The following is a 144,179-nucleotide window of genomic DNA, read 5'->3' on the forward strand; positions in this document are numbered from 1 at the left end:
TGGTACATTTTTGGAAAGACAGTTGGCAATATGAGCTTTAAAGTGTTTATGTTCTCTGACCCAATAATTCCATATCTGAGAATAATCCAAAAAAATTTTGAAGGAATGAAAACAAAAGTATTATGCATAGTGATATTCATCACAGCATTACTGAGAATAGAAAAAGCAACAACTCAAGTTTCTAACAACAGGGCCTTGGCAAACTACAGTAAAGGATTGTTTGTGGCCACTAAAGTCATATTTTCTAAAAGTTGATAACCTGCAAAGCAAGGTCCATGTGGTGCTCCCTTCCTGGAATGTACACCTCCAACCGAAACACCAAGCAGCTGCAGAACACTGGAGCTGTGATCGTCTGGGTGGGTAGCCTGGCCAGATTGCCCACCGCTGGATTCTGGCTCCCTCAGCCCACTGCTTTCTCCTGTCCTGCTGATTCCTACATTTGGCTCACCAGCTACACTGTCAATTCTCAGAGATTCCATAGGCTTCCACTGAATTCTTTTTTGCTTAACTTCGCTAGAGATGTCCTCCGTTGTTTGTGCCAAAGGACACTGACATATCTAACTAACCCATTAATCAGATCATCAGACTCTGAAAAATAGTTGCCCAATCACAGCTTGAAAGTGTTTTCCAGAGTCTTTCCAGTAGAACTTTAGCCTTCCGAGATCAGATAAGTTGGGGAAATATGACATAATGTCTCCTGCCTGGGGATACAGAGTACATAGTCTCAGTCCTTTATGAGAAGTTCTGCTGAAAAAGCCTATTAGCCTAGTGTTTCCAATTTACTTGACCACATGACTCTTTTTTTCTAAGTAACACCTAGTTTCACTGTGCAGGGCAGTAGGTAGCAGGAGCAGTGGCCGGCAGCACACTGAATATATGAAAGAATGCTTATGCAGTCTTCACAATTTATCAGTTCCTCATCTACCAGCCCAAGAGCGACAGGGATGCTCTGTTGTGATGTAGCCAGCTTGGTTTAAGAGAGGCCAAGTGAAGTTAATCTTACGGTGAATACTGAGCCTCTGTTGGGGGAAAAGAAATCAAAGATCCAAGAACATGATGAGAGGAGAGGCTGAATTATTTATCAGGGAGCTGCTGTTTGCTTGGGGCGATGCTGGATACTTTACTTATAAGACCATTTAATCTCCACAGCCAAGAACCTCCTAACTGGTCTCCCTGCTTCTCCCCTTGCTCCTCTCCCATTCTCCCTGCTCAGTGACCAGAGTGAGCTTCTGAAACGACATCAGGTCACCCCCTTGCTTAAACTGTCAAGTTCCACTGAACCTCATCTCATGCCACACCTTCCTTTCCTCACTGCCCTCAAGCCACGCTGACTGCTTTCCTCAAGTGTTTTTCCATTCCTCAACACACCAACATTGTTCCCGCTTAAAAGTTCCGTACTGGCAGCTCCCTTGGCCCAGAGCACCCAGTGCCTTATCTTCACATAGCTAGCTCCATGTTATTATTCAGCTCAGCTCCCAATGTTAGTGCCATTGGGAGGCCCTCTTTGACTACCCTATCTATGAAAGGACCTCTCACCCACTTTCTATCTCACCACTGTGTTTTTTAGTCCATTTTACCATCTGAAATTATCTTTTTTTTTTTTTTTTTTTTTTGGTCTGACTCTCCCACTAGTATGTAAATTCCAAAAGACCTTGTCTGTGCTATTCATCACCTTATATTCCCAGGACCTAGAACAGTGCCTGGTGCATAGTAAATGCTCAGTGTGTTGATGACCCTTGTAACCTGGATGGCATACTCATGCTGCAGATGAGGAAATGGGCTCAAAATGCCCTGGTTAAGCATCTTGACCAAGGCCACACAGCTGGAAAGTGATCAGAACCCATGCTTTGCAATGACGGTAGCCTGAAAAGAGTCTTTGGAGTCCAGTTATTATGTTGTATGGCTGGCCAAGTCCTGCTGGGCCACACAATACAAAGAACTAGGTTTTCCAGGAAGCACTCACCTTCTGTGAACTTTGTGCCTGTCAAGCCCTATAGGAAATAATCTAGATTTATTAAATATGATCAAGGTTAGGGGCGCCTGGGTGGCTCAATTGGTTGAGCGTCCGACTTCAGCTCAGGTCATGGTCTCATGGTTTGTGGGTTCAAGCCCCACATGGGGCTATGTGCTGACAGCTCAGAGCCTGAAGCCTGCTTCAGATTCTGTGTCTTACCCTCAGTTTGTCCCTCCCCTGCTCATCCACTGTCTCTGTCTGTCCCTCAAAAATAAATAAACAGAAAAAAATTTAAAAAATTAAAAAATAAAAAAAAGATGATCAAGGTTAGAAATTCATTTTTAGAAATCATATTCTACCCAAAATATCCAAAGAACTCTAAGGTCCTAAGGTTTGACAACTGGACACATTCATACAGGAGATTATGGAAGTGATTACATCTAATATTTCATGCCCTTGCTCCAGTCTTTCTTCTTGCATTGGGCAGTGGTTTGGTCAAAGGTAAGGATCTGTACAAATTAATCAGAGAGAAGTCACTTTAGCCCAAATCAGGCATGTTGTCATATTTACTTTGTTGTCTGCAACACATTCTGCAAGGAAAAAACTACAAGCTTCACAGAAAGTGGGGAGGTCAATCAGAGGAGGTAAGGAGGGCAGGGGAAGTCCTCTATTTCTGCCAAAAGCATATTATATTCTCCTCCATTTTCATCAAAATGTTCTGTTTCTGGGGCACCTAGGTGGCTCAGTCGGTTAAGCATTTTACTCTTGACTTTTGCTCAGGTCATGATCTCACAGCTCATGAGTTCAAGCCCTAAGGAGCCTGCTTGGGATTCTCTCTCTCCTCTGTCCCTCCCCTGCTAGCGCTCTCTCTCTCTCTCTCAAAATAAACAGTTTTTTTTTTTAATGGGGGGGGGGGTCCTGTTTCAATAGAGGTAAACCATCTGCCACACAGACACAAGAAGCTTTGCAAAGTCAAGGACCTTTGGACCCCCAATGGGTGCATGTAAGGACACAAAGAGGTGTAGGCATTAGTGTACTCAGGCACTAAAAATAGCTTGAAGGTTTTTTTTTCTACAATCCAAGTTATATAAGGTTGTATGAGGTTCAAGCAAAGCTATGAGGAGGTGGTGATCTGTGTAGCTCAGTACTTTGAATTCCACTGTGATAGGCTACAGCACTTAAAGAGAATCATTTGCACTCTTCACTGGATAGGACAATTATCAGTGTATGTGCCATATAAGATGATAAACTGTTCTAAACAGATCTAGATAGGTGAATTCTGCACCTTACCACTATTAGTATTATAAGCTCTGAAATATATAGTAGACAGAGTAATTATTTATCTTAGCACCAAAACTTTCTCTCCTTCATACATTGTTAGTCATGGCTTTATTATACAACAAAGTTAAGAATATACTAGGTTTCATTACAAAGTATATGCAAATAAAGGATATTCTGAGAGGTTTTGACAATTTCTACATTGAGTCAGGAGAACAAACAGGTAAACAGATCATTCCCTGCTTAAAGACTTTCTCTAACGTACACCTGCTATTTAAATAAAATAAAACATGCTTTTAGAGAGATCAATGCAGAATTAAACCAGTATTTTTAGAAGTTGATGCCTCTTAAGAAGTACTTGATGAGTGATATTTCTGCTTGGTGGCACTTACACATATACAGTACTTGGCACAGAGCCGAACATGCTGTAGATTTTTCTAGGGAGGACACATTCTTAAAATAAGATGGTATATATAAGAAGTTGTGGCTAAGCACCCGATGAAATAGCACCTGAGGGTACACATAATACGTGATTTTGAAATTTAGAGTTGACATTCACATTAGCTGAATGTTGTGATTGGAGAATATAGATAAAAAATCTACTTAGATCACCATTTGAGTTTTGATACCTCACTATACCCTGTGAGGAAGACCTATATTAGACCCAAACAGTTTACTTTTCCAGAAGTAAGTGAACAGTTTGACAGATCTTTTACTACAATGCTAGCATGGCCAAAAACCATCTGAAACTCATTTTCCTAAATGCTCTTAATAAACCGCTCACACCCGTTGGCTATTGCAATGCCATAAAACAAAATATGCTGAAAGAAGAAAAATCATCTAATAGCACTTCATGGAATAGGACTATTTAGCTGCTAAGGTAGCCAACATATAGTGAGGTGCTTATTCTTTTCAATTTCAATGCTTCCGCTTTATGGAGGATCAAACAGTGTTTTGAATCAAAGTTTTGCTCTTCCGGCTTCATGTTTGTGTAAGTCGCAAGAACTCTGAAGAGTTTTACAAATGTCCTGAGGACATTACTACAAAGCCATTATTTCTGAGCAGAATTTAAAGTGTCATTTCCTTTTCAAATTCTTTATCATTTCAGTTCTCCAGTCTAAAGGGTATTTTTAGGGTACATTACTTATTTCTGCATAATCTGAAAATACCAACTGTAACATACACATATACACAAAATACAGGAGTTCAATTCTCCTCACATCACTAACCTTAGTCTTCTCTCAGGATACTCTTCTCTGCCCATTCATCTTGTGAAAATTCCCACATTGCAGCTCAGTTCTGTTAATGTGATTTTTTTTTTTTTTTTACTTTGAACTTGGGCAAAAATTCTAGTGCTTCATCATATTTCATACTGTTCTCTATGTTCCTTCACCATATACCCTATTTAAGTTGTTCACAATTAAATGTTCCTTTATGGGTTTTCTCTCAGAAACTTTTGTCATGGAACTCTACAATAATAAATGACAACTAATAAAAAGTATTTTTAAAAATCTAGTTAATAAAAATATTAAGGTGGGAGGAGCCAACATGGCAGAATAGCATGGAAGTTTTTTGTATGTCTCCCATCCATGAAATACAGCCAGACCAACACTAAACCGTCCTGCACAACTAGAAAACTGATCTGAGGATTAACACGACAATCTGCACCACCTGAATCACACAATTCAGCAGGTACGCGGGACGGAGATGTGAACTGGGGGAGAGAGAAGCCACAGAGGGCAAGGAGCTGTTTTTGCGTGCAGAGAGAGGATTGAGATGGGGGGGAAGTGGGGAAATGGGAAAAGCACCCCCCCCCAAAAGCAGCTGAGAGAAAGTGGAAAAGCGGAAACAGCCGCAGGGACTGAACAAAAAAGGGAGAAAGGAGAAAGAAGAGGGTTTAAATTCCATTAAGACTCTATAAATAGGGGGATCACAGAGTCTGAAACTCCATAGCTCGATACCTGGCGGTGCTCTGGTGACAAGGGTGAATCCCCAGGAGCAGAGTGAAGTCTGGAGGTCTTGGGGCCGCGGGGAGAGCCAGTTCCCCTGCTGGGAGAACAGCTGGTAGAGGCTGTGTGATTCCCCCAAAGACAAAGGCCCCAGTGGACCGGGAGAACAACCACATGCACTGGTGCTGGAACAAGGTCGTTAAGGGTGAAGCCTGGTGCCAGATGCGTGTTGTGATTTTCCATAATCTCTGAAACGCTGCTGCTACATGACCGCGTAAACTTCTTCTGGGGCGGGCTGGCACCCAGCCTCAGGCTCTGGGCATCAGCAGCAGCATAGTCTCGCAAACGTTCCTGGGCGCAGCCAGCACCCGGTCATTTCCAGCAGAGGGGCAGAAAGGGTCAAAGCCATAGTCCCTCAGAAATAAGGGGTCAGGAAAAACAGCCACATCTGAGATAAAACTCAGGAGGGAGGTTCTGCCTGGCGCTTGGTCACAGACAGCGTAAAAGCGGGGAGTGGACAGAAGCCGAAGACAAAGGACTGGTACGCGATTGCTGATTGGGAAGAACAGAGTTCTGATACTAGAGTTTGAACAGCTGGGTGACTCCATTTTCGCCGTACGCGCGCACGCGCGTGCGCGCACAGACACCAACGAGCACCGCAATAATCCACCCCAATAAGCTAGGCAGCGCCATCTAGTGGAGAATGGAGCCATTACACTAAGCCCCACCCAACTGGGCTAACCTCGCTCTTCAGGAACACAAGTCTCTCCACCTGCTTAGTTTATGGACTATAAAGCGTTTCCCAGTTGGACTTCTAGGGGAAAACGAAGTAATTTCAGTCATATTTCAATCTGTTTGCCAGTCCATATATTCAGTTTTTCTTTTTTTTTCTTTTTTCTTTTTTGTTTCTTTTTGTTTCCATGAATACAGAAAGATAAAAAACTCATTTTTATTTTCAATTTGTATTAAAAATATTTTTAAATATTTTTCTACTATATATTTTTTTTACTTTTGTGTAAATTTTTTCAAATACTATTTTACTTCCATCATTTCATTTTATTCTACTTCGGTGTACTCATTTTTTCAAATTTTCAGACAATTTCCGTTTTTTTCTTTCCTCTTTTTTCTCTAATCTATCAAGCCCCTTTCAACACCCAGACCAAAACACACCTAGGATCTAGCATAATTTATGTGTGTGTGTTTTTAATTTTTTAATTTTAGTATTTTTTTAATTTTAATTTTAATTTTTTTTACCTCATTAATTCCTTCTCTCCCTTCAAAATGATGAAATGAAGGAATTCACCCCAAAAGAAAGAGCAGGAAGAAATGACAGCCAGGGACGTAACCAACACAGATACAAGCAAGATGTCTGAACCAGAATTTAGAATCACGATAATAAGAGTACTAGCTGGAGTCGAAAATAGATTAGAATCCCTTTCTGCAGAGATAAAAGAAGTAAAAAATAGAATGAAATTAAAAATGCTGTAACTGAGCTGCAATCACGGATGGATGCCGTGGCAGCAAGGATGGATGAGGTGGAACAGACAATCAGTAATACAGAGGACAAACTTATAGAGAATAATGAAGCACAAAAAAAGAGGGAGATGAAGGCAAAAGAGCACGATTTAAGAATTAGAGAAATCAGTGACTCATTAAAAAGGAACATCAGAATCATAGGGGTCCCAGAAGAGGAAGAGAGAGAAATAGGGGTAGAGGGTTATGTGAATAAATCATAGCAGAAAACTTTCCTAACCTGGGGAAAGACACAGACATCAAAATCCAGGAAGCACAGAGGACCCCCATTAGGTTCAACAAAAACTGACCATCAACAAGGCATATCATAGTCAAATTCACAAAATACTCAGGCAAGGAGAGAGTCATGAAAGCAGCAAGGGAAAAAAAGTCCCTAACCTACAAGGGAAGACAGATCAGGTTTGCAGCAGACCCATGCACAGAAACTTGGCAGGCCAGAAAGGAGTGGCAGGATATATTCAATGTGCTGAATCAGAAAAATATGTAACCAAGAATTCTTTATCCAGCAAGGCTGTCATTCAAAATAGAAGGAGAGAGAAAAAGTTTCCCAGACAAACAAAAATTAAAGGAGTTTATGATCACTAAACCAACCCTGCAAGAAATTTTAAGGGGGACTCTCTGAGGGGAGAAAAGATGAAAGAAAAAAACAAACAAACAAAGACCAAAAGCAACAAAGACTAGAAAGGAAGAGAAATACCACCAGAAACTCCAACTCTGCAAGCAACATAATGGCAATAAATTCGTATCTTTTAGTACTTACTTTAATCGTCAATGGACTCAATGCTCCTATCAAAAGACCTAGGGTAACAGAATGGATAAGAAAACAAGATCCACCTATATGCTGTTTACAAGAGACCCACTTTAGACCTAACGACAACTTCAGATTGAAAGTAAGGGGATGGAGAACCATCTATCATGCTAACGGCCAACAAAGCCAAGTAGCCATACTTGTATCAGACAATCTAGACTTTAAAATAAAGACTGTTAACGAGATGAAGAAGGGCATTGTATCAATATTAAGGGGTCTATCTACCAAGAAGACCTAACAATTGGAAACGTTTATGCACCAAATGTGACAGCACCCAAATATGTAAATCAATTAATCACAAACATAAAGAAACTCATCAATAGTAATACCATAATAGTAGCGGACTTCAACACCCCACTCACAGCAATGGACAGATCATCTAATCAACTAATCAACAAGGAAACAATGGCTTTGAATGACACACTGGACCAGATGGACTTAACAGATATATTCAGAACATTTCACCCTAAAGCAGCGGAATATACATTCTTCTCCAGTGCACATGGTACGTTCTCCAGAACAGGCCACATACTGGGCCACAAATCAGCCCTCAATGAGTACAAAAAGGTCGAGATCTTACCGTGCATATTTTCAGCCCACAACGCTATGAAACTCAAAATCAACCACAAGAAAAAATTTGGAAAGGTAACAAATACTTGGAGACTGAAGAACATCCTACTAAAGAATGAATGGGCTAACCAAAAAGTTAAAGAGGAAATTAAAAAGTTCATGGAAGCCAATGAAAATGATAACACCACAACCCAAAACCTCTGGGACGCAGCAAAGGAGGTCTTTCAGGCCTTCCTAAAGAAGGAAGAAAGATCTGATACACAACCTAATCTTACGCCTTAAGGAGCTGGTAAAAGAATAGCAAATAAAACCCAAAACCAGAAGACAAAAAGTAATAAAGAGTAGGGCAGAAATTAATGCTATTGAAATCATAAAAAAAAAAAAAACAAAACAAAAAAAAAAAACAAAAAACAGAACAGATCAATGAAACCAGAAGCTGGTTCTTTGAAAGAATTAACAAAATTGATAAGCCACTAGTCAGTGTGATCAAAAAGAAAAAGGAAAGGACCCAAATAAATAAAATGAAGAATGAAAGAGGAGAGATCACAACCAACACAGCAGAAGTAAAAACAATAATAAGAGAATATTATGAGCAATTATATGCCAACAAAATGGGTAATCTGGAAGAAATGGAAAAATTCCTAGAAACACATACACTACCAAAACTGAAACAGGAAGAAATAGAAAATTTGAACAGACCCATAACCAGTAAGGAAATTGAATTAGTAATCAAAAATCTCCCAAAAAACAAGAGTCCAGGGCCAGGTGGCTTTCCAGGGGAATTCTACCAAACATTCAGGAAGACTTAACACCTATTCTCCTGAAGCTGTTCCAAAAAGTAGAAATGGAAGGAAAACTTCCAAATTCTTTCTATGAAGCCAGCATTACCTTGATTCCAAAACCAGACAGAGACCCCACTAAAAAGGAGAACTATAGACCAATTTCCCTGATGAACATGGATGCAAAAATCCTCAATAAGATATTAACCAACCGGATCCAACAATACATTTAAAAAATTATTTCACCACAACGAAGTGGGATTTATACCTGGGATGCAGGGCTGCTTCAATATCTGCAAAACAATCAGCGTGATTCACCACATCAATAAAAGAAAGGACAAGAACCATATGATCCTCTCAGTAGATGCAGAGAAAGCACTTGACAAAATACAGCATCCTTTCTTGATAAAAACCCTCAAGAAAGTGGGGATAGAAGGAGCATACCTCAAGATCATAAAAGCCATATATGAATGACCCAACACCAATATCATCCTCAATGGGGAAAAACTGAGAGCTTTCCCCTAAGGTCAGGAACAAGACAGGGATGTCCACTCTTGTCACATTATTCAACATAGTATTGGAAGTCTTAGCCTCTGCAATCTGACAACACAAAGAAATAAAAGGCATCCAAATCAGCCAGGACGAGGTCAAACTTTCACTCTTCGTAGATGACACGATAGTCTATATGGAAACTCCAAAAGATTCCACAAAAAAACTGCTAGAACTGAGTCATGAATTCAGCAAAGTTGCAGGACATAAAATCAACGCACAGGAATCAGTTGCATTCCTATACACCAACAATGAAGCCACAGAAAGAGAAATCAAGGAATCGATCCCATTTACAATTGCACCAAAAACCGTAAGATATCCAGGAATAAATCTAACCAAAGAGGTAAAAAATCTATACACTGAAAACTTTAGAAAGCTTATAAAAGAAATTGAAGACACAAAAAAGTGGAAAAATATTCCATGCACCTGGATAGGAAGAACAAATATTGTTAAAATGTCAATACTATCCAAAGCAATCTACATATTCAATGCAATCCCTATCAAAGTAACACCAGCATTCTTCACAGAGCTAGAACAAATAATCCTAAAATTTGTATGGAACCAGAAAAGACCCCGAATAGCCAAAGCAATCTTGAAAAAAGAAAACCAAAGCGGAAGGCATCACAATCCTGGACTTCAAACTGTACTACAAAGCTATAATCTGGGGCACCTGGGTGGCTCAGTCGGTTAAGCATCCGACTTCGGCTCAGGTCGTGATCCAGCCCCGTGTTGGGCTTTGTGCTGACAGCTCAGACCCTGGAGCCTGTTTCAGATTCTGTGTCTCCCTCTCTCTGACCCTCCCCCGTTCATGCTCTGTCTCTGTCTCAAAAATAAATAAACGTTAAAAAAAAAAATTAAAAATTAAAAAAAATTTTTTAAAAAAGCTGTAATCAGCAAGACAATATGGTACTGGCACAAAAACAGATACTCAGATCAATGGAACACAATAGAGAACCCAGAAATGGACCCACAAATATATGGCCAACTAATCTTTGACAAAGCAGGAAAGACTACCCAATGGAATGAAGAGTCTCTTCAGCAAGGGGTTCTGGGAAAACTGGACAGCAACATGCAGAAGAATGAAACTGGACCACTTTCTTACACCATACACAAAAATAAACTCAAAATGGATGAACACCTCAATGTAAGACAGTAAGCCATCAAAATCCTCGAGGAGAAAGCAGGCAAAAAACTCTTTGATCTTGGCCGCAGCAACTTCTTACTCAACACATCTCCAGAGGCAAGGGAAACAAAAGCAAAAATGAACTATTGGGACCTCATCAAAATAAAAAGCTTCTGCACAGTGAAGGAAACAATCAGGAAAACTAAAAGGCAACCGACAGAATGGGAGAAGATATTTGTAAACGACAAATTAGATAAAGGGTTAGTATCCAAAATCTGTAAAGAACTTATCAAACTCAACACCCAAAAAACAAGTAAACCAGTGAAAAAATGGGCAAAAGACATGAATAGACACTTCTCCAAAGGAGACATCCAGATAGCCAACTGACACATGAAAAAATGTGCAGCATCACTCATCAGGGAAATACAAATCAAAACCACAAAGAGATACCACCTCACACCTGTCAGAATAGCTAACATTAACAACTCAGGCAACAACAGGTGTTGGTGAGGATGTGGACAAAGAGGATCTCTTGCATTGCTGGTGGGAATGCAAGCTGGTGCAGTCACTGTGGAAAACAGTATGGAGCTTCCTCAAAAAATTAAAAATAGAACTACCCTATGACCCAGCAATTGCACTACTAGGCATTTATCCAAGAGATACAGGTATGCTGTTTTGAAGGGGCACATGCACCCCAATGTTTATAGCAGCACTATCAACAGTAGCCAAAGTATGCAAAGAGCCCAAATGTCCATTGATGGATGAATGGATAAAGAGATGTGGTATATATACCTAATGGAGTAGTACTCGGCAATCAAAAAGAATGAAATCTTACCATTTGCAACTACGTGGATGGAACTAGAGGGTATTATGCTATGCAAAATTAGTCAGATAAAGACAAATATCCTATGACTTCGCTCATATGAGGACTTTAAGACACAGAACAGGTGAGCATAAGGACAGGGAAGCAAAAATAATATAAAAACAGGGAGGCGGACAAAACATAAGAGACTCTTAAACATGGAGAACAAACAGAGGGTTACTGGAGGGGTTGTAGGAGGGGGAATTGGCTTAATGGGTAAGGGGCATTAAGAAATCTACTGAAATCATTGTGCACCATGTGCTAGCTAACTAACTTGGATGTAAATTTAAAAAGTTAAATTAAACTAAAAAAAAAAAAGCTGCTGTAACAGAAAAAAATAAAATAAAAATAAAAATATTAAGAATTAAATGCCACCTGTAAGACTGGGACAGAATATATACGGATATTCAGTGTGCAATAAAACAATGTATACCCCCAATGTAAGTTTATAAAACGTATTACAGTGCTATGGAATTATAGTATAACTCTATTTTTAGTTAAAAGATGTTCCCATCATTAGTTTTCAAATACGGTTATTAATTTTAAATACCACTGTATAACTATGTGTCAGTGATTTACATGTGATTTCACATTTACAATAAACACCCAAGGTCAGTACCCATTTTGTGAGAAAATTAGATTCTGAAATATCACACAGCTAGTAATGGTGAATAGCTGGGAATTCCAGTCCAAATAGGACTCCACAGCCCAGGCTCTTCCTCCCCTTCCACACTAGGCCTTGCCACATCTCATTTAAAAATCAAAAAGCAAGTTCCTTACTGTAAACAGTTTGAAGCTCTGCATTTTCTTAGGGCCAAATAAAAGAAATGAGAATAGAGTTTTTCTTCTTTCCTTTGTGGCAAATGAATATCCAATCCAAAAACTGCGTTTACTACATGCCAAAGTTTTAGTTTCCTTTTCAGCAGGCAGTAAGAAAAAAAAAAAGCATTTGAGTATGGTAATTACTATTAATACACTACAATTTCAAAATCACATGGCTTGCTTTGAAAGCATACTTTGTACCCCATGCTATGAAATGTTGATGTGAAATTATACATAACCATTAAAGAGAACACAGCACAAAAAGTGGTAAAAATGGTAAAGAAAGTGATACGGAAATAGCTGGCATATATACTTGGTATTACTTGTTTTCTTTTGAAGTTTTTACTCAAAATAGAAAATGCTAATGTGCCATTTGGGGAAAATCCTTTTCAAATTCTGTAAGGAAATAGAGAAACTTCAAAGAAAAAGTAGGTTTTAAAAAAAGAACCAATGCACAAGCTACCACATGGATGAACCTTGAGGACATTATACTAAGTGAATTATGCCAGTCACAGAAAGACAAATACTGTTATGATTCCACTTATTTGAGGTATCTGGAGTAGTTAGTGATACTCCCAGAAATAAAAAGAAAATAGGGGATGGGGAGGACATGAGTTAATTGTTCGATTTTCAATTTTGTAAAATGAAGTTATGGAGACTGCTTGCACAATGTGAATACACTGAACACGACTGGATTATACACCTAAAAATAGTTAAGATGGTAAATTTTGTTATGAGTATTTTACCACAATTAAAACATTTTTAAGTCTTAAAAGAAACCAATGGATTATTTTTAGTGTAATGATGATATTGTGACTACGTTGTTTTAAAAACAAAACATTCAGTCAGAGATACATACTAACAAGGTGATACTTGGGATGTTCATTCTACAATTTTGTATGTTTGAAACCTTCCCCCCCCCCCCCCCCCGTGAAATAAAATCAACAAAATAACTCTTCAAAGAAGGGGAACAATAAAATTTCCTAATCAAGAGAATCATCTATCATAAAAATATTTTATTATAGTTTAAACATGTAAGATGTAACATTTTAGCTACAACTGATAAATGTGACACATCACTTATTTCACTTGAAAGAAAGCTGCTGAAAACCAGCTATGGTTTACTGAGCTTGCATTAGAAAAACTACATGGAGAAAATTACATGAACAGGCTAATGTTTGCTATGAAAACAATGTTCTTTTATTAAAGTAATTAAAAGTCAAAAAACAACAACAAAGGGAAATTCCACAACCTTTGCAACTATATAATCTTTATGTAGAAAAACTATAAAGTGACAGTCTGGAAAGCAGCTCCACAATAAACTTAATCCTTACATCAAGAGTAACTAAATTATGGAATCAGTTCACCCAAAAGAAAAGGTCTTGCTATAAAATATTTCAGCTGAGCTGATTTCAACTAGATTATTCTCATTCCTGAAAAATTGTCTTTCCTGATATTTCAAATCAGCAGAGATGTAACGTACAAGAGCCTGTTGAAGTAAAAGGATAAAACAAATATTCCAAGCACAATTACATGTGAAAATGAATGAGGGCATTTTATCTATAGATCTACAAAACTATATAAATAATCAGTTATACACATAACCCATTTACACTGAAGCTCCATGAGGTGGTACTGAATAAACACTGAGGCGTTGAATTTTCAACAATGGAACATGGCTCACTCTGAACAGCAGCACATTCCCACCTTTTAGTCTAGCATCACAACACTTCCCCTGGGATTTGTATCTGTGTATTTTCTGAGTCCCGGGAAGTTCACAACAAAAATAAAGAAAAAAAGCAAAATGACAAGAAATGAAATACCCCCTAAAATTTGCCTAAAATCTACATGTGAAATATGAAGAAATCAAGCACTTTGTGAGTTTTTAGTCACGTGTTCTTTTAAACTTGTACTAGTGTCTTCATTAGTATCTGTGCTGAATTTCCTGTAATTAGTTTTTCCATTAAAGTGAAAGAGGAAAACAACAAAGAAAAAAAGCTCTTATTTTGTAAATGTACAGTCTTAGAATAGCGTTACTATTTATTTTTAAAACAACCTTCTCTGTTGAAGAAATCACACTGATGTGGTCATCAGAATAGCCGAGGTCACTCTGGCAATACAGTGATTTATTTGCTCTCATTTTTTAAAGAATCATAATGATAGACTATTATGGCCATAAAACTTTTCATAATCTATATGATCATGAAGGCAAATGTGTAGAGAACATGTCTAATATACTTAAATCGATTGGAACTTCTTAAAAATATTTTCAAGAATATTAAATTTTGGGGATAAAATACAGAAGTCATAAGCAAGTATTTCTTCTAAGATTCTTTAATTGGGATAAAAATCTCAGGGTTAGCTCACGAATGGTCTGTAACAAAGAAAAATTAGGTCAGCGTAATCTCTGCAAACTTTAGCAGAAAAGCCAAAAACATTCTAAGCATCATAAAAGAGCTTTTTGTTGTTTTAGTCTTTAATCTCTAACTTCTCAACATTTACAGTTTAGAAATGCCCATATGCTTGCTAATGGTAATAAGGAAATACAATGTCAAAGAAAAGATTCACAAACATGATACTTTTCAATCATAGGTCTCTCTTTGGTAAGAAACAGACCACCATTTATTTGTGTGTTTTCTCTCAGGGTAGGAGAAGGAGATTAAATGGTATTAAACTGGTAAGAAATCCCCGTGTATAAATGTTATTAGGATCGAAGGTAAAGAGATTAAGCCTTTATAAGAAGAGTAGGATCTTCTTTATAAAAAGAGTAGGTAACTCTTACTTGTAGCTATGACAGAGCATCATAACCATCTATTACAGAGTGGGAACAGTGTATTTCCTGTAACTTGTATAGAAAGCCACCCTACAAACATTTTAGTTAACCTGTGGAAATTTTGCTGTCTAATGAAGAGTGTTCTTTAGATAGGAAACAGATGAATAATATGCTATTTAAAAAATGGTAAACTATCTCCCCCACTAAGAATTTACCAATTTATGATCCTATTAAACTTTCATAGAATCCATGAAGAATTAAACAGGCTTACTCTAGATATTTTCTCATTAAGTAAAATTGGAAATAACCTATGTAACAATACCATTTGCAATTCCAGGAAAAAAAAAATCCAATCCAATCCAATCCACACATTTAGCTAACTTACAGAATACATATTCTATCAAGCCTAAGCAATCCCCTCCCCCAACACACCCAAAAGAATATCTGCTGTATCTGGATCCAAATTAAAGGGACTGCAAACTTCCATTGCAGTAGGAAAACTACTACAAATAAGCACCCAAAACTGACGTAACAATTTCTACTCACTCCTCCTTCCCCAGGGTATTTTTTTTTTAAATAGAAAAAAATAAGCACTCCTTGTAACTTGGCTGGGAAAATCATAACCTGACCAATTACTTATAAAACTATACTAGATACCAACTAATAATGGAATGCCCAAATCACTAGCAACTCAACATTATTGTTATATTTGCAGAAAAAAGCAATATATAAATTTCCCTTCTCCCAGGCAATGAACAGAGGAGAAAAAATGTGTTGCTTTTAAAATGGCTATATTTGTAGGTTTTTAAAAACCAGCACCAAATGTTCATGTTTAATTATTCTGAGCAACATTTAGGAATTAACACTCCCTAACATTATGGACAAACAAAAGAGTGAAGTGAACAGTAAGGGAGTAACTTTCAAGCAATATTGCATGTTGACAAGAACCATTAAGTAAAACAATGTGATTGGCTCTTTTCTAAAGCTGTATTTTAAGGTTGCCCAGTTTGGAAACAGCATACCTCACTGCTCAGCTAATATACCTACTCCTCAAACCATTGGTATAGCTTATTTTATAACTAGGCAACAGTAAGTAAAACAACTGGAAAATACAGTTTTAAAATCTAACTCAAAACAATCCATTATTAGAACAGTTTTCTACTCTATGAAGGGGGGAAAATATCAAACCACTGCATAAAGTGTCTCTAAATAAAAAACTGAAAAATTCACAAATTGTAGTAGTGTCAGTTCAAGTCTACATAACCCTTTATTACATATTTATAGCAATATTATGATCAACATTACACAAGTTTCCTTATTTCTTCCTCATACTGCAGCAATTATTCCCATTGTATATAGATTTTAACTCTGCAAATTGCTTAAATCAACTTTGCACAATGAATTTACAAACTATTGGATGTTAAGTTTCCTGAAAACTATTTTACTTTTAAGTTTTACCTAAAGCTAAAACCTAAAATTCAATTCTTAAAAAAACAAAACAAAAAACTAAGGTGCTTTAAACAGAACTTTGTAGAAATACATGAATACAAGCGTTTGAAAGGTAATCTACAGAGGGCTATATAAAAGGGCATTTATCATACAAAAAACTTCTATGGCCAACTCTTGTTAGAAAATTTCTTTTATAAATAAACTTCTTTCATGATAGAAGATGAGTCAAAAGACGGAGATTTAATTTTCCCCTAAAAATAAGTAGTTGCTCAGGACATAGGCTGAGTATACTGAAATCGTATTGCTTCTTTGAAAACAGAAAAAATATTGTAGCCAGGCATTCCATTAACAAAAAAGACCATGCCACCTTTACCTAGTCTTTTGATCTCTGGGTACTAGTATTATCCAAGATAACCTCATCAAAGTTGGTTGGCACCCTACCAAATAGGAGTCTCAGGTCCCTTAATTTTCATAGTCATCTTAGTAAATATAAAACTTTAGCTACTTGAACAATGGAGCTTATAAAGTGCATTAAGTATAAGAAACACAACAGAAGTGCTAAACTCAGTAGGACTTTAAGGGACTTGATGTCACCAATGGGGCAAAAAAACAACATTATAGTTTTCTGTTCAGATTTTATTTGAAATCTAATTCAAATTGTCAAAGCTACAAAAGGGGGGAAGACATCTGTATTATTTTTGCTAAGTCACAACATCCTAAAACAAAATACTACTACTGCCAGCAGATCCATTATACACATTTCTGATGAAATTCATTAGCACAATAAAAATTTCATCTTGAGAAACAGCCACAATGAAAGTAATTTATACAATATAAAACAATGACAGGTCTACAGGTGTAGTTACTCATGAGTTTACACATGCATTCACAAACAAATAAACAAAAAATCCAGGAATGCTCTTTCATTTGATTTTTTGTTTTTTTTTTTTTAAAAAAACAGACCATTCAGGCACAAAACAAAATTGCATTTCCAATAAGTGACAGCATCTTAAAGATTTATGTCAGTGTTTGTTTTTCTTTGACTTTTTATGAGACCTGTGTGGAGATCGGGACTGAGATCTGGATTTCTTCCCTGACTTTTTAGGGGATCTAGACCGTGATCGCCTAGACCGTTTAGGTGTCCTGGAACCAGATGGTGATCTGTGGAAACAAATGAAAACAATTTATCAAAGTACTCATGTGATCAAAATGGACCATCCTTCAATTACCTAAAATGATCTTTAACAGAGCACAAAGTCAGAAATAAAACAGGTTGTAAACTTCCCAAATTTACACTTTGCCTACTTTACAGAAACACACATACACACAAGTTTGCACCTCCGGTGTGCAGCACCCATGATTATCAGTGGTGCGCTTGCTTACGAAGACAAAATCTTGAGCCCCACCACTGTTCTATTTAATCAAAATCCCAAGAGGTAAGGACTGGGAATTTGCATTTTTAACAAGCTCCCCAGGTTACTAATATACCCCCAAAGTCTGAACCTCTAAATCTACAAGATAAAGTTCAAAATGGCATCTAAAATCATTCACATGATTTTTAAAGCATAGCAGCTCTGCAGCCTATCTTCTTGAAGGAAAAGCACCAACTACTGCATATCGTTAAGGAAATCATTTAAGACACCATAATTCTGTACGCACGCAGTTCATGAAGATTACCAAAACTAATAAATATACTTTATATATATATATATCCAAGTACCACTTAGAAAAGGAGAAACATATCTCTTTTATAAAGAATTTACTAAAAATGGTTACAATAATAAAGTTTTAGGACATAAAGCAGTTTTAGTTCACAGGAAAATTCCACTATGTAACACCAGATGAATAAAACATTTCTTAACCATTTTTCTAGAACTACAAGGAAAAGAAGTATGTAACACACTAAAACTACACACTGAAGAATGGTATTTAATTCCACAAGTCTCTACCCAAGAACTTGCTAATAAGATGCAGGGGCAGGAGGAAGGGGGTAATGTATTTTTCTTTCAGCCTTGACAAAACCAAAGAATATTCTATAGAAACTGAAGAACAAAATGAAAAGTAAAGCAGCTATCCCTAGTCCACAGAGAACACTGGATGTAATGTTTAAAATTCTTGGCTGGTCTTTACTTGTTGGAAGCCTTCTTATGCTTTAAGTCATTCTGAGACTGGGGTGGGGAGGTGGGAAGGAATAATCTAAAATGAAAGTATACTTCTCTGGTTCTCTAACACCCTTTAAAAAAATGGCTGCCAGCCAAATTATTTTCAAAAGCTGGTAAAATGACAAGGAAACTGGCATTTGAAATATTACCAAAAAAATAACTGCATTTACCTTTTGGCCTTTTTGCTAACATCTCTAGGAGAATCTTTGTGAGATGACCTGGACCGTGAGCTCTCTTTATGAGATCTTTCTGAACGCTCTGATCGCTCCGATTTGGGTGAAGGGGATTTCACTCGTCTACCACTGCTACTTCGAGATGGGCTAGGGGATGTGCTGTGTCGCCTCTTCCTATGGAACAAAGCCCCCAAAACATTACATAAGTGAGCAAAGGATCAAGTATTCATTTTCCTTCTACTGAATTAGCGATTTATTCCTATCAGTTTATACTAACTTTATTTTCACTTAACCTTATTATTTTCCAACAACATTCAAAGCCCTTTATAAAGAATATCTTAAAGATAGATTCATCAACATGGATGGAACTAGGGTGTATTATGCTAAGCAAAATCAGTCAGAGAAAGATAAATGTCATGTGATTTCACTCATGTGGAATTTAAGAAACAAAACAGATGAACATTGGGGAAAGGAAGGAAAAACAAGATAAAAACAGAGAGGGAGGCAAATCATAAGAGACTCTTAAATACAGAGAACTGAGGGTTGCTAGAGGGGAGGTGGGGGCGGATGGGCTAAAATGGGTGATGAGCATTAAGGAGGGCACTTGTTGGGATGAACCCTGGGTGTTAGATATAAGGGATGAATCACTAAATTCTGCTCCTGAAACCATTATTGCACTATATGTTAATCAGCGTAGATTTAAATAAAATTATAAATTAATTAAATATAGGTTGATCAAAACAAATACTGAACTCAACTAAGTTCAATTTTCTTTTTCTATGAGACACTGGAACAATGAATAAAATTTCATTAAGGTCTCTGATGAGGTGTTTTTTAAACACTTTACTTATTTATTCATTCATTCATTTTTAAAGTTTATTTATTTTGAGCAGGGCTTGAACCCACAAACCATGAGATCATTACCTGAGCCAAAACTAAGAATCAGACACTTAACCGAATGAGCCACCAGGTGCCCCAAATAATAGTGTTTTGTTTTGTTTTTAATGTTAGTTCTCCAATCTTGAAACTTATTATGGTTATGTAAGAAAATGGGGCATCATGTTGGCAAGTTACTTTTTTTTTTTAAATGTTTATTTTTGAGAGAGAGAGAGAGACAGAGAGAGAGAGAGAGAGAGACAGAGACAGAGACAGAGCATGAGCTGGGGAAGGGGCAGAGAGAGGGAGACACAGAATCCAAAGCAGGCTCCAGGCTCTGAGCTGTCAGCACAGAGACGGATGTGGGGCTCGAACTCACAAGCCGCAAGATCATGACCTGAGCCGAAGTCGGATGTTCAACCGACTGAGCCATCCAGGAACCCCGGCAAGTTACTCTTAAATGGTTGGGAGGAGGGGAAAGGAAGGGGAAAAAAAATAAAGCAAAAGTAGAAATATTTCAACATTTGGAGAGTGTGCGTGAAGGATATCTGGGAATTCTTTATACTATCCTTGCAACTTTTCTATGAATCAAAAAATGTATCAAAAAAATAAATACAAGACAAACAAATGGTAAATTTAGCATTTAACCAATTAGTATACCTATGTTATTTGTAACTATCTGTAGAGTAACTAAGCCAGAATTTTTTTAATTTGCATTCACTTGGTTTTTATTAGGAAAATCTCAGTTCTGTTACTAAAGCAATTTTCTCTATTAAATGAGACATTTAGGAACTGAAAGTAAAATAAAAACTAAAAAAGAAGTGATTTTGATTAGAATGAAGACTTAAAATGAGGAGCAAGTCCCTATGGTCCATGTATACAAACTCCTTTTAGATAGGATTGGGAGATTCAAGTTTTCAAAGGCAGCAGCCTCAACTCAGAAGAAATGCTTAAATTTTTTTTTTTTTTTAACGTTTATTTATTTTTGAGACAGAGAGAGACAGAGCATGAATGGGGGAGGGTCAGAGAGAGGGAGACACAGAATCTGAAACAGGCTCCAGGCTCTGAGCGGTCAGCACAGAGCCCGACGCGGGGCTCGAACTCACGGACTGCGAGATCATGACCTGAGCCGAAGTTGGCCGCTTAACCGACTGAGCCACCCAGGCGCCCCCAGAAGAAATGCTTATACCAGAGACAACAAGCAAGATATAGCAAGCTGTTTAGTTATTTAAGCCTTAGGTCTGATACCTAATACGGTAACTGAATTCTTGCACTTAACTAAGGCTAAGGTACCATACGACCCACGTAGAGGGATGATGTCCCAGTTAGCTAAGCCAAGTGCCAGCTAACTGCCCCATTTCTCAGCTAATTCCGCCTCCTGCAGGCAGGAGCCAAACACATTTATCATGAAAAAATACTTTTCTAGTTTGTTGGCATCAGTGATGACAACATTACAAAATGAAACATCATTTCAAAACTTGAAACCAGCATAGGAACTGAGTGAGAAATGTTATACCTTTCTTTCCTTGTTGGAGTACATTCATCTTTCTCCTTCTTGTCTTTGGATCGAGATTCCAATTTTTCTTTATCCTTTTTATCTCTTTCTCGTTCTCTTTCTAATTCTTTCTCTTTCTCCTGTTTTATTTTTTTTTAAAGAAAGAATAGTCATTAAAAAATACCAATCTGGGTTAATCTCATTTATGCAACAATATTTTAACCACTTTTTAAAATCACTACTGAAGGTACAATGCCATTTTTTAAAAAATACCTACTCTTCCAGGAAAAGTAGTCATTTCTTCTTACACTGAGTGAAAATACTAATACCAGTGACAGCAGCTAAACGGTTGAATCCCTACCACAGACCAATTACTAAACAACTTGCCATATACCATTTCATGTAACACTTCAAAACAGAAAATAGAAATTTGCTATTACCCTCATTTTAGAGATGAAAAATGACACTCAGAAAGGTTAAGTACCATGCTCATAGTCATAATGGATGGAGAAGTCAGGATCTGAGTCTAAGCTCTACAGCCAGTGCTCTTAACTACTCCCTCTGTCCCTCCACTTAAAAAAAAAAAAAAAAACAAAAAAAAAAAACAAGGAAAAAGAGACTGGCCTTTCTATCTTAGACTACAATAGTCAGCAGCATTCCTACAGCAAGTTGATTTAATCAAAGGAGAGCTCTTTCCAAGCAAAAGGCTTAAAAGGAAATACAGCTATACACAATAATCATCCATCAAAAAATCTTAATTAGTAACAAGTACCATTTGTATTGGAAATTTTAAATCCTAACTTCTACAAGTACAAAATGACTATATGACTTTATATAAACCAGAAAGATGACCTATCTGCTTATCCCCACTGCTACTACTGCCACTTCTTACTTGAAATTATGACTTCTGTTGATAAAATAATTAAGGGAGTGGCTACAAACAATGAACCCACAAAGCCAACTTAGGTCTTCATTACCAGGAATTGAATCTCTCTACGATTTGTATGCATCAAGAAAGCTACCTGGTAACTGATAAAATGCCTATACCAGATGTTGCAAACATTTTCTGTAAAGAGTCATAGAGTGAGTATTTTCTGCTCTATGGGCCACACAGGATCTCTGTCCCAAGTATTCAACTCTGTCATGATAGTCCAAAAGCTTGAAGGGGCATGGATGTGTTCCAACAAGCTGATTTATGATGAGGTGATGAGTCTGCTGACCCTCAGTATATACCTTCAAGAAACACATCCTTCTCTCCAATTACAATCATAGAATGCAGAGAGTAAAATGTAATACAGGTATTACTACCATCAGGACCAGTGAGTATCTCAAAGTATAGTCTTAAATGCAGATCAAATCCCTGCCACCAACTCCAAAGGGACTCTTGGGGTACAGATACATCTTTTTAAAAATCTCATTTTTCTTTTTTCAAAATACAACTAGAGTACAGATTTAAAAAGTGATGCTGAGGGGGAGCCTGGGTGGCTCAGTTGGTAAAGCATCCACCTTCAGCTCAGATCATGAACTCACAGTTCATGGGTTCGAGTCCCACGTCGGGCTCTGTGTTGACAGCTGAGACCTGGAGCCTGCTTTGGATTCTGTGTGTGTGTCTCTCTCTCTCTGTTCCTCCCCTACCTGCACTCTGTCTCTCTCTCTCTCAAAAATAAATAAAGATTTAAAAAAATTAGAAAATGAATAAATAGATAGCGATGCCAAGGACACTGTCTTCATCTGGTAATCTGTAGGATAGATTTTCCTGATTGAAATACTTAAAATATTTTGAACAATTTAATCCAATAAAAAAGTAATTAAAATCCAATTTAAAAAGTAGCGATTATCTCACAGTCCTGCAAAATTGGGACTATCAACCTAGTTTCACAGAGAAAAGCAGGCCTCCGGGACTTGCCTGGGAGCACACGGCAAAAGGCGGCCCCAAGAGTGCACAGGTCTGTGTGGCACCGAGGCTACTTTACCATAGTGCTGCTCCTCTCACTGGTTCTACACCATTAATAGCTTTAGTGAGTCTAAGTTCTAGTGTTCTAGTCTAGCCTTTTCTTTTCTTTCTCTCTATATAGTCTTTTCTACAATGACAATCAAGGTAAAACTTAATAGCAGTCCCAATAAAATTCCTGGGTTCTTTCAACAATTAACAAACGGGCTTTCTTGTTCTAAATTCTCTGTATTATCGCCACAAATTTTTTATGTACTCGAGTTCACCAATGAAGTATGTTACCCCTTGGTGTCCTTCTTTGTAAACAATGGAAAAGGAGTCCTAAATGAACGTCCCAAATTCTAAGTCCATCTTTATCTCTGTGCCACTTCTCAGGGGGTTGTTGGTGTTTTACTGTCACAAATGTTGGCACTTCATATAAAGTCTTCCAGCTTTGAAAGCATGGAATTTCTAGTCCACAGGTAGAAAGTATATCCAGAATAAAATGGTGCGCTATTGCTTTCAGACCCTTTCCCAAGTTGAAATGATTGTAAAACATCAAATTTCTAATGTTCCTGTCTACCAGTATTCAGCATTTGCACATCAAAGGATATAATTTGAGATATACTTTTCCTTTAGTGTACTAATATACCAAAATTCTAGGTAGTCAAACAAATTACTTCGGAAAATACGCATTATTGAGTACACTTATTCCTTACTCGTTGAAGAAGTTTATCTCTGTAGTGTTCTACTTGCTCCTGAAAGCTCTGGCCTGGTTTTTTAGGTCTTTTTCCAGATTCCAATTCGTCCTGAAACTTCATAACTTTGAGCTGTGAAATAAGACATTTTAAAAATAAATCTTTTCATCATTATAGCTTTCAAGCAGTGCTTTGGTCCTTTAAAAAATTCCTTTTTCCTTTGAAATAAATGTGTAAAAAGGAAAAATATAAACACAGCAAAGCAATATCTGATTGGGACTCAGTCAAAATATAACATCAACATAAAGCTCCCCCTTATCTGAAGACCATTTGGCAGACAAGCCCAACCATGCAGGATTCAAGCAATCAGGCATGGGCCCACAGGCTCTCTGCACAGCCACATGAGAGGACTCAAAAACCATGAACTATATATAGTTCAGACCCTTAAGAACCTACTTATTATCTCAACACAACGATAATGAATTTGCTATCTGGCTCCCCAAATGTGAGAGGCAAGGGTGATATACAGGCAAGCATACTTCCAACAAGATATGACAGCCAGCAGGACACAAGATATTTTTTTTAAAGCATTCTTTACAGTTCATGTAGGACCAAACACAGAACTACAGAATTTGAATGTTTCACTCTATTTATAGTACAATGTAATCACTGAATACCAAGACATCAAGGAAAGGTTAAATCATATCAGAATATACTTAAGATAGTAAGAATATGTACTAATAAAAAAACTCAGAAACACTTCCATTTCTTTTAATTTATACACAAGCAGAAAACCATTTGTATAAAACATCCAATACAGCATTGTGTGTACGTATAATATATATTCCACACTTTAATTATGTTAATACAGTTATACAGTAATACATATATATTTGTATGTACACATATATAAAAATGTTTTATTACATAAAGATATCTATATATAACCTTATTAAACGAAGGGAGAACAAGTAAGATGAAACACATGAGGACTCAGGCTGTTGGAGGGGGAAATGGAAAGCACATGGATCCACCGGTTGCAGCGTCAAACCTGCCCACCCTATGTCATCCGAAGAGGGGAAGAAAACACTCTGGCCTGACAGGATTATTGTATATGCAAACATCTTAACCTATTTTACTGAGCACTGATAGGTCCTTTAAATGAACTAAATACTACTATAAATATTATGAGGCTTTCCCATAGAATGGGAACAAACTACAAAAACTTTCTTCCACTCAAAGTATTATTTTCACTATTTTTGACTTCATGAACATTTCTCATAAATTCCCCAATTTTTGCCCTTTTTCTATCAGGGTAAATAGAACATCTTAAAACTATCCAGTAGTCTGTTTTGGCATTTAAACGGTATAACTTCATTATCAAGAAAATATATTTTTATTTAACTCCAGAAAGGCAGAGTTCAGTAAGCTTGGGAGGAGTTCTGAGAGTTAAGAAGGGGCATGTGCAACTTGGAAAAAAAAAATCCACAGGTGGAGTGAGGTCACTGATATAGTCCCCTAAAAAATTTGTCAACAAGGGCGCCCTAGCTGACTCAATTGGTTAAACATCCAGCTCTTCATTTCGGCTCACAGTTCATGAGTTCAAGCCCCACACTGGGCTCCACAATGACAGTGCAGTGCCTGCTTGGGATTCTCTCCCTTCCTCTGTCTCTCCCCTGCTTGAACTCCCCACCATCCCCTGAGTAAAAGAAATAATTTTTTTTAATTGGTAAGGATTGTATATAAAAAAATATATCCAACACGTTAACTCTGAAAATCCCTCCTCTTCACTTATTACAGACAGTATACTGATTCTGTGTAAGGTTAAAATGAAATAGTTTCCCTGTTAACAGTTACTTTGGCTTAATGATATCTGAGAAAGAGTTGGGCAAAAACTTGTACCAGCCCAACAGTGATGAGAGAACTGGAAATAAGGTAATTACTATGGTGGGAATTATAAATTAGTAAGAGGAACAGTGCTGATACATAGCAGACATCCAAAATACTGTTAAATCAATGGACAAAGTATTAAAATACACTCTCAGATATACTTCTGAGACTCTGGACTGACTGCTACACTAACATTTACTACTGGGAATGTTTCATCACTTTGCAACAAGGAATAAGGAAGGTTCCCATTACAACAATACCCTTCCCTCTGATAGGTCTCCTTTTGGTAATTAAAAAAAAAAAAAAAAAAAAGGTATTAAAAAGGACAGGGGACCGAGGGAGGGAAAAGTCAGGTTGAGACAGTTTGGACTCATTCCCATAAGTTTTTCCCCCTTCTTACTGCTAAGTCTCACTCAATGTCTGCTCTCCCCACTGAAATAAAATGCAGATATAACCTAACGGTGCCAGAAAATAGCTCGCTTTTCCTCGTTACATACTATGTACACTCAAATGTAATAATTTTATAATGCCAGTGTAATCTATTCTTAAAATCAATATCTTCAAAAGATCTCCCATGTGCCAGGCACTGGATTTATGATGATGAACAGACAACAGACATGGTTCTTTCCCCTCATGTAAATCAGCACCTAGTAGGGACTCGAAACATTAAACAAGCAAGCTAAAACAAAATAAAACACACACCACAGTACATGTAAAATAACGAGAGAGGTAAATAGGGAGAAGTAAGCAAATGCACAAGTGTAAGAAAAGGATAGCAGGAGAGAAGAAATGCTTGAACTAAGAGGTCTGTAGGAAGTCAGCTGGTATGAAGGTTTCTAGGCACCGAGAAAATGCACAAAGGAATGATGCCAAGAGGGAGCCTAGGTCAGCGGAAAAGTGAAAGAAGGCCAGTGAAATAGTTTCAACTTCACTGAAATACTGACCTCAATTTCACGAAGTTTAGCTCGTTTTTCCTCACTCATTTCAGAGTACTTAGAAAACTTAGACTCCGTCATTTCTTCTTTGATTGGATTAGAGTACAAATGATGTTCTTCTGATTTGGAACTCTGAGTATCTTCTTCATCCTCACTTTCTTCTTCTTGACTTTGGAAATAAGCAGAATATATCGTATGTCAAGACAGAAAAAAATGTTACATTTTACAGTTTGGCTTTTTTCATTTTTCACTGTCTTAGTCTGTAAATAGTGTTAACAAAACAGGACAATTCATCACTAAAACGTTTTTATAAAATATTTTATCAAATAGAGAATTCTATAAAACTCTTCTGTTTCTTCCACATAAAAAGTTTGAGCTTCAACATAATCATTTAAAAACAACTTCTATGTTACCTACAACATTCTACAACTTTCCTTGCAGTGTTAAGTCAAATGAATAATCAATGATTCCCCATACTTTCCAGTTCAGAGTGATTTCAGAACACTTCATGTTAAAAAGGCCAAATGTTTACCCTTTTTTCAGCAGAGCCTATACACTAGAAAATACATGAGTCTGTGTCATACATAGTTAAGAAACAAGGTAGTAGGTAAAGACCTTATCTGATTAGTACATAATCCCAGGAATAAATGTGTAAATTTTAAATATTATCACATATTAGTACTCAATATCATAGTTGATTCTGAAAATTATACTGTTAGAATCTATGTCAGATAAGAAGAAAATGAAAAACTAAGGGACTACCATGGTAAGGATACAAAGAGGAAAAATTCTCCTATCCTTCCAGAGCAATACAGTACAAAGAGGCAGGCAACTATTGTAAAGTTGGTCTTGTTTATATGTTTTCTATATATAGAGAAAGGATCTAGATGACTAGATACCAAACATTAACCATATTATTTACTTTTAAAATAAGTTATACTTGATAACTTGAGACACATATTTATTTTATGATTTCTATTTTAATTTTGCAGTCCCTGAGCAGTCCATTCTAACTGGTTTTGATTTTAGCTCTTAGTTACCAGTTCTAGGTAACCAGGACTTATTCTTTTAAAGAAATGGAAATTCAAGTCTATAAAACCATACAGAATTCATCATAAATGAAATTAAATTACTATTTGGAAGTTTTCTACAAAGAGTAGTGCTATGTATTTTTTTAATCACTTTTCTGCCATAAAAAGTAATTACTAATTTCAAAAAAGCATTTTGGATTCAGCCACTAGAGAGCAGTAGTGAGGCATAAAAAAATTTCAAGGACCAGAAAGTTGTATGTGAAAATTATCTTTGCCTTGCTTTATACTTCCATAAAGCTATTTTTATGTTACCGTGATTTATTTAGAGCTCTTAAGGAAAATAAAAATTACATTTCCAGTGATCCATGCCTCACTGTATTCTACTGACTCTATTCTCACTGATTATTTTACTTTCAACACTGAAATGCAGTCATAATCCAAACATTAACACTAATATCAAATTTACACAAAACAAGTTAATACCTATAGAAACAAAACAAACTGAAGAAACATTTGAGTTCTTCAATGGCCTTTTATACCCTTCCTTTCCCCTAAATTAATTATCTCATGAATTAACACATGTATTTTAAGCCAGTGATGCTACAATAGTCAGAGATGTTAATAATGTGGTACTGTAGACATTAAAAAGGTTAAAGCACTATTTTAAAGCAAACTGGACTATCCCAGTTCCTGTATTCTTCAACAGCCTTGGAGAGGTATTTCCATCACAAACCACATCTATATTTTGTTAATATTCCATCATCATCATTGCTGACTTGTTCTGATCACACCAATGTTTCTGGAAAGACATCACTGATGCGAAGTTTTCCTCAGTATATCAAACTGTGTTCCCACAATCACATTTCTTTAACAACAATCTAAATGCTACTAATATCCATTTACTGAATCCATACAATGCCCAAACTGTGCTGGGACACAAAAGGGACTTTTTCCCTTTGTTCACTCTTCCATTTGAGAAGGATAAAAGAACAAAGATTTTTTTCTTTCTTTTTTGTTTTTTTTAAGCAGAAACCTCTGCTTTGTGTTCTTGAGGTCATCTGTTCTCCTATTTAAAAAGAATTAATTTCCTTTGCAATGATTTAAAAAGCTGTCAGGTTCTACCTAAAATCTACCAATACAAACTTGCTGGAGAATATGGGAGCAAGATTCCTATAATCGCATTCAGTATGCAAAAACAATCTTGAGGTGATTACCAAAAAGCAAAATTTGAAATTATAATTTCTCTACATGTTAAAGGAAAGCTTTTTTTAATTCATTCTTAGTTCTTCTGAGATGTTTACATTTTTTTTTTTATGTTTATTTATTTTAAGAGAGAGAACGAGAAAGCTCATGCAACCAGGGGAGGGGCAGAGAGAGAAAAGAAGAGAATCCCAAGCAGGCTCCACACCCAGTGCAGAGCCAACACAGGACTCGGGGCTTGATCTCAGGACAGTGAGATCACGACCTGAGCCAAAACCAAGAGTGGAACTTTTAACCAAATAAGCCACCCAGGCACCCCTGTTTACACTTAAATAACATAACAGAATAGCCATAATGCACTGCTTTTCTTAGCAATGTACAATCCAAATAAAAAGCAGCATAACTTCCCATTCACATTTTAAAAATCACTTTCTGTAAAGCCAAAACAGTATTTCATGACAAAGATTTGAAATAAATGCAGCTGACCATTTAGTAACTACCAAGTGAGAATATATAAACCTAGCATTGAAAAATCAACTCAGAAGCAAAGTGAAACGAGGTACATCAGACCAGAAACCAAAAGCTCTTTACTCACTGGAAAAACAATGAAGAACTAAAAATGATCCTCCCAACAAGGTTTTAAAGAGTGAAATTTTCCTCTTCACTATTATTTCAAGCATACCTCTTAATGAAAAAGGGAGCTTATATGTAATAAGAAACTGAGTAAGTTCAAAACTTAGATTCTTACTTTTGATTTTCTTCTTCTTCTGATTCTTCATGCTGGTCAAATAACTCCCATTTAGAAGTTGTTACAGCTAAAGGGAAGGAAAAGGATATAATTCCATTAAGGTAAATTAGCATTTGCAGTAGTATAGTAGAAGCCCAGCTCTAGAATTCAAAGTTTATATTACAGAAATTATCTGCCAATTATCTCTTCTTTGAAAACCATTTCTATGTGCTATATTTCTTTCCTCACACCTATGCTATAATTTTATTCAAATTCATGAGGTGACAAATAATGTTATCATTTTTATTTGTGTGCTGAATGGTTAACATTTATTCATTAGAACCTACAAATATTAACAACTACATATTATAAGCACTTAAGGACACGAATCCAAGTAAGTATGAAAGGCAGGTCTAAACTGCGTCTAAAAAGTCAAGCATTATGGGAGGATCAAAGCCTGGTTTCTCTGAAACTGACCTCTAAGTAGATTTCCAAATAGGTGTAACTTCCATCTACATTTTCTACTGAAATGCCTTACCCTGAAAGGTATTAGTGATTTCTTTGATTACTCGCAAAGCATCCAAACTGAAAGATGTACGAAAATTGTAACAACAACCATAATGAAAACTTAGCCACTAGACATAAAATATAGTAACTCCCGGTCTTAAAGTTGAAATGTTGTAAAACATAAAAAGAAAACATACACACACACACACACCAATAATTGATTTTAAGTACTCAATTTTCTAAAGCTTAATATTTATTGTACTTTTACTCACCCTGTGCTTCTAATTCAGATTCATCTACAGCTTCCCACTTTGATGGGGCAACTTTAAATATGGGCTCATTCTTCTTGGAGTCTTCAGTTGCATCCACTAATGAGGAAGGATAAGCCATTAACCCCTACTACTAGATGACTTAAAGAGTTCACGGGTATTCATTCTATTATTAAAAAGTAAAATAAGGCCACATATGGACTAATAATGCTAGTGTCAAGAACAAGGATTATGACTAATCTAATTCTCTACACCTGAGGTCCGATGTTTAAACACAAATACATCAATACAAAATATACAAGTTATTATGATTTCAAGCAAATGGAGAAGTTGGGGCAGTAAAAAAATCTTTAAGGTCTTTACCTAATCACTATTTAAACTATACAATGCTTATACTGTTTAATATTTTCATGCAATTCAAATATACTACAGATTCTGTATACATCCTATGGCCAAAAGTGACTTTAGGCATCTAAGAAACATGAACCCATAAATTATGAATAAAAACAGAACTGACAAAACAAGGCATCTAGGATTATGAATATAACTGAGAACAAGATTGTGCCTATAGTTTTCATGACAATTAAGACAAAAAGAGAAACTTACTTATACGAGACTATCCCAATAAAGATATGTGACTAGAAAGAAAACCTTTTTCTTGGCAGAGTCAAATGTATTATTGGTATTTGAATTTTGAAAAGTCAGAAATAAAAGACAAATTAAAGACTGATACCTTAAACTTTTTCCATATCCACATGTGTGGAAATTAAAGTTTTGGAATCAAACTTATTAGCTCATCAGTTTGAAATTTGAACTTACAAGGCACTCCATCAAGATCATCATCAAGACTCTTTATAGGGACTCCGTCAAGATCATCAATGGGAGTAGCATCAATAGGAATTCCATCCACATCTTCTAGAGGTGCACCATCAAGCTCTTCCTCAATGGGGGCACCATCGAGGTCATCTGGTACATCCTACAGAAACATACGTACTTGCTGTAACATTTTCCTTTACTAAAGTCATATTGCTATAACTAGGATATACTTCATCCTCCTGTCTGACAAAGAAGCAGTCATTCTTTCATTATTTAAGAAATATCTACCAAGTATTTCTTGATGCCAGGTACCATGTAAGGCACTGAGGATACAATAATAAACAAAAACAAGTTTGTTCCTTTGGTCCCTCAAGTAATAGGTCTTACTAGAATTTTCTGGGAGACCAGGGGGTAGGAGGAAGCAGGCAATCATAAAATCACAATATTCAAAGAACTGTGACTATAATGACTGCTACAACAAAGAGGCATATCATACTATTCAAATGTATAAGTAGGTTTCACCTAAAGCGGTCTGAGAAGACTCAATGATACTGAGTCTTAAATTGACATCTGAAGGATCTCAGGTAAACAGGAGATGTTTCAGAGAGAGGCAAGAATATTTACAAAGGTTTATGGTAGAAGGAAACGTGTACTTAAGAAACTGAAACAAGGACCATGTGCTTGGAACAGGGGGGCTAATTAGAATCTCATAGGAATGAAAGTGAAAAGATAACTGGATGAGGATGGTAGAACTGAGACAAAGGATTCATGAAACAATGATGAGGTGAAAAGCAACAGAATCGTGATGAACAGAATCTGCTACCATTGTGGTGCATCTCTTCATGTACATATTTACTTATATAGCTACTTTAGTTTAATAAAATTAAATCATGCAATATATATTGCTTTATTAGTTCCTTTTTTCAACTAATGCATCATGTATCTTTTCATGTCATCAAATTAAAAAAAAAAACAAAACAACAGTGATCAGGGGGCACCTAGGTGGCTCAGTTAAGCACCTAACTATTGATTTTGGCTCAGGTCATGATCTCATGGTTCATGATATCAAACCCCACATTGAGCTCTGCGTTGACAGCACGGAGCCCACTTGGGATTCTCTCTCTCTCCCTCTCTCTGCCCCTCCCTGTGGTTTCTCTCTTTCAAAATAAATAAATAAGCATTTTAAAAAAGTCATCAGAAATCAAAAACTACATGGAGACAAATGAAAATGGAAAAAAAAAAAAAAAACCAAGTCCAAAATCTATGGGACATAGCAAAAGCAGTTCTAAGAGGGAAGTTTATATCAATATAGGCCTACCTCAAGAAACAAGAAAAGTATCAAATAAACACTCTAACCTTACATGTAAAGGAATTAAAAAAAGAACAAAGGCCAAAGCTAGTAGGACTAAAACAGATGAGCAGACACAAACAAAATAGAAACTAAAAAAATTTTTTTTTAAAAATCAATGAAACCAAGTGCTGGTTCTTTGAAAAGATAAATAAAATTGATAAACCTTTAGCCAGACTCATCTAGAAAAAAGAAGATTCAAATAAATAAAATAAAAAATGAAGGAGAAATAACAACCAATACCCCAGAAATACAAAGAATTATAAGAAAATAGTATGAAAAAAATCATATGCCAACAAACTGAACAACATAGAAGAAATGGATAACTTCCCAAAAACATTCAATCTCCAAAACTGGAATCAGTAATCAAAATAAAAATCCAAATTAAAATCCAGGACCAGATGGCTTTCCAGGTGAATTCTACCAAACAATTAAAAGAGTCAAAACCTATTCTTCTCAAACTATCCCAAAAAATAGAAGAAGGAAAACTTTCAAATTCATTCTGTAAGACCAGCATTATTCTGACACCAAAATCGGATAAAGACATTAAAAAAAGAAAACTACAGGCCAATAACCCTGTTGAACACAGATGCAAAAAACCTCAACAAAGTATTAGCAAACCAAATCCAACAATACATTAAAACAATCATTCACCATAATCAAGTGGGATTTACTCCTGGGATGTCAGGATTGTTCAACACTCATCAATCAATGTGATACATCACATTCAAAAAAGGACAAAAACCACAAGATCATCTCAGCGGGGGCAGAAGAAGCATCTAACAAAATACTATATTCATTCGTGATAAAAACTCAGCAAAGTGGGTTTTAGAGGGAACATACCTTAACATAATGAAGGACATATATGAAAACCCACAGGCTAACATCATATTCAATAGTGAAAAACTGAAAGCTTTTCCTCTAAGAACAGGAATAAGACAAGGATGTTCACTCTCAACACTTCTATTCAACATAGCACTGGAAGTCCTAGCCACAGCAATGAGGTAAGAAATAAAAGGCATCTCAATAGGTAGGGAAAAATAAAACTATTTGCAGATGACACAATACTATACATAGAAAACCTTAAAGACTCCACGAAAAAAACTCTTAGAATAAATGAATGCAGTAAAGTTGTAGGATATAAAATATACAGAAATCTGTTACATGTCTATACACTAATTACAAAGTAGTAGAAAGAGTGCTTACAAAAACATTCCCAATTACAACTGCACCAAAAGCAAAAACTACCTAGGAATAAATTTAACCAAGGAGGTAAAATACTTATATTCTGGAATCTATAAAAACTGATGGAAAAAACCAAAGATGACAAAAACCAATGAAAAGATACTCCATACTCACGGACTGGAAGAATTAATATTGTTAAAATATCCATACTACCCAAAGCAGTCTATGGATTCAATGCAATCCCTATCAAAATAACCAATAGCATTTTTCATAGAACCAGAACAAATAATCCTAAAATTTGTATGCAACCACAAAAGACCTCAAACAGCCAAATAAAATAAGAACAAGACAGAGGTAGGACGATCCCAAATTTCAAGATACCTACAAAGCTACAGTAATCAAAACCATGGTACTGGTCCAAAAATAAACACATGATCAACAGAACAGAATACCCAAAAATAAACCCACACCTACAGAGTTAATCTACAACAAAGGAGGCAAGAATATTTAATGAAGAAAAGACAGTCTCTTCAATAAATGCTGGAAAAACTGAACAGCTACATGAAAAAACCAAAATGGACCACTTTCTTACATCATACACAAAATCAATTCAAGATGGATTAGGGACCTAAATATGAGACCCAAAACCATAAAACTCCATAAAACAGGCAGTAATCTCTTGGGCACTGGCCTTAGCAACGTATTTACAGATAGGTCTCCTCAGGCAAGGAAAACAAAAGCAAAAATCAACTACTGGAACTACACTAAAACAAAAAGCTTTTGCACAGAAAAGGAAACTCAACAAATCAAACAGGCAACCTACCAGAGGAGGTGGTGTTTGCACATGATATATTCAATAAGGTATTAATATCCAAAATATATAAAGAACTTATACAACTCAACACCAAAATGAAACAATCCGGTAAGTGGGCAAAAAAGAACCTGACATACACTTAAAAAAAAAAAAAAAAAAAAAAAAGATATACAAATTGCTCAACAGACACATGAAAGTAGGCTCAACATGAAAGTAGATCATTAAGCATCAGGGAAATGCAAATCAAAACCACAAGGAGACATATCACCTCACACCAGTAAGAATGGCAGGTATCAAAAGGACAAGAAATAACAAGTGTTGGCAAGGATGTGGAGAAAAGGGAACCATAATGTACTACTGGTAGGAATGTAAACTGGTGAAACTACTGTAGAAAACAGTATGAAGATTCCCCAAAAATTTAAAAACAAATACCGTATGATCCAGTAACTCCACTGCTGGATATTTACCCAAAAAACCCCAAAAACACTAATTCAAAAACATATATGCACCCCTATTTTTATTTCAGCATTATTTACAATAGCCAAGATATGGAAATAACCAAAGTATCTACTGACAAATGAATGGATGTGGTATACACATGTACACACACACTACTCATAAAAAGAATGGATTCTTGCCATTTGTGACAACAGAGATAGACCTAGAGAGTATTATGCTAAGTGAAATAATTCAGAGAAACACAAATACCATACGATTTCATTTATATACGGAATGAAAAAACAAAAAACAAAATAGACTCTTAAACACAGAGAACTGGTAGTTGCAAAAAGGAAGCAAAAAGAGATTAAGATGTACAAACTTCCAATTATAAAATAAATAAGTCACAGAGATGAAAAGTATAGCATGAGGAACATCATAATATCGTAATAACATTGTATGGTAACTACACTTATCATGGTGAGCATCAAGTAATGTATAGAATTGCTGAATCACTATACTGTACACCTGAAACTAATATAACATTGTATGTCAACTATACTCAATAATTACAAAAAAAAAAAAAAAAAAAAAAATGTGGAGGTGCCCAGTTACCCAATTTTCACATAAGGAAACAAAACAGAGAATTACTATTATACATAATTTCCTCTCCTGGGCTCCAGCAATTCCAGGAACAAAAATCCACAAGTTAGTGGTAAATACTAGGTATTTTTCACAAAGAAATACTATTCACATCTGTAACATACAGCATCCCCAGAAATCAATTCTAAAATAATCAGACAAATACATTGAGTACCTACCTCTGTTTCCTTTTCTTCAATAATATTTACAAGTCCTAAGAAAATATTTTGTAGTTTGATCAAAAATGGTTCTGGATAAATTGCCCAATCCTCCCATGCTCTGAAACAGGTCATTACCCGTTGCTAAATAAACAGGAAAAAGACAACAAATTATTATTTTAGGGCAATGTCTCAAACTTCATCTCATGAAAATGACCATCACGATTTGCTGTATTTCCTTTAAACCAAGATTCTTGATAAAAAATAATTTAACTATCATTATATCTTTAAAAAATCAATGTCACCTTCTAACTAAAAGGGAATTAGAAATAAAAATAATGAAAAAGAAACAGTAACTATTTTGTTCTTGACCATCTAAGATCAATGCCCCATACCACAAGTGGTACACGAGGCCACAATCTGGGAATAACTTAGAAATTTATGACAGTTAGATACCAGGGTAGCCAAGTTTTGACCCGAATTCCTTTATGGTCCAATGAAGTACTTTCTTGATTCTGGATATACTTTTCTCTTCCCATCCCTAAACCTTTCTACAAGCTCTAATTTATAGTCAAAATTTTTAAATGTAGTTGTTTAAATTCCCTAATTGGTAGGGTCACTGGGCATCTTCCCAAGTTAAAAATTTCCTAAAAACAAAAAGGAAAGAAAAAAAAAAAGTTTTTTTTTTTAAGTTCATTTATTTTGAGAGAGAGCACCAGGGAGGGGCAGAGAGAGAAGGAGAGAAAGAATTCCAAGCAGGCTCCAAACTGTCAGCGCAGAGCGCAACACGGGGCTGGAATCCACACACCTGTGAGATCATGACCTGAGCTGAAATCAAGAGTCAGACACTTAACCTACTGAGCCACACCCAGGCACCCTCCCAGAGCTAAAAATTTCATTCCATGAAAAGTCTTCCTCCCATGAAAGTAATATCTATTTATTTCATTATAAGCAAGATTTTTTTGTTTGGCTTTCTTAACACTGACCTACAAAGAAAGAGGTTATAAAAAATAACTGAATACATTTTCTAAGCATGAATAACCAAAATTATGTTCCTATTCCAGCCAAATTATATATACCATTCTAAAACAAGTGATATTCTGAATTTTTTGTGGAAAGACTAATATGTAAAACATTTAAATAAAATACTTCAAACTTAATACCGAACAAAACAACACTAGATAAAATATTTCAAAATTTCAGATATTTCTGATACTGAAGATAAAATGGCAGTAAATCTTAAAACAATAATTTCTGAAAGATGCACATCATGTCCTATACTTGTCCTATGTACTTCTCTAGCCCTCCAATGTGCTTGCCAGCCCCTACCCCCTGCTTAACACTAGGGAAAAAAATAAAATAAACATACCTTAAAGTTTTCAGACTGTAAATGGCCTTGAATTGTACGATAGGTAGCATTGAGGTCTGAAAATATCTGACATAACTTTGTTTCAAAACTGAAATTCAAAGAATATAGATTTATGATAGAATTTATTTAAAAACCCCCATTCTACTTCAGCATGCTAGCAAATGAAAAAAACTCTTAAACTCAAAAAAAGAAAAAAAAACCTCATAGATTAATCAAGTAACTCTTCAAAAATCAATAACTAGATGTCTAAACTCTTAACACTGAACTCCTTATTCTGTATGGTTATGGCAAGAATTAGTTTCCTTGATAAACAAGGAACTTTACATTTATGATACATTAAGTTACCTAAACTGACCTCTGTTTTATATTAGGAAAAGTTAAGTGACTTGTCCAAGGCAAAAAAAAACTGTTAGATTGAACAGCTAGATTAAAACAATTCATGTTCTGTCTTTGGTCTCTTCCTTTATGCCTTCCATTATTTCTATTGTTTCTGTTTATTTACTACACAACTGGCTAAATATGCAATAAAAATATAAAGTTATTTTTTAATGCTTATTTGTTCTAGTGTAATTTATCAAAAAATATGAAAACTTTGAAAACACTTAGCTTAAAGTGGATTAATGAATGCAACCTGATTTTTTAGAAAATTCTATGAACTATAAAGAAATTCAAATTAATTAACATTAACAAAATAATTCTCTCTTCTGAATTCCTTACCCTTAAATATTATTTCAGGAATATCAGCTTACAACATTATACTTACAATTTTCTATAATATGAAGCATTGGCAACTTTGGCTGAAGAGTTATACAAAACATCAGAAACCAAATATAATCTGGCAATCTAGAATACCAAAAGATAACATAAATGAGATTAAAAATAAAAACAAGCAGCAAATAATATAGCTAGAAAAAAATCCATATTGAAATTTTTTGCAATTAGTGGCATAAGGCTAATGTTTAGCTATAACACTCACAGCTAATTAGAAGGGTTATAAGAAATTCAACATTCCTGAAGCCACTACTTTGGCAGGGATAAAATATGTAACTCATTTCTATTTCAACCGGTTGATAATCTGCACATCAATTAACATAACAAGTTTCCCAGACAGAAGGAAAATAAGACTGCATAGGAAAGATTTCTTCAGTCAAGTTCTTCATGTAAAAAGGAAACCAATTTCAATCCAAAATGAAGTCAACTATTATTTCTCTTTTACTTAATGTTCCATAAAGAGAAATTATGCCCATACCTTTTTAGGGAGGGGTGTTTTTAAGATGGACAATGACTCAGTAATGCAATCCACTATTTCTTCAGCAGCTTCAGCATTATTAAGACAAAAAACCATTGCATCTCCAATATCATTTTTCCTTGGAGTTAACCCCCTCAGGATTTCTTCTAATTTGTCCCTCTGCCTGAATACAAATGTTAACATAAATATTTATAGACATAAATTTCAAATGCCATTATAGTTTCTGCTCACAAACTAATTTCTTTAAAACCCACTCAGATAAAATTCTGAAGACTAAATTGTGTTAAGTCTGATTTGAGTCCCCCAAATACATTACATTTCTTTGAAGAACTTACATGGGGGAAGAATACTTTCTCATAAATAAATAATTCAGTGATTTTTAGTTTTCAAATAAAGTAAATTTTAAATTATGGGCATTTATTTGCAAGAAGTGTTTGTGAGTGTCCCAGTCCTATTATCCCATTACAATGGAAAAAAGCCTTCATGTTCTTCACTTTCTTTTGAAGGAAGTCAGTTACTTTAGCACTTCTGCATCAGATCACAATAGGCTAAAAGCAGGGGATGACAAACTGTCTGTAAAGGATCAGATAATAAATATTTCAGGCAATGCAGATCATATAGTCTCTCTAGTAGTTACTCGACTCCACTGCTATTAACACCAAAGCAACCATAGACAACAAGTTAAAATGAAATAAAAAGAAAAAAAAAAGGAGGGGAGAGGGCATGATTGTGTTCTAATAAAACTTTATTTACAAAAACAGGAGGCAGCCAGATTTAGCCTATAGGCTGAGTTTGCAGATCCCTGGAAAAAATGATGAAAATACATCTTAAGAAGCAAATAGGCTTCAAAAATATATAGCTCTCCATTAGCAAATGCTTTCACAAACAATGAATCAATGCAGTTAGCATTAAGATTTACTCTACACAGTTGAGTATATACTCCTATATGCCATAACCTCTTAGCCAATTTTCTTCCATGAGGACCTCCTCTTAATATTTAATAGCTGTATTTGTTTCTGCTTCTTAAACCAGTCTAACTTCACTGTACCCATAATGACTGAGCACTGATAAATATGTTTCCATGGTGGCCACACATTGTAAACTCTTGTGGAAAGGCTTTGAATAGTCAACCATATGATTTCACAAAGCTCTACAGTAATTTTTCCTCTTTAATGTTGCATTCAGAGAGGCAAGAATTCTAAGGGTCCCAATATAATTTCTCTAAAAACCACAAGTATTCCATTGCTAGAGAATCATTGCTTAAGAGACCATCACTACTCTTCATCAGTAGGAAGAGACAAAGGTCAATAGAATACATACTTATACTTACCGAGATATTTAAAATTACAAAGCAATACAATGTTGGTATTCTAAACATTCACAAGTAAAAGAAACAATTCACATTTTAGAGTTAACATCTTAATAAGATATTAATTAAAGCAATTATTAAAGTGACTTTTCTGAATATGTTAACAGAAAAGGAAAAAAATTCTTACTCTTCCTTAAGTGCTCCCTTTTTACTAGGCTCCTCTACAAAAGCTTCTGTTTCTTGTTCTTCTGACATCCCATGCAGGTATGGATTTAATGGTGGTGGCCTCCAAAAAGATCCATTTTTGAACATACGAAAATCTTCCGTCCGCCACTTAGTCGGAGAATCTCCCTAATAAATGTACAGAATGTTATTAGAACGGTGAAATATTCAGAGTCAAAATTAACAAAGCGATTGATTCCACTTGCCTGCAGAATAGAATAAAGCTTCCACCTATAGTAAACATGGGCTGGTGTCTGGTTTTCAAATAAGAATCTAAAACAAAACAAACACAAAAAACAAAAATTAATCATATTAAGTGTCTTCAAGTAAATATAAACAAATCAGAACTACTACTTGCCTATTTCATTTAAAATAAAAACCAAAAGCAAAGATCCCTGAAGAAAAATACTTACCCATTGCCTTCTGCCATCTATCCCCTTCCTCACCCTAGCCCCCAGACAGCCTTTGTGACTAATGTTAGTACTCAGAAGGTATGTATACATCTTACAATCAATTTTATTGAACGCTTACATGTAGGCTATTGTATCTGGCAGTGGAGAGATTTTCCAAAAATAGAAATTTCAAAAGCAGTGTATTTTAAAGACTTAAGAGTGTTAAATGAATGCCTTAGATACCACAGCTATTCAGAAGATAAGCAATTTTCTATAAATCTCCATTATTCTACTATATCTCACTTATGAAGGACTTTCATTGAAAAGCACAGAGTATTTTCCTCCTAGAGACTGCTAAAAACAATGTTACGCAGTTAACTATATCAAAATCAGATGGAAAACTGATCCAAGTGCATCCTATTCACTATAACTGTCTTCTCATCCTACGACAAAAATAACCCCAAACTTCTAGAACTTTATTCTTGGAAATATTTTTAATTCCAAAAAACAAAGGTTTTTTTTTTTTTTTTTTTTTAATGTTTATTTTTGAGAGAGAGGGAGAGGGAGAGAGAGACAGAGCATGAGCAGGGGAAGGGCAGAGAGAGAGGGAGACACAGAATCTGAAGTAGGCTCCAGGCTCTCAGCTGTCAGTACATAGACCAATGCAGGGCTCAAACTCACAGACTGCGATATCATGACCTGAGCTGAAGTCAGCCGCTTAACCGACTGAGCCACCCAGGTGCCCCTAAAAGTTTTTTTTAAACGCACACCTGAGGACAAACAAAATGTGGTTTATACAGGCAATGGACTATTATTCAGCTTTAAAGGTAAGGAAATTCTGACACATGCTACAACATGGATGAACCTTGAAGACATTATGCTAAATGAAATAAGCAAGTCTCAACAAATACTGAATGATTCCACTTATACGAGGTAGTCTGCACAATAATATGAATGTACTTAACGCCATTCAACTATACACGTAAAAATGGCAAAAATGATACATTTTGTTATATGTATATTTTACCACAGTAAAAAAAATTTTTTTAAAAGAAAAAAAGCACACCTGAACATAGGATTGTTGATTTCTCTGTTCATAATCATAGCTTCAAACATTGGCCCTTCACGTACAACAAACTCTATCATTCGATGTATCAGGGCGAGTAAATTCCTACAACAACAACACAGTTAAAGAAAATGGATTCAGACCTACCACTACATAAAACTATACTTGTCCTAAGTTACTATAATTGTGCAGAAAAAGATTATTCTGCTGACTAATACAAAATTTTATACCAAAAAAATAACCTGGAGCATATGTTAATGCCTTCCTTGTGCATTAAGAGGGAGCGGGATAATGGGGACAGGGGAGTTGGAGGGGAAGGAAAGGAGAAGGGAGGGTGGGAAACCACAACACAGCTTCTTAACAATAAAGTTTTAATTTTTTAAATGCCACTTAATTTTATTTTCAAAATGCAAAACATTAAATTATGAATCACAACTAATTGGAAAGCTGCAAATATATAAAATCAGTAAACTCAGAGCTTACATGTTATCATAGCCATCTAAAAACTTACATACTATCTCAGTTTTAAAAGAAAATATTCCTAAACCAAGCACTTTTGTGGTGGTATTGAAACGTTATATACATAACTATAATTTATAAAAAAGCAGAACTATTTAACAAGTTTAAGGCCTGATTTAATAAAAAATCCATCCAACTCCTGTGCTTTTCTGGTACACATATAGCAGATGGAGTTTTTATTGAATCTGACCTTTAATGAGGCAACATCCCTTTGGATCACACTTCAAACTAGTTCACACCACTCATGACATGTATAATTCTGCCTGCATATTATGACTCAATGAAGCAATTATATTGCCAAAGACTTAAATGGAGTCCGCTTTCCAAAATATTCCAAAAACAGGGACATGGTGAGATGCTTTTCCCACTTTTCAAAACAATTACTTTCCAATATCTAAGCCAAAAAGAAACTTGTAACTTTTTAGTACATTTTATTGGTTGGGCTCATAGAAAATCTTTATTTTCAAACTCTAGGTCCTAAAATCATGTGATATATAACACTATTTTAGACATTGATTACAGCATCAAGCAAAAATGACTCAGCTTATTATAAGCTGCTTTTGATTTCTCACTTCACCAGTCCCCCAAACATACAGAGTTGGCAAATAATAATTGGGAAAAGCAAAAGGATATTGGCTCTTGGTACAAGGCACACACTAAATTACACCTTTAGCATTCCCAGCTCAAATTAAGTTCATATAATTGCTAGAATATGAATAGAGTTATAGAATAAGACAGATTTTTTTGGCTCTATAAAGCACTGCTTCAGAGTACATAAACAGTAAAATAATTTATCTCATGGTCATTATAATTATTTTCTTACAGTTTTCAAACAAAACTACTTAAATGGACACTAAAATTTCAACATAGTGAAAAAAATTAATTTTTTTGACCTTTTTAGATCAAAAAAATTATATGAAAGTTTAAATCTTTAATAAAGGGGAAACTATATTTAAAACTATTCATTCAACCTCAAAATTGTTAAAACAAAAAACCAAAAGCATCAGTTTTAAATCTAAAAACTAGTATTAATAGTTCTGCAAATATGCCGTTCTTGACATCCAAATAAGAATGTATTCTTGGCATCCATACAGCTAATGATATCATTTTGAGGGAAGGGAGATAATGTAAAGTTATGATTCAGTTCCAAAACTCCCACTGGTATGTGCCAAATTGAAGTGGAGGGAAATTTTATGTGAATATCATAATATATAAAATCAATTACTAGGGGGACAAATGCTATACATCCAGAAACTTATACGAATTAAGTCAAATGCAACTTGACTTGAATATTATAGATGAAAAATGGTTTAGCAAGTTTAAAACAAAGGATTCACTGTAATGGTGAGTTAAGACTTTTCAACAAAATATTTACTCAAAATTTAGTTTTGAAATAAGCTGAGCCACATGTAAAGCTACTACTGGATATATGCTTTTTAAATGCTACAAAAATACTTTCCTGTGAGTGCTTTTTTATCAGTGGAAAAAAAACCCACTATAGTTTTAAATAGGCTTGTAAACTGATAAAATCTATTTTAGAAAATTTAAAGTTTAAAAATATTTAAACATTTCATGTGATTATTTAAAATCAAAATCTGACAATTAGTTTGTTGCTAACCCGAATTCAAGATTATTAAAGAATTGTAATCACACAGCTTTTTCCTTAAAGATTGTGTATTTAACATCATTTTTAAAAGGGTGACTTTTCTATCAGAATGAAACAGTGTAGTACAAAAAGAGGATATATTTTAAAGTGCATTATTTTATTTTAAAATGGCAATTATCTTACTCTGGGCAATAACAACCAAAAAAAAAAAAAAAACCAAAAAATTGTCTCTCAGTTATAATAAAACCACATTTATTGGAGTCGATCGTACCAATGTCTGGTCAAAAACTGTATACTTTCCCAATCCATCCCATGATGTTTTCCTGGTCCCCCGCTGCCGCAGACAGTTCAGCTGGTGTTGCTCACCAAGGCCAATGTCAAAGAGAATTTGGTATTCTTTTGTGTTCATTTATTATTCAACCAGTGTTGTGTTCCTGTGTTTGGGAAAAGGCTTAGCTTGACTGAGCAAGAGCATACCTAGAGCATGAATTCTTCTGCTTTATCATTATGTTGAAAATGAAAAAAAGGAAAAAAGGAAAATAAAAGAATTCCAAATACCTTTGTTACCATGAAAAAAAGTTTCTAGTATGTTCAGTGTTCATGAAATGAATTGGTAGTAATTCCTAATCAATTAGAAAAAAACCAAAGCTATGCCCTTCAGTAAGGAGAACTCAAACTAAAGTTGCGTAAACACAGATCATTCAGGAACAAAGAGAAAAAAAAACAGATGGGTCAAAATGTAACATTATACACAATTTAAGATACATTTAAAATACTATTTTCCCATCACCATAGTCTAATATTATTAGACTAACAACTCCATATTAAATCTATTGAACACCTTCTAACTACTAAAGCTATAAAATCCCCTACATTGGTAACAATAAAAACAAAAAGATAAGGACATAAAATTGCAAAGTACACTAAAGTTAGTCACATATCCCCCCCAAAAAGTACTGGGAAGGAACCATTGCTCAGTCAAGATATTACCTTTTCCTCAACACCATTTTTTTTTAATTCAGAAGGGGATATTGTCTATATTTAGATCAGTAATAATAAAGAAAAACATGTACCTTTCTGTTGGGATAACCACTTTGACTATGGCTTGCGACAGAGTCTGTATATGAAGTCACATCAGATAATAAACATAGAATATGTGAGTATTGTTAACAAGTAACAAGCAAAAATATACATAATGCATTGAAAACACTACACATCTAATCACAAGTTTTGCAGGCAATGACTGCATTTGAAGTAATTATACACTAAGCAATTACATAAATGCAAATGGATGTGTTCAGTGAACAATAAATGTTCACCAAATGCAAAGAATCAGAACATTCCTGCCAGAATGCACATCAATGCACTGAAATAGGTACTACACTGAGAATTATCAGATAAAGATTTTAATTTGTGAAATAATTAACTGTTTGCCTCTGACCATACAGTTTGCTACTTTGTTCCCAAGCCTTTAAAACCAGCCCTGTCATTTTAAGTGTAATTATTTCATAATAGAACCAACAAATTCTTATAAACTTGAAATTAAGTTGGTTTTATGTTTAATAAAAAGAAAATACTCACCCTTTGCTTTTACTAGAGTAGTTAACTGTTTTTTTAAAAAAAAAACACATATGCTCTCAAATACTCTAATGCCTCAGACCTTGAGAATTAAATTAGCTAGCAGCCATCCAAACAGTTTAACTATTTAGATCTTTCTAATTGAAAAGTCACTTAACCAAATACAAAGTATCACTTTCTCAGAACAAAGTTAATTTAGATATTGCACTTAAGCAAACCTGGATACAATAGTGGACAAAGGAAAAAAAAACTTAAGTGGTCAAAAAAGGAATGGTAGCCACAAATAAAAATATGACCTAGTATTTCAATACAGGGTTTCCATGGGCTAAGGCAGGGAACACATCTACTTATTTCTTTAAGAGTTGCCAAACAAAATTACACACACATTTTCTATAAAATTATTGAAAAGAAATACTACCACAGATTTAGTATTTACAAATTAGATGCGGCCCTATGTACATTTTTTAAATTACCTTCTCAAAATCCTCCTTGTTTTTAGGTGGCGGTAACATTGGAGCATTGGGGTTTTTTAACCTCTCTCTAGGCTGCGCATTAAAAGGCAGTCCTGATGGAGGTGGGGGAAGCGTATGTTCCATCATAGAAGGCGGAATGTATATTGGATGTGGAGGAATAGGCACAGCTTTACCCCAACCTAGCTTCATTTCAAAAGACATAATCATCTTTCCTACAAAAAAAGAAAAGAAAGGTCACCCTGGTAACTCTCAAAAGAAAATAAAAGATGACTGATAATTTGAATTAATTTTAACCTTTCCATTTCTGGTCTATTTTTCCCCTAGAGTTTTCGTAAGTATTTCCAGAACGAGAAAAAGTCTGAATTCTATTAAGAGACAATAAAAACTTTCTTACCATTTAAATTTTTTAAAGCTCTTTCAGCATCTCTTCTATTCATAAAGGCCACAAAGCCACAGTTTCTCTCTCTTGCTCTTTCTTCATCAGTTCTAGGCCACATAATTTTCACACTGGCTAATGGTCCAAATCTTCCAAATTCTTGACACAGCATTTCTTCATTCATCTATTAAAAAGATTGAGAGTTTTTTGGTATGCGAAAAAAGGGAAATTCTATGCAACAGAAAGCAAAGTAATCGTTGCAAACTTAACAAAAAGACATTTTAATGCTACAATTTTCCATTCAAGTACTAGGACCTCTATCTATACAGGTAAAATCTTGCCCTCATGGGACATTCACAAATCTTTTCATACCAGAAACACAAATAAGTGGTCAGGGTGAAGAGGCCGATGGCTAAAGAAATCAGAAGTACACCTCTACATCCCCTCTTGCTCCTTTTAAGATCCTGCATCTAAAATAAGCTGTTTTAAAATTTAAAAAAAAAGGGGGGGGGGCGCCTGGGTGGCTCAGTCAGTTAAGCGTCTGACTTCGGCTTAGGTCATGATCTTGCGGTTCGTGGGTTCCAGCCCCGTGTCGGGCTCTGTGCTGACAGCTCAGAGCCTGGGGCCTGTTTCAGATTCTGTGTCTCCCTCTTTCTCTCTGACCCTCCCTGGTTCATGCTCTGTCTCTCTCTGTCTCAAAAAATAAATAAACGTTAAAAAATAAATAAAAAAATAAAATAAAATAAGCTGTTTTTCGGCAGTGATTTCTTTAGGCATTTAGCAATGTTTTTCAGGCAGCAGTGATTATCGCATTTAAGAAAAGGAGAAAATATATGTTGGTGATAAAAGAAAAAAAAAAATCTAATCACTTTTTCTTTTTCCAGCACCCTATGTAATTGCTAGAGAAAAGAGAAAATGGTAAATACACAATGAGGTCCAAACAGATGTAACTTTTAAAAAGAGCATGTTATTTATTACAACCACTACATTCCTCATAACACAAGTAACACTAAAATGAGGAAAAGAATTAAAATATAAAAGACAGGCACAAATCACTAGTTTGCTATTATGAAGAAAGAAAAAGGAAATACATTATTAAGGAAGCAAGCTATGCATCAGAAGGGGGTAGTCTCAAAAGAACATTGTCTAGCACTGGTCATATCCTATTTTGATAAATAATAAAATCAGCACATAGTAAGACATTTCAAATTCAGATAGTCCAGTTACAGAAAGAGTACGAGGTAAACCCTTAAGAACTGCAGCAAGATAATTCAGCCCATACCAGTTAAGACTTAATTTTATAAGGTAATTTTAGAGACTTCAATAGTCCCTAAGGTCCATCAAATTTTCTTATTTTAGATTCTTGACTTTATTTTATTGATAAAGCAGTTTTCTTCCATAATTATAAAGAATACAAGTCAACATTCATCTAACTTTCTAATATTACCTGTGGATTAATGTTTCCAAGGTATAAATTAGTAGTGCTTGGATCTCCTACATCATGTGAGCCAGGTGCATAATCATCAAGAACTAGGACAAAGAGGAAAAAAAAATTATAACCTGCAAAATACAAAGTATGGACAATTTTTATTAGTTAAAAAAAGCAAAAAACTGTATTACCACCAGATGATCTATTTCTTCTTGAAGGCGCATCCACTTTAAAAGGGGAAAAGAAAACAATTCTTAGTTTTTAGAATAGTTAATCACAACTATAAACATTAAAAAAAATGTCACTTACTAGAACGACGCTGACCATCAGAATCTGACTGAGGAGGCTCAAATCGGCTTAACCTGCCTTTTGTTTTATGTCTCTCATCACGCTCTTCCTGAATTCTGTTGAAAACATTTATAATCACTAACAATGAGCCAAAATTTGTTCGTTCACATCTGTTAAGAATACAACTTACCCAGGTACCATGTTCACAGAACTTGAAATATTTGTGAATAATTAAATGCCAGTACTAACAACCGAGATCAGTGAGTCCCATAGCTATAAGCCATGAGCAAATTTCTGCTATGTCAAACAAGCATGAGAATACAAAGCCCACTTCCAAGGTGGAAATTCAACATCAAGACCACAGAATTTGTTCTTTCTTGGTTAAGTTTGCTCACTCCTCACCCATATCTCAGTGACTACATTGTTTCCACTGCAAACAGGACTCTGGACATTAAATACTTAGATACTATCAATTGAACTGCATCTACATGATGTAACCAGCCCAGGTGCTGGATGAAATGCTAATTCACTTTCAAACATATCCTAAAAAAAATCACTATAATATCTAAAACAACCTCATAGTAGGTAAGCCAGTTTAGTGGTAACTAATCAGTAAACTACATTCTTCATACCTGCATCTCTAAGCCAATAATGCAAAATACCTATGATAGCTGTTCTCCACACTATAAAACTTACTGTTTCAATTCTTCTTTGAAGAGTTCCAAATTGCTTTTTTTCTTTTCTTTCTCCCCTTTCTTCAGTGGCTATGAAGGATATAACAAGTTATACTTCATACAAAACAAGATTAAACAAAACGAATGGTTCAATAATCAGATCGTTTTAAATAATTTTTATTTTAGTGCCAATTATGTTCTAATTATTTAAATTACTTCTGTTTTCACTGCACTTCCTTCCTGTTCTCTTGAACTAAGAATTTAACAATTATTAAAGCAATTAAAGAAAATAACAAACTACAGTCTTAAAGTAAAGGACTCGCTAACTTTATCCCCTAAAAGCCTGGGATAATTAGGCCTGAATATTGTTAGAGAATAACAGGAAGCAAAACTAATGAACATAAAGTAACTGAACTGCCAACTAAAGTACCATGAACAACTACCAAAAATATGCCCTTCTTCAAAACAATCACTGTAGGAGGACTATGAATTAGTAAAACAATGAGTAACATCTTTGGAATTCCTCTTTTAAAACTGCTTTTGAAATCCCTCTCTTAGAAGTGCCAAAATAACACAATGGAGAAAAATAGCCTTTTTTCACAAATAGTGCTAGAATATCCATATGCAAGAAAAAGTGAAGTTGAACTTCCTCATGCCATACACAAAAATTCACTCAAATGACTCACAGAAACTAAACTGAAGCACTAAAACTATAAAACTCTAAGAGAAAAACATAGGAATAAATCTTCATGACTTCATGACTTTGAATAAGGCAATGATTTCTTAGATATGACATTGAAAGCAAAAGCAACATACAAAACAAACAGATAAACTAAACTTCATCAAAATTAAAAACTTTGGGCTTCAAAGGACACTATCAATAAAATGCAAAGACAACTCACAGAATGGGAGAAAACATGTGCAATTCAAATAGCTGATAAGAGACTTGACTCCAGGAAGTGTAAAATACTCTTACAACTTAACAGTAAAAAGACAACAAGAAGCCCAATTACAAAATGGGCCAAGGAGCTAAAAAGACATTTCTCCACAGAAGACTACAAATGGATGATAAACACATAAAAAGATGTTCATCATCAGGGAAGTGAAAATCAAAATCACAATTAGCTACAACTTCACACCCACTAAGATGACTAAAATAAATTTTAAAAATAGACAATTTTAACAAGCGTTGGTAAAGATGTGGAAAAATTAGAACCCTCATACATTGCTGATGGGATTATAAAATGATACAGCTAATCTGGAAAACAGTTTTGGCAGTTTCTCAAAAGATTAAACAAATAGTTACCATACAACCCAGAATTCCATTCCTAGGTGTATGTGTATGTAGGGATATAAAATACATATATCATATACTTGAGAACTGAATATGTAAGTCCACAAAAAAAGCCTACCCACAAATGTTTATAGCAACATTATCCACAATAACCAAAAAGTGGAGACAACCCAAATGTCAAGTGATAGATGCATAAACAGTATGTGCTATATCCATAAAATATTATTCAACCATAAAAAGGAATAAGGAACTAACATGTGCCAGAACATACAGATGAACCTTGAAATATTATGCTAAGAAGCCAGAAACAAAAGGCTACATGTTGTATGATTCCATCTGCATGAAATGTCTTAAACAGGCAAATCCAAACAGATAAAAAGGAGATTAGTAATTGCCAGGGGTTGGGGATGACTAAAATAGGTATAAGGTTTCTTTCTGGGATAATAAAAATGTTCTGCAATTAGAAATTAGTGATTTTTGCACAATTGTGAATATAATTTAAAAAATAACTGAATAATTTAAAAGGGTAAATTTTATGGTATGTGAATTATATCTCAATTAAACTGCTTTTTTTCCTTTGCATCCAGAGCTATTTTAGTCATGCAAGGAAAGTCAGTGTCACCTTTCAATGTAATCATATTTCTTCACCAAGTATGGCTCCAAATGACGTGACCCATATCTATATACCAACTACCATGAAAAATTCATCGAAAAATAAAAATTTTTCTAATACCAAGAATACTTAAAAGAAAGTGCCACTAGGTTGACAGTATTTCCAAATAAATACCAAAAATGTTCTAGGCAAAAGATACATTATTGGAATACGTAAGTTTTCCAAAGTTAACTGCCACTACACATGCTGGTATTATTTAAATACCTCAGTTTAGAACTGTTTAAAAACAAAAATCCCATTACTTTTTATTTAAAATACAGTCAACTTTTGGGGTGCCTGGGTGGCTCAGTCGGTTGAGCGTCTGACTTCAGCTCAGGTCATGATCTCTCACTCCGTGAGTTCGAGACCCGCGTCGGGCTCTGTGCTGACAGCTCAGAGCCTGGAGCCTGTTTCAGATTCTGTGTCTCCCTCTCTCTCTACCCCTCCCCCACTCATGCTCTGTCTCTATCAAAAATAAATAAACATTAAAAAAATTTTTTAAATAAATAAAATACAGTCAACTTTTTACTTGCAGTATGCAATGAGTACAGTAACACCAAATGTTTATCGCTCAAAGAACATAAGAATATCGTCTAAATGTCCTACTCTAATTTATTATCTCTTCTCTAGAAAGATTAAGCAACAAAACTCAACATCTATTCCAAAAATAATTATAAACAAGAAACCAAAGTCCTGCTTACAATGGAAGTACTGAAATATCATTGGCAGTGTCATCTCTGAACATATAAAGCCACTTATTTGATTATGACTTACAGGTTTTTTGGTTTCTATGACAAGAAGAGATGGTGGTCTTTCATTGGATGACTGATTTGGAGGATTTTTTTGATCTGCAAATCTTGAAGACGGCTTATAGATTTTACCTCTTTTTTCATCTGTTTCATGTTCTTCTGAAATTTAAAATACTAAGCTTCAAAACTAATTTTCAAAAATAATTTCATATTATTTGATCTTTTATTATTTTTAGTTAAAAATAAACAAAAATTAGGAAAATGTGTTTAGCACTGATATATTAGTGACAAAATATGAAGTTAAGTTCTTATTACCACCTTACTCTCCAACAAAATACTAATTTAATCATTTTATAGTGAAACTATGAAATACATTAAAATTTTTGCAAAGTGCACTGCTGTCTTCAACCTTGAAAGGCACTAAATATTTTTAAAACTTCTCTGGCTCCAATTTCTCTAACCCATATCTGGCCATTTATTTTGCTAATTAACGATTAATATCAACACTAGAGGGTGCTGATAGAAAGAAAATGTGAAATTCTAAAGACAACAAACATCTTTCATAATTACCTACAGTCATTCTACTAGGACATTTTGGATTTGCTCAAGGACTGTAATATTCATACTAACCTTTAGCTGCATTAACAACACCTCCACGCACAAATGTCTTCACTTTATTACCATCACTTCCTTCAAAAGCAGCAAGAAATTCCTCATAAATCTCAGCTGCTGCCTTTTCATCTTCCTAAATATACATGAAAATAGTATCACTTAATATGAAAATTATTGTACACAGGGTAAGACTCATCAAGTAATAATGTAAACAAAACCTTTCCCTTCACTGGGAAAAGCAGGTTAGGCAGTCCCAATAAGTAATAACACCTAATCTTTAGTAGGTATTAGATATTAACATTGAAACTGAAAGAGACTTTGATCCTTTACTGGCAATTTGTGGAACCAGAAAAAGACCCCCTAAGTAAATCTGTTTAGAGACAGCAGGAGTCAGGGGCGCCTGGGTGGCTCGGTCGGTTAAGCGTCCGACTTCAGCTTAGGTCATGATCTCACGGTCCGTGAGTTCGAGCCCTGCGTTGGGCTCTGTGCTGACAGCTCAGAGCCTGGAGCCAGTTTCAGATTCTGTGTCTCCCTCTCTCTCTGCCCCTCCCCTGTTCATGCTTTGTCTCTCTGTCTCAAAAATAAATGAATGTTAAAAAAAAAAAAAAAATTAAAAAAGAGACAGCAGGACTCAAACTGTATGACAACTATATAAAATATATTACTCTATTAATGTTTTTAACATTTCCAAAGCACGATGATTTAATTCAGTGATTATAAAGATTTCCTTTACAAACCACCAAAGACATGAGTATTACAAGCTGAAGTAGCAATATCTCCATAGCCGGCATTTAAAAAAAAAATCTCAAAAGAACCTTGACAATTGCAGTTATTACTCTTCACAATGTCCCCAAAATATGTATGCATCAAAGGCCAATGGCAGAGAATAGAAAACAAAGAAATAAATCCAATAACAGTCAGAAATTTAGTATTCAATAAAAGGAATAGCTCAACCCAAGGGAGAACAGATGGACTTTTCAATGAATGATATTGGGGGGCGCCTGGGTGGCGCAGTCGGTTAAGCGTCCGACTTCAGCCAGGTCACGATCTCGCGGTCCGTGAGTTCGAGCCCCGCGTTGGGCTCTGGGCTGATGGCTCGGAGCCTGGAGCCTGTTTCCGATTCTGTGTCTCCCTCTCTCTCTGCCCCTCCCCCGTTCATGCTTTGTCTCTCTCTGTCCCAAAAATAAATAAAAAAACATTGAAAAAAAAAAAAATTCAATGAATGATATTGGGATAACTTGATAACTATTTGAAAAAGAAAGATAAAAATGAGCCAATTCTTCACAACACATACTAGGAGAAACTGCAAATGAATCAGATTTAAGTTTTTTTAATGAAACTATATATACAGTATTTAAAAAATGAGGAAATTCCTTTATAAGCTAGGAGTGAGAACAATAATGGAATACTAGAAATCATAAGGGAAGATTGATAAATCTGATTACCTAACAATAAACAGTTTCTACACCAAAAAACACCAGAAACAAAATAAAGAGACAATTGACTGGGAAAAAAAACACTGCACCTGTGTCACGAACTGTTAATATACTCAATATGTGAAGTTTTTAAAACAGAGATGACCTACAAATCTCTGGAAAGACTGGTTGAGATACAGGCAGATAGTTCACAGATACAAACACAAAAGCTGTTCAACCTTACTTATACAAGAGAAATAAAAATTTAAAACTACACTGAGATAACATTTTTCACCTAGCAGATTGGCAAAATTTCAAAAACATCCTCTGTTGGCAAGGCTATAGGGACACAACCTCTCATACATTACGGACAGAGATGCAAAATGGCTCTGCACTTATAGAGAGCAATCTGACAATACCCAACAGAGCTACATTTAGGCATTTACCATTCAACCCAGTAACCTCACTTATAGAAATATATCCCAATGGGGCGCCTGGGTGGCTCAGCTGGTTACGTGTTAGACACTTGATTTTGGCTCAGGTCATGATGTCATGGTTCATGAGATCAAGCCCCACAGAGTCCATGCTGACAGCAGAGAGCCCGCTTGGGATTCTCTCTCCCCCTCTCTCTGCCCCTTCCCATTCAGTGTGCATGCGCACGCTCCCTCTCTCTCTCTCAAAATATATGAACTTTAAACGTATATACCCCAAAGATAAACTAGCAAAAAAAACCACATGCATAACAGTATCCATTAACAGCACTATTTGTAATGGCAAAAGACCAAAATAAAAATGCCCTCAACAGAATTTTAATGAATAAACTAATGTATGTCTACACAGGTATTATTAAAAAAAGGGGGGGGGTGGGGGGTGGGGCGTGTACCTGGATGGCTCAGTCAGTTAAGCATCTGACTTTGGCTCAGGTCATGATCTCACAGCTTTTGAGTTTGAGCCCCGCATCGGGTTCTGTGCTGACAGCTCGGAGCCTGGAGCCTGCTTGGGATTCTGTGCCTCCCTCTCTTTCTATGCCCTCCCCCACTCACACTCTGTCTCTCTCTCAAAAAATAAATAAAAACATTAAAAACAATTTTTTTTAAAAAGGTTATTTCAATATACCTGCAGTAACCTCTGAGATATGTTAAGTGAAAAAAGCAAAATGCAGAAAGTACACTGTATATAGCATATTATTGATCGTCTAGGAAAGAGGAGTACAGTATATATTTATACAGAGTTACTTATACAAAAAGAACAGACCAGAGAATAACCAAAACTTACATATAAGAAATGGTGGAGGGGACAGGGATACAAACTAGACTCCTCTGAATGTACCCTGTGTTACAGACTTGACTTGGTGGTGGGAACTGAGAATACCCTGAGGTCAAGAAACTTTCAAAAGCATTTCTCTATTTGTACATGCACTTATTTAGACACATTTCCAAGGATAACTCAAAATGCAATTTAAACATTACCTTTTTCTTTAATTCTTCTTGCTCCTTCTTACTTAAAGTTCTCTTAGCTGTACTCATTTTTCCAATACTGAATGCTTTAAGTTTGTTTTCTAGAAGAGGCTGTGAAAAGAAGTAAAAAGCATACATTTACTACATACACATTTCTTAATGCTACCTATAACTCAACTGATACAGCTCTCAAGTGGTAATCAAGTCTTCAGATTAGATGACTTTTAAAAAAGAAATTTCACTGTAAAGCAGAAAAGCTGAGGCTACTCTTAAGCATCAAGTGGCTCCATTGGGCTAGATTCTGATGTAAAGTATTCCTTAAAGTATGTCTTCATTGGCTAACTCAAGGTCAGTAACACACAAAAGCCATTTTCTTTTAAAAAGGTAAAATAAAGCAGAGAGGGAGACGCCAAGGCTTACTACTCAGTCAACCTACTTGCTGGAAAAGCACTTGAGAAAAAGTACAGATGATTCTGAGGAAAAGAAGTAGTGATGGAAAACAGACATTCAAATAGGGAGAAGGCAGCATGTATTTCCAAAGTTCAGTAGCAAGAATCTAAATACCATCCATAACCCCCATTTCAGGTACTACATCACATCACTTCCTTTTATAATTCAGTAAATTAACTCATTCTTCATCAACAACACTGTTTTTATAAACATAATCACAGAATTTCAGATTTCAGAAGTAAAACTGTTGTTGACCTTTAGCTGTTCAGTTATTCATTTGAATGTTAGACTTTGATTCATAAACTTAAGAGGAATGTCTATTAAATACAACCTAAAATATCAATCTGTAACTAAAATCCAAAGGTTTCACTCTTGCCTACCAAAATGACAAGTTAACCAATAACAAATTAGACTTTATCAAATTCCTGATTATTAAATAGGCTTGACCTTGAGAGAAGCAAAATGGAAGAGTAAAATGTTATAAACTATTTTAAAGTTAAAGTCACTGAAAAAAATAAAACCGTTTATAACCCCAAAGTCAAAATGAGGTTTCAGTAATAGATTCAAACTAAATTTTTTCCCCAAAGTAGAAAGAAAAATGTTTGCTCATCATTCAACATCTCTGGATTTGTTTGGGGACTCTTTTTTGGCACTTTTTAAAAATTTATTAATTTTTTGGCAGGGGGAAGAGAAAGAGAGGGAGAGACAAGGAGAGACAGGGAGAGAGAGGGAGGGAGGGAGGACAGGAGGGAGGGAGGGAGAGAGAGAATCCATAGCAGGCTCCATGCTCAGTGTGGAGCCTGACACAGGACTTGATCCCAGGATCCTAGGATCATGATCTGGGCCAAAATCAGGAGTTGGATACTGAACCAACTGAGCCAACCAGGTACCCCAGCATCTATGGTTTTAACTTCAAAAGTTTACATAAAATGGCTGGGTGCATGGGTGGCTCAGTCAGTTAAGTGTGTCCAACTCTTGATTTCAGCTCAGGTCATGATCTCATAGTTCATGACCCACATCAGACTCTGCACTGACAATAGTGAGCCTGCTTGGGATTCTCTATCTCCTTCTCTCTCTGCCCCTCCCCTGCTCACGCTCTCTCACTCCCCTCAAAATAAATAAACATTTAAAAAGAAGTTCAAACAGCAAAATTACATACAAATTCAATGAAAACCATAATTTTACAAAAAAAAAATTGGAAGGGTTCCAATTTTATTTATATCCTAAGAGCTAAATTTACACACTTAACAGAAAAATAGTTAAGGAAATTATGGAATGTTTACACAAAGAAATACAATCATCCATGAAAATATATTTATGCTTAGAAACATTAAACAAGAAAAATTAAGTGTTACGAATTTTAATATTGGCTGGTGATAACTGTCTTATTATATTTCCAAATTTTATTTTTATTAATATATTAGCATCCCAAATTTAATCACAAGAAAAATTATTTGAAATAGAAAAGACTAAGAGCGTGAGAACACTTTGCAGATACATATGGTAAAGAAGTTCCTTCTCTGGGTTCTCATATTGCCCTGGGCACTACACTAACCAGAGTGAACAGTACCTGTTCCTGTTTACTTCCCAGGGCAAGACTATTTGCTCTCCAAGAGCAAGAACTGTGTTTTAATCATCTGTTTATTTCCAGTGACTGTCATGTGGCACTTGGTTCAGTAAATGTTATAAGGGAGGAACAATAAATCTGACTATTAACCATTTTATATCAAAAACACTCCTTGGTTTTTTCAATAAAATTTTAAATTTTAAGTGAAATCTAGCTCACATATTAGCTACAAAAAACATTTCCTTACATGAACTTGTTTATCATTAACCCAAATACAACAAAGAATGCTATTTCCAAATAGTGCAAGATGAAACAACCAGTACCAAAATATTCAACTACCAAATTTGATCAAGACAGATTAAAATCATTAATCTTTTCTCATCTTTATCAACACTTACTCTTGAGAGATTCTGATGAGGAGAATCACAAAGGCTTTCACGGGCACTCTCATTCCTATAATTATGTTTTCTTGGACTCTTAGGTCGTGTGCGACTTGGCATGTCACTATCTGAGGGTCCCGATGCATCCATCTTCAGGAAAAGTAAAACGAGTTTTTAAAAATCACATATGTAGTACTAAAAGTACAAATAACCCAAATGTCCAAATAGTGACAAATTTCACTATACACTATCAAAACTCTCATCCCTTAATATCACTATTGATTTTATCAGAAAAGTCCTTAAAAGTTTCCAAAAATTCTAACTTAGACCCAAAAGCTCAAATTTTGTATCAGCAACAAATAATTATTTTCTTTGAAGTAACAGATCTGTTCCCTTAAGTTTTCAAGAAAATATCTGCCAAACCCCCAAGTCTGATTAACCAGTTTGTCAGTTGTTCCTTCAAGTAAAAACGGTATTCCATGAAAAAAGGAGCCAGTTTTCATTTCTCAACTTAAATAATCTGGCAATTATCTTTTCCTCAAGACAAACATCACACTCTGATAAGCAGTAGTGCCTTATATGTACTTCCCATTTCATCATACAGAACATTACAGAGACCCATAGGCAAGGACAAAATATTAATAATTTTTACTGCTTCATCAAGAACATTCTTAAGTGAAACTAGCATATTTCTACTTTTACTGTGCCAGGTGGGGAAGAATACAATGACTACTGGTCCACTTTGACAACACTGGCTTGATTCATGCTAAGATGCCAACAGTTTATCCATCAATTGCTTTTGCACCATTAATGCAAATGTCAACATGATGAAAAAGGCAAATATTATCTTTGTATTATTTAAAATAGTTGAACTCACAAAGCCCCTGGAAAATTCTCAGTAACCCCCAAGGGTCTGAAACCAGATTTTGAGCACTGCTGTAATAACATGTAAAGGAATGTTTACTGAGGAATTATTCAAAATATCAAAAAGCTTTTCAACAGGTATATGCTCATCAATAGAGAAACAGCTTAATAATTTGTACCTTCCCCTATGGAATGATGCCAGCAGATTAGAGCTGTGACTGCTGACTTGCGGGGATTTCCAATAGGTATATTTATTGTGCAGTGAGAAAAGAACAAGTGTGTATAATGCAAACCATAGTCAATGTACAAGTACACACATTTGTATATGTACAGAACTTTATAAGCACATATATATACTTGTGCAATATATACTTGGTTTCTAACATGGTCTGTGGGGGCCAACTTGTGCAAATAGAACACACAAAAAAGAGTGCACCTAGCTAAAAACATGATAGAAAAGGACACATAGAATATAATTATCTATTTATCAAGCAAAATCATAAACGTAGGAATATACACAGAGAGAAATTAAATGTTAACGAAAAAGACAAGGGGCACCTGGCTAGCTCAGCTGGTGGAGCATGTACCTCTTAATCTGGGGGTCATGAGTTTGAGCCCCACATTGGGTATAGAGCTGGAAGGAAGGAAGAAAGGAGGAAGAGAAAAAAAGAAGGGAGGGAGGAAGGAAGGAAGGAAAAGAGAAAGAAGACAAAGATCACCTTTTACACTTACGTGTGCATCTGAAGATCCAGATGAATGAACATCTGATGATCTGGTCTGCAATTATTACAAAAGAAAGTCAGTATTTAAATGATCCTAAAATATATTATGCTAACAAAACAAGGGTGCCTCAGGTTATACAGACTTAATCTTCCCAAACTTGTAGCAATTTCTCCTCAGCTAATAAAACCAAAGGCAATCTATGACTTATAAAAAGGTTGTGACCCAAAATGAATGTGCAAGTCAATTCTTTAAAATTGAGGAAGCATATAGGCCAAAATATGTAAATGAGAGTGGGATATCTCTGAAGCATAGTTAAACCTTTTAAACTGTAGACTGGAAAACTAACCACTATTTTACAACAGAATTTTTGTGTAAAAGCTCTTCCCAAGTCATAAGATACACTGTTTACTGCCACAACACTGACAGAACAGCAACATCTTGCTATACAGCAAAGAAACTTCCCCTCCTTCCAACTACCCAGTCATTTAAGGAGCAGATTCTAATAACAAGAAAATCCACACATAAACTCTGAATGTAAAAGGTACAAATGCTACTGCACAAATAGTTCAAGAAAAAGAAAACCCTATTATCAAATCCACAATTGGCCACCATTTACAACTTGTTTTATGGGGGCTGCTCCTAATTCGGCATGCCACTGTTGCTGATTGTTGCCCAGGAGTTCAGTCTTCAAATAATGGCACTTCCTGACAATGGCAACTGGTAAAATTTCATATTTTTCCTAACTGATCTACAGATCAAATTATATACAGCATACAATATTATTTTTTTCCACTATGCATCTAAAGACAAAAAAGCCAAGCTGCAAGACTATTAACTAAATAACATGTGATATCTGTCTGAAATTTTTACTAGGAGTCCCAGAATTTAACTCTGTCACTGAGCTGTTTTTATTTTGCGAGGTATTAGGTAATGAGATTTGACTTATTTCTATATATATTTAAACGCTTAAAGTGAAACCAAGAGGGGCACCTGGGTGGCTCAGTCAGTTAAGCATCTGACTCTTGATTTTGGCTCAGGTCACGATCTCATGGTCATGAGATCACACCCCACATCAGGCTCTGTGCTGAGTAGGAGCCTGTCTGGGACTCCCTCTCCCTCTCTCTGGCCCTTGCAGAGTCAGAAGGGTATGTGAGAGCATGCATGTTAGCTCTCCCTCTCTCTCTCTCAAAATAAATAAACATTTAAAAAAAAAATTTAACTGCTTGCCAATATACTATATTAACCTAGTAGGTAACAAAAATAGTATCCTAATCACAATAGTAACAATAAGCAGAAAACGCCTAGAAACCAACTAAAGAAATGTACACAACCCAGGTGAAGAAAACACAAACTTTATAGAAGGCTTCAATTATTCAAGTTACCTTTTGAAAAGACTCATTATATTCCTGGATGGGAATAAACATTATTAAGACAATGTCAATTATAACCAAATTTATTTATATATTCAATGCAATTTCAACAGCTCAATACCCCAAAGGGAAATCTTTGCATTGGGACAAAGTTACCAAAAATAATTCTAAAGTTCACCCACATAAGTAAACACTCAAGACCTTATAAGACAGCGCTATTTAAACTTCTATGCCACCATATTCAAATCATTTCTAGGACTTAAAAATAACAGCATGGCTTAGGAAGATGCATTAGCTGATTTCAATTAACCTAAGATGGCATTGGTCACATTTACTGCAAACCAGATATTTCCCACTGATATGGAGCTATAAACTACACTGCATTCAGAATGGAACTTCTTTAGACTTAAGAAGAGTTAGAGATATACAAACAGTACTTAATAAGATTTTAAAAAGAATAACCAACTTCTAAAGCTAATGGTCCTAGTAAACAGTAAATGTAATGCTACTACAGAAGCTGACCTTCCCTCTTCCTAACCTAGAACTACCATTTGTCCTGAGTTTGGTTTTTATGTTTTTTAACTGAAAAACAACAAATTAATGATGCTTCAAGATCTTCCGAGGTCTACAGCACAATTCTTCATCCAAATGAAAAAGACCCAAAAGCAAGAAATCAAAGGGAATAAGGGAAGCTTGAGACAATAAAGAAGCAGACACAGGAGAAATTTATCTCAGGATAGAAAAAGCAGATAGTACAGATGTGATGAAAGACAGCAAGAACACCCAAAAGTAAAAAGGATCATTTGTTCTCATGATTGCTAAGGAGTTAAAAGGTGAAACCAACTATTCTATACCATATGGCACTACATCCTAGTGGCTGAGAATAAAAACTTGGTTCAACTCAGCAGGCTAGCCACAGCAACACTCCTCCAACACTGCCATTCTGCCCCTTGAGCTTTCCATTCCCTTTACTGACTCGTAAAATGTCTTTTCTCCTCTCATCTTCTAAAGCAACAACTTGCATCTCCACAAGTTTAACAATCTCTCCATAGGTGGCATATCAACACCTTTATTGCACTGAGATGACTTCTAATTCCTTATTTTTGACCTTAGTACCTCGGGTGGATTCCAATCTGTTCTCAAACTACCTCCTGGTTATTTTCACCTGAATGTCTGCAAGCTCCTCAAACCCAATATATTTAAAATTCCTTCCAAACTAGCTTCTCCTATCAGCCTTATGTCTGATACTGGATTGTATCTCTCAATCACTCATAATATGGAAGTAGTAAAATGTTTTTTTTTTTTGTTTTTTTTTTTTTTAATTTTTTTTTTCAACATTTTTTTAAATTTATTTTTGGGACAGAGAGAGACAGAGCATGAACGGGGGAGGGGCAGAGAGAGAGGGAGACACAGAATCGGAAACAGGCTCCAGGCTCCGAGCCATCAGCCCAGAGCCAGACGCGGGGCTCGAACTCACGGACCGCGAGATCGTGACCTGGCCGAAGTCGGACGCTCAACCGACTGCGCCACCCAGGCGCCCCAGTAAAATGTTTTTAAGAGCAGTTTCTGGAATAAGACTTCCTGGTTTTAACACTTACCAGTTTTGTAACCTTGGCCCTACTTCCTTCATCTGTAAAATGAGGAGCACCCTGCCTCACAGGATTGTTGTGAAGGACAAAAACAGGTAAAGTACATACTTAGAACAGTGCCTGGTGCACAACTGTTCAATAAGTGTTGGCCAGCAACAGCCCTATAACAGAATCATCCTGGACTCCTTTATCCCCTCATAATCACGTGAGTCAAATTCTATTCATCCCACTTCTAATACAGCTCTCCCATGGGGACTCTTCCTTTCTAAACACACCATTATGGTCTAGATCTTCCCTTAATTCAACTATCTCCTGGTACTATGTCTTACAGTAGAGATATTATAAAGTAAAATAAGACATACTTCCTGTCTTAAGGAGCTAATAAAAGAGTCAAGTAAAACAATGGCCACAAAAGCACAGGGGGCAAGGTAAATCTTAATGGGAGTGGCGAAGTTGTTAGGAAAAGCTTCCCAGAGAAGATCTGAGGTGAGATTTCTGAAACAATCCTCAAAATTTATCAGGAGCACTGCAATAATCTTTAAACTGGTCCTCCTCACTCCCAGATCCTTGTTAAAGTCTGTCCCAATAATCTCTTTCCTGCCTCAAATTTTCCATGGCTTTCCAATTTTACTCATAGCATTCAAAATCTCCACTATTTATCTCAAACCTACCTTTGCATCTCAGCAACTTTTATTCCCTATGCAAGTGCCCTATGCACTGGCTAAATAAGAGACTATTTACGAATCTATTTCCTGGATTTTTCTTTACCTTACCCATCTCTTTATAACCTCTGCTTATTGTTCAAAAGAACACAAATTCTTCTATTCTTCAAGTCTCCTCCTTGCCACCCTCCATTTAACCAGCAGTCACTTCTGTCTCTAAACTTTTAGGTACTTCTGCTTTGTACTATTATGTGTTGACTTTTTTTCACTAAACAGCATGCTCCCCAGTTTGTATAGTCTTACTTAAAGTTTTCTTCCTCAAAGTCAAGCACAAGATCTGCCAAGTGACAGAGCCTCAATATACCTGTTGACCTAACCTGCAGGAACAAGTACGTACCCAACAAAATTAAGTTACACTCCACTGTCAACATACTATGCTGTCCACTCACTAACAAGTGTAGCAAGTACCTATTTTAATATCACTCTCCCAAGGCTAACTAAACTAAGGTCTACCTCTCAAAAAACACTTTATAAGATCACTGAGACATGTACCACATATGATAAAGTTAAATAACAAACCTGAAATTATCTTTATTTAAAAAAAACAATTTTTTTAATGTTTATTTACTTTTGAGAGAGACAGAGCGCAAGTGGGGGAGGGACAGAGAGACAGGGAGACCCAGAATCAGAAGCAGGCTCTAGGCTCTGAGCTGTCAGCACAGAGCCTGACACAGGGCTTGAACCCACAAACCGTGATATCATGACCTGAGCTGAAGTCAGAGGCTTAACGGATTGGATCACTTAGGTACCCCATGAAATGATCTTTAAAATTACATCCAAAACCATATCAATACATGAAAAGTTTTAAGAACATTTTGAATGTCCTGTAATCAGGCCAAACTGAGGAAAGGCCAGTAAAAAATTTTAACTCCTCAAGGAAGAGACATCTAACAGGACCAAACAGCATCAAATGCTACTGGCAAATACCATCTTCCTTTTTGAAAAGTTATTTCAGCAAAATATCTAACACATGGCTGGTCTGCAATAAAATGTTAAAGCTTAATGATAGTATAAGAGACAAGTTATCTATAACATTAGTGTTTTCAAGTTTAATATCCTGTAGCAAGTTTTTGTTTTTATTTTTAAAAAATGATGCTCTTTGTAAAAATGTGGTAGAGAGGCAGGAGTCTTCAACTTGCATACCAAATGAGCCTCTCTTTCTAAGGCAAATGAGTATCTTCCATAAGTTTACATTGCAGGAAGAATAAAGCTTCAGGAATAAAAACCAAAAGAAAATTAAAACTGGACTTTCAGAAATCAATCCGATGAGAATTTTTAAAAACCGTATCGAGTCATATTCAAGCACCAGAGCTGCAAATACTCAAGTTTCTAAAGAGCACCAACCAAGAAAATGGAAGTTCATAATTCCACTCTCCCCTCAAAAAGACAACCTTCCACTCACTGAACTATCCACTTTATATTTTAAGATAAAGTTACAATCATAACATAATAAAGTTTCACTCTAAACTAAAAATGGCAAACCATGAAGAACATAATTTTCAAGGTTTGTGTTTTGTTTGGAATGTTTTACCATATCGAAACCTTACATATTTTCAGATACCATCAAAAGAATGTACACATGGGGCGCCCCAGTCAGTTAAGCATCCGACTTTGGCTCAGGTCATGATCTCACCCTTCACAAGTTCAAGCCCCATGTCGGGCTCTGTGCTGACAGCTCAGAGCCTGGAACCTCCTTGGGATTCTGTCTCCCTCTCTCTCTGCCCCTCCCTGGCTCGCACGTGTACTCTCTCTCTCAAAAAGAGTGTTAAAAAAAAAAAAAGGAACACAGACAGTAATAAATATCTAAGGGTCACAAGCCTTGAATGTAACCTCATTTTACTCATTTCTTAGAAGCAAAATACTTTTGGGGCACCTGGGAGGCTCAGTTGGTTAAGTGTCGAACTCTCGATTTCGGCTCAGGTCATGATTTCACTGTTTTGTGAGTTGTGAGTTCGAGCCTACATCGGGCTCTGCTCTGACAGTGTGGACACTTGCTTGGGACTCTCTCTCCCCGTCTCTCTCTCTCTCTCTCTCTAGCCATCCACCACTCATGTGGTCTGTCTCTCTCAAAATAAATAAATAAATTTTTTTAAAAATTAAAGAAAAAAAAGAAGTTTAAAAAAAAAAAGAAGTAAAATACTTTTGTTAATCAGCAATCCTAACAGTTTTCTAAACAATTCAGCAGTAAACGTCGAAGGAAGCCAAGGAAGTCCAAGGAAGTATGCTCTACCTGCTCAATTTACCTAACCCAATTTTTTACACTATGGCAAAAAAAAAAAAAAAAAAAAAAACAAAAAACCTGTCACAGAGGGAAATAAAAGGGTGCATAATTGCACTATATTAGCAAGTGTAACCAGCACAGGAAATGCAGAAGGAACGAAAATACCGCATTCTCTGCCTATCCTCATTTTGCTGAACAAGCAAACAAAATCCTTAAAATCAAAATAATACACTAATTTTTGTAAACTAAAGTCCTAGGAAATGCGTCTAACAATTTTCTAAGGAAACGATTATGGTCTCTCCTCCCAAAATCAAGCTACAACATGGCACCAACACCCCTCTCCTTTAAAGCAGTATTTTCATCTGGTGATAAACAGAAATAAATGCATAGGAAACAATTAAGATACATCAAATAATTTGCCATCAAAATCCTGCATATCGTACATTTTAATTTATTTTTATTGAAGTACAATTGACATGCATCATATTATTTTCAGATATACAACTTAATAACCACAATAAGCCTAGTTAACATGTTACCATGCATAATTTTTCTTGTGATGAGAACTTTCAAGATCTACTCTTAGAAACTTTCAAATATGCAATACAGTATTAACCATAGTTACCATGCTGTACATTCCGTTCCCTTGTACATATTTGAATTAACACTCTCCTCGATGTGTAGAAACATGATTAACAGGCATCCTGAACTATATCAATGGGAATTTAACTACCAAAGAATGAGCAAGAAACAGAAGAAGCTGTACGTTCCATTTGTACTGTAGAATGGGTCACTCATCTGCTCTGCCAGAGGAAGGAAAACCAAACCACAGAGATCAAGACTAGAAATTCCAAATACTATAGTATTAGCCAAAATGATCTGATACTCTCTCCAATAAATTCAGCACTTGTGTGAGAAATAGAAAGCAGCAATCTGGGCATCATTATATGATAGTTGATGACTTAGATTCTAAAATCTTAGGATTCGAATTTATACAACATTTTGAAAAGTAAGTACTTTCTATTTCCTCTAAGGACAAAAAGGAGAGGGGAAAAAGGAACTAAGGTTTATTATGTACTTTATTGACAGTAATTCACTTAATCCTTACATCAACTCTGTAAAAAATAGATTTACATCCATATTACAAATGAGAAAAATGAAGTGCAAGAGTTTAAGCAATTTGCCTTAATAAGACAAGTACAATTAATTACGAAGTCATGATTTGAACCCAAAGGTCTTTTGCTTGTCATCAAAATCCATAATCTTTAACTGCATCGTACAGCCCTCCATACTAATGGGGAAAATTACACCGATATCCTTTGAGTCCTGAGATACCCTGATTCCTTTCACAGACATTGGTAGAGAATCTCGTAATAGCATGAACTAATGATAACCTAAAGCAATATATAAACTGAAAAGATTTATTACTGGAAGATCCAACAATTTACTTATAGAAACAGCTACTCCCTCACAACCATGAGAAGTGCTATTTTAGGAGGAAGCCTGAACATACACATTAAAATGTTTTCAATGTATCCAAAACCTCAAATAGGAGATACTTAAAATACGACTTTGAAAACAAACTAAAATCATGAAGCTTATGCTCGAACTATCCCAATAGTTCCCTAACAGCAGGCCTGTTTTTGTGAATCTGTTAAGTGGCCCGAGTGATGTACCCAACTATTGCCCTCCACACCGACAGGAAACGTACTGGGGAAGGAAGAAACTGACAAGGAGTAAAAGTGGGATGTAAAACAGCCAAAACTGGCCCTCTAACCATAGTTTCTACAAAATTAAAGGCTGACCGTTAAAGCCATTACTAGTTACGAGCTAATTACAAACATCATCCACAAAATGGCACAAAGATTCTATTTATTAGAAACTGATAAAGCAGGTATAAAATGTGCTGGTTATGTTTCTCAGAACTAAGGCTCGCCCCGTCTACCGTAAATTTAATTTCCTAATAACCAACTTATAATCATACACGTCTGCAAGATTTAACAGTCCCTAGAACCTTTAAGTGTTGTTACACAACTTATTGTATTGGCATCAAAAGCTTAAGAACTACTTCAGGCAGTACTTACTACTTTTAATATCGTGTTGGACTTGAGAAACTCAAAGCAAAAAAACAATCAGTGATCGGCCCAAGACGGCAACTAAGACCTGATGGTAACCACCACCTAACTGCTGCTAAACTACTTGTACAGCTCAATGGTTTCACAGTATGTGCACACGTTTCCCTGTTAACTCAAAATCAATTTAATAATCTAAAGTGGCTTCCAAGTCTATGGAAGGAAGAACACACAACATGGAGATGCAGGGGATCCCGAGCTCTTGAAAGTGAACCCTCAAAAGGAGCGCTCATTTTATACTTCCTCGTAAGTGATACAAGACCACGTGTAGAGCGTAGCGTTAACCTTGGTGAGGCAGCTCTGCAAAGGAGAACTGCTCCCGCCTCTGCACTTCCCACCCCGCGTCCTTCCACCATTGGTCCTCCCCTCACAACTTGCAGCCCTAGATGTTATTTATTCCCTGGAGAGGGTTTGAGGTAAACTGAAAGAAGCCGGAAGCGTGTAAAATCTAGGACCAAAGAACCGAGGACAGAGAGGCAAACACTTAAGCACCGGGAAGAGATTCCCGCCTCTCCCAGGTGCTGTCCGGCGGCCTTAGAGCGCCACAAACAGGGATACAGGGGCGCTTTTTCACGGCTTCAGACCTCAGTTTAAATCCCGGATTTCCCTCCAGTGCCAAACGCAGGCCGAACTACTCACGCCACCCGCCGTGGGCCCGCCAGCCTCCAACCAAATCCAGGCTAGGACTAAGGGGAGACACCAGGCCTCTCAACCTGCGCACCACAGTGCGTCGGCGCCCGGGCCTACCGTAGTGACCAGAACGCGGACTCCCACCCCAATCTCCTCCCGCTGGCCAGAAGAGTCTGTAGGCCCCAGATGACAGTGATAAACTCACTGACTTATGAAGTCCTCTAAGAAATTACCTTCGAACTGGCCTTCTGAGATCCGCCTGGCGTTTTGTCCGCCATCTTGAGTTTTGCCCCTCCTTCGGCGGCCGCAGCAGCACGGGCGAGTCGAACGCCGAAACAGTGGATCTCAGCGGAGCCCGCCAGACGCGCCTTCAAGGCTGAATAGTCGACTGCCGAGATAGGGAATTCGGGCGGAGCTGTGCCACCTGACTTCCGGTGTCAGTAATTTCCCCGGCCCCGCCCACTCCGCTGAATTTTGTGAGTTTCGGTTGCCTGTTGTATATCACGGTCCAGGAATCTAGAGAATCTCCTTTTTTTAACTTTCAGGGCTGGCTGATATTTCATTTGTCTTACAGGCGCCAGCCCTTAGTAGGTGCGAGCCAGTTGAATTTCGTGGGTGAGGAGGAAACGGCTCCTTAAAGAAGATGTGCACTGGTCAGCTAGGGAGCTGACTGGGGGGCCAGGGGGTCTCGCATTCCTTGGCCAAAGACGGTGTTTGCGCCACCTCTGGAGCTTACACCACAGTGCGAAAGGCAAACTTGGAATTTGCACGTTACGTTCAGATAGAACGGTGCCTGGAAAGCGAAGAAAAAGAGCATTTGACTCAAACTGAGAATCTGACAGTGGAGTTATCCCATAGACTGTTGGAGGTATCTACAATTGGGTACATGCAGACAAAGGCAAAGTGAGAGAAAAGCATAAGCAGACAGTATTCTAAATCTAGCATACATGTAAACTGTGTGTCATTTAAAATTACATTTCATGGGGGCGCCTGGGTGGTTCAGTCCGTTAAGGACACGACTTGGTTTCTTTGGCTCACGTCATGATTTGGGGGTTTTGCAAGTTCAAGCCCGAGTAGCTCTGCGCTGACAGCGAGAGCCTGCTTGGGATTCTCTGTCTCCCACTCTCTCTGCCCCCCTCAAAATAAATAAACTTCAAAAAAAATTAAAAATAAAATATTTCATGGTTTAGTATTCTTTTCCTTTTTAATCACAAATGGAGAGGAGACCATAAACTTTTCTGTACTTAATATCTTTTTAAAGTTCTTTTTTTTTTTTTAAGTTTATTTATTTACTTTGAAAGAGCGTGTGTGCACAAGCGGGGAAGGGGGAGAGAGAGAGAAAGAGAAAGAGAGACTCCCAAGCAGGCTCTACACCATTAGCACGGAAGCTGATGCGGGCCTCGAACTCTCAAACCGTGAGATCATGATCTGAACAGAAATCAAGAGTAGGATGCTTAACGGACTCCACCACCCACGCGCCTCCTTTCTTTAAGTTCTTAATAGGATCTGTATTCAAAGAAGGAAAACTTGCTTGAGAAGGTCATGCCTGAACCCAGCCAGTCAAGAAAAATGGAAAGGGCATTCCAGGCAGAGGGAGTAGTTGAAATAAAAGCCTGGTGACATGAATCAGTACAGCCCGTTGTGTAGCCACCATAAGCAGTCAAGTTTTATTAGAAGAGGTATAGAGAGGGTTGTGGCTGGAGAGATGGGTGGGAGCAACTTCACATAGGGCCCTGAAGCGAGCAGCATGCTTAGGAGTTAGAATTCTAGTCTGAAGATGAAGAGTGGGCTTCAATAGGGTTAGGTAGGGCTGTGGTGTCAGATTTTTAGTTTTAAAAAATTGCTCTTAGGACTGCAGGAAGGGAAGGAGTCATCACTTTCTCTCCTTAATTCATTTACTTGAAATACTTTTGAGCCCAATTTTGTGTACAAAATCCTGCCCAAAGTTTTGAGAGGTTTAAAGAGACAAGTAAAAATCACTGTCTTCATATGATTTTAAAACTTAATGACGAATGGGAGAGAGAAAGAGCAGAATTAAACTGATGCCACAAGGAAGGATCAATAGTTGTGGGAACTTTGAAAGCAGTAATTCTGAGAGTAAGGGTGCTGTAAAGAGATGGGGAGGTTTCACAAAGAAGGGAACATTTGAGCCAACTCTGAAGAAGTAAAATTTGTCTGCTGGTTGGTGTTGGGGGGAGAGGGAAGGGAGGTTGGTAGGGTGCATGAGGGAAGCACTGAGAACAGGATCTGACCCATGGCAGGCCTCAGGAAAGATTAACTGTCGTATAGCTGGGCACTGAGGGATCAGCAGGCTAGAGCTCCTGTTCTGGGTGGGTGAATGGGGGTGGCAGAACACACAGTAAATAAATGAGCAAACAAGACATGATCAGAAAGTGAAAAGTGCTATGCCTTGAAATTAAATTGGAATGATTTGCAACCTCCAGTCCAATTGAATTTATTTCCAATCTCGGGTTTTGTCACACTTTTTTAATTCTGGGCTTCTACTTCCCCCACCCTCACCCTGGCCTCTAATTGAAAGTGAATCAATTTTACACTCTTACTAAAGATGTCGCTTCCTCCAAGAAGTCTCACAGACCTCCCTTCCCCATCAAGCCTAAGATAGAGACTCTGCTTCTGTTTCCATAGGAATCTATACTTTCCCACCCCAAATGCTCATCACACTTAATTGGTTACAGTCTAGGGTTAGAAAGTGAAATCAGCTGAAATGAAAGAAGGATTGGAATTGGCTGTACCTCATCATGTTCTGACATGCTGCAGGCTGACTTTATCACTATAAAGTGAATAACTGCATGCTGTTCATTAAAATCCTCAAAGTTCTACTTCTCACAAAAATAATTTTTGCCAAATTTCTACTCCTAAAGAGTTAGAAGTAAGGGAACACAGACCTCCTCCTTCTCTTCTTTTTCATACAGTAAGATCCCAGAGGAAGCCAGACAAATGTGACCTGACAGGAAGTAATACATAGGCCTTTATTAAGGCCTAATTAAGTACACTTTAAAAAACTCACAATCATGGTTATGAGCAAAGTTGTCCTCCACACATATACGTCATGAAATTGGCCCTATTACTCAAACCACAAATTAAAGAGGATGACAGCATGAATCATACAAATAGAATTTTACAGAATCTGAAATTTTTAGATTCACAATTACTATTGCCAAGGGACAACACATAACTGGTAAGAAAATCATAGAATTTACTACAATTAGTACTACTTTTTTACAATCACACTAAAACCAGGCTCTTTGTCTCTGGCTGTTGTGTTGGGTCTCTAGTCCCACACCTGTCATCTGTTCTCCCTGCAGCTGTGTTCAACAGAGATTCCAAAATAGTGCCAGATGCCATCCACAGAGGTGTTTTATTTGGTTCAACCAAGGAGATTTTTTCTTTGAAATTTGAGCTAGCATTTTCAAATTGGGAGATTTTATTCTTTTATACTCAGGGTTTCCAGCTTTTCTTGAAAAATGGGAGTCTGGCAACAATTCAGTGGAGGTGAGCCACAAGGGCCTTCTGGGAAGGGAGCTGCACACTGTAATTCACCATGCCTTCACCACACACACACACATACACACGCGCACACACACACACACACTGTAGACAAATGCCCCACACCTGACCTGCTTGTAGGCATTTGAGTTTTCTAATCCTCATGCACAATTTAAGTCTTACTAGTGGTGATAAACAAAACATTTAATACTCCCTCCCCCAGCACCAATGAGAATGACTTATCCATTAAGTACAAAAGGCTCAGTGCCTAGGACCTCCCAAATGTTAAATTTCTTTTAAAACAAGGGGGGGGGGGGTGGTGGCGTAGATTGGAGAGGCTGAAACAAAAGCAGCATTTACCGCTGCACACAATGAAAGACAGAGATCTTACAAACGATTGCCCCAAAGCCAAAATCTGCCGTAGGGTGCCAGTGGACTGCTCCTACTTAGTGGCACTTTCATTCTCCGGAATTTTTCAAGCAGCTTCTCCCTCCTGTCTAGACTTCAGGATAGAGTCGGATGAAAACACAATCCCATCCATTTGTTTATTTGGCAGTTATTGAATTTCCAGCATGTGCCAGGCTTTGAAAAAAGAAGATAAGAGGGAGAAAAGAACAGCTAAAATCAGACGTAGCTCTTCTGTTAAGAGACATCCCAGCTGCTTCTAGGAATAGTCAGGGAATAGCCTTCAAGGAGGGTGTGTTCTGTGTGAAATTAAAGATTCTTTCTGATAAACTTGATTGTCTGCCCCACTTGAGCATGCTAGCCTGACAAGATTTCAGTGGTAATAGCAGGTTCTCCCTTTTCTACCCTCCCCCACCAACTTACTTACTGATGGTATCTAGAATTCTTTTGACAATAGTAATTAGCAGTGGCTTTTTTTTTTTTTTTTTTTTAGCAGTGGCATGTTTTTTTAAACTAAAAATGCCTGGGGCGCCTGGGTGAGTTTGTGAGTTTGAGCCCTGCATCAGGTTCTGCTGACAGCTTAGAGCTTGAAGGCTGTTCAGATTCTGTGTCTCCATCTCTCTCTGCCCCTTGCTCATGCACTCTCTTTCTCTCAAAAATAAATAAACATCAAAAAAAAAATTTTTTTTAACTAAAAATGCCTAAGAAATAAAAGATATGTATAAATGGTGTCAACAAGCATACAGCCCAAGAATGGGCTCGTGACACTTACAAGATAATAAAAATTGCTATTTTAGCTATGATCCTGGTGAGAAGATTACCATTAGCATGCTACCATGTGACAATTGTTTTATCAACAAGAAAACCTAAGATGATCTAGATGGGGTATCCTGGAAATGGTGTTCCTCAGTGAGTGACTGCATATGTGTGTACATGGGTGTTTGTGGCAAAACTGTACTGACGGTGCCCATGGCAAGTTGAGACAACTAGCAAAGGGCAACATCTCCAGGGAGTCCTCACTGACTATGACCTGGTAGTCTAAAGGTGGCGTTGGCTTGGAACACAGGGAGATCAGGCTTCAACTTATGACCTGCCTTCTGCTGGGGGGAAGCCTACATATCCCCACGAAGACTGAAATCCTAAAGACAACACCAAGTAATATAAAGATTGAGTGAAGAATGAAGTTATGAAGAGAAAATGAAACAAGATTATTTCCCTTATCAATTTCACTTGATTGCCAATAACAGAAGTCCAACTGTAGTGGTCTTAAACACGAAAGGCTTTATTGTTACCATGGTAAGTCTTCTATCAAAGAATATGGCATACTTTTCTTCTTTTTCAAGTTTTGTTCTGTTTCCTTCATACCCGCTTTGTATATTTCTTATTATTTTATTCTAATTTGTTTTATCTTTTCTGTTGTTACTGCAAATAGATTGTTTTTCCATTATGTATATATGTCCTAAGTAATCGTTATTCATATGGTGATTACCATACATAAATGTTGTGTCCAGTCACTTTGCTGAATTCCTTTATTATTTGTATAGTTTTTCTGTCTTACTCTTTTAGGTATACAATCATATCATTTGTAAATAATTGCAAGTTTACCTCCTCTTGTCCCTTCCCTCCCCCCATCTTTTTGTTTTTCTCTTGTGTAATAACAGCCAGTACCTCCAGAATAATAAGGTAAGAGTGGCGCTAATGGATATCCTTGTCTGGTTCCTGACTTTAATGAGAATGCTTTTAGTGTTCTTATCAGGAAGAGGCTAACTTTTGGGTTGTGAGTTGAATTCTATACAATTTTTTTAGCTAACCATGGAACTGAAAATACAGAATTTTAAATTCTCATAGAAAAGCTGAGGACTCTGAGGATATGCTAAACAATGCCAATGGTGAGACAAGATGGTTAGAGAAACACTTATAGGCTTGTGTTAAGAAAACCCAGCACATCTCAATGACTTAGAAAAATAAGGGAACAAAGTAGAAATGTTCTGCTCTGTGCAGCAGAAAGAATGAGCAGCCAGGAGGGCAAACTGGAGGACATGTAGAAATCTATGTTAGTTTCCTGTTGCTGATGTAACAAATTACCACAAATTTAGTGGCTTATAGCAGCAACACAAATGTATTATCTTATGGTTCTGGAGGTCAGAAGTCTAAAATGTGCCTGCAGGCCTGTGTTCATTTGGAGACTCTAGAGAATCCTTTTCCTTGCCTTTTCCAGCTTCTAGACTTCACCTACATTCCCTGGCCTTCTTCTCCATCTTCAAAGCCAGCAGCATAACATCTTTTCTCCTCTCTGACCTCTGCTTCCATCCTTGTTATCTTCTGTCCGACTCTAATTCTACTGCCTCCCTGTTATAAGGTCCCTTGTGATCACTCTGGGCCTACGATGACAATCCAGTATAATCTCCCCATCTCAACAGCCTTAACTTGATCACATCCACAAGTCCGTTTACCATGTAAATTAACATGTTTGCAGATTCTGGGAATTAGGATGCAACCCTCTTTGGAGGGTTATTATTCAGTCCACCACAGGATCTAAAGTGAACTTTCTGCTTCTGTATTTTGTCCCCTGGCTGGCAGGCACAGCTTTGATTCCATCAGATCCCGTGGGAAGGGTCATAATAAATACAGTCATCTCAAACCAACTGAGTTCTGAAATTGTTACTGGGGAATTCAGTGGGTATGGTTCCAGCGAAGAAGGGTAAGACAGGTCTCTATTGTCAAGGACTTAACAGGGCATAAAGGGGACAAATGTGTCACAATAGGAATGTCATACGTGAGGACTGAAATTTTACCCTGTTGTATTTGCTGCTATATCTGCAGTGCCTAGAACAGAGTAAGCACCATGCAGGTACTCACTGAGTATTTGTTAATGAATGAAATCTTTATCAGAGGTGGTTTAGGAGAGCTTAGAAGATTGGCACTGCAGAAAAGGAGAGGGAAGACCTCATGAAGGGTGCTGTACACTTTTGGGCGCATCTGTCTCAATTTCAACACTTCAACTCTGGGACAAACTCCCAGGAGTTAACTAGAAGTTGCTCAGAGAAGAGAATGAGGACCTTAACAAAATGTTGTCTTATTTTTTTTTTTAATTTTTTTTTAACGTTTACTTATTTTTGAGCCAGAGAGAGACAGAGCATGAACGGGGGAGGATCAGAGAGACGGAGACACAGAATCTGAAACAGGCTCCAGGCTCTGAGCTGTCAGCACAGAGCCCCACGCGGGGCTCGAACTCACAGACGGTGAGATCATGACCTGAGCCGAAGTTGGCCGCTTAACCGACTGAGCCACCCAGGCGCCCCAATGTTGTCTTATTTTAAGAAAATGAAAATTTTATTATTTGATCAGACTTAAAAGTCTCCCTTCATGTACAAATTTTGAAATAATACAACTCTCCTCTCATCCCCAATTGAAAAACAATTTTCAAGAATTGTGTGATTTCTACACAGGCAGGCTCAATGGACTATGAACATCATTTACTGTTTTGCCACCTGGTGGCGCTGCTGCAGCCGATAAACAAAATACCCACCATCCTTTGTAGGTATCCCGTGAACATATAGGGAACCTCTGTAATATTGGTGTTCTTGTCACATTTGTTGTTACAATGAAAAATCTTTCTAATACCCTGTTGTGGTCCACCAAGCTTTCACTGAACAATTGTGCTAGTGCTGTTGCTAAAAAATGTGCTAAAAAATAATTTAGAAGGGGAAGTTAAATGTGATAAAACCATGGTATACTGTGTTATTTGGGGGAGAACCGTTCACTAGATATTAGAGATAACAAAAATATTAGAGACAACATTAGAGATAATATCTTTACAGTGAGGTTTGCTCTGCTTCTCTAGGAAGGCAGGAGCAGGGCTGAATCCCAACACCTATTTTCATGCTTGGCACACAGTAGGCAAACAATATATATTTGTCGAATAAATAATAAATAAACATGAAAGATGGCCACCTTATATAGCTCCCAACCCCATATCCATCCTCTCAGTTTTACCCCTACATAGATACCAACCAAAAGTTCCTGAAACCAAATTCTAAAATCACAGCAATGAGTTTCTGAATAGTTCAGCTCAGGTTAGCTGCTCATTTTGGTTAATCAACTATGCTAAGGAAAATCATGCCACAAAAGACAAATGGCTCCCAGAGACTTACCATGGGATGAATGAAGATTTGGAGGAGAGAGGAGCACCTGGATGGCTCAGTCAGTTGAGCATCCTGACTTTTTTTTTTAATTATTTTTTTAATGTTTATTTTTGAGGGAGATAAAGAGAGACAGAACGTGAGCAGGGAAGGGGCAGAGAAAGGGAGACAGAATCCGAAGCAGGCTCCAGGCTCCAAGCTGTCAGCACAGAACCCAACGCTGGGCTCAAAATCACGATCTGTGGGGCGCCTGGGTGGCGCAGTCGGTTAAGCGTCCGACTTCAGCCAGGTCACGATCTCGCGGTCCGTGAGTTCGAGCCCCGTGTCCGGCTCTGGGCTGATGGCTCGGAGCCTGGAGCCTGTTTCCGATTCTGTGTCTCCCTCTCTCTCTGCCCCTCCCCCGTTCATGCTCTGTCTCTCTCTGTCCCAAAAATAAATTTAAAAAAAACGTTGAAAATCACGATCTGTGAGATCATGACCTGAGTGAAGTCAGTCACCCAGCTGACTGAGCCACCCAGGTGCCCCGCATCCTGAATCTTTATTTCAGCTCAGGTCATGATCTCACAGTAGGTGAGATCAAGCCCTGCATCGGGCTCTAGACTGACAGCACAGAGCTTGCTTTGGATTCTCACTCTCCTCTCTCTCTGCCCCTTCCCTTTGAGTGCATGCTATCTCTCTCGAAATAAATAAGTAAATAAGTAAATAAATAAATAAATAAATATTTTTTAAAAAAAGATCTGGAGGTTGGCGGGGGGGGGGGGGGGATGTGTGAGCCAAAGTTTACTGTGTATGAATAATAGGTGTCAAATAAATACACAATTATTTTTCAAGTGTTTGGAGATGCTGCTGTAATTGACAGGACACAATTTGCTTTACTGTGGTCAAATACACATAACATAAAACTTGCCAATTTAACCATTTTTAAGTGTACAATTTAGTGGCATTAAGTACATTCACAGTGGGCAAACTATCACCACCATCCATCTTCAGAACGTTTTCATCTTCCCAAACTGAAACTCTGTATCCATTAAATAATAACTCCACAATCATTCCTCCCCGTACCGCAGGAAACCACCATTCTATTTCTGTCTCTATAAATTTGACTACTCTAGGTACCTCATAGAAGTGAAATCATACAGTACTGGTCCTTTTGTGCCAGGCTTATTTCACTTAGCACAATGTCTTCAAGGTTCATCTGTGATGTAGCATGTGTCAGAAGTTCCTTCCTTCTCGAGGCTGAATGATATTCCATTATATGTCTAGACAACAATTTGGCCGTTCATCCGTTGAGGGACATTTGGATTGTTTCCAGTGTTTGGGTATCGTGTATAATGCTGCTATAAAGATTGTCAAAGCATTCTTAAATTCACAACAGCTCTTTGTCATTATGCTTACTCTCAATCAGTGGTCCTAAAAGTACACGGACTACCATGTGGGGATCAGCAGAAAAACTGGCACTGTGAGTATATTCATGCTTGATAACTTTAGAATCTTAGAGCAGGAGTATGTAAAGAGGAGAGGAATCAGTGTGGTGGTACATCTGAAAAGCAACTGCAGAGAAGAAGGAATGATGCAAAATAGTCACCAGCCAGGAGAAGAGCAGACTTAAGGAAGCTATCAGAACTGTTTACAATGAACAAAGACTTTTCCCCTTTGCTCCTTAAGGCAGATAAGGAAGCACTGAACAGAGAGGCACAGAACAAAAGATTTGTGACTTCCAACTCCGTGTTCAAAATAATCTTTAATTTCTATAACTGTTGAACAATGGAACAATCTACCTTAATGAAATAAGCATTTCTCTGTGAAAATACACAGACAGAAGCTGATCGATTGTAGAAAGGAGGAGGAGGTTGAAGGAGAGTTATATCTGGGCTCTAAGGCATCTTAATACCCCTACATTCTCTGTCTTTCTAATGCTTGAAACATCAGCAGAAAAGACGAAAGTGACCAAAGCTGTGGAGTTGCCAAAGTAAATAATTATTCACTGTATACTTGGTTTGATAGTTATTGGTGTCATGTCCTCCAGATGAAGTTTGAATCTGATAAGCTAACTGTTGAGTGCTTTCAGAAATCCACATAATCTTTGAGGAGGACATTATCTGAGATTATAGTGACAGGAGCCAGAACAGATTATCAGGGACACTGAGACCTAAACCAGGAGTCCCTGCCCTTTTTGTATAATATACTGGGAAAATACCGTGGTAAATCCAGATCAAATTAAACAAATAGCAGAGCCTTGTTACATTTTCATTCAATAAAAATCAGTGACTCCAATTTGTTCTGTTCATTAAACATCGGTTTTTAGTTTTTCTTCCATGATTTCTCTTTTTGGTTTTCATTAAAACTTGTGGGGGGGGTGGGCACCTGGGTGGCTCCGTTGGTTGGGCATCTGACTTCTGCTCAGGTCATGATCTCACAGTTCATGAGTTCGAGCCCCACATTGGGCTCACTGCTGTCAGTGCAGAGCCCACTTCAGATCCTCTGTCTGCCTCTCTCTGCCCCTCCCCCGCTTTCACTCTCTCAAAAATAAATAAAACATTAAAAAAAAACTTGTGGGAAAAATGCCTCAAGAAGCTGGGGAGAAGTAGGCAATTCTCATACTTCGGGGCTGGAGAATAAATAGGTACAAGCTCCCCTGGAGGGCAATTTGGCCATAGTTATCAACGTGAAATGTACATCCCCTTTGACCCAGCAATTCCACTTCTAGGAATTTACCTCCAGATGCATTCTCACACTGGTAAAGAATGTGTGCAGCAAAAGATCAAAGACAGCCCATCAATAAAGGGTTGTTTAATAAAAGTATGGTACATCCAAAATATATTCAGTATAGAGTCAGGACTGAAATGCTATGCCGTTGCTAGAATGAAGGAGATCTTTATGGACTGACTTGGAAATTGCTTCAAATACACTATTGCATGACAAAAGCAAGTCAGGAAACATTTTTGTGCTTAAAAACAAAGACTTCTTTAGGTAGAAATATAGTACACACATGTGCCTAAGCAGCTTCTAAGTTGACCCTGATGATCTCCAACCCCCAGTAACAATGACCTCCCTATGTAATCCCCTTCCCATGAGATTGGGTTCAACCTAGTGAGTGATGTGCTTCTAATGAATAGCAAAAGTGAGAGGATGTCACTGCTGACGCTTGGTTATAAACAAAAACTTTGGCTTCTTGTCTTCATAGACTTTTCGGCTTCTTGTCTTCATAGACTTTTCTGCTTCTTCTTAGCTGTTTGCTCTGATCAAGCCAACTGCCATGCTGTAAGGTGCCCTCTGCAGAAGAAGCCCATGGGGCAAGAAACTGAGGGAAGCCTCAGGCCAAAAACTAGTGAAGAAATCAGGCCATCAGCCCAACAGCCTCTGATAAACTCAATCCTGCCAACAACCCTTTGAATGAACTTGAAAGCAGATCCTCCTGAGTGGAGCTATGACATGACTACAGGCCCCCCTAACAGCTCAGCCACGAGCTTGTAAGAGACCCTGAGCCAGAGGCCCCGCTAAGCCACAGGATTCCTGACCACAGATTATGTGGTATAATAAATGTTCATTGTTTGAATCCACTAAGTTTGGGGGTAATTTGTTGCACAGCAGTAGATAACTAATACAAGATGTAATGTGGATTCAAGCATATATACAATATATTTCTTTAAAAATTGGCCACTGGGGGCGCCTGGGTGGCTCAGTCGGTTGGGCGTCGGACTTCAGCTCAGGTCACGATCTCACGGTCCACAAGTTCGAGCCCCGCATCGGGCTCTGGGCTGATGGCTCAGAGCCTGGAGCCTGCTTCCGATTCTGTGTCTCCCTCTCTCTCTGCCCCTCCCCCGTTCATGCTGTGTTTCTCTCTGTCTCAAAAATAAATAAACGTTAAAAATAAATAAATAAATAAATAATAAAATAAAAATTGGCCACTGTGGGAGTGCCTGGGTAGCTCAGTCAATTAAGCCTCCAACTCTTGATTTCAGCTCAGGTCATGATCTCATTGCTCGTGAGTTTGAACCCTGTGTCGGGTTCTGTGCTAACAGTGCAAAGCCTACTTGGGATTCTCTCTCTCTCCCTCTTTCTCTCTCCCTCCCCCACCTCAAAATAAATAAATTAACTTAAAAAAATTGGCCGCTGTACTTGCCCCTGTGGAGGAAATGTAAAATTCTGGGGATAAAAGGTAGGAGGAAACTTACTTTTTACCGTATGCCCTTTAGTATATTTGAATATACTGTTTATTCAACAAACAGAGACAAATAATAACACTTAATATCCTCCAATAAATGATAATTCCAAAGGCCCATTTCAAAAATTCTCATACAAATTTTTTTTTCCTATATCTACATACATTAGATACTCACAAAGACATTGTTCATACTTATTTAACCTGGGCACGTATCACATCACGTCACATTAAAAAGAGACTCTTTCCTTTCACACTTTTTTGGACTCATGGGGAAAATGCCTTCTTTTCAACCTCCTTGTCAGCCCCTCCTGGCCTGACTCCCCTGTGCTCCAGCCACACTAAGATTCTGGTTCCTGCATTAGGCTCTGTTTTTCCCAGTCTCTCTCCCTTAACTCACACCTCCTCTCAATTTGGAATACTTTTCCTCCAAGGCCCCTTCCCTGACTAATTACTATACAAAATACAAGACTCAACTCCAGGCTCCTCCTCTCACACCCACAGCCCACTCCTGTCCCACCCCAGCTCTTGCCAACTCCCTCATCCAGCAATTGTGTTTCTGGCTATGCTCCCCAGATGCATTGGTCCCTCACTCCTTTGGCTGTCCCTTATTTTACATAGTCCAAGGTAGCTATTCACCCATGTACTGTCATTTTTCTGTCTTGCCTACTAGTTGGTAAGCTCCATGGAGATGGGAAGGCAAGTTATAGAAGGCAGGGATATGGGAACTGTGGTACAACATGCCCTTTTTACTTATCCATTCCCAGTGCATAATCCAAACTAGAGAAGTAGAAGTGGATATGTTTAGCTCACATAGAGGTTGCTTACATTCCTGACACAAATTCACAAGACATATTTGAAGACATACACATGCATCTAACCCTTAAGATGCATGTATAGAATACCTTTAGTTGCAGTTGACAGAAGCTTCTTCACTTATGTAGCTTAAACTGTAAGGAGATTTTATTTCACCTATCAAGAAGTTCAGAGGTGAGACTGCCCCAGGATTTATTAGTTTAGCAGCTCAGTCTCATCAAAGACCCAGGTCCTTTCCATCTTTCTGCTCTGCCATCTTCAGTGGGTAAGCCTGTCCCTCAGGCTAATTCCCCCCTCTATTCACAGGATGGCTACCACAGCTCCCAACATCACACCAGAAGTGTTCCTTTCTTCCTGAAAGCATGGGTAGCTCTTTTGTTTTAAGACTGAGGGAAAAAAATCCTAGAAGCCACTCCAGCAGACTTTCCCTCCATGTTTCATTGGCCATAAAAGAGTTGACACCCCTGTCTTATCTATCTGATGGCAAGGGGAGTAAGATAGATGATCATGATCAGTTTACATGGAGTACCTGGCTGACTAGGCCATGCGTTATCTGAATAAAATCTGGGTTCTGCTAAAAAGAAGGAAGGGGGTGGGTAACAACAACACTGTCTTCTATATTGTGAGGACCTGGGCTCTCTGGTTTTTTTTTTTTTTTCACTATTGTGCTAAATTGCATTTATTATAATTAGAAAACACTTCATCACGCCCAGCACCTGGAGATCTATTTTTAAAAGTACCACACATATGACCTAAATCCAGCCCAAAATATGGATTTTTTAAACTTTAGCATTGGTCCTACTAGTCTTACTGTTTGGGAAAGATACAATGGGGTCTGAGTGAGAAAAGTGGGGCAGTTAAACCAAGGACCATGCTGGTGTTTGCCAAGGGACTGAGATGATGACTTTTTCCCCCTTTCCAAATTGGCCAGAACTCTTCAGAGAGCTTAAAGAGCAACCAGACCAGGAGCTGACAAGCTGGGAATGTTATAGAATAGGACACACAGGCTCTCTAGCTGGACTGACTTAGTTTAAATCCTAGCTCCACTACTTAATATCACATGAAATTTAGGCAATGACATTACATTTTCTCTATTCCTCTCTTTCCTTTTGTGTAAAACAGAGATAATAATACAAACCTTGCAGGTTTCTGAAAGGATTAAGTAAATATCTGAAATAAAAAGCATATGGCAGAATGCCTAGAACATAAGAATAAAAATATCAAACCTATTATAGGAAAAACAAAACGAACAAAAAACAGTGTTATCATAGCACAAGAACTAACAAATTGTAACTAACAAAATGGAATAGAAGAGAGATCTCTAACATAGACCCATTTGCACAAGGGAAATGAATATACAACAAAGGTGTCACCACAAATCAATGGGGGAAAGGATGAATTGCCCAGCAAATGGTGGTGGGAAAAGTGACTCACTATGAAGAAAAGGAAAATGTGGTCCCCATCTAACACCATGCCTCAAAGCAGGTTCATGGGACTATAGTGCAAAAGTTCCTTTTCACTTTCCAAACTAGCAGTATGGTTTCAAGATGAATAAAGGACCTAATTGTCTAAGAAATAACTCTAATGTTGATGGAAGAAAGTATAGTAGGGTGTCTTTGTAACCCTAGGAGTTGGGAATCACTTCCTAAACAAAATTTCCCAAGCACATACTGTAAGACAAAAAGCTGATGCATTTAAGGGGTGCCTGATTGGCTCAGTTGGTAGAGAATGTGACTCTTGATCTCTATGCTATAAGTTCTAGCCCCATGGTGGGTATCAAGATCACTTAAAAAAAATAAAATCTTTAAAAGGGGTGCCTGGCTGGCTCAGTTGGTGGAGCATGCAACTCTCAATCTCAGGGTTGTGAGTTCAAGCCCCACAATGGGCATGCAGCCTACTTAAAAAAAAAAAAAAAAAGGATGCATTTGATTACATAAAAAAATTAAGGAATTGGAATCAACAAAGGCCATCATAAATAAAAATAATGGAGTACAGAATATTAGAAAATATTTTTATTGCATAAAAATTAAAAGGTATTAATATCTAGAGTATACAAGAACTACCAATCATCAGGAAAAAACACCAACTTCGTAAGAAAAATGGGCAAAGGATACGAACAGGCAATTTAAGAAAAGGAAGCCCAAAGTCTACCAAACGCATAAAGAAGTATTCAATTTTATTAGTAATCCCAAAGAAATCCAAATAAAACAAGATATTTTATATCTATAAGGCAAAAATTAGAAAGCTGAATGATACAAAGTGTTGGTGGGGATGTGAGATGTATCATGCCCTGTGATCAGGAGTCAGCACTTATCTGTGTTTTTTCCCACTTATCTATTAAGTGCATAACAAAACATCCAAAACTTAGTGGCTTAAAACAACAACTACTTTATTTAGCTAGCAATTCTATGGGTTTTCAATTTGGACCGGGTTCTACTAGGTAGCCAAGTCTTCTGGTCCAAATGTTCTCCACTCACTTACATGTCTGGGGCCTCAGCTAAGGTGGCTGAGGACCTGGGTCCTCTCTCCACATGGTCTCATCCTCCAGCAGGCTAGCCTGGGCTTGATGGTATGATGATTGAAAGGCTCTCAGCTCAACAACAGGATTTGTGGGATCTCTTGAGGTCTAGGGTCAGAACACAAACATTTTCTGCCACCTTCCACTAAGCAAATCACAAGGTCAAACCAGATTCAAGGGAGAGGAGAGTAGGTTCTACCTTTTGATGGGAGTTGGTAAAAAGAATGTGTGAAGGTTTGTTTGTTTGTTTGTTTGTTTTGCCCTCTGGTATAGGATGTGTGCATTAGTTCGTACATTCTGGAGAACAATCTGGTGTTACAGTCAAATTAAATATTTATATTCTTTTTTTTAAGTTTATTTATTTATTTTGAGAGAGAGAGGGGAAAGGGTATGAGAGAGGGAGAGAGAAACCCCCACACTGACAGCATAGAGCCCCATGCAGGGCTCAAGCCCATAAACCATGACATCATGACCTGAGCCAAAATCAGGAGTCAGACACTGGGGCCTCTGGGTGGCTCCACTGGGTGAGCGTCCGACTTCAGCTCAAGTCATGGTCCCTCAGTCTGTGAGTTCGAGCCCCACATTGGGCTCTGTGCTGACAGCTCAGAGCCTGGAGCCTGCTTCCGATTCTGTGTCTCCCTCTCTCTGCCTTTCCCCTGCTCATGCCTCTGTCTCTCCCTCTCTTTCTCTCAAAAGTAAATAAACATTAAAAAAAAAAGAGTCGGACACTTAACCAACTGAGCTACCCAGGCACCCCTAAATACATTTATATTCTATAGCCCGGCAATTTCCTCCCTGAATACATATTCCAAAGATATATTCTCACTCAAGTTCATTAAAAGACTACATTAATTGTGGTAGCAGGGAGTTAGAGATAATCAGATATACATCACTTGGCGAGTAAATTGTTAAAGTGGTGGATATACACCAAGGAGTATTACGCGACAATTAAAAACAATACATTAAAAGTATACATAGCAATATACAGAGATCTCAAAGATATATGCTAAAGGAAAAGAAAACAAACAGAATGAGATATATAGTACAGTACCATTCAACTAAAAATACATGTACACAAAACAATATACATTTTGCAAGAAACATGCAGATACACATTAAACACATTATAATGGTTGCCTTTGGGGGAAGTCTTAAAGGGAAGCAGATAAGGGAAAGGAAGATAATAAATTATTTAATTAATAAATCAATGACAAGAGGAGCCCTGCCCAGCAGACCAACAATGACAATTGTACCCTGAAATTTGAAACCTCTGCATAGGAGGTCCAGGAAGAAAAAGAGCAGATGGCTGCTTCATCTCTTCCATCCCTTCTTGCACAAGAGTTCCTTTTCATCATAAAACATTAAAGAATTGTCAATCTCAGAAATAACAAGAGCCAACGAAGGGGAAGGGCTGGCCCAGGGACAAAGTCCTACGTAAGGGTCACATCTCTGTGTAAGGGCCACTTTCACAGGTGGTAAATTCAAGAAAATGTGGCCTGGTAATATCCTGGGCATTTTTGCTAGAGTCCGAGGGCAACAGGCACAGAAACTGGATGTTCTTCCTTGAAAAGTACTCAGTGCCTATTCTGTTTTCCTACCACTGACCTGAGGGGAATTATTGGTCACCTTCATCAGGATGGCCACAACTACTCTGAGCTGAACTCCCTGTTGGAAAAAAGTACTTTCAGAAAACCAAACGCCAACTCTCCATAGGCTTCCAGGCCTCTTCAAAGAGGTCCTGGTTTACTATGACCAGGCCCAAGGGCACTTTGCAAACAAAGGACATTGACCATCACACTCTTAAAAATGTCTATGAATTTTGTTTTTAGATCATTCACTAGAAGTCAAACATTCTTTCATTTGCCAATTCCAGTGACTATTTACTTAATGCTGCATCCTTTGTTTCTTTCATGGGTAAATTTTTTTTATTATTTTATGAAATTTATTGTCAAATTAGTTCCCATACAACACCCAGTGCTCATCCCAAAAGATGCCCTCTTCAATGCCCATCACCTACCCTCCCTTCCCTTCCACCCCCCATCAACCCTCAGTTTGTTCTCAGTTTTTAAGAGTCCCTTATGCTTTGGCTCTCTCCCACTCTAACCTCTCTCTCTCTCTTTTTTTTTTTTCCTTCCCCTCCCCCATGGGTTCCTGTTAAGTTTCTCAGGATCCACATAAGAGTGAAAACATATGGTATCTGTCTTTCTCTGTATGGCTTATTTCACTTAGCATCACACTCTCCAGTTCCATCCACGTTGCTACAAAGGGTCATATTTCATTCTTTCTCATTGCCAAGTAGTATTCCATTGTGTATATAAACCACAATTTCTTTATCTATTCATCAGTTGATGGACATTTAGGCTTTTTCCACAATTTGGCTATTGTTGAGAGTGCTGCTATAAACATTGGGGTACAAGCGCCTTTCATGAGTAAATTAAAGCTATGGTCACTTTAGTTTTTTACTTCCAATTCAATTATCCATATAACTAAATCTAGACTTTGAAAGTCACATTTGAGCTGTGTATTTGGCTTCAGAAAATTGGGTATTAAAGCAAATTAAATACGTTTTCAATCATTCTCTTTGCTAGTGACTATTTATTTCTGGCTTAAGAAAGGTATCCATTGTAATGGGCTGAATGTTTGTGCTCCCTCCACCCAACCCCCACCCCAGCCCAAATTCATATGTTGAAATCCCAATTCTCAGTGCAATGGTATCAGGAAGTGGGGCCTTTGGGAGATGATTAGGGCATGAGTGTGAAGCCCTTATGAATGGAATTAGCGCCCTTATAGAAGAGGCCCCAGAGATCTCTCTTACCCCTTCTGCCATATGAGGACACAGTGACAAAACAGCTATCTATGAACCAGGAAGCAAGTTTTCACCAGACACCAAATCTGCCAGCACCCTGATCTTGCTTTGTAATGCCCCCAATTTCGAATCCAAGAGACCACCAAGGAGCCAATACCGATGCAAACGCACAAGGGTTTATTTGCAAGCTCGAGCTTGGGCCCAAGTATACCCGAAACAGCGGAGGAGGGACTTGGACCCCTAGGTTAAGAGGCATAGCAGTTTTATAGGGGCCAGTGGCCAATGAGATTGTAACACACACATAAAGTTGCATAGTCATGTCAGTCCACACACAGGTGGCCAATTGAATTACAATTTACCCTATAGTAACTGTTTGAACTAGCCTATCACTCTGGTCAGAATTGGCGCACAAGTTTGGCGGGCAAAAGGGGGGGTTTACATTCTTTGGCGGTTAGGGGTTCCACATTGCTATATGAGCCGGTTTCCAGTAGGGTGTGCTCAGCGGCTTGACTAGAGTGGGGGAGTGTCTTAAGCAATAAGTAGGTCATGTGGGGGTTATACATGAGATGGTGGGTGTAGCACAAAATGGAGTTAGTCTTGCTCTGCTTGTCCAGGGGTAGGGGGTTTTTGTTAAATTCCTTGGGTCCCACAGCTTCCCAGCTTCCAAAACTGTGAAAAATAAATGATTTTTGTTTAAGCCGCCCAGTCACTGGTGTTTGTGTTATAGCAGTCTGAATGCTTATGTTTCTCATGGCTTTTTGCTTTTTACATTAGCACTTAGAGTTTTCACTCAGATTTGTAAAACACAGAAGTCCTTGATTTTTTAAAAAAAAAGGGGGGCTGGTAAAAGAATAGTTTGTTTTCTTTAACCACTAGAGGGCACATTACAACAGATATTTTGGATTTTTTTTGTCCCAATTCTATATAATTTGAATGTCTTTTCTTTTTAAGTTTATTTATTTATTTATTTATTTATTTTTGAGAGAGAGAGAGAGAGAGAGAGAGCGCATGCGCACACAAATGAGAGAGGGGCAGAGAGAGGGGGAGACATAGAATCCAAAGCAGGCTCCAGGTGAGCTGACAGCAGAGAACCTGACACAGGGCTCAAACGGGTTTGTGAAAACCATGAATCATGACCTGAGCCCAAGCGCAATGCTCAACCAACTGACCACCCAGGCACTGCTTAAATGTGTATTTAAAAAAAAATTTTTTTTTTTAACATTTATTTATTTTTGAGACAGAGAGAGACAGAGCATGAACGGGGGAGGGGCAGAGAGAGAGGGAGACACAGAATCGGAAGCAGGCTCCAGGCTCTGAGCCATCAGCCCAGAGCCTGTCGCGGGGCTCAAACTCACGGACCGCGAGATCGTGACCTGAGCCGAAGTCAGACGCTCAACCGACTGAGCCACCCAGGCGCCCCTTAAATGTGTATTTTAAAAGAATATCAAAGAATAAGAGAAAGGATAAAAGAACTTTGATTTTTCAATGTAAATGATTTTTTAAAAACCTTCATTCACTAAATAATAAATGACTAAGTATGAAGACAGGGACAAAATAGAGGGGAAAAAATCAAAATCCTTAAAACCTAAAAACTGATAAATCCAGATACTGTAATTGACAATCAAATGAATAAATACACAAATCGTTCTCTTCAGTTCTTAAGTGAAAAGTGGATAACTCTGGCTCTCTAGGGAGACAAAGAGAGAGTTGCAGCACAAGAGAAGAACTATGGTATGAAGTGTACACAAAAGATGCCCTATGGGTTGTGAAGAGAGGAAATTCTGTACTTCAACAGAAGTCATCAGATGTTGTATTTAGTATTATTGAATAGGCAATATATGTATATCATTAAAAAATTTAAAGGTACAGAATATGTAGAGTGAAAGGAAAAGTCTCCCTTCCCACAATACACAGTTGCTCTCCTTGGAGGCCACCATTACTACTGGCTTTTATATATCCTTCAAAAACAAATGTATACATTTACAAGCATACAACTGAGCAAATATATTGAGTTTTTACCTGCATAGAAATGGCAGTGTGGTACATACACTGTTCTCACTTTGCTTCATTTTTTTTTAATTTTACATTTTTTGAGGCATAATTGATGTATCAGTTTCAGGCATACAACATTACAACATAAGGATTTGATTTTGTATATATTGTAAAATGATCACCAAAATAAGTTTGGTTAACATCCACCACATACATAGTTACAGCGTTTTTTCCTGTGATAAGAACTGTGAAAGAAAGAAAGAAAGAAAGAAAGAAATTAAAAAAAAAAAAAAAAGAGGAGCACCTGGGTGGCTTAGTTGGTTAAGTGTCCAACTCCTGATTTATGGCTCAGGTCATAATCTCACAGTGGGTGAGTTCGAGCCCTCAATCAGGCTCTGCACTGACAGTGCAGAGCCTGCTTGGGATTCTCTCTTTCTCCATCTCTCTGTCCCTGCCCTGCTCGTGATCTCTCTCTCTCTCAAAATAAATAACAAACAAACAAACAAAAAAGAACTGGGGCACCTGGGTTAAGCATCTGAGTTGGGCTCAGGTCGTCATCTTGCAGTTTGTGGGTTCAAACTCTGGATCGCCTTCTGTGGTGACAGCTCAGAGCCTGGATCCTGCTTCGGATTCTGTGTTTCCCTCTCTCTCTTCCCCTTCCCTGCTCACACTCTCTCTCTCTCAAAAATAAATAAACATTAAGAAAATTAAAGAAAAAAGAACTGTCAAGATCCTAGCTACTTTCAAATATGCAATACAGTATTATTAACTATAGTCACCGTTCATTACATCATGACTTTGCTTCCTTTTTTTTTTTTAACTTATCTCAGGGATACATCTCTGTACATATAGATCTGCCTTATTTCTGTCTTATTTTTAGTGGCTGCCTGCTATTGAAGTTACATTATTACTTTATAATTTTGTTTAAATTATACCCATCATTTATTTAATCACTCTCTATTAATAGACATTTAGGTTCTTTCCTAAATGAACACTAACTACTGCAAAGAACTTTTTAAAATTAACACTACTGCAAGGAATACCCTTTTATGTATGCCATTTTTATGTATGTTGAATAAATACTAGGATTGAGTCAGAGGATGTGCATAATTAAAGTTTTGGTAGTCACTGTCAGTGTGTCTTCTACGAAGGCAGGCTAGCCAAATTCCCACCACCATCCTGTTTTCCCCTACCTTGCCCACAGAGTTTGTATTTACTTATTTTTTCCTTTCGGCCAATCTGTTAGGTGAAAGACAGTATCTCCTTGTATTTGGCTTTGTGTTTCTCTTAATATAAGTGAGTGGAGCATCTTTTTGCATATTTAAGAGAAAGGCTGGTCTTAAACAGGGCACTATCTACTATATAAAGAAGTAGCATGTTGGGGTATTATCAGGCAAGTTAAGACCAGAGGGGAGTACATTTTCATAGGGAAAAGAGAATCTGGGAAAGTCCTGAACTGGCCCTAAAAAGAAAACCCTCAGCATCACCCTGCAACCCCCTCTACTCAGGCCTGTACTATGCAGGGACCCTAGCCCTTCTGCATATCTCATAGGAGCCCTCCCCATCAAACCGAGATCAGATCAGACACCACTTGGGACCAAAATGTACCAAATGCCTCTCATCTTCATAATCCTCAGCACTGCTCTGGCCTATTCCCCTGCTCAACCTTTTCCCTTGCACTTTTTAGACTAACTGTCCAATTGAAATATAATTCAAACTTCGTATGTAACTTAAAATTTTTCTAGGAGCTACATTTTAAACATGTAGAAATAGTTGTAATGGCTTGCACTAATATTTTTATTTAATATAATATATCCAAAGCATTATCATTTCAACATGTATAATCAATATGAAAAACTATTAATATTTCACATTCTTCTTTTTGTACTAAGTCTTTGTAATCCAGTGTGTATTTACACTCACACCACATCTCATTTGGGACTAGACACATTTCTAGGGCTCAATAGCAGCATGTGGCTTGACCAGCATTGCCAAATAGAACTTTATGCAATAATAGAAATGTTAGATCCTTGTTCGCATAAATACTCTTTACCCTCCTACATAGTCCATTCATTCTCCAGAGCACTTTTTCCCTTGTCCAGACTCTCCAAGGTCACTGCACCACCTTGGGCATTTCTAGTGGAGGCCACTTACTCTTCTGTCTCCCAAACCACCAGAACCAGCTCCTCATTCAAGCTTCACTCCAGATCTGTGCTGTCCAATATGATAAACATAAATAAACATGTGGCTATGTAAATTTAAATTAATTTAAATAATTTCAATTTCTCAGTTGTACTAACCACATTTCAAGTGCTCAGTAGCCACATGTGGCCATTGGTCATTGTGTTGCACATCAGAGGCCTAGACTATTTCTCTTCCATCATTGAATAAAGCCCCCTCTCCTTGGAGACTTTTGCCATGCAGCTCTAACCTCCAGCTATGCCCTCGGTGAAGTCACAGAACTGCCTCTCTTGATTAAGACATTTTGAGGGTTCTCATTCTTCATAGCCTTTAGAATGCCCCATGGTGCTCTACCCCAGCTCCCAGTATTACGTGGGCTTCGTAGCATCTGTGTACCTCTAGGTAATAGCTTTGTTGAACAGTTCTTGTACCTTCTTAACCCCAACCTCACCTTCACTCTATTTCAGTCACCTACTCCCAGAACATGCTTCACCTAGCACTACTCTACCCCAGAAAGATTTTTTGTTCCTTTATTTATAATTAATGAACAAGTGATACATACTACACTTTTCCTGGAAAACAGCAACAACTGAACCATACAGCTAAAGGGAAAGTCCCCATTGGCCAGCCCACTCTTGATTTCGGGTTTCTTCTTGAGCCTTTCTCCCAACCTCCTCTCTCTTGTATTTCTAAACTTGGGAAGTGTGTGCATACTGTTCTGCAACTTGCTTGTTTTTCTTAATAATATGTCTTGTGGATCTTTTCATGTCAGAACACATAGATCCATATCTTCCTTGTTATGTGCATATGAGGGCAGGGGAGAGGTACTATATTCACATAGTTAAGGCCCAAGAAGTACAAAAAAGAGGTACAATGAAGTCTCCCTCCCCATTCTTGTCCTTCCTCTATACCATTCTTACACCAGTTTAATAAATAACTATGAAACCATCTATTTCATAGATAACTTACTGATAATTTCTTATTGCAACTAGCTATTGTTCATGCGTAGAAATATGCATCTTATTTCTAAGATATGGAATCTTATTTCCCTCCCATTTTACTCCCATTTGATGCATATTTTATACACTGCTCTGTACCATGAAGTGCCTTTCCATATCAGTACACAGAGAGCACCTTCATTCGTTTGTCCATGCTGTGGTATTATTCTATTATATGGCTATACAATAATTAAGCAGGTCCCTGTTGATGAGGCCTTGGATTGTCTTCAATAATTACTATTACAACCAGTGCTACAATAAAGAACTTTGTACTTATGTCACTTTCCATGTGTGGAAATATATCTGTAGGATGAACTGAATTTCCAAAAGGGAAATTGCACAAATGGTATTTGAATTGCTAATTTTGATAAATATTGCCAAATTGCCTTCCACAGACACTATGCCAACTCGTACTCCCATCAGTGCACAGCTCAGAGTTTTTAACTGCTGCATAATATTTCAAAGGCTATACATCATAGTGTTAGGTCCTGCCTACTGATGCAGGACATCAGGTTGTTTTCAATGGTTGTATTACAAAAATGCTGCAATTAACATCCTTGCATGTGCTTCTTTGAACATATATATATATAGGATAATTAAAGAAAAAACAGACCAAAAGAAGCAGTTGTGTCAAGGATCTAAGGTAGAAGGGAGCTCAGAGTGTAAGAAATAGGGAGAGAGCCTGTGTGGCTGGAGCACAAGGGCCACGGTGGAGACCTCAGGGCAGATGTGGGCAGCAGCTGTAATAGGGCCATGGAAGCCATTGGTAAGGCTTTGGATTCTATTCTGAGATCAAGATGATATGATGAACATTTTAAAAGCTCATTCTGGCTGCTGCTTGGAAATGGTTTTGAGGGAAAGAGTAGAAGCAAGAGACCAGGCAATGATGAATGTAAGAATGGGCACCAGAGTCCTGGCCAAGTGAATGGAATAAATCCTTAGCAAGTTGCAACAAACGGGAAGTATATGGAATAGGAAGTGTCCTGCTCACAACAGTGCAATCTCTAAAGTGTGATGAGGGACACAGAGAGCCACAAGGTAGCCACAGCTTCTGCCCTCAAGGAGCTTCTTCTTATGGAGATGAAGCAAATAATTTCATGTGTGGACAACAGTCCGATAGAAAATAGAGCAGTGGCTTTGAATGTCAGTTGGCTCTGTATTCAATGGAAATTCTGCTTTCCCACTTATTAGCTGTTACTTTGTTGAAGTCTCTCTCTCTCTCTTATCTGATTTCTTCATCTCTAAGGCTTAGTGCGGGGATTGAATGAGATCAGTTTTGAAAAGCACCTAACACTGGAAAAGGAGGTACTTAATTATATTTGGTGAATGAATGGAAAAAAACATTCCCCTTTCTCTGCCATCTGTCTTCCTGTGCCCCTGTCGGCCTTTCCAGGCAATCATCTTGGTTCTAAATTCCTGCCGTCCCTTCCAACTACAGAATGTGCTTACCAGTGGAGTCAATACAGCTCATTAACTCTTTGCACATGGATTTGTCAGAATCATAAACTTCTAAGTAATGCAAATGAATTGTTTGCACTGCTTTGGGTTTATTCTTTTTCCAAAGTTATCCTGTTTAAAAATAAATAAAATATTTTCCCCTCTACCCCCTTTTATTATCAGGGAGTTTAAAATATACTAGAAACAATAGATGGAGGAATTAATTTATTTGGTTAATGGATACCAAATTATTATAGTTAAGTTTATTGTTTTAAACCACAGTTCCATGGGGACATTAATAAATGTGATTGCTTTTACTAGAATATTCGTTAATCCTGTGGTTTAGTGCACTGATAATGGAACATGCTGTTCCAGTGACTTTTAATGAGCATACTCCACTGTCTAGCAGAAAGGCAAAGAAAATAATTTTACAAATGCATACATGTTAAAAAGACTAAGGCAGTTTCTAAATCTCCTTATGTTCTCAGAACATATCACAGAGTTGCTCTTAAATATAATTTCCTGTTCCTATAAGTTTTTCTCTATAGATTTTTTTCAAATTTAAAATAGAAATCTAATGGATATTGCTCTTAAATTCTGAAACAATATGAGTTATTCCTGGCTATTGGAGGACTTTCTTTGGCTTGGAGGACTTACTTAAGATGATTTGTTTTGGCAGTTACTGGGTATTCCTTCTTTATGAGTAAATAATTCTAAACCCACGAAGTAACATGATGATAATAGATATAGTACCTTGTTAATCCAGGTCATATTCACAGTTTCAAAATGAAATGATGTTATTTACAAAATCAGTGGAGCTTTCCACTCAAGGAAAATAGATTGCTAAGGTTTCAAACCAAATGTTAACTCTTGTGTGTACGTTCTCATGCTTTCCACTGCCCTCATACCAATCTTTACAAATCAATGCATACATATGCAAGCCAGTTCTCCCCCACCCCCATTTCTTGTTTGAAAACATGAAATTAAAGGCCTCTGATTCAAGAGAGTGGACCACACATACACATTTGCCTCCTCTTGTTCCAGAGACCATCACTGTATACAAAACTTTTAATGGGGTTGGGGGGGAAGTAAAATTAAATGGGAGAACAGGTGAGGAAGTCACAAATAGATGATCATCTCTGGAAGACAAATCAGGTGAAACAAAGCAGAAAAAGACAAAACCCAACAGACAAAATACAACAGGAAGGAGGATGCAGACGAATCCTGAGCGATCCCCTTAGCAATGATGTTTAATGTTTTATCCCATGTAAATGGCTTAGCACATTGTAAGTGATCAATAAATGTTAACTATTATATCATTACTGCAGAACTTGCTTTTGTTAGTCCAGATCAATACATCTACATGTAACTTATTATTTTGTAGAAGTAAATAATATTCTATAACTTATTCATCCGTTTTCTTATCTGAGATACAGGCCTATCTCAAGAAGCAAGAAAGGTCTCAAATATACAACCTAAAGGAGCTAGAAAAGGAATAGCAAATAAAGCCTAAAACCAGAATAAGAAGGGAAATAATAAAGATTAGAGCAGAAATAAATGATATAGAAACAAACAAACAAAAAAAAACCAGAACAGATAAATGATACTAAGAGTTGGTTCTTTGAAGAATTAAAAAAAAATTGACAGCCCCCTAGCCAAGCTTATCATAAACAAAAGACAAAGGACCCAAGTAGATAAAATTGCAAATGAAAGAGGAGAGATCACAGAAATACAAGGAATATTATGAAAAATTATATGCCAACAAAGGGCAATCTGGAAGAAATGAACAAATTCCTAGAAACTTATAAACTACCAAAACTGAAACAGGAAGAAATAGAAAATTTTAACAGATCCATACAGCAAGGAAATTGAATCAATAATCAAAAATCTCCCAACAAACAAGAGTCCTGGGCCAGATAACTTGTCACGGGAATTCTACTAGACATTTAAAAAAGAGTTAATACCTATTTTTCTCAAACTGTTCCAAAACATAGAAATGGAAGGAAAGCTTCCAAACTCATTCTATGAAGCCAGCTTACCTTGATTCCAGCACCAAAGACCCCACCAAAAAGGAGAATTACAGGCCAATATCCCTGATGAACATGGACGCAAAAATTCTCAATAAAATACTAGCAAATCACATTTAACTGTACATTAAAAGTATTATTCACCATGATCAAGTGGAATTTATTCCTGGGCTTGCAGGGCTGGTTCAATATTCGCAAATCAATCAATGTGATACACCATGTTAATAAAAGAAAGGATAAGAACCATATGATCCTGTCAATGGATGCAGAAAAAGCATTTGCAAAATATAGCATCCATTCTTGATAAAAATCCTCAACAAAGTAGGGATAAATGGAACACACCTCAACATCGTAAAGGCCATATATGAAAGCCCCACAGCTAAAATCCTGCTCAATTGGGAAAAACTGAGTCTTTCCCCTACAATTAGGAACAAGACAAGGATGTCCACTCTCACCATTGCTATTTAATGTAGTCCTGGAAGTCTTAGCCTCAGCAATTAGGCAACAAAAAGAAATAAAAGGCATCAAAATCAGGAAGGAAGATGGGGCGCCTGGGTGGCTCGGTCGGTTAAGCGTCCGACTTTGGCTCAGGTTATGATCTCCTGGTCCGTGAGTTCGAGCCCCATGTGGGGCTCTGTGCTGACAGCTCAGAGCCTGGAGCCTGTTTCAGATTCTGTGTGTGTCTCTCTCTCTGCCCCTCCCCTGTTCATGCTCTGTCTTCTCTGTCTCAAAAATAAAAAAACGTTAAAAAAAATTAAAAAAAAAAACCAGGAAGGAAGAAGCCAAACTTTCATTATTTGCAGACGACATGATACTCTATGCATAAAACCTGAAAGACTCCACCAAAAAATTGTTAGAACTTATACATGAATTCAGCAAAGTTGCAGGATATAAAATCAACATGCAGAAATCTGTGACATTTCTATACACCAATAATGAAGCAGCAGAAAGAGAAATCAAGGAATCGATCCCATTTACAATTGCACCAAAAACCATAAAATACCTAGAACAAACCTAACCAAAGAGGTGGAAAAAATATATATATATATATATTTAAATATAATTATTTATTATCAAGTTAGCTAACATACAGTGTATACAGTGTGCTCTTGGCTTTGGGAATAGCCAAAGAATGGAGTTTTCCCATGATTCATTGCTTGCATACAACACCCAGTGCCCATCCCAACAAGTGCCCTCCTGTTGCTGTGGCTGAGGTCAAAGAAGTTGTTGCCTTTTTTCTCCTCTAGGGTTTTGATGGTTTCCTGTCTCACATTTAGGTCTTTCATCCATTTTGAGTTTATTTTTGCATATGGTGTAAGCAAGTGGTCCAGTTTCATTCTTCTGCATGCCAGTTCTCCTGGCATCATCTGCTAAAAAGACTGTCTTTTTTCTACTGGATACTCTTGCTTTGTCAAAGATTAGTTGGCCATACATTTGTGGGTCCAATTCTGCATTCTCTATTCTATTCTATTGGTCTGTGTGCATGTTTTTGTGAAAACTGGACTACTTTCTTACATCCTACACAAAAATAAATTCAAAATGGATTAAAGACCTAAATGTGAGATTTGAAACCATAAAAATCCTAGAGGAGAACACAGGCAGCAACCTCTTTGACCTCAGCCATAGCAACTTCTTACTAGACACATCACCAGAGGCAAGGGAAATAAAAGCAAAAATAAACTATAGGGACTTCATCAAAATAAAAAGCTTCTGCACAGTGAAGGAAACAATCAATAAAACTAAAAGGCTACCTACAGAATGGGAGAAGACATTTGCAAATGACATATCTGATAAAGAGTATCCAACATCTATAAAGAACTTATCAAACTCAACACCCAAAAAACAAATACCTGGTTAGGAAATAGGCAGAAGACATGAATGGACACTTTTCCGAAGAAGACATCCAGATAGCTAACAGACACATGAAAAGATGCTCAACATCACTCATCCTCAAGGAAATACAAATCAGAACCACAATGGGATACCATTTCATACCTGTCAGAATGGCTAAAATTAACAACAGAAGAAACAGCATGTATTGGCAAGATGTGGAGAAAGGGGAACCCTCTTGCACTGTTGGGGGAAATGCAAACTGGTGCAACCACTCTGGAAAACAGTGTGGAGTTTCCTCAAAAAACTAAAAATAGAACTACCTTACAATCTAGCAATTGCACTACAGGTATTGACCCAAAGGTCATTTGCACAAAAGTACAAATTCGAAGGGGTACACACACCCCAATATTTATAGCAGCATTATCAACATAGGCAGACTATGGAGACAGCCCAAATGTTCATTGACTGATGAATGAATAAAAATGTGAGAGAGATATATACATATATACACAGTGGAATATTACTCAGCCATCAAAAAGAATGAAATCTTGCCATTTGCAATGATGTGGATAGTGCTAGAATGTATTATACTAAAAAAAATATTCCAATCAGAGAATGACAAATACCATATGATTTCACTCATATGTGGAATTTAAGAAACAAAACAGGTGAACATATGGGAGTTGGGGGAAAAGGAGAGAGGGAAACAAATCACAAGAGACTTTTAACAATAGAGGACAAACTGAGGGGTGATGGAGGGAGGTGGGTGGGGGATGAGCTAGATGGATGATGGGTATTAAGGAGGGCACTTGTGATGAGCACTGGGTGTTGTATGTAAGTGATGAATCACTGAATTCTACTCCTGAATCTAAGATTGCATTGTATGTTAACTATAATTTACATGAAAATTTAAAAAAAGAAAACAAAAGAAACCTTCAGATTATTTTCAGGTTTTTGTGGGGTTTTTTGATTGAGTGGTCTACCAAAAATGATGCAAGAAATTTCTTTATACACTTATCCTTTAATTATTGAAGTTTTTATTTCTATATGTTAAATTTTCAAAAATGACTTTGCTGGATGAAAAGGTAAGTGCAAGTTTAATTTTAATTGATTCACCAACTGATTGAAATTTTTAAGGATTGTAGCAGATGAACTCTGACCAGCAATGCTAAGGACCTGCCTATTTCTTTATTCTTCAGCCAAAGTTGGATATTATCAGTCTTATAAATCAATAAATTTACAAATTGTTGTCAGTCTGATGAATTAAGAAAAGGATAGTTCACTACTATTGTAATTTGCTTTTCCCTGGCCTAGTATAGTTGAACATCTTGTTATACATCTTTAAGCTATTTGAAGTTCTTCACTTGTAAGATAATTATTCATATTCTCTGCCCATTTTTCTTTTTCTGTCTTATCAGATTGTAAGAGTTCTTTGTATTTTAAAGACATTAATTTCTTGTCTGTTGTATACTGACTGTGATTACCATTGTTTGCTAGGCAGAAGTTTCTAATTTTTATGTTGCTGAACTCACCAGATTTTTCTTTTATGGTTGCTGAGTTTCTTTTCTTGCTATAGGCTAGGTCTCCTTCAAACTGAGATTATACAAATAGTCTACTATATATCCTTATGTTATTTTTACCATTTCAGGTTTCAAATTTAGTTCTTTAATCCATCTGGGAATTATTTTTATTTATTTATTTTTATTTTTTATGACATTCTCATTTTTTTAATTAAAATTTTTTTAAGTTTTTATTTTAATCCCAGTTAGTTAACATACAGACTTATATTAGTTTCAGGTGTACAATATTCAACACTTTCATATGTCACCTTGTGCTTATCACAACAAGTGCACTCCTTAATCCCCATCACTTATTTCCCCATTCCCCCATCCACCTCCCCTCTGGTAACCATCAGTTTGCTCTGTTTCTTGATTTCTCTCTCTCTCTCTCTCTCTCTCTCTCTCATTTTTTCTCTTTGCTTGTTTTTTTTCTTAAATTCCACATATGAGTGAAATCGTATGCTATTTGTCTTTCTCTGACTGACCTATTTTGCTTAGCATTATACTTTTTTTTTTTTCAACTTTTTTTTTTTTTTTTTTTTTTTTTTTTTTATTTTTGGGACAGAGAGAGACAGAGCATGAACGGGGGAGGGGCAGAGAGAGAGGGAGACACAGAATCGGAAACAGGCTCCAGGCTCCGAGCCATCAGCCCAGAGCCTGACGCGGGGCTCGAACTCACGGACCGCGAGATCGTGACCTGGCTGAAGCCGGACGCTTAACCGACTGCGCCACCCAGGCGCCCCAGCATTATACTCTTTAGCTCCATCCATGTAGTTGCAAACAGCAAGATTTTATTGATTTTTATGACTGAATTATATTTATATGTATATATATATTTATGTGTATGTGTGTGTATACACACACACACACACACACACATACACACATACTATCACATCTTCTTAATCCATTCATCTATTGATGAACACTTAGGCTGCTGCCATATCTTGGCTATTGTAAATAATGCTACTATGAACATGGGAGTGGATGTATCTCTTTGAATTAGTGTTCTTGTATTCTTTTGGTAAATACCCAGTAGTGCAATTGCTGGATCATAGGGTAGTTCTATTTTTAACATTTTGAGGAACCTTCATACTGCTTTCCACAGTGGCTGCACAAGTTTGCATTCCCACCAACAGTGCACAAGGGTTCCTTTTTCTCCACATCCTTGCCAACATCTGCTGTTTCTTGTGTTGTTGATTTAGCCACTCTGACAGGTGTGAAGTGATATCTGATTATAGTTTTGATTTGCATTTCCATGATGATCAGTGATATTGAGCATCTTTTCATGTGTTTGCTGGCCATCTATATGTCTTCCTTGGAGAAATGCCTGTTCATGTCTTCTGTCCAGTTGTTTTTTTAATGTTTATTTATTTTTGAGAGAGAGAGACAGACAGACAGAGCACAAGCAGGGGAGGGGCAGAGAGGGAGACACAGAATCTGAAACAGGCTCCAGGCTCTGAGCTGTCAGCACAGAGCCCAATGCAGGGCTTGAACTCACAAACCGTGAGATCATGACCTGAGCTGAAGCCCGACGCTCAAACAACTGAGCCACCCAGGCACCCCTTCTGTCCAGTTTTTAATTGGACTTTTGTTTTCTGGGTGTTGAGTTGCCTAGGGTTCTTTATCAGATATGTGGTTTGCAAATATCTTCTCCCATTCCATCGGTTGCTTTTTAGTTTTGTGGATTGTTTCCTTGTTGTGCAGAAGCTTTTTATTTTGATGTAGTCTCAATAGTTTATTTTTGCTTTTGTTTCCCTTTCCTCAGGAGATATCTATAAAAATGTTGCTATGGCCGATGTCAAAGGAGTTGCTGTGTTCTCTTCTAGAATTTTTATGGTTTCAAATCTCACATTTAGGCTTTTAATCTATTTTGAATTTATTTTTGTGTATGGTGTAAGACAGTGGTCCAGTTTTATTCTTCTGCATGTTGCTGTCCATTTTTCCCCAACACCATTTGTTGAAGAGACTGTCCTTTTTCCATTTGATATTCTTTTCTGCTTTGTCACAGGTTAATTGACCAAATACTTGTGGGTTTATTTCTGGGTTTTCATTTCTATTCCATTGATCTATGTGTCTATTTTTGTGCCAGTCCCATACTGTTTTGATTATTACAGCTTTGTAATATGACTTGAAGTGCAGAATTGTGATGCCTCCAGCTTTACTTTCCTTTTCAAGATAGCTCTGGCTATTTGGGGTCTTTTGTAGTTCCAGACAAATCTTAGGATTCTTTGTTCTAGTTCTGTGAAAAGCGCTGTTGGTATTTTGGTAGGAACTGCAATAAATATGTAGAATGCTTTGGGTAGTATAGACATTTTAACAATATTTGTTATTCCAGTCTATGGGCATGGACTGTCTTTCCATTTCTCTGTGTTGTCTTCAATTACCTTCATCAATTTTTTATAGTTTTTAGCATATAAGTCTTTCACCTCTTTGGTTAGTTTTATTGCTAGGTATCTTATTATTTTTGGGTGCAATTATAAATGAGGTTGTTTTCTTAATTTCTTTTTCTGCTGCTTCCTTATTAGTGTATAGATATATAACAGATTTTTGTACATTGATTTTATATCCTGCAACTTTATTGAATTTGTTTACCAGTTCTAGCAGTTTTTTGGTGAAGTCTTTCAGGTTTTCTATATATAGTAACATGTCATCTGCAAATAGTGAAAGTTTTACTTCTTCCTTACTGATTTGGATTTATTTTATTTCTTTTTGTTGTCTAACTGCTTGGGATTTATTTTTATATAGTGTGAAAAAAAATAATAAGAGTAACAATAACAGAATTTAATGAACAATTTCTACATGCCAGATGCTCTGTAAGCATTTTGTGCATTTCACATAGATAAGAAAACTGAAGAGTAGAAAAGTTAAGGAACCAGTCAAGTTTATATGGCTACTAAGACATAAAGCTGGGGCTAGAACTCAAGCAATCTCACTCAGAACCTTATATGCTAAATATCCATATGAACAGCTAATTATGCCAACCCTATTTAATAAACATACTTTCCCACTTAATAGAAAAAAATTTCATGATACAAGTTTTCAAATACAGTAGATCTATGTCCAGATTCTATTGTAGTTTTATCACAACTATATTGTTTTGAGTTTAGTAGTTTATAGTAAGTTTTTAACTTACTATTAAGTTCTCCCCCTCTGATATAGAGGCAAGTGCTCCGTCACTATTCTTCCAAATTTATCCATAAACTTTAAAATATTTTTACTCCATACAAACATTTAAATCATTTGTCCAATTTCAAAGCAAATATGTCTTCACATTTGATTTGGATTGCATTAAGTGTGCCTATTAATTTAGGAATTGATATTTATATATTGAATCTATCCATGAATATGCTATAATGCTCTGTTTATTTAGGTACTTCTATAAAATGTTAGACTTTTTAAAAATATAATTCTTGTACCTTTATTATTGAATCTGTTCTCAGTTATTTTATAATTTTTGTCACTGGTGTGAATGGAATATTTTTTTCCCATATCTAACAGGCAGTTGTAATATGTAAGAAACCAATGATTTGGGCATATTCATCGGGTACTGAGCAATTGAGCTATACTCTCTAATTGTTCTAATTCTTTTTTAATTGAGTTCTTTCACTTTCTAGATATAAAGTCACGCCACTGTAAAATAATGTATTCCTCTTTTCCAATATTTATACCACTTGCTAAATTTATGGAAGAAGAGTCTTATTGCATTAGTTAAAACTTAAAAAAAAAAATAGGGACTCCTGGGTGACTCAGTCGGTTGAGCACCCAACTCTCAATTTCGGCTCAGGTCGTGATCCCAGGGTCATGGGATCGAGCCCTGAGTCTGGCTCCATGCTGAGTATGGCACCTGATTAAGATTTTCTCTCTCTCTCTCCCTCTGCCTCTCTCCCGACTCATGCTCTCTTTCTCTCTCTAAAACAAAAACAAAAACAAAAACAAAAACAAAAACAAAAACAAAAACAAAAACAAACAAAAACCATATTGAATAGTGGTAAGAGTGGATATCCCAGCTTTGTTCCTGATTTTAATGGCTGTAGCTTTAATTTTTCACTCAATAATTTGATGTTACTGATTGCAATCCTTAGTCTTTAGCAAGTAAGTAGTTTCCTTCTGTTCCTATGACATTTGTAATTTTCATTAGAAAACTTAGTTAACGGGGCGCCTGGGTGGCCCCGTTGGTTGAGCCTCCGACTTCAGCTCAGGTCATGATCTCACAGTCTGTGAGTTCGAGCCCCGCGTCGGGCTCTGTGCTGACAGGTCAGAGCCTGGAGCCTGCTTCACATTCTGTGTCTCCCTCTCTCTTTGCTCCTCCCCCATTCATGCTCTGTCTCTCTCTGAATCAAAAATAAATAAACATTAAAAAAATTTTTTTAAAGAAAGAAAACCTACTTAACTTTATCAAATTTTAAAAATGTTTTGCTATATCACATAATTTTTAACCTTCGATGTGCTAACATTATAGACAACATTGATATATTTCCTAATGTTATAAAACATAACAATTCTGGTATAAGCACTACATGATCATTCCTATGCTTCTCGGACTATTCCAGACCATGGAAAAAAACAGAAAACACTTTAGTTCACTTTAGTATGATTTTACCATACCCTTAATACCAAAACCCACTACAAAATATATAACACAAAGCTTACAGAATACTTTCACTTAAAAGATAGAGATAAATAATTCTAAATAACACATTAGCAAATTAAATCTAGTGTGTTAAAAGAATGATAGCAGGGGCACCTGGGTGGCTCGGTCGGTTAAGTGTCCGACTTCGGCTCAGGTCATGATCTCACAGTCTGTGGGTTCGAGCCCCTCGTCGGGCTCTGTGCTGACAGCTCAGAGCCTGGAGCCTGCTTCAGATCCTGTGTCTCCCTCTCTCTGTGACCCTCCCCCATTCATGCTCTGTCTCTCTCTGTCTCAAAAATAAATAAATGTTAAAAAAAAATTTTTTAAATAAAAGAATGATAGCAAATGATATGAGGGTATAGTTAGAAGTCCCAAGAGATTCAACAACAAAAATACTAAAGGAATTTGAAAAAAAAGGATGCACTTCACAAACCAATAATATCAAACATTAATAATAGTTTTCCTATACACTCACAACAACCAGTTAGAACTGAAAATGAAAGAAAAATATCCTACTCATACCATAGTTCTATTTTTTAACAGAATTTTTGGAAAAAATTTCCTTTTTTTAATGTTTATTTTTGAGAGAGAGAGAGAGTGCACATGAGCAGGGAAGGGGCAGAGAGAGAGAGGGACAGAAGATCCAAAGCAGGCTCTGCACTGACAGCAGTGAGCCTGATGCAGGGCTCAAACTCACAAACTGCCAGATCATGACCTGCGCTTAAGTCAGAGGCTCAACTGACTGAGCTGCCCAGAGGCCCCGAAAAAATTATTTTCCGTGTTATTTGGGGATTTGTGAAACATAATCTTGAAAATGGAAAGTAAACATGGGTGGAACCCTGCATGGTTTCTAATGATTAATTCATGCCAGACCATTTGGAGATAAAGCACCAAAGGCTTGTCTGACTCATCAGATCTTCATTCCCTCAAAGAGAACAAGTGCACCGACCGAATTCAAAATAATCCTGGAGTTTCCCTGAAAATTACTGTGAGAATTTCTAAAATTAATTTCCTTTTGTTTGGGTTGGTCTTTACATCAAGGGCACGGCTGATGTTCACTTTAAGTCAGCTAAGCATTGTTTTGTCAGTGTTAACTATTAATAAAACGCAAAACTGTCACGTGTAGTGTGGACAGAAAGTCCCTGGAGAGAAAGCACTGGGTTGTCCGTTTTATTGGAAGTTTCCTATTTCTAGGAATACATGCACTCATTAACGGCTATCCCAAATATTTACTACATGCCAGGTGCTGTACCAGCTGCTGGGGGTAGAGTGGCAGGCAGCACAACCAGACAGGTCCCTTCCCTCAAGGACCTGACCGATTAGTGGGCTGAGGATGGTGCTTCACAGAAGTTGTGCCTGACCCACCGCTTTCCTCTAGAACAGGAAAATGGAGAGCAATGGGTGAATTAAGAATTGGTTATCTCCACTTCTAACTGAACAAATTGTGTCTTTCATTATGAAAAGACCTGACATCAGTGCACCACAGTGACTCTGAATGCCACACATAGGAAAGCCCTTTGCCAGTGCAGTTCTCTACCCTGCTCCCGTCTCCTGCCTCTCCTGCCTCCCTTCCCCGCCCCCCCCCCCCCCGGCCTATGTGCTCTCTCTAAGCAGAAGGGCAGAAGGGGCAACAGCATCTCCTCTCTGGGGCTGAAGTCAGCCTGGGGTAGAGGCCAGCAAAAGTCAGCTTGGACAGCACAGACTTGCACCTCTGCCTCTAGGATGGCCTTGTTAAAACCTTGATACACACATGCAGTGTATGTATCCAAGGTCCAGGACAAAGGTGGGCACCTCTCTGCGGAATATGGGGTGTGAGACCCAGGTGGGATTTGGGTTGACAAGGTAGTGAGTGGAAACATCTCTTTTTTTTTTTTAAGTAAGAAATTTGTTGATCATAACAGGAGCCACCAAACCGTCCATATATTTTGATCTCATAATTCTATTTTGGGGAATTTACGGCAAGGAAATGATATAAGAGAAAAAAAGTCCCAAGATATTTTCATAATTGCAATTGGTAATCATGATAAATTCTTAGCATCCCAAATACTGCCATCAGAGAACTATAATATAATCTGGATGAAACATTACAGAGGCATTAAAAATGGAAAGGATGTATACTAAGTTAATTCATGGAAATATCTACATTTAGAACAGAACATAAGATGGAATTCACACATAGATTATAATTATATGAAACATCTGTATATATATCAGAGAAGATTAGAAGAGAATTTTGAATATTGCCAATGGCTTAGAATTTAATTAGTTTTTTCCCTAGAATTCTCTATTTAAAAAACAACAACAACCATTCTTTTATGCAAATTAGAACGAATGGCAACTGAGATATCAATAGACACAAGCTATTCAGGCCAGGCTTAAAGGGGAAGAGCAGAAGCAGTTGTCTGCATGTTAGGATTTGCTCGTCTGTCCCACCTCCAACCTCTCCAGATCCTGAACAGAAGACCAGGTTCTGAGACCCCACCACCTCCTAACAGATCACCCTGATGTCAGCTACTCAGACCTAGAGCATGCATCTCAACTCCTCTGGGTTTCTGGTTGCTGTACTCTGTCCCTCATCAGTCTAATTAGGTAGCATTACCTGCATTTGGCTACCTCCCCTGAGGCCGCCTTCCTGGAACACCATCATGTCTGTCTCCACACCTCTTGTGTCCTCCTCACATGGGCTGCTTCCCAGCATCTTCAGTGGAGCTGTTCCTGTATCACTTATCCAACACACTGCATGTAGCTGCATTGTGCCCAAATGTCCTATTACTAAAGTTCTTTGCTTTTCATTTTCAAGAATCTCTACTAAAAGATAAATATCCTTGAAAGTTGTACTATCTTAAGCCAGTGTTGTGTAATATCGTGGCTGGGTTTGATTTTCTTTTGAGTGAGGCGGGGGGATAGGAATAACACTAACAACTACCTTCTATTGGCACATCTGTTTGTATCTAGCACTTTTTATACATCAATCTTCACAACAACCTTGCAGGAAAGCATTATGGTTTCCGTTTGCAAATCAGAGAGGTTAAACAGCTTGTCCAAGCTCACACTGCTGATCCATGATAAAGTCGGACTTCAAGCTCTTAGGCCCATCTGACTCGAAAGCCAGGGGTCTTTCAACCACCTCACGGTGTGTACCCGAAGTAGTGTCAGAGAAAGCACAGACAGGGCTGAGAGTCCAAAACCTAGCTGTGTGGACTTGTGCAAGACTCCATTTCTCTAGGCTCTGGTTCCCTCATCTGTAAAATGAGGGAGCTGGGCTTAAAAAGCTGCCCAGTAGGAAGGAAAAGAAGGGGCTAGGAAAATGGCCAAAAGGGTCTCCAAAGGCCCATCTTTCCCATTTCACCCCTGAGACCACCGTAGATTGTCGTAGATTCACGATTCCAAGCAGCTATCCAAGCACTGGGGAGAAGAGGAGAAAGGGCCAAGGGTGGTCACCACAGTCGAATTTTCCTCAGCTGTCACGTGAAGAAACAAACACAGGACTCCTTACACATTTCGAAAGAGAATCTTTTCTGACAGGGCACTCTTAGCTGGCAATTTTAAGCCCTGGAATATAAATAGTTTCCCATATAAGTGGGGGAAAGTCCTGGTGGAAATGTTACTGGCACCACCCGGGTGCAGGATTAGCAGTGAGGAAGTCCTCCTGGGACACACTCTTAAATTGCAGAAAGGGGTTTGGAAGGAAGAAGTACAGGCAGCTGTGTTATTTGCACTCAGGGCTAAGTAATAGCATCATCACAGGCTCTGTCATCGAAGAAAACATACAGAATACAAACGAGAAGAAGCATTACAATAGGAATCCCCCTCCCCCTGAAAATGTCAGGCAATAGGGTACAAAACTGTTCTTTTCCCAGGAGCTATCACCAGGTGCAACCTTCCTGGGCCATCATATACAAATATATAATCACCCCTCTTGAAAATACAAGGCTATACTTTCCTAAGTTTCCTCAGTGTCTTATTAAGCACATCAGATGAAATGAAAGCCAACCTCAGTCAAGCTGGAAAGCATTTCAAGTTCAGCTTCAACCCATCAGGGATTAACGTTGAACTCCAATCCTCATCCACCTCTCATGCACTGATGTCCCAGAGTTGTTTTCCTTCTGCAGCCAGCGCTGGGCTGTTAGCCTCAATCTCCGCAGGAGGCTGTTAGGGCACTTGGCCCCTGCAGGAGCTGCCATGTCCAGAAGAGGGCACATGGAGAAGGCGCTCAACAAACCAGATGGCAGGCAGCGAAGCTTGACTGCTGCCCCTGTTCTTCCCAAAGGGAGCTGGCTGTGGGGCCATGTGTGTGCCAGTGAGACAGGTCACCTGGGTGCCAGTGCCGGGGCTGGGGCTTCAGCGTAAACCTGTTCCTCTCTGCAGCTGCCTGCTTGGCCGTGCTCTCAGTGGTGGGTCAGAAATTCGTGTGCGGCAGTCTCAAAAGCTCTTATGACATTTGCAAAACTCCAAGTATTTTTAAACCAGACTTTCAGGAGGAGGATCCGTTAGGTTCTAAAAGCTTAAGCCGTAGCCAAAGAGGGTGTAAATTTTTTATACCTCTACGGCACTATATCCACACTGACATTTGCTTCGCTCTCAGTTAAGGTGAAACCATGGTGAGACAGAGTCCCAAGCAGTCTCTGCTGAGCTGCAGGGGTGCTAAATGATGCTATTAATAGAAGAGATTTGAGGAATTCTCTTTGATAGAAACTACTTTGTTAGAATTGACCTTTAAAATTCAAAGCATTGTAAATCTTTCCTATCATAATAGCCCATGTTGTTTCTTTCCCAATAAATTACTTGTCCACCAAGTCAAACTTCTAGAAGCTCAGCCGAGTGGGGGTGGGGGGGTGGGGCGCTACGTGTCACTTTTTGGTGTTGTTTTGTTGTTTAAGATCCCTGGGTGATTGATTCTGAAGTGCAGAAACCACTGCCCTGGTCACTGAAGTTCACAGCCAACAGCTTTTGTGTTTTCTATTTTTGGTTTAGCTTTTCTAGGTTGTGGAGGCCAGTTAATTGGAGAAGATTCTGCCTGAGCAGGGTCAATACAAATATTCGGAGTTGAGCCTAACGCTGGGCTTAGAAAGCCTTGGGGATGGGTATTTTTTAAACATTCCACAAATGTTTAAGTGCCTACTGTGTGCCAGGCACTCTCATAGGACTGGGGATAGAGCAGTGACCAAAGCCCCTGCCCTCACAGAGCTCATATTTCAGTAGGGAAGAAAAAAATGAAGAAGTATATATTATGCCATATATTATATAATGTCCAATAATAAAATATGAAGAAAATAAAGCACGGTGAGGAGGCAGAGAGTGATGGGGAGGGTGTCATTTTAGATACGATGGGTGACAGAGTTTTCTGAGAAGTGGTGATGTTGAACAGAGAACTGAATGGAGAGTGTCAGGGTGGGAAGAATTTGAGGCAGAGGCAGGTAGAAAGAAACAAGTGCAAGGGCCCAGGGGCAGGTGTCAGCCCACCAGTGAATCAGGAAAAGACACCTCTTCTTCTGAGCAAACAGTCCATGCCCAGGCTTAGAACATGGGAGCCAGATCATGGGCTGCTTCTCAGACCTCCCTGCCCCCCGAGACAGGTCATTGTTGTGCAGAGAAGCCACACGGAGCCTCTCCCACTGGTACATGCTTGGGACTTAGAGGAACAGCAGGAAGGCTGGTCAAGTTGGAGAGGAGAAAGGGTATCATAAGGGAGAATGATAACTAGCAACCTCAGTCTTAAAAGATTAATGATTTAGGATAAAAATCCCTTGGTTATGTGAACTAACCACAACTACATGGGATAGGATTTGGGAGCAGCTCTTTCACTGGGCACTTCTTCATCTCCTGTTGCGGTGATGATTTTTTGCCATCAACAATGAGGCTGATGCAGAATTTAAGAACCACATCAGACCTAAAGAAAATACCATTCCAATTTGGAAATTAAAGCTGGCTCTTTCCATGCCCATCTCAGACAGAGAAATTCTCTCCTCCCTCCCCTCTTTTTATTCCTGTCTTTACAGCATTTGTATCATTCTTGTCTTCTTTGAGGCAAGACATTTTGCACAGCAAAGTCAAAAGAGCCTTGGCATAAGTGTAAGTCACGAATATTCTTTAAATTACATAAAAAACAAACAAGTAAAATAGACTTTCTTCACCCCTTCTTCCATCTCTAACTCCCTTATGGGAGACGTTCATTTTCTACTTTATTTCTAAATTGTTTATAAAATGCTTTACAAATCTATTGTTTGACAAGCCCATATCTGATTATACTCGATGTTGTTTTAATTTTTCTTAACTATTTGAGAAAAAAAAGTGTTGTGTTGTATTGTGTTGACATCTGCTAGACCCAGATTAGCCTGTCTCCCCTAAGTGGCTATTACAATGAAGTTTGAGGACAAGAGATAAAATGTTTATACATTGCTGAAGGACCTATTAGAAATGTTAATTTGAGACTTTCCAATGCAGTCTGGAGCTGGGAATATGAGATAGAATTGTAGCCCGCAAAGCCATTCCATTCCCACTCCACTTCCTTCCCAACATAGACCCAATTAAACAAGGTCAGTATAATCAGGAAGCCTCCAAAATACATGAGTAGCCATTCATATGATTTACAATGGAAAACAAAAGAAGTTCCATTCTATCCAGCACTCAAACCTTTTTGTTAATTAAAAGTAAAAGATCATGGGCATTGTTATGGTAAAGAAGAAATCAGGAAAGTGTGATGCAAGCCAAAGGACAGACAACAAATAATGCAGGATCGACAGTTCTCTTTGAGATGAACAAGTGTGGTTGACCCAAGACTCTTAGTTTTACATGGTTTGCTTGCCAGATGGTGCCTAACCCTCCCTCCAGCCCTGACCTCGGTGGGATGGGGATCAAGGCTGGGGTGCAGGTGTCTAACACATTACTCAGAAGTAAAAACACTGAAAGCTTAATGGTGTTTGAAACAGCTTTGAAATGTTCCTTGTAAAACATTGTAGACATATTTCCCAAGTAACTGAAAGCAGGGATGATTCTGATTTCCCTTTGTTGTGCTCCAACTTGCTCCTCTGCTCTTCCATGCCCTGTGCATCTAGTACCAGCTTTGTACATAGGTGATGTTTATTACTGCTGGTTAAATATATATTCAGGAGTGTCTCCAGAATGCTCACTGTAGATGTATTCAATAATCCTTATGCAGTACTGGGAAGTCTCTCTAGACAGTGAGCTAAGTGTGTGTGAAAATACAGAATTGAGACTCTTGGGAGGAAGGATGGAGGTTGGAGGAGCCAGGCAGGGATCAAGAATAAAACAAAACTAATGCATTTTGACCATGGAACTCTCAGAACACAAGGCTCAAAGGAAACGTGCCAATGGGTGACCATGAGAATAACCATGTTCCTAGACAATGCTCCTTGTTCACTTTTTAGAAATAAATTAAGTGTGCTGAAAAGAATCTATTGATAACTCCATATTATATATTGTATTCTTACAATAAACTAAGCTAAAGAAAAGAAAATGTTATTAAGAAAATTGTAAGAGAAATGCATTCACAGTTCTGAACTGTATCCAAAAAAACCCACCTATAAGTGGACCCACATAGTTTAATTCTTGTGGTTTTCACATGACTGAGGTACAAGAATGGACATAAGATCACTGAAATTATCTCTCTCTCTCTCTGTATATATATGATATATATCTGATATATATCATATATATGATCTCCCTTTCTCCCTCTCTCTGTCTCTCTTAGATATATATATCATATATATATATGTATGATATCCTTCAATCAGTTTAGTGTTTGGCACCTGGAACATTATGCTGATAAATATTTTCAACAAAAAGAAATTATACCTCAAAGAAAATAAAAATCATTACATTAAAAAACTAAATGTACATGTATATGAAAAGATATCAACATCACTCATCATCAGGGAAATGCAAATCAAAACCACAATGAGATATTATCTCACACCTGTTATCAAAAAGATAAGAAATAACAAATAATGGTGACGCTGGGAGAAAAAGCAACGCTTATGTTCTGTTGGTGGGAATGTAAATTGGTGCAACCACTGTGGAAAACTATATGGAAGTTCCTCAAAAAATTAAAAATAGATGGGAATGCAAGCTGGTGCAGCCACTGTGGAAAACAGTATGGAGGTTCCTCAAAAAACTAAAAATAGAACTACACTATGACCCAGCAATTGCACTACTAGGTATTTATTCAAGGGATACAGGTATGCTGTTTCGAAGGGACACATGCACCCCAATGTTTATAGCAGCACTATCCACAATAGCCAAAGTATGGAAAGAGCCCAAATGTCCATCAATGGATGAATGGATAAAGAAGATGTGGTATATATATATATACACACACACACACACACACAATGGAATACTACTCAGCAATCAAAAAGAATTAAATCTTGCCATTTGCAACTACGTGGATGGAACTAGAGGGTATTATGCTAAGCAAAATTAGTCAGAGAAAGACAAACATCATATAACTTCACTCATATGAGGACTTTAAGACACAGAACAGATGAACATAAGGGAAAGGAAGCAAAAATAATATAAAAACAGGGAGGGGGACAAAATAGAAGAGACTCTTAAACAGGGAGAACAAACAGAGGGTTACAGGCGAGGGTGCAGGAGGGGGAATGGGCTAAATGGGTAAGGGGCATTAAAGAATCTACCCCTGCAATCAGTGTTGCACTATATGCTAACTAATTTGGATGTAAATTAAAATAAATAAATAAACAAATAAAAAAACAAACAAACAAATAAATAAATAAATTTAAAAAAAATTAAAAATAGAAATGCTGTATGTTTCAGCAATTCCATTTCTGCCTATTTATCTGAAGAAAACAAAAACACTAACTTGAAAAGTTACCTGCACTCCCATATTCATTGCAGCATTATTGACAATAACCAAGACATGTGAATAACCTAAGTGTCCACTGACAGATGAATGGATAAATAAAATGTGATATATATATATATATATATATATATATATATATATATATATGAAATACTACTCAGTCATAAAAAAGAATGAAATCTTGCCATTTACAACAAGATGGATAGAAGTTAAGGGCATGATGCTGAGTGAAATAAGTCAGACAGAGGAAGGCAAATAGGATAAGCCCTCACTTATATGTGGAATTTAAAACCAAACCAAGCCAAACAAAAACCAAGCTCACAGATACAAAGAACGAATTGGTGGTTGACAGAGGCAGGAGGTAGAGGGTGGGCAAAATGGGTAAAGAGGGTCCAAGGTACAAACTTTCAGTTATAAAATAAATAAGTCATGGGGATGTAATATGCAGTATGGTAACTATAGTGAATACTGTATTGCATATCTGCAAGTTTCTAAGAGTCAATCTTAAAAGTCCTCATCACAAGAAAAAAAAATTTTATAACTATATATGATGACAAATGTTAAGAAGATTTATTTCCCAATATGTACAAATAACAAATCATTATATTTTACACCTGAAACTAATATCAGTTATACGTCAATAAAAATTTTGTTTTAGTTTTTAAGAGGAACAAAACCAAAAATGGAACCTAATGGCAGGTGAGCTCAAGGCCCAGAGTCCAATGATTGAGATGCTTTCTCTTTGATGTTAAGTATGCAGTAATATAGCAGAATATTTTCCTTTCCATATTAACATATTGCTGTAATCAATAATATTGTGCTAAATGCAGGGATCATCTATGAATCATGGAACTGGCTATTTGCCTCTTTGCAGAGATCTAGGGTATGGCAAGCCCCCTGGTAACATCAGATGTTATTTGTTTACAGGAAAATGCTCTTTATATGAAATGTACCTTCCAGCCATGCCTGATCAATATCCAGCTGTCACACAGTGCATGCACACATGCTTTATTTGGCATCATTCTTTTCAGGGACTTTCTAACCAGATCCAATTGGTAACCACATTCAATAATAATTATGGTTGAGCTTTGAGCCGCAATACAACTGTGCTTTATTCTCATCAGTTGTGCTCATTTAATTATTTGCAACGTTTTCAAACAAGTTAAAAAACTGAAAGTAGAAGGAGAGACTATATGAAATAATAAGTCACCTTTACTGGAGACGTTCAAGCCTAGCTATACAATAACCACTCAGGAAGAGGTGCCCTGTAAAGGAAAGAGTGGGGAATTTGGAATTAGTAAAGTTTGACTCCGGCTTTGCTACCCAGCTGCTGAACATCTCTGAGCCTCTCAGTTCTTGTCTGAAAATGGAAGTAGTTCATATTCACCTTGCAAAGTGTATTCTGAAAATTTTAAAGATAATCTGAATACTGTATTCAGACTATTATAAATGGGAAGACAGTTGGACTAGATGACTCACAAGGATATGTGACATCCCTATTCTAAGATTCTAGGACCCTAAATTCTAATCTTTTAAAGGCTTACAGTACTGACAATAATTTCTCCACCTACAAATATGTGGTGTGTGCTTAGCATGTGCAAAGCACTGTGTTTCAAAGAAAACTGTTCATAAGTTATTAGGAGCAGGAACTCAATGATCTATCTTACACACTTGTATAACTGCTTCTAAGGTTAAATTAATGAATGCTACCTAAAAGGCCCTATCAAAAGCAAGCCAACAGCCTATGTTAGTCTCCTACCCAAAGGATAACTCTGAATTTAGATGAATAGAACGTGTAAATATAATGCCTTTATAGAAAGACAAGGAAACAGGAAGGGCAGAATTGGGAGAAATAACCCTCAAATGGAGACTGCCATCCTAGCTTAGGGAAGCTGTGGGAGGGCTGAATGAAGGCTTGGGTAGGTCTGTTCACAGCTTAGGGGCTACTGGGTGACAGATGAGGACCTCCAAACACCTTTTCCAGTGACCTGAGAGGCAAGAAAAGGGAGTCCATCCTAGACCTGGGAGAATGGATGGAAGCAAGTTAGACAAACAAGAGGCATGGACTCTACAGTGTGGGGTCAATAGCATGGATGGCGTACCCTTATTGGCCAAAGTGTCTTGACTTGTCCACCTGCCCCAACATGTTATTTACAAATCACTTCCATGTACGACATAGTAAGTATATCATAAACCTTCACAGAGTAGAGACATTGAAAAGGATTTTGAAACAGAAGTTGTAATATTTTATTCTTCACCTTAATCAGTCTTCTTGGGCATCCCACTTTGGAGACCAGTAATACAGAACAGGTGAACTTGTGGGAGAAAGGGGAGTATGGAGTTGTCATTCCCTGCATAGAAGCTCAAAGGGGAAACACACCCTCTACAAGTCTCCCACCGCTTTTCTTCAAAAGAGAACTTTGTCACCATGTCAGTGAATAGGCAGGAATAGTGCCAGATAAGAACTCAGTGTCCCCACCACTCTCACTCTAGCTTCCAGACTTCTGCCTGGCCTGCAGATTGCACTTTTCTTCCAAGGTTGCCATAGTTACATCTGATGCCACTGCCAGAAGGTTTTCCACCATTAGGAAGTTCAGACTCTATAATCTGGTAGTGACTGTATCTGACCTGGATGAGTTTGGATGACAACACTATGACTATTTTCAATTTGAGGGAAGGGAAGCACTTTGTTTAGACTATATATTATGAGGAGAAGGACTGAACTTTACAGAGTTCTTTTTATACAGAATCCTGGGTACTGGGTCCACAGTGGGTTTTGTTTGGTCAGTTGATTAGTTTGGGTTAAAAATTAGACTAGGAAAAAAATTATTTCCTGCAAAAACAGATATATAATTAGCAAATATCATAGCATATGGTTGTTGTTGTTGTTGTTGTTGTTGTTGTTTTTCTGCAGGCTTTACAAAAAGCTCACTGTCCCTACTAGGAAACATCAAATTTGCTGTGGATTTTTTTATATATGCTTCATCTTATGACTGTAGAGAGAAACACAAATAAGCCTATAAATTGGTCTTTAAAAACATCACCAAAGCAACCACATGGGGAAAAAACAGTTGTCCAGTTTGCTACAGTTCCTGTATATGATTGCATTCTGCAGTGGGGACCACTCAGCACCCAAATGTACAGAGCCTCTACAGAACTACAAAAAAACATTTGTGGTCTTGGTTTGATAAGCTTTCAGTTGGGAGAACTGGCTGTGTTCTGCCTCTAAACGCTGGCACTGGCATTCCAATGTAATACTTGGTGATTCCTCTCATCAAGAACTCGGTAGTCAGTTCTGGTTACCTTAGAGATGCCTTATCTCCCAGTGAACCTTTAGAGAATGGCAGTCAGCCGGCTGCTTCTATCTGTTTAGCCAAGCCCATGGGGTGTGAGAGTGGTTCTCACTGACAAGAGGCAGTTAGCTGACTGGAGTTAAACCACAAAACCTAGCCTGGGTAGGGTTTGGGGTACACATTTTGATATCTCAAAAAAAAAAACTTATGGAAAATTATTTCTAAAGATTGGTAGTAATTACGGAAAAGTCATTATACTGGGTTTGGTTCGGTTTGTTTTTTTTAATAAGTTAGGTCAGTTTTGCTGACTCCTTAGATCTTTTTTACTTGACTTTGTCAAGGTATAGCAAAGACAGATGTCTGGGTTGGAACCAAAGAGCTTTGATGACACCAGTCCATGGCATCAGTTGATCTTGTGCCTCATGTGGAGTCGAAGACGGAAGAGAAAAGAGAAAAGCAGAAATCATAAAGGCTTTCTGAAAGTTAGGTTTCAGATGTTTTGACTTTGTAAAACTGAGTGTTTTAGTGAATATCATAGTTTATTATAGCCAGTCTCACCACTCTCAGTCATAAAATAAATATGATTTTCTCTATACTAGAGTTTTCACACATTCATTTATAGTCAATTCCATTATTTCACTCAGTGTGAACTATTATATTTTCCCCAATTAAGTGAGCTGATTATGCAACTAAAAGATTGGTAACAGCTTAGGTTGTTTGTGGAGTACAAAGAAAGTATGAAATTATTTTTCCTACCCTGCCCCAGATTCAAGTTATTCATTCCCAGGATTGAATTATAATCCCAGGATTGATTTATAAATGTCTAAATCTTAATCCCTTTTACAAATTAGCATGGGTCTTTAGTCCAGATGTTAAAGGAAATTTGCTTTAAATTGTTTTAAATTTAAATTTGCTTTAAAACAATAAGACTACAGTGGAAAAATAAAAAATACTAAAACAAAACACTAGTTGAGTAACTACAGCAAAATCTCATTTATTTGAAATTCATTAATCAGGAATTGGTGATTGCTCAATAAAGATACAAGACCAAAATGTACCTTTAGCCTAGTTGTGTAAGAGTTTGCTAAGTCAGTTACTAGCAGAAAACATTTTTTTAAAAAGAGAGAAGGCTGAAACTTCTATAGAGAATGTTCTAATACCTTTAAGTAATTTTAGAAATTTAAAGCATTGAATGATATCTCAGTTATAAATAATTCTTATCAATAATTTAAGTTCTTCTTGAGCCACTAAGTAAATCTTCCTTGACCTACTTAAAGGATTTGCTGTAACCATGAAGGTAGCCTTTCATTTATAAAATGAAAATGAAAGCCTTTTCCTAAATCAAACTGTCCTTCCCTCCTAGTTTTCTTTGCGCAAAGCAAGTCGTCAGATGTTCTGGTTTAAGTGCATGAGATCTAGAAGCAGATTGCCTGGGTTCAAATCTCCCTTTTACCAATTGGGCATGTTATTTACGGTCGTGGTGCCTCCATTTCCCAGGCTGCAAAGGGGGGAAAAATAACACCTAAAAGATTTGAAAACCGTAAAGCACTTAGAACAGTGGGTGGTCCCTTTAAAATTAGCTCTTGTTGCCATAACACTATATTGCAGGTCAGTGATTCAAGTTAGACTCAGTCACACCCCCAGGGCATCACTAAGAGAAACTTCTGTGAAATGGTAAACATTTTACAGCAGACAGGCTTTAAAGCCCCTTTTTACAAAACTCAAGGGCAAATTTTCTTTCACACAGCAGTGCATCACAACCGTCTTTCGATTCTTCAGACTTCCTTTCTTCTGGCCTCCATCCACCCAACCTAGCCTGCCAGGTACTTCTGGTTAATTATGCATCAGCTTTTTCCAAGCCACCCCCTGCCAGTCTCTACGAATTCGTCTTAGTTCTCTTTCCATTTCGTGCTAGAACGCACCTCCTCTCTTTAAGTCCTGCCTCATCAACACCCTCCGCTATGCTATGATCAGCCCTTGACTCGGGCACAGCTCTGCTTGGGAACCCTTGTTCAATAAATGCTTCAGATGGTTAGAGGCTTTCTGAATCGGCAGGTCTTCATCTGAAATTTTTCAATAAAACGTGGAGTTTGAGCAGCCCGCCCTGAGTTGTTGGACTTTGGCTCCAAACCAGACTCCCAGTTAAAGACACAAGAACACGAGGTTGGGTGAGCCGCGGCCCCGGAGGGTTGGTGAGCGCGACCGGAGGCCGGTTTAGGAACGGTTCGTTTGGACAGGATGCGGACGAAGGAAAGGAGGTTAGTGACGCACCTGAATAAGTCCGCTAGACGAAAAGGAATAAACTAAGGCTTTTATCGTGTAGATTAAGGGACCCGCGCGCCCGCGCGCAAGCGCGCGCGCACACACGCCACATACAAGAAAAGAGAGGGGCAGTCTCAGGTATCTGACAATGACACGGCTCTGATCGAGACACGGTCTCAAAGGCCCCCGATTTCCGGAGCTCCCTGCCCCCGCCACCTCCGAAGATTACTGTTAGCGCATCTCTCCGCCCACCCCAGGCTCTGGAACTCCAGGCACCCTCCCCCCAACCCCGCGGCCCCAGCTCCCCCCCACCCCCCGAGAACACTGCTCCCCAGTGTCCTCTGGAACGCCGGAGTGGCTGTCGGGTTTCGAACCCGGGCGTCGACCCTGGCCCTTGGTGCGCTCAGCCGAGTCGCTGGTGCTGCCTTTGCCCCCACATCAATCATTTAGGGGCTAGCTCGGGCTACTGCGGCCCGAGGAAGGGGGATGGTACGGAACTCGAGACAGGGGACAACTCTATCCCCCGAGGCGGCTGCGAAACACTAGCCGGGGAGGCCCCCGCCCTCCCTCGGTGCGCCTGTCCCTCCCTCCTTCCAGCGCCTCGGCTCCCACATCCCCGCCTCCCGCTCCGGGGGCGGCGGCGGCGGCGGCGGCTGCGCCCGCACCGCGCGATGCCCAGTCACCGCAGCAGCGCCGCCGCTGCCGCAGCAGTCCGCCGCCGCCGCCGCCGCCGCCGCCGCCGCAGCGCGGGCGACCGCGAGCCCGTAGCAGGGAGCCTGGCGAAGGCGCCGCCGAGCCCGAGGGCTCCTGCCAGTCGCTGCGCTGCTTATAACCTGATTATTGTTTTTATTTTTTTAGGAAGGGCTGCTCAGAATAAGGTCTTCTCTTGAATCGGCAGCGACGCCCCCGGCGCGTGCACAAAGGCTCCGACGGCGGCCGGCGGGGACTGCCGAGCGCGCGGGAGCCGGCGCCAGAGGTCGCCTGTGCGCGACCTAGCCAAGCCCCAGGCACCATGCCGCGGCGCCTGCAGCCCCGGGGAGCAGGCACAAAGGGCCCGCCTGCCACAACCTTGGCGGCTTCGGAGGCCGCCTTGCGTCCCCATCCCTCCGCCTCCGGGGACCCCCCAGCATCGGCCAAGCCGCTGCTGCGCTGGGACGAGGTGCCCGACGACTTCGTGGAGTGCTTCATCCTGTCGGGCTACCGGCGGCTGCCATGTACGGCGCAGGAGTGCCTAGCCTCGGTACTGAAGCCTACCAACGAGACGCTCAACTTCTGGACGCACTTCATCCCGCTACTGCTGTTCCTGAGCAAGTTCTGCCGCCTGTTTTTCCTGAGCGGCCAGGACGTGCCCTTCCATCACCCATGGCTGCTGCCGCTGTGGTGCTACGCGTCGGGCGTGCTGCTGACCTTCGCCATGAGCTGCACGGCGCACGTGTTCAGCTGCCTGTCGCTGCGCCTGCGCGCTGCCTTCTTCTACCTGGACTACGCGTCCATCAGCTACTACGGTTTTGGCAGCACGGTGGCCTACTACTACTATCTGCTGCCGGGCCTGAGCTTGTTGGACGCCAGAGTGATGACACCGTATGTGCAGCAGCGCCTGGGCTGGCACGTGGACTGCACGCGCCTCATTGCTGCCTACCGCGCGCTCGTGCTGCCCGTGGCCTTCGTGCTGGCTGTGGCCTGCACGGTGGCCTGCTGCAAGAGCCGCACAGACTGGTGCTCTTACCCGTTCGCGCTTCGCACTTTTGTCTTCGTCATGCCGCTCAGCATGGCCTGCCCGATCATGCTCGAGAGCTGGCTCTTTGACCTGCGCGGTGAAAACCCCACGCTCTTCGTGCACTTCTATCGTCGCTACTTCTGGCTAGTGGTGGCCGCCTTCTTCAATGTGAGCAAGATCCCCGAGCGCATCCAGCCAGGCCTCTTTGACATCATTGGCCACAGCCACCAGCTCTTCCACATATTCACTTTTCTCAGTATCTATGACCAGGTGTACTATGTGGAGGAGGGCCTGCGCCAATTCCTCAAGGCGCCGCCTGCGGCACCCACCTTTTCTGGCACAGTGGGTTACATGCTGCTGCTGGTGGTCTGTCTGGGGCTGGTCATCAAGAAGTTCCTAAACAACTCGGAATTCTGCAGTAAAAAGTGAACCTTCGCCTTGGAGGAGGCCGCTGGTTTGCCCACCTATTTGTTTGGAGTTTCTGTTGTTGCTACTGTTGGTTTGTTTTCAAGTTTTGTTGTGTTTCCTTCTTTGCTCGAGGAAGGTGCTGCAAAACCACAGGGAAAAAATCCAATGCAACAAGGGGGTCTCAGTGCACTTGGGGCTTTTGAAGAGGGAGGTGGTTCCAGCAGGAGGGAGAGGGACACTGGTTCTTGCCCCTGGAAAAATTCTGGTGGTGTCTCTGACATCCAGAGGCAGTGAAGAAAATCCCAAATAAAACCCCAAACAGTTCGGTTTTCCGGTCACTTTCTGTGCCAGTGGTAATGACAAGTAGCCCTTGTGAGGTCAAGTATGCAGTAAAGAGGGTAAGTAGACAAAATCGTTGGGTACTTCCATTTCAGTCTGAGGAATGCTTGGATTTGTCAAAAGAATGGAGCTTTGTAGGAAACGGGCACAAAGACACAAACCCAGGGCTTAACCTACTAGAAAATGCATGGAATGTGAACACAAGTTAATTATCTTAAAATGTTTCTCAGATGTTATTTAAATAGTAATATATACAATGATTTTTCATGATTTATCAAAACCTGTGATATGCACTGAATTGTCTTTGTTACATAGTTTTGAATTTTGCAGCCCTTCTGCATTGCATACACTTGAACTGGACATCAGGGCAAGCTGCTTGAGAATTCTCAACTACTTTTTTAAAGTGTTTTCTGAAGGTGTATGTGTGTCATGATACAACTGTGAATTATTCTACCTTAGGGACTCTGGTTAAACTATTGTTGAGGAGCTCAGTGGTTTGTATATATCCCAGATTCCAATTTACTTTAATGTATTCCACAAGACCTTTCTTATTTTTTGTTTTGTTTTTGATCTTATTGTTTCCTTCTCTAATTATTTAAATTGCCACTAGAATAATGTGCCTTTTGAAGGAATGCCCAAAGGACCGGTCCTCAAACATAGTTTCATGCATGGGGAGAGCAGTAAGAATAAGCTTTTCTTACTACTGCAAATCAGGTTCTAACATTCTACCCAGAAGAGAAGGAAGATGGTGTTGGTTTTAAGTTTTTGGTAGGACTGGAAGTAGCTTACCGGGACCTGCAGAGCATTTGACTTCTCTAAGAGAAGGAGTCAACCTGCTAAAGTGGCTGTGGTTCTTAATGCAGCCATTGGGGGAAGGTGAGAGGAAACTGTTCTACACCGATGCCATTTATCCTTGCTTAAAATTCAAAACATAATATGCAGGAATAACTGAGGCAGTTAAATTATGGAAGTCGGGAGCATATTACTTGAGTTGTAATTGAAAATGTTGAGTTAAATAACATTAACTTTGCATAGTTAAAACCCTGAAGTCTCATTTGGATCCCCACTATGGAAATGAATGGCAGTGGCCCTAAGTCGTTGAAAAATTAGTGAATGTGCTCCTGTGATCCTTCCTAACAACAACATTGGCCGATGTTATTTAAGACATTTCTCATAAACAATAACCTGTACTTGAGATAACAACTCTAGGTTAACACAAAACCACTGAGGTGGCTTATTTAAATACTTATCACACTTCCTGATAAGTTCTTTTGGTTAAGAGCCAAATAAGTCATTGAATGGGGAGTCTTGACTTCATAGTATAATTTAGATCAAGCACATAAGGTAGATGAACACTTACCTCAGCACTGGTAGGCTGGATCTCCTAAAAAGATCTGTTTTTGTTTATGCTTTTAATCTCTACTGTATTTGTAAACAGAGAGGCTTGGCACAATTCCCTGGAGTAACCAGTATTCTTGTGTGTTAATCTGCACACAGAAGTTAACTTTACATATGTCTATATTTAATTTAGAACCTCTTAATGGGATTGTAAATACACTTTGCACATTTGCTGATGGGTGTCTGTCCAATCTTACGCAGAGTGCAAGGAGGTTCCCCTTAGGTGATAGAGGCTGAGAACTTGTGCCTAGCACAGATGTTTTTCCTCAGCTATAACTTAACTCAGCGCATGTATTCAAGGACAGTTGTGGAAATCAGGATATTTCCACATGCAAACTTATTTGCATGTCATTGCTGTCTCTTCTAGAGCTCCAAAGAATGTTAGTGTGGAAGCTAGAGAAACAGGTCGAAGAGTGTTTGGTAGCTTCCTTGTAAAATGGGACCTCCCCTTTCAGATGGAACTTCCAAGGGACAGATTCTAAAAAGGGTCCATGAGTTTGAGAACAAGAAATAAACCCCATATTTGTCATTTTAAACTTTTGTAGGAGATGTTCTGGGTCTACAAATAGAATTATCTTCTTGCCCTGTGTCTTTGTCCTTAAACAGAGGCCACTTAAGGATAAATTTATACCCATATCATTTTCAAGTGATTATGATGCATGAGCCCAGTAAGGTGACACAGTTTTCCCCTGAAAGTTTTCAGTACCCCGTATGTCCCAGAGTGAATGAGGACTCACTTTCCTTCCCTTTGCCTTTTCCTTCCTCCACTTTGCTTTCCCTCATTCCATCTTAGTTTTTATGTACCACATATAATATTGATAAAAGGACATTCTGGTGGAAAACAATGGTTTGACTTCACTTCATATTTGCAAATAGATACCATATATGCTATAAAGGACCAGGGATGATTTGTGAAACTATGTATGTTATTTGCTAAATTATATCAGATTTCTGTCCAGATGAATGATGATATTTTAGAAGCAGCAAATATTTACTGAGTTTCCATTTGCATGGAACTAGCCAGGTATATTATTACATATTTCAGGGGTAACATGGCAGTCAGAATAAAATATCTTTAAAAAATATCTTTGACATTCTCCATTTTGCCATATCCATTAGAATTCAGTTTTGCTTTATTGTGTTCAGCTGTTTGAAATGTAGAACAAATGATAAATAAGAATGTACTCCATTATCTCTGCAAAACCTATTTTGCCAGTGGAATTTTGAAGCAGATTATGTAATACATTTTATTTTTACTTGTTAGTCATGATCTCGATGACATCTCAAGGAGCAGCGTCATAAAGTCATGCCTGGGAAATGAGGGGGTCTGACTTCAGAGCCTGTCACCTTGGGGGCTGGTCTCGGGCTGACTCAGCTGAGTGGGTTGGCTAAAGGGGGTTCCTTTCTTCCATGTCCTTGCAACTACACCCTCAGGTGAAAGGGATGACCTTCCCAGAGAGAAGTGAGTTTTTTGGTCATGTCATGACTGGCTTGTAAAAATAAACGTGATCTTTTCCACTGGCCATACACTTTCTATAAATAGCCCAGGAAGAAAGTATGGGGCTTCAGAGCTGGCCAGAGTGGCCTTCACATGTTTCCATTCATAAATCCTACCCTTAAGTGCTTGCAGTTAAAAACCATTTAGCCTAATTCATCATGCCACTTCAGGGGAATCATTTCTAAGAATGCAGAATTGGGGGGATGGAGGTGATTTTTATTTTTTCTGATTTGGTGCTGAATCTGAAGGCTCCCAGCAATAAAGAACAGGGATTGTTACCTTCAAATCTCTTCTCAGTTTTATTTGGTTAATCCGCTCAAAGCTATAGTAGGAGACAGGTACAGTAGGAATTATCTCCATTTCGAGGTTCTACCAACGCACAGAATGAAGTTTTCAAACTGGCATTAGAATGTGGAGATGGCTGTGTGCTCAGCTGAGTGTTTTTTGCTAGTTTGCATGGCTACGATGCCTGGCCAAGCACACAGACACTAATTGGAGATGTATATGGATACAGGTATATAATTTATAATTGTAAAACAGTGAAGTGAGATGTGGTTACCCTTGAATTTAGATTATAAAAATCTTAAACAGAATGTTACCAGGTAAATAGTTTTTATCATCTTGGATTGTTCTTCATCTATTAACATCTACCATGCTGACTTTACCCTGTCAGTATCTTTTGAGTTGATTTCCACATTTGTTCATGTAATCCTTTTAATAATTATTGAGCACCTACTGCATAGAAGACATTGGTCAAGGATCCATCCATATTATTACAGTTTGGTTCTTTTCTCCTTTCGGTTAGCATAAGAGCAATGCATAGAATCTTATTTCAATTAACATGCTAACTTACCCAGAATCAATTTCTTTCCTTTCTCTCTCTCTTTTTTTTTTCCTGTCTGCTCCTAGGCCTATGTGAATTTTATTATTAAAAATAATTTAAAAATTTAATTACATTGCGGGTGAAGGGATAGCAGGCATATGTACATAGAAAGGGTTGGAAATTTTATCATCACTACTAATAGAGATACTAATCACAACCACTTTTGGGGTGGTTAATGGTATTCATGTCATTATGAAGCAAGTTTCATCCAAAGTGCCTAGAGTGTGATGTCATTAAGTGTCTGAATTTCATAGATAACATAACTTAAGTTTTAAAAGTATGAGCTTAAATCTCCAAAGATTAACTGACGTTCTTTAACCTTTTCTTCTTTTAAGGTCATTGTGTTGTAATCTATAAAACAAGTCTTAGAAAAAAATTGATCTAGAGTAAATTATAAAGAAAAAGTATCAGATGTGGAAAAGATAGGAAGAAGGCATGAGATGGGGAGAACAAGGAGGATTAGACTCAAAGAGTTACAATGGGACAGCAAGTTCAACTATGGACAATTTCTCCTGAGTTTTAAGTTTTGTCCCTAGAAAAGCATGTGAACTCGCATGGGGTTAGCACTCAAATGGACAGGCAAGGAATTCTATTTGGCAGCCTAATCACATCCTGTAGCTTTTGACCTGAGCACCAGTGCCAAGGTACATTTCGAGTAGTACACTTACCCCTAGCTTAATGTCCTTAATTTGTTTCCATAAAAATTAGAACGTAAGGCAAAAAGGCATTAGGGGATAGCACCAGCCAATTGTAAATCACCTTTCAAATCATCTCTTTAAAGGATTGCCAATATCCTCTGACATAAATTGCCTGACGAAAAGCAAACAAGCCTAGACAAACTGAAAAAAGAAGGCTTTCATTGGTTTAAGCTGAGCACTACTATATTCCAATGTGATAGGCCACACACCTTCCTGGTGAAGATTTTATTCCTTCTTCAATACTATGAATAGTTCTCTCTTAATTGTGAAAATGGATGTCAGCTCTTCTTAGTTACTATTCTAAAAATTGAATGCAAATTTTTGTTGTTGTTTTAAAAGGACAAATGTATTGTGTTTCTGGTTTGCAGATTTCTAACCAGTTTGTGGGCTTTTTTCTTTTAGAACAGCTTCTTAAGAGTCTGCGAGCAAGTTGCAGAATTAGAGTATTTATTTATAGGTCAGAGGCCAAGAATGCTCATTTGGCTGTTAACTCTGGCAGGATGTGAAAGCTTTGAATACATATGCAACAAAATGATCACTTATTTACTATTTAACTCAATGGAAAATAGCCTTTCATTTGAACTTTGGAAAACGTTCCTCAGTGTATTGTGCATCTAAATGTTATGCATGATCCTTAATATTTTTTGTTCTTAACCTATCTCTGAAAGCTATTCCAAACATGGCATTCCTCAAGGAATATTTCTTGAATGTGCAAAATTATTCTTGAATGTGTAAAAGGGGCAGGCCACCTTTCTCATGCCTTACAGCTCCACCTAAAATATGCAATAAGCACTCAAGGAGGAGTGGAGGGGTCTGCAGATGGTTATTTAACCATGCTGGAGAAATGGCCCTACTCCTCCTCACAGCTCACCACAACATTGAGAAAGGACACCATGTAAATAAACCTTTGTTTCTAGATGAGGGGAGTACAGGGACACATTAATTTCATTTTTTCTTTTAGTTCCACATCCAGTTAGAAAGCATAATCTGTTTTTAATACGCTGGATGCAAAAAAAAAAAAAAAAAAAAGAAAAGAAAATTAATAGGAAAACATTTTAAAGAAGTATTCTAATTTTATATTTTAAAAGTTTATAATAGCAATTTGTTTGTAAAAACAGGCCTTAGCACATAGATGAGAACCAGCGCTTTTTGGAAAGCCTCATTTTTGTCTTGGGAGTTTAATCACCTTGAGCTCTTACCCAAATGATAAAGACCTAGTAGGTCTTTAAAAATGTAAATAATGTATAGTTTAAAGAAAGGTAAAAAAAAAAAAACTTTTTAAAAAAGAAGGAAACAGGTCAGATATGTTATAGGTGTGTAACAAGGCTAAATTAAAAGTCTTTTAAAAATTCTAGTTAGAAACTTCATTAAATTCACTCTCCCAGCAAGGCTTAACACAGAACGTCTACTTTTCTACCAGGTTGATTTTCTTTTATGGAGGCTATGAGCAAAATTATTGTAAGCAACTGAGTACCCAGGCAGTAAAGGAATGAAGCACAGTTCACTTTGATGAGGGTATAACCACAGCTAATGATGTAGCCAGGAAACGTACAGCCCTGACATGCTCCTCGTTTCTTTGGAGTGGAAAAGGAGCGTAGAGCCCCCTGCCATCGTTACACACATCAGGCAAGGGCTGTCTGCATTGCAGGGCTGGGGACGACCCCGTGGCTGCTCTTTTATCTGCATAAAGCATGTGGTAGCTCTGAACTCATTTCAGCCCTCTCCCAGGCCATTCCCACCACCCTGGAAGGCTTTGCGTTCCACAACCTCAGCCTTGAAGACAAAAGGTTTCTAAAAGGATTCCGTGTGTATTTAGGCCTTGTCAAACCATCTGCCTTACTAGGTTCATCCATTTCCAAACCAAGGATTTAAATATGATTACTGTGCTCGGATTTACAAGAATGTACAACCAACAGGTTCCCTTTGGCAGTAAAGGGCATTAATTGAAGGCCATACTCCTTTTTTCCTCAGGTCAGAGGTAGAGGGTAGATTTCACAGTGACCAAATAGAGACATTCTTATGTCAGTATTTTTTTTTAAGTTCATTTAATGGTGATAATGGAGGGAGAAAGGAGTAAAAGATAATGCAGGTATGAAGAAACTGAAAGATCCCACTGCTTGCTAAATTAATTCTTCTTAGGCTACCTGACTCCAGCCATCACCTACATCCTAAACAGCTGTATTTAGCCAGGTAGAGAGGCTTCTCAGGATGTGTGAACTTCCACACAGGGACTGCAATGTGGTTTGAAATCATTAATGTACTCTACCAGAGAAGCATTATTTAATCATAATTCCACATTACCTGATAAAATAATCTATAAAAGTAGATATCACTTTGGTCAATTCTGTGCATGTAGCTAACAAAATTGTGATTCATTTCTCTTGTATAGTTTGCTATGATTTGGGTTTTCTGAGACAATTGTTCCTTTATGATCTTGAACATGGAATTCTGTAAAATAATATAACTATGTATTTTTTGCTGAAAAGCAAATGTATGAAATAAGAATAAATTATTTGTAAGCATAATGTTGAGGACTGTATTTATATGCCTTCAGCAAACAAATAATTCTTAAATTAATAGTAAGTGTGTATAATATTAATACACATAACAGGAAAAAACATCCTTCTTATAAAAATCAGCAGGTAGAGGGAAAGAATTTAAGTTTCTAATGTAAGCCCTGAAGAAGCACCCTTAGCATATTGTTACAATTTTAGTTAAATGAAAAGAGAAAATTCATGAGTTACTTTGAAACTGTATCATCTAAGAAAATGCTTATACAACACAGATAATGAAGCTTTTCCTCTCTTCCCTATATTTCAAGGCCCACGTGGTCCATGGACTTCTGGGCAATGCGGCCTGTCCCAGAACCCTGGTGATGTGTGTGAATTTCTGGTATATCTGTCCCAAATAACCCTAGCAAAGGAGGTCTACCTTCAGTTATTAAGGTCTGTGATATAACCTCAGGGAAGCCCAAATGTAACCCTGAGTGGATACATGGAGTGGAGCTGAATAGAGTAAATCACAAAGGGAGGATTGGTCAATCTGTGCCTGAAGCCTACATGCTTTTGGGTTTTTCCTCATGTGAGCCAGTAAATTTCCTTCGTTTTACAATCTAGTTTAAGTATTTATTGCTTATAGTCAGAAGTATCTTAACTGATCCACAAGTTATGGCTGGTAACTCTCAGCCATCTATAACAGGATTTGCATAGCCCCTATCCCACCTTCATTCAGCCAGTCCCACATTTTAGGATCTGCATACTAGAAATTTGAAATACCTCATTTTTTTAAAAAGTTATTTATTTATTATGAGAGAGAGAAAGAGAATGCACAAGCAGGGCAGCGGGGAGGGGAGAGAGAGAGAGAGAGAGAGAGAGAGAGAGAATCCCAAGCAGATTCCACACTATCAGTGCAGAGCCCATTGTGGGGCTTGAACTCATGAACCATGAGATCATGACCTGAGCCAAAACCAAGAGTCAGATGCTTAACCAACAGAGCCACCCAGGCACTCCTGAAGTACCTGATTTTTAAAGTACAGGTTTCTGTATCAGGACTTCATGCTGCCCAGGGGCCCTCCTGTGTTGCCTAAACTGCTTTCTCTCCTGTTCTCCACTGCAAGTATCTCATTCATATCTCTGACCTTCTCACTCCCTCCCATTCCTCAAATTTCTTCCTACCCCTTCCCTTCAGGAACCACACTATTATTACACATTGTTCTCCTGCATGTTCAGCTGCTTCTACTCAATAGGGTTCTTCCTACGAACATTTAAAAATGGACCACTAGTATCTCCCATCTTCTAAATAAAGAAAGTCACCCTCTCTCCGCTATGTCACACTCTTAACAACCACCACCCTCTCTTCTCCTTCACAGCCAGGCTTTTTGCAAGAGTGGTATACACTCTCTTTGTTTTCATACCTCCCACTCACTCCTCACCCACTGCGTTCTGGCTTCATTAATTTCATGAGAATGGTTCTTATATGATTTCCGGCAACCTCCTTCTTACTGATGGACATTTTTTAGACCCTATTTTCCATTCCCTTCCCCTGAAACTCTTCCCATGGTCTCTGTGCCCCCATATTCCCTGGATTCCTTCCTACCTCTTGGGCTACTCTTTCACAATTTCCTTTGCTGAATTCTCTTCCCCTGTTCACGCCTGAAGTCAATTTTCTCAAAGTGTGAGCCAGACCATCTATGTTAGTATACTTTAATGATTTGGTCAGCAGCTTGATTCTTCCACTTCCTGTCAGCTCTGACTCACAGCAGAGGTATTGTAATTCATGTTCTAGGAAGCTCAACCTTGAGCCTACTCCTCCAATCCCTCCAGTGAATTTGTAAGCCAACCAATGCCTGTTAATAAATCTCCTTCAGCCGAACCAGGTTGAGTGGTTCTGTTGTCTGCAGCTGAACCTTAGCTGATGCAGCAGGTAAGCAGAAAAAGATGGTGATCAAAAGTGCTGGCAATGGGAAGCCATAGTTCTTTTGGCAGATAGTCTGTTGGGCTTCTGTTTTTTTTTTTACCTTTAATTTTCCTTGGAAGACAAAGCAGGTTCTGGATCAGGCAACTTCTTCAGAGGGTTTGGTTCTATTTAAAAGCAAAAAAGAAACATTAGGAAGAGAATTACCTTGAATTTTTTTTTTTTGTCCTTAATGTTGACTTAAAATAGACTTAAATTGACTTAAAAGAGAAACACAACATGAACATTTAGAATTTATGTCAGGTGAAAGAAATCTAAAATAAATCTCAATAATAAGTGGCATTCCCATATCAGTGAAGTTTAATTTTCATATAGAGATTAAGCCCCTAATAACTAAAAAACCACCAATATAAACATTATACAGAATTGTAACATTGGATAGGAATTCTAGGCGACCGAGCCAGAACTTCAGGAGCTTGGTTTCCTCTTTCCCTGGACAAAGGTGCTTATTCTTATAATGCATCCCTCTGTTTCTTCTAGCAGTAACCTAAACTTCCTTTTAGGAAGGACCTCTCCCACTAAACCTTGGTGGGACTGCTCTCCCTGCTGGGGGTGGGTATATGACCCACAGTAGGCTTGCAAGCCCGGAGCTTCTCTAGGTTCTGAACTTTCCATATCTTGCCTGTATATGTCTTCATGCAATTTTGAGAACTATCCCATAGCCTTCAGTAAAGGGTTTTCTTATTATTTTTTCCCTTTAAGTTAACCAGAAGGTTTCTATTTCCTGAAGGAAATCCTCAAAAGAGTATTGTCTAAGGACTTCCAGCTTCTGGTCTGGCATATAAGGAGCTTAGAAGTTATCACTCTATTTTAACAACAATTAAAAAGCTGAATAAGCTGAAAAATCAACAATTCTCCTTAGATCCGTCAGAGAAGTGAGGTCATAGTGCTGTCCTCAAAATTGGAGAGACACATAGGTGGAAACACAGAGTTACAACTTACCACATTAGGAACCCACAGTCAGAAACCTCTGCAGGAACCAGTACTGGGTTCCTGATACATCATGTCTGCCTTTTAATAATAATAAAAAAAAGTTACAAGTCTCCAAAAAACAAACAAAAAAACCACGTGGTTTAAAGAGACACAGCAAACATCAAAACTAGACTCGGTTAAGGCAGGGATGTTGGAATTATCAGACTGGAAATTTTAAACAATGATGCTAACAGCTCTAATGGAAAAAGGAGACAACATGTGAGACCAGATGGGTAATTGTAGGCAAAGAGATGGAAATTCTAAGAATAAAACATAAATGCTAGAAATCAAAACCATTGTGACAGAAATGAAAAATGCCTTTGATGGGCTTATTAGGAGACTAGACACAGCTGAGGAATCAATGAGCTTGAGGATACATCAATAGATGCTTCCAAAACTGAAAGACAAAGAGAAAGAAGACTGGAAAAGAAAAAAAAAAACATACTATCCAAGAGCTGTGGGACAACTACAAAAGGTGTAAAATATGCATAATAGGAACAACAAGGAAAAGAAAAAGGTACAGAGTATATTGACTGACACAACACCCACTCAAAATTTATAACTTCAAAGGAAAGTAATTCTGCATACACATAGGACATGACTTTTGAATCATTTGTAAATAATTTCTTTCCTCCTATCTCAGAAGACCCCCATCAGCTTCTGACTGTCAAAATTTATTTTCTCAAGAGCAGAAGGAATTCCTTAAGAAAGGTGGGAATTTAAGAAATCTGATTAGCTTTGCAATTTATAAGTAGTTTTTAAAATGATAGGTTTAACAGGGGCACCTGGGTGGCTCAGTTGGTTAATCATCCAACTCCTGACTTAGGCTCAGGTCATGATCTCACAGTTCATGAGTTCAAGCCCTGCACTGGACTCTGCACTGACAGTGTGGAGCCTGCTTGGGATTCCCTCTCTCTCTCTCTCTCTCTCTCTCTCTCTGCCCCTCCCCTGCTCTTTCTTTCAAAATATATTAAAAAATTTTTAAAATCATAGGCTTAACAAAAGAGATCCCATATCCTGCCTGCTTGCATAATTTCTATCCTACTCATTTTGCTTGAACCTATGTAACTGTAAAAATATATGTGGAAAACTGAGAAGGTAAGGAGAAAGCATGTGAACATTTATCATACAAAATGTAATTTTCTAAGAGCTGCCTTATTAATTCAAGATGACTCTAGTGGATTTTTACTCCAGCTCTTAATTTAATGGTTCACTGTATTAGCTCATCCTTACTCACTATGAATCTGTTTTGATGGTAATCTGTAAATATCAATTTAGGGTTCTCTCATATTCTAACTTTAGTTACATAGAAATGTCATCAAGTACAAAAAGAAATGAGTTTAAAGAAAATTTTTTCTATAGATATACACATATAATACACCAAGTGTAAGTAAATGATGCTTATAGCTTACATATAAGGCAAGAAAAGGATGGATGTCCTCATTTTCGTTGTTTTGGTTTGATTTTTTGGCTTTCATTTGTGTGTTTTTTGTTTTTATTTTATTTTATTTTTATTTGTTTTCATGTTTATTTTTGAGAGACAGAGAGATAGAGTCAAGCAGGGAAGAGGCAGAGAGGTGGAGACACAGAGTCTGAAGCAGGCTCTAGGCTCTGAGCTGTCAGCACAGAGCCCAATGTGTGGGCTCAAACCCACGAACCTTGAGATCATGACCTGAGCCTAAGTTGGACACTTAACCAACTGAGCCACCCAGGTGCTTCATTTTTTTGTTTGTTTTGATTTTGGTGTTTACTTTTTGTCCTTTTTAGCTCCTAGAGGAAGGGTCAAATATAAAAGATGGCCGGTGTGAAATCCTGACAGACGTCCCTCATTTTGATCTCTAGTGCTACTATTTCTTCCCAAATGTAAAATTTGTTAATTTATAGGTGCCAATTTATCACAGAAACACACGAAGTGATCCACAACAAGTTGTATCCATGGTGCCTCCCTTCAATTTTATTAGATGTTATCTGGCTAACACAAATTTAAAAATAATAGTTAAAAGAACAAGTTAGGGGCTTTTCTTAGCAATAGGTGGCAATTCTACATTGTCTCCCCATCCTACTGCTTCATAGAATCATTTTAGTCCTGGGGCTATCATTTGTTTGGTTGTGGCACAGGGGGCTGTCCCCACAGGATGAGTCACAGTTGTTCTGTAAGTCAGATTCAAGTTTTCCTGAGCACAACAAAACTGGGCTTAGTATATGAATACCAGTGTACCTTTAAAAAAAATAAACCTTTTACTCCCTGTCCTTGCTGTCCAGTCCCATAAATAGTTCTAACAAGACATATGTCAAGCCACAGTGCCACTTAGCTCCCTCCACAAGGGCTGATGACTACTCACAACCCCTCCTAAAAAATCCCAAAGAGGAAACAAGTGCCATCCTGAAAACTAGGGGCCACATCAGGAATCGCTGCCTAAGAATTTAGGACATTTTAGCTTCCAGCCTGGTTCTTGGGTCTGGCCCTCTGTCCCCACTGTCCACGCAGTGGCCATGGATCTGCATGTCTGCAGTCAGGCAACCTCACTGAGGCGCAGCCTAAGATCCTGAAGTTCCTTACAACTGGGAAGAAAATGCTGGACCCTCCATTTCGGGGGTGAGGGCAGTGGGGATTCTGCCGACCACCTCCAGAGAGTGGTATCTTAAGATGGGCACACAATACTCCCTCCTTCTCTCTCTCTCTCTCTCTCTCTCTCTCTCTCACACACACACACACACATGCACACACACACACACACACACGCACACACACACATACACACGCCCAAACTCAAACTCCCTGGTCACTAAGAGATGCTGAGAGACCCCCATGCCTTAAAGGTCCCCTTAAAGGTTCCAGAACCCTGGAAGACAGATGGGAAAGGATTTCTGCAGGGCTCTGTAATACACTGAGCAGCCAGAAGGATTCGGCTGTTTTCCGGGCGCGCCCCGCCCCCAGCTCGAAAGGAGCGGGGCCTGGGTGGCACGTGGGAAAAGGCGGCAGTGGTGCCAAAGGGCAGCGCAGGGGCTCCTGGGACGCGCGGAGCTGGAGGATGTCAACGCTGGGGCTGGCGGTGCGCTCGGCCTGCGGGAGCGCTTTGTGCTCTATCCTCAGAGCATGGCACGGGTGGCAAGGCTGCGGGCCCCAGGGTGGGACCCAGGGAACTGGAGTATTGAAGGCGGCGGCAGGAGACACCACAACGTGGTCCTATCGTGGGCCTATCGGTGCTCCAACTCTGGCCTCCTTCCGTGATTGCAGCTACTTGCCTCTTGCATCATCAGACTTCTGCTGGGTTTGACTTCTCCGGCCAGTATTCCGCAGCCTTGTCATGTTAGGATGTGACTTGGCCCCTCTGGACCTCCATTTCGTCATCTGTAAAATGGGGTTGGAAATATCTTTTACTTACAGTAGCATGAGAAGTCAGTGAGTGAATGAAAGTGCCTGGCACAGGGTAACTGTTCAGTACATTTTAGCTAGTGTTACATTAGCTAAACATTTAAATTTTTTTTTTAACGTTTTTATTTATTTTTGAGACAGAGAGAGACAGAGCATGAATGGGGGAGGGGCAGAGAGAGAGAGAGACACAGAATTGGAAGCAGGCTCCAGGCTCTGAGCCATCAGCCCAGAGCCCGACGCGGGGCTCGAACTCACAGACTGTGAGATCCTGACCTGAGCCGAAGTCGGACGCTTAACCGACTGAGCCACCCAGGCGCCCCTAAACATTTAAGTACCCGTAACATACTCAATCCATGAGAACCCTGGGGGCATGTGTGCGCTCTGGAAAAAAGTGGAATTGAATTAACTTTCTAGATCAGTGAGATCCAATAGAAATATAATGCAAACCTCACATGTAGGCGCGCCTGGGTAGCTCAGTCAGTTAAGCCTCTGACTTCAGCTCAGGTCATGATCTCACTGTTGGTGAGTTCCGTTGGTGAGTTCCAGCCTGCATTGGGTTCTGTGCTGACAGGTCAGAGCCTGCAGACTGCTTCAGATTCTGTGTCTCCCTCTCTCTCTGTGTCCCTCCCCCACTGGTGTCTGTCTCTCTCTTGCAAGAATAAAGAAAACAAAAAGAAAATTTTTTTTTCTAGGAGCCACGTTAAAATGGTTAAAAAAATCAGGTGAAATTAATTTTAGTAGTACATTTTAGTTAGCCCACTATATCCTAAATATTATCACTTGGCTGTAGTTAGCCCACTATATCCTAAATATTATCACTTCACCAGCCACATTTCAAAACCTTCAATTTTTTAGGTGCTGGATAGCATGGCTCAGACTGCTTGTCGCCACATGGATCTCAGCTCAAATGTCACCACCACCTTTGAGTATCTAAGTAGCCCACTTGGCCTCCCCTTCCCCTGCCCACACACATTCACCACAGCTTCACCCTGTTTTATTTCACACACATCATTTATCACCATGTGAAATTACCTTGTTCATTGTTTCTTTCTCTCCACTAAAGTCTAAGCTCTAAGACTGCAGAGATAGAACCTCAGCACCTGGCATGGTGCCTTGCAGATTGCCGGCACCCATTTAATACTTGTTGAATGTACGAATCAATGAATTAACAAATTAATAAATGACTGGATGTGGTAGTACCTACCTACTCTACAGACAGAACTACCCAATTTTGAGTAAGATGATCTCCCTGCAATGCTAAAATAATATTATATTTGAGGAATTCAAAGGATGCACAATACTCACAGAGATATAAAACCAGAATTCTACCATTTTGACAATTACTGTTTATTGTGGCAATGGCAAGTGACTCAGCTACTACCTTTATACTTAGGTTTATAAACTGTCTCTCTCAAGTATCAGATGTTCTTCAATAGCCATGTTTAGTTTATGGATTATCTAAAATGTGTGTTAACATACGTTTAAGATATTTAAAAAGTTTTAAAAATAAACATTAATATATAAAAATATTAAACAGTCCAAATAGTGAAGAGCCAGTTAACCATGGATAGGTTAACCTTCACTAGAAAGAGAGGAGATGGCCTAGCATAAGAGTATGTATATATCTCTGTTGAAACAATTCTACAATAGAGGTTTCCTGATAAAACTAAGCATTTGGGCAATGGGTCAATAACAATAGTTAAAACTTATTGACAGATGGGCTACTCAATTAAGGCAACAAATGTGTTGGTGGTCGCAGTCCTAATGGACCCATTTGCTATTATAAAATGGTTAGGGAAATAGTGTTTTCCAAACCTGGCTGCATAGTAGAATTACCTAGAGAGCTTTACAAGACAGCTGATTCCTAGGCTCTATCCTCAGAGATTCTAATTCAAACAATCTGTTGGGGCTTTGGAAACTGTCTTTAGAAAAGCTCTCTTGGTGTCTCCAATAATGAGCTGGTTTGGGAACCTTTGCAGCAGAATTGTCCAATTATCACCAGAGGCAGATTAACCAGGACAGCAAAGAGGCTCAATTTTCAAAGACAAGTCATCTGCACGAGTCCCTCCCAAAGCCCTGTATCTAATTCTGTGTTTGTAATTTTGCACTCTTTTTCTTAAAGAAGGCCCCCAAATTATAAAATGTTCATGCCCCACAAAACCTGGATCTCCTCCTGACCATAAACTATACTGTACTCGGAAAACTACAGCCACAGAGCAAATCTAGCTGTCTATTTTTGTAGAGCTCATAGCTAGGAATGGTTTTTACATTTTTTAATGGTTGGAAAAAATGAAAAAAAAAGCCCTCATGATATGTGAAAGTTATATGAAATTCAAATTTTTATTTCTATAGATAAACTTACATTGGCTCATAGCCTTGCATGCTCATTCATTTACAAATTTCCTGTGACAGTTGCAGTGGCAGAGTTGAGCAGTTGCCACAGAGATTGCATGGCCTGCAAAACTTAAAATATTTATTATTTGGCCTTCTACAGAAAAAGTTGGCCAATGCTGACCTATACCATCAAATGATAACATCATAGACACAACAGAAAATTGATTTAAAAGTATTACTTTATTCAATATGAAAAGCATCATGGGGGAATTGTTTAACATAAACAATTTATAAACACTCCCAGTTGTAGAAGTGAGAGATCTGTTTTATGAAAATCTGTAAGTGACTAAATTCAGATGTGAATATCAAGGAACCATAGCATCTTATTCATCACTTAGAGTAAGCTATGTTTGGTCTATGGGTTTGGAGCAACGATTGGTGAGACCAAAGGATTTGTGAGGTGATTAAGGAAAGAATGATTATAAGTAAAAACCTCCCCAGGTAGAAAATACAGGAAAAATCTTGCAGGATAGTTGCAAAGATGTATGCAGTTAGATTAAACACTAAATATAAAAATAGTATGTGTTCTGAGTTGTGGGAAAGTATAGTAAAATGTTGTTAACGTTACACTTGAAAGTTTAACTCTGAGGTGGGTCACTAGCCCAGTTAACCCAATACTTGAAACAGAGATAAAAACATTTGAACAGTAACGATTAGGTGAATTGGGCAAGAGCTGTGACAGATCATTGAATTCTGACAGCAAAGCAGATAAAAACTATTGATTTAACTGTTCACCTTCATAGAAGTATGACAAGAAACTTAGGGAGAGCTTTGAAAGTCACTCTGAAGATATGAGATGGAAGAGGAAAGTCTGTCAAAGGACAGCCAGTGTAGAACCTCAGTTGTTGTGAATGCTGACTGGCCAGGAACCATTGATGGAACAGATTTCTCAATCAGGCAAACACCAAGTAGAAAATTAGACCAAAGGGCAAATCAATTGGGAAGATTAGTCAATGAGGATGTTATCAGGTTGGGGGGTCAATGATGAAGGCACAGTTTTTTATTAGTCAGTTGACTTTAGAGATCTCATGATTGGGATTATACAAAAAAGAACAAGAGATCTCCCTTAACTGACTCAGAGGCCCGGACTTTGAAGATCCAAGGGATCTGTCACTCCAGGTTCTGATGGAATCTTAGCTGTTTGAAGGCAATTGGTTCTGTGTCTTTTGGAGACATCACAGACCTCTGTTCCAAAGATCCCAACCATAGTCCAACATTTCCATTTTCGTAAGAGAAGAGTCTTGAGAGCTGGAAGGTAAGAGAATTGTTGAGTCAGTCTGAAGGACGAGTGATTTACCAGGCACAGACATAGGGAAAAAGAAGTAAAGGAACATCTTGGAGCATCTGCTATGTGCTGGCTGCTTTGCATACACAGTTAACTCCACATCCCCTCAGTTAAATATCATTGATTCCACTTAACATCTGAGCAAACAGAGATGGTAAGTTTTGTAACAGGGAAAAACTTGGCATGTCTGACTCTATGTTGCTTCTCTTTCCCTCACTGCTGTGACCTATAGCTTAGAATCTTCTGCTTACAGCTCAGGTTTGCATAAACTGCTTTTAACTCCAAATCTACCTCAACCAAGGAGATAAGGAAGCATGTACAGAAATGACTATCAGGGGCTCCTGGGTGCCTCAGTTGGTTGAGCCAACTTCGGCTCAGGTCATGATCTCATGGTTCGTGGGTTTGACCCCCCATGTCGGGCTCTGTGCTGACAGCTCAGAGCCTGGAGTCTGCTTCGGATTCTGTGTCTCCCTCTCTTTCTGCCCCTTCCCTGCTCGTGCTCTTCCTTTCTCTCTCTCAAAAATAAATAAACATTAAAAAAAATGAAATAAGAAAGAAATGACTATGATATGTTTAAGATTTACAGGACCAATATGACCAGATTCCTGTATGCAAAGATCACCTGACCAAGGACAAAGAAGTTACCTGACCTTTCTGGGACAGTTACAGGTATCAGTCACCTTTTGACTCCAACCCCATTCTGCTTCCCCCTTTTGCTAACATAAAAGAAGCTTGAATTTCTTGCCAACGGAGATCGTTCTTTAGGACAATAGTCCACCATCTCCTTGGTTTGCTGGCTTTCTGAATAAAGTCACTTTCCTTACCCCAACAACTTGTCTCTTGATTTGTTGGCCTGTGGTGCGGCAAGCAGAATGAGCTTGGACCCAATGACAGTTTCATGCTTACGATCATCCAGCCAGTAACAGTAGACTTGAAATTCGAACACAAGTCTGACTGTCTGTCTGGCCCTGAGTCCGTATTCTTTCCCACTCACCATCCTGCTCCTGGCAGGCTCTCCAAGCAGAAAAGAAGCAACAGGCAGAAAAGCAGAACATCATAAATATGTTTTTCCACTTTCAGTGACCACCAAGACATTTCTTTAAGTTTACCAGAGTTATAAAAATAAAACTAAACTAATACCCTTAATCAATGAATAATACTGTCTCTAAGGTGGAAGGTCACATTACCCAGTGACCTTTCTTAAAACAATGTCAAATTTTAAATCTAGGAAATGTCCTATCTTAGGTCCCTTTGAGAATTTACAGTATTTAAACATGCAAGTGGGCTCTAAAAATGGCCTCATATGCTAATGCAAAGTCTTGCTGACTGCAGATCGCCCCAGACAGGCAGGCAGTTCTTTTGACTCCTTGCTCCATCTGTGACTAGTTTCTTTGTCACCATATTCCAATTAGAAATGAGGTTGTAATTCTAAGTCTTCCCTCCCTAAGGGGTTTCTTTACATAGGCCATTGTAGTAATGAGTTATCTGGTCTTCCCTTAGGTGATGGTCAGTGGTGAAAACACATTCAGAAGATCGTTGGAGCAATTATTACAAGCTTCTTTAAAATTCGGTTAAAGAACATATGCTACCATTTAGAAGTCCTTTAGTAAATCATTGGATCAGTTTGTAGATATTTCTATTCCTTCCAAAACTGCATCCTCAAATTTGTTAGAGCTTCAAGTATTTACATACCCCTCACCCCTCAAATTACAAACCACTCAAAAGAGGCTATGGAGGAAACTACCATCATGTACGTAAAGCTATCTAAAGAATCCTGGCCAGTCTAAATTTAGTAGATTTCTTTTGTAAACCTAGGCCTAATCTCAGATTAAACAGAACAAATGGTAGCTAAATAGACGGCCTCTTTAAATCTGTTTGCTTTACCACAGATGAACAAGCCAAGGCTTGCTTAATTTGTAGTTGAGAGATCTCCTCCCAACTTAGAAGCAGAAGGAAAAGGAAGACCAACCACCAACCTAAACAGAAATTCTGTAATTATAGGATTTTAGGTTTGGAGTCACTTCACTTAATCTTTGCATGACCCAGAATTCAACCCAGAAGATTAAAAGAACAGCATTTTCAATTCTATTCATGAAAATGAAGGACTTGGCTAGAGTTAATAAAGCTGAGAAAAAAAAAATACGTATAAGTTGTGAGCCAAAGCAACATAATCCTTACTCCAATGCAAAGTGAAAAAAAAAAAAATTTAGTCACCCATGATTTCCGTTTCAAGAGGTAATACTTTTGCACATAGACTTGGAAAAAAGGACATAATATCCTGAAGGTGAATTGCTCCCGTGTGAGAGAACCATATTAAGATTCCACTGTTAGAGCAACCCCTGAAGCTTATCAGATCTAAATAAAAGATTGATGGTGATTCTGAGTTTAAAATTTAATGCCCAGCCTAGCTACTAAATTTTACATTATAAGAATGTTGGTGCGGCAGTACTGTAAATCAATAAAATCAATTATGCCCTCTTAGGGGATGGACTTTATAACATAAAAATTATTTACATATTGTGCTTCTTCAGAGAGCATTGTTTACTTATTTCACTCACTGTCACTTGTCATCATTTTCATTTTGATGTATTTAATGGGTAATATTTCATACATGCTACATTAGAAATCCTGTTCTTCCAACAATGCCCTTTTTTCCCCTATAAATTCCTGATGGACATCATTTCGACCTATAAACATGATATACTGGATTTGCAGATACAATCTAATAACCTGATATACCCAAATTCAAGAAAACAATTCCTAGCTTTTAATTGTGTTTAATCGGATCCTCTTTCTGGAAAAAGGATATGAGACTGCTTTGTAAATAAATGGTGTCTGTTTATCCAACACCTTAGTTACTATGTAAGTCTTTTCCCAAACCCAGGTTACCAATTCACAGGAGCTTTATCTTTGGCTAAGACCATCTCTCAAGTGAGTTAAAGGCTTGTGAGAGAAGGTAAATGACCTTTCATGGGTTTAAAATGGGCTGTGAGAGTAGGACCTGTGTGTGAAATGTCACTCAGAGGCAAGCGTTGCAGTGTTTTCCTCCGCAAGATGTCATTAATGTTCCCACCGATCTCCCTTCCCCAACCTCCGGGAAGGAAAAAGGCATGTTACTAAATAATGCAAATGTAAGCATTGTAACAACATATGCCTCCAAATCATGTTTTTTGTAAAATAATGACGTCAAGATTTTGATCATTTAGGCTGATCAGATACTTGGTGATATTATCAAGAAATGAGGGATAACAGTGTGGAAAAGCATCACACTGTGTTAGGTAATCATTTAAAACACATTTCAAAATAAATGATGATAAGAACTTCTGGTTTATTAACCCAGAATTACAATTTGAGAAATACAAATTTCTAGGTCAACAGTGAAATAATTTATCATTTTGTTTACTTGACATGGAGAGTGGGATATATTTTAATCATCAGGAAGAAATTCTAATGATTTCCTGTTCCTAAATATATTGGATTAATGTCATAAATGCATCAGATTAGTTAGGAAGAAGGCCATTTGAAAGAATGTTAATCATTTTTATTCAAGATAAAGATATAAAGAGCACCAAGCAATTTTATTTAAGTTCTGAAATCAAGAATTTACTCAGAAAAGCTTTTCTGGGTTTTCATCAGCTAATATGATTATTCAATGTTTCTAGTATCAAGGTTAAGTTGTTTTTCTTTTCTCAGGCCATTTGTATCATTACCCCCTGTATAAAATCCCATATTTGCAAAATATATGACATATATGACATCTTTTTTTTTTAATTTATAGGGTTTTAAACATTACAAAAGAGGTCAAAAGGAGCCCGAGGGGGGATCAACAGCAATACCCCGAATTCCAACTGATCTTATACAGAGAAGTTCTTGACTACCAAGTTGTCTTCCCAGCCATTGGTAATAGAAGCACACATTTATTCTAGTATACGATTATTATCTTTTAATTAGTTAATATAATAAAATATAATATATTGAGTTATGCTGATGTATTTCCTAAGATTGAATCATCTTTGCATGTGGTCACAGGTCATTATTATCTGAATCCACTTTTAGATTCAGTTTCCAATTATTTTATTTTGGGTCTTTCTCTATAGAGAGGGATATATTGTTTTCCTTTGTTTATATAGTTTATTCTTAAGCTTTCTTTCTACACATAAACATTTGTCAAAATCCTGAAATGTAAAGTTTTGCATCTTTTGCTCCCCTTCTTGCTTTGCTATTTTCCACCTTCTTTATCCTCATCACCCACATCAACCTTCCCTTTACCTCCATGCCTACATGACCATGTTAAAAATATATTGCACATCCTTCCATATTTTTTCTTCAAGTTGATCTAATCTTATAAATATAGATGTGTGTATATGTATGTTTTCAGTTTGTCCTCCTAGGTATTTTTCTTTTTTGAGGGGGGAGTAGTGGGAGTGGGGTAGGATTCTTTTTAAATCTATGGGGGTTTTTTCATCACGTTTGGAAATTCACACACATACAAGTTCCAAGGAATAAAGAGCCCTCTGGCAAAAACTTTAAGCATACTAGGAAATAAGGCACCATGAATAAGACTCAGCAAAACAGGTACCTATCAATAAATGACTCCAAAGACCTCAGATATGAACATATCAGACACCAAATATAACTAATTTTGACAATTTTAAAGAAATACAAGACAAGCTGGATATATTTATATATATAGACAGGCAATAAGAAATCATTTTAAACTAACAAAGAGATTTAAGGACCATTTAAAACTTATAAGAATGAAAACTGTAATGACAAAATTAAAAACTCAATGGAAGGTTTCCATTTCTTTGTTTTTTTAATGTTTATTTATTTAGTTTTGAGAGAGAGAGAGAGAGAGAGAGAGAGAATGCACACAAGCAGGGGAGGGGCAGAGAGAGAGACAGAATCTGAAACAGAGAATCAGGAGCTTGGAGCAGGCTCCAAGCTCCAGTTTCTGAGCTGTCAGCACAGAGCCTGATGCAGGGCTCAAACCTATGAACCTTGGGATCATGACCTGAGCCAAAGTCAGACACTTAACCAACCAAGCCACCCAGGTGCCCCAAGATTTCCATTTCTGACAATAGTGGTTACCGACATATTTTAACTACTCTCCCACTGAAAATAACTAAAACTCCTGGTTAGATTAGGAAAAATATCTTAAAGGGCCTCAAGGAGCTAACAAAACAGTAAGATACAGCCAAGCCAAAATCTAAGTGTAAGTGGAAATACGAAAAATAAGCATAGTTATGAAGTCAGTATTTATTTATTCAAAATAATTTCTAAACGTACTTTAACTTTGTGCTGGAACATTGCCTCATAACCTCATGTCTTGGTTACCATACAAACAAGGCCTCAACACTGAATGGCTGTCACCTATGCCATGGGGATACTCAACAAGTGGGCTGGTCTGGACAGGCGTCAATTGGGAGGCACTTTCCTGCACATCGCAGAATGAGATCTGTCCCTCAAAAGTCTAGACCACAGACAGCCAACTCTGCTTGACCAGCACAATGATGGGCTTGCAAACCCTTGGCTAATAATATCAAAGTAGGATTGGGTTGGGATGAGGACAGCAAATAATAATTGGAAAGGATAAGCTTAGCCTGTCATTCTTCCTATATGCCTTACCTACAACAAAGAGGGTGGGGGAGAGGGCATGATGCTCACCCTCAGTGCCAGGGGGGAGTCAGGCTGCTGAAGTGAATTCAGACCTGTTGTCCTCCCTGTACTGCAGTTACCGTTTGACTGTTCTCTGTGCAACCTCCTTGTCTGAAGTTGATCGATGCACTGGGCTAAGTTCAATTACACACACATGGCCTAGTCTAACAATCTGTTATTGCTCAGGGCTCTGATAACACTTATTGCTGGTACTCCGGCATCAGTTAGGACGCTTCTAGCTTCAAGGAACAGGAAGTCCAGCTCAGAAGGACTTAACAATAAGAGAGGATGTTTGGCTAAAAGTTTTAGAGAGGTTTCTCAGCTTAGGCACTAAAAATTGATTCTGACTGATGTAGGAAATAACACATTTGTTGAAAGAGTATTGGGTAAGTCAAAGGCTAGGTGGAACCACGGCCAAAATTACGCCACTGAACCAGTTTGATAAAGACAGTGCACTACCCTCTGACCCTGCATTCAGGACACTAAGTCCCCCTTCTGAAACTGTTGCCATAGGACACTGGATGTTACTACTGTCACCACAATTGCTGCTGACAGGATGAATTATCCAGCTTCTTCATATTGCTACCTTGTGATTCACAGCACCACACAGCACACTCTGATGGCCAAACAGAGAACAGAAGCCTGTGCCTCAGCCATGAAGTTGCCTGGAACTATGAATATCTGGCCATGAGTGTTCTTACACTGGGAAGCACCTCTGTCCACCTCTGTTCGGGGGAGAGAGATGCATGTGGTGGGAATATCCCCAAACATGGCTATTTGTTGAGAAGAAGGTCCAGGCCTCACAACTAGATACCATATTCATTCAGAAGGAGGGAGAGCATGTGAACCCTAGAAATCCCACAAAAGTCCTGAGCTTCCAGCTAACTGAGTTCCCTTGTCCAGTCCCTATGGCCATAAGAATTCCATGAATTGCCAGAACCCACCATTTGGCTCCAGAGGTTGGGATTACTTTGACTGATTTAGGCCAGTTGGGGATCATCCTTGGAGCTGGGGGTGAGGGTAATCCCACATAAATAACATGATTTTTTCCAAAATAGGTTGCAGCTTAATGTATGTTGGGAAGAAAACACTACTCCCTCTCCAATTCCCCTCACTGGCCTTGCAGAACTTATATTTTATGCCTTCTCTTATTAATTAAAAAAATTTATGTGTTAATTACCTCCCCAAATAGACAACAGGATCATGTGAACAACGATTAGTTCTATACTGTTAGAATTCCCTCAGTGCCTACATCTTATAGGCGCTCAGTAAGTGATAATAAATTAAAGTTTGGTTCTTCATTGATCCATTGTTGTTGATCAATTTATCAGGACCATTAAAGTTGGATTGAATCAAATAATTAAATAACTAGACACTTCACCAGTTGTTTTAATTTTTCACAGATAGTCATCAAAATTTTACAAAAAATGAGAATAAAATATTTATCTTTCACTAACAGAGGCTATAGGGATTCCTTTTAAAGAGTTTTGAACTAGTTGGGAGAAAAGCATCATCTAAATATGAGCATTGTTCTTATTTCTCTTAAAGACCTAAAATTGTCATAAAGGATATCATTTATGAGGTAAGTATTTATTGTGTTGCTTCTCAGTTTATGTTTTTGATTAATTTCTTTACCCCTTTCTTCATCCCTACCCCAAGCTACAAGACAGTTAATATGGTTGATTATTAGAAGAAACGTATTTCTTCAAAAGTGTGCCTTGCCCTGTTTAGTGACAAAATGAATCCCCTTTGGGTGAACTGATATAGTAATATACTTTATAATTACTATTCTTACTCTATTAACTATTCAGTAAATCTAAGTGCAAGAAAATCTTTCAAGACCAACCTTGTCTAACTCCCTCATCATTTGCAAATGAGCACTTTAAAGAAATTGTTTTTGGAGTTTTTTGAACATCCATTGGGAGTTAAATAAGTAACTGACTTAACATAACTAACGTGGAAATTTGGCAAAAGCAAAGTTTTATGGATTGAGTGTCCATTTACATAAGGAGTTTATGGTGAATTAAAAAAAAAAAAAGTGTCTCAGAGACTTCTTCCTAAGTTTCCAGGGATCTGAGTAAGGACAACAGTTCCATGCCTCTAATGTTAAGCAACAGTAACTAGAAAGTTGGACCTGCCATCTTAATTTTACACGGTTGGTGTGGTGGAGTGCCTTGACACCCCCATCCTTCACTCCTCCTTGTACCTGCTGTCTTGACAATAGGACAGATAAAGTCCTTGCTCACAATACAATGACAGTCCTACAGTTAGGGTAACAGACAATGAACAGGTAAACAAATAAACAAAGATGCTAATTTAAGGTTTCAGTTAGAGTTCTGAAGAATATGAGGCTCCCCACAAAATTCAAACCTGATGTTGCCTCAGAAGCAAGAGGGAAGCAAGAGGGAAGGATATGAATCTCCAAATGTGTATAAATCTAGGCAAGACCCATGAGGAACCCTGGGCAGAGAGAAGGGATGGCTGTGACCCACTATGGGCAGACAAAAGGTAAAGCAGAAGAGGTCACTGTTGGGGCACAGGGGG

At 38.1% G+C, this 144,179-nt stretch overlaps 2 protein-coding genes across 6 annotated transcripts; one reads left to right on the top strand and one right to left on the bottom strand.

Annotated features, from left to right (window-relative positions):
• Positions 1-13,404: 13,404 nt before the first annotated feature.
• U2SURP (U2 snRNP associated SURP domain containing) lies at positions 13,405-67,557 on the bottom strand. 4 transcript variants are annotated; one of them, XM_049628704.1, is made up of 28 exons: positions 67,354-67,557; positions 58,466-58,510; positions 56,888-57,019; positions 54,485-54,583; positions 51,619-51,733; positions 51,014-51,147; positions 48,316-48,383; positions 47,641-47,735; positions 47,523-47,558; positions 47,350-47,432; positions 45,921-46,086; positions 45,527-45,738; positions 44,549-44,592; positions 41,351-41,455; positions 40,099-40,165; positions 39,858-40,021; positions 38,362-38,524; positions 37,876-37,955; positions 37,113-37,200; positions 35,765-35,887; positions 31,162-31,318; positions 30,346-30,441; positions 29,588-29,654; positions 26,618-26,777; positions 23,805-23,915; positions 21,177-21,295; positions 18,782-18,958; positions 13,405-17,610 (listed from the first exon to the last, which is right to left on the bottom strand). In XM_049628704.1, exons 1-28 carry the CDS (start codon positions 67,396-67,398, stop codon positions 17,472-17,474), a joined length of 3,090 nt encoding a protein of 1,029 aa, XP_049484661.1. In that variant the 5' UTR covers positions 67,399-67,557; the 3' UTR covers positions 13,405-17,471. The 4 variants fall into 4 exon arrangements, with proteins under 4 accessions (XP_049484661.1, XP_049484660.1, XP_049484659.1 ...); XM_049628703.1 differs by having other exon boundaries at positions 47,526-47,558; positions 67,354-67,453; XM_049628702.1 differs by having other exon boundaries at positions 39,858-40,017; positions 40,095-40,165; positions 67,354-67,453.
• Positions 67,558-116,875: 49,318 nt separating this feature from the next.
• PAQR9 (progestin and adipoQ receptor family member 9) lies at positions 116,876-120,181 on the top strand. 2 transcript variants are annotated; one of them, XM_049628706.1, is made up of 2 exons: positions 116,876-117,107; positions 117,395-120,181. In XM_049628706.1, the coding sequence occupies exon 2, from the start codon at positions 117,549-117,551 to the stop codon at positions 118,680-118,682; it is 1,134 nt and encodes a 377-aa protein (XP_049484663.1). In that variant the 5' UTR covers positions 116,876-117,107; positions 117,395-117,548; the 3' UTR covers positions 118,683-120,181. The 2 variants fall into 2 exon arrangements, with proteins under 2 accessions (XP_049484663.1, XP_049484664.1); XM_049628707.1 differs by having other exon boundaries at positions 116,876-117,025.
• The last annotated feature ends 23,998 nt before the right edge of the window (positions 120,182-144,179 follow it).

This window comes from Panthera uncia, chromosome C2 (assembly GCF_023721935.1).
Source record: "Panthera uncia isolate 11264 chromosome C2, Puncia_PCG_1.0, whole genome shotgun sequence".
NCBI classification, from domain to species: domain Eukaryota; kingdom Metazoa; phylum Chordata; class Mammalia; order Carnivora; family Felidae; genus Panthera; species Panthera uncia.

Coding starts and splice junctions, on each gene's coding strand:
- U2SURP (XM_049628704.1), bottom strand. CDS start 67,398: ATGGCGGACAAAACGCCAGGCGGATCTCAGAAGGCCAGTTCGAAG. Junction 44,593..45,526: donor ACAAGGAGGATTTTGAGAAG/GTAATTTAAAAA, acceptor CTTCATATACAG/ACTCTGTCGCAAGCCATAGT. Junction 35,888..37,112: donor TACAGTCTGAAAACTTTAAG/GTATGTTTATTT, acceptor CTGTTTATTTAG/CAACGGGTAATGACCTGTTT.
- PAQR9 (XM_049628706.1), top strand. CDS start 117,549: ATGCCGCGGCGCCTGCAGCCCCGGGGAGCAGGCACAAAGGGCCCGCCT.